Source organism: Dendrobates tinctorius, unplaced genomic scaffold (genome assembly GCF_039654945.1).
Source record: "Dendrobates tinctorius isolate UK_male_01 unplaced genomic scaffold, ASM3965494v1 ptg000019l, whole genome shotgun sequence".
NCBI classification, from domain to species: domain Eukaryota; kingdom Metazoa; phylum Chordata; class Amphibia; order Anura; family Dendrobatidae; genus Dendrobates; species Dendrobates tinctorius.
In genome coordinates, this window is record NW_027361687.1 from 65,410,353 (window position 1) to 65,554,531 (window position 144,179).

Genomic DNA, 144,179 nt, shown 5'->3' on the forward strand with positions numbered 1-144,179 from the left:
GACCCTGGGAGGCACTGCGAGGACCTCTTGGCCGAGCACCAGATTGGGAAGACTAGAGAAGAAAAGAAAAAAAATTATGTGTTTGGATGTTGGCATTTGTTTGCTGTGTGAGGTCTGCGGTACATTGTTTTCTATGTGTTGTGTGTAGTGTGATGTTGTGTTTCTGCGCTTGATGCAAAAAACTTACCAATTGTGAGCCCACTCCAGGTGTCTGTCCACCCCTTTCTTCTTCTTCTGAGAGCTCCTCTTCAGCTTGTGATTCCTGTTTTGAAATAAAAGCCAATGAATAGACATATATTACAGAGATGATGGATTTTGGAAATAAAAACTTACCGTCAAACGCTGACGATGCGAGGGAGGGCTCCCAGAAGGAGATGTGCTGTCATGTTGCTGGCCAGACTCCATGGCTGTGGGTGGTGCTGCTGCTGTTGCTGCTGCCAGTGCTGCCAGTGCCTCTGCTGCTGCTGCTGCTGCATCTCTTGGGCAGCTGTTGAATAAAGAGAAACAAAGGGCCAATGAATATCTTGATATTCCATGGCCCTAGTTTTGAGGAATGGGGAATTTGATAATTACCGTCTCTCATCTGCTGCTGGACTCCCCTCGCGTTGTTCTGCATGTTCCCTTTCCTGCTCCATTTGGGGTGGTGGTGGTGCTGATGGTGCTGCAGTGGTCTCCTGCCTTCTCCTGCGCCTGGTTGCTGTCTTTGGTGGCATGTTGGGTGTGGCTGAAGGTCCCACTGTCATGCTTTTATATATGTGTGCTGTGGGCAGAGCTACTGAGCATGCTCAGACCCAAAAAACCGGATGCGGCGCATTGCGGCGCTCATAGGCTTTCATTGTGTGAAAAAGCCGGACACGCCGGATCGGGCGTGTCCGGCTTTTTCGCCGGAGACAAAAAACGTTACAGTAGCCGTTTTTTCCAGACGCCGGATTGCGACACATTGCCGGATCCGGCGAAAACCGGATGAAACGCTTGTAATGGCCATCTGGCGCGATCCGGCGCAAATGCAAGTCAATGGGGGGGAAACCGGATCCGGCATTGCATTTCGCCGGATCCGGTTTTTGTCAAAAGTGCCGGATCGCGCCTGACGGCGAAAACCTGATGTGTGAAAGAGGCCTTAGTGTTCCCTTTATTTTTTTGAGCAGTGTATATAATATCAAGAGCCCTGCTGCAGACTTACAGGAGGAGCCTGTGCACGTGTTACGGAAGGACAGACAGTGTGTGAGGAGCGCTGCGGTGAGCTTACCTGCTGGAGCGCAGGACCTAAGACACGTGACCACCGGGGGAGTGGCTGGAGGCGGAGCCAGATGCCGAGTAGCGGCAGTGACCGGCGAAGCCGGGGAGTAGTCTGAACGTGCTGAAGTCAAGCCGGGAGGTCGATAAAGTGCGAAAGGGTGAGACACTAAGAGTGGTCAGGATGTAGCAAAAAGGTCAGGAAGCTGGAGATAGCGGTGCAGTACAAACGGGGAAGACAGGTGGGAAGTTAAAGTACCAAGCCGAAGTTCAGAGCCAGAAACAGACAAGTAAGCACAGAGTCTCAAGGCAATGCACAGAACAAGAAAACAGACCGGGTCATACACAAGAAAGCAATCAGACTAAACAGTATGCAAACACACCAGAGGGTCAGACACACAGCCAAGACAGATGTATCGCTGACAAGGATCCCCAGACGAAGGCGGGTAAATATAGCCCTCCCCAAACCAAAAGGAGGCCATACAAAATTAACCCTGAGAGGACAGGGAAGGTACCCTGTCCGCAACCATGATATATATTGTAGCCATTCGCTCTGGTAGGTAGTGGCAGGGCTGCAGTAACGAGGCAACACATAGGCTTAAAGTCCAAAGTCAGCAGTTTAACAGAAAATAAGGAAAAACATAGCTATACTCCTGCTTGGAGAACCACTGGTCCCAGACTCACCCTTTGCACGAGACGGGCTTAAATAAGCGGCTGCCAGGTCCGCGGCATCCGCCAGGTGCCATTCCCAGGGTTGTTGAGAGTCTTGCTGCTATAGTCCTGCAGCACGGGGATCCTGTATACAAGCTCAGGCTAAGTCCAGCCAAGTTCCTGTAACTTCCAGACACACTCACCCTGTGCCAAACACCAACCTCCATTACATAGCCCATAACCCCTCACTCAAGTGAGGTAGACATCACAAGGGCTGATCACGTGACCATGACATCATCGCAGGTCGTGTCTTTAGGGAAAAACCCGGCCAAATATTATTCTGCTGGGAGAAATGTATCTCCCATCCAGTAAAACCCCCTTTACTGTACCACAATATATATATACACTCACTGGCCACTTTATTAGGTACACCATGCTAGTAAGGGGTTGGACCCCCTTTTGCCTTCAGAACTGCCTCAATTCTTCGTGGCAGAGATTCAACAAGGTGCTGGAAGCATTCCTCAGAGATTTTGGACCATATTGACATGATGGCATCACACAGTTGGCGCAGATTTGTCGGCTGCACATCCCTGATGCGAATCTCCCGTTCCACCTCATCCCAAAGATGCTCTATTGGATTGAGATCTGGTGACTGAGGAGGCCATTTGAGTACAGTGAACTCATTGTCATGTTCAAGAAACCAATCTGAGATGATTCGAGCTTTATGACATGGCGCATTATCCTGCTGAAAGTAGCCATCAGATGTTGGGTACATTGTGGTCATAAAGGGATGGACATGGTCAGCAACAATACTCAGGTAGGCTGTGGCGTTGCAACGATGCTCAATTGGTACCAAGGGGCCCAAAGAGTGCCAAGAAAAAATTCCCCACACCATGACACCACCACCACCAGCCTGAACCGTTGATACAAGGCAGGATGGATCCATGCTTTCATGTTGTTTACGCCAAATTCGGACCCAACCATCCGAATGTCGCAGCAGAAATCGAGACTCATCAGACCAGGCAACGTTTTTCCAATCTTCTACTGTTCAATTTCGATGAGCTTGTGCAAATTGTAGCCTCAGTTTCCTGTTCTTAGCTGAGAGGAGTGGTACCCAGTGTGGTCTTCTGCTGCTGTAGCCCATCTGCCTCAAAGTTCGACGCACTGTGCGTTCAGAGATGCTCTTCTGCCTACCTTGGTTGTAACGGGTGGCAATTTGAGTCACTGTTGCCTTTCTATCAGCTCGAACCAGTCTGCCCATTCTCCTCTGACCTCTGGCATCAACAAGGCATTTCCGGCCACAGAACTGCCGCTCACTGGATTTTTTTTCTTTTTCGGACCATTCTCTGTAAACCCTAGAGATGGTTGTGCGTGAAAATCCCAGTAGATCAGCAGTTTCTGAAATTCTCAGACCAGCCCTTCTGGCACCAACAATCATGCCACGTTCAAAGGCACTCAAATCACCTTTCTTCCCCATACTGATGCTCGGTTTGAACTGCAGGAGATTGTCTTGACCATGTCTACATGCCTAAATGCACTGAGTTGCCGCCATGTGATTGGCTGATTAGAAATTAAGTCTTAACACACAGTTGGACAGGTGTACCTAATAAAGTGGCCAGTGAGTGTATATATATATATATACACACAGCGGTTACAGAAAGTATTCAGACTCCTTTAAATTTTTCAATCATTGTTTCATTGCAGCCATCTGGTAAATTCAAACAAGTTCATTTTTTTCTCATTAATGTACACTCTGCACCCCATCTTGACTGAAAAAAAAACAGAAATGTAGAAATTTTTGCAAACGTATTAAAAGAAAAACTGAAATATCACATGGTCATAAGCATTCAGACCCTTTGCTCAGTATTGAGTAGAAGCACCTTTTTGAGCTAGTACAGCCATGAGTCTTCTTGACAATGATGCAACAAGTTTTTCACACCTGGATTTGGGGATCCTCTGCTATTCTTCCTTGGAGATCCTCTCCAGGTCCATCAGGTTTTATGGTGAACATTGGTGGACAGCTATTTTCCGGTCTCTCCAGAGGTGCTCAATTTGGTTTAGGTCAGGGCTCTGACTGGGTCAGTCAAGAATGGTCACAGAGTTGTTTTGAAGCCACTCCTTTGTTATTTTAGCTGTGTGCTTAGGGTCATTGTCTTGTTGGAAGGTGAACCTTGCAACCACAGTCTTTTTTTATATACACTCTGGCAATGGGGTAGTACGTGGCATCGCCGCGGATATAGCAGACGCCCACATGTTTTCCTGGGATTAACTGGTGGGGAAGTGTGGCCCTTATCAAGGTCACCAAACTCCCTGAGTCCAATAGTCCTGACACCAGCATCCCATTTATGGTTATGGGACATGACTGAGGCCCATCTCTGGGCTGGTGGTCCACACTGCAAGTAGGATAAGCAAAATGCAAGCAGTGCCTGCCTAGGCTGTAATCCATCTGCTCAGAAGACAAAAGACAACGGGCAGCGATGTGTCCAGGACCGTGACACTGCCAACAGATCAGGTCTTTACCAGCAGTCTTTTGCAACCCCTCAACGACTCCTTGGGACCTCGGACTTCCCCCTGTGATGGCCCTGCTACCCTTCTTTTGGAACTCAGTATTCTGCTGGGTACCCCAGTATGGAGATGCATCCCCCCTCCGGCTTCCTTAGGGACCTCTCGACCACCTCGTACCTTTCTACTAGGCAGGCCACGTCATCCGCATTCCAGGGATACCCCTTGGGCAACCCATGTCTGTACTGGCCTTGGAAGGGAATGGATAAACCTTTCCATTACAACCCACTCCACCATCTGGGCTGGGGTGGAGCACTCCGGCTGCAACCATTTCTGCACCAGATGCAGCAAGTCAAACATTTGGGAGCGAGGAGGTTTATCACCGCAATACGCCCAGTGATACGCCCTTTGTGCTCGGACAGACATAGTCACCCATTTTTCTTCAAGTGCCTCCTTATTGTGCATCTTGAAACAGCCCCACCGCTAGTTTTCAGGGTCCAGTATTTCAGCTGATGTTATTTGTGGGTTTTTCTTTTACATCCCAAATAATTTTCCTGGCATTTGTCACAGGTCATACGTGAGTATTTTACCTTTAGTAGCCATTCAAACCCATTTGTGTCAACTTCTGTGCATGTTATCAGGCCAAAATCACCAGGGTATGTTAACTTTTGATCAGGGTCATATGGATGTTTTGGGCTGTCATTATAATGTAAAAAGAGAAAAAACAGTAGTTTGACAATAAATGGCTTCACCCAACCACTAACCATGAGTGGAGAAAATGTTTGGTGTTATCTTTCATATTCTCTGAAAAAAGACCAAGAAAGCAAAAATTCTGCCGGGGTATGTAAACTTTTGAGCACAACTGCATAACAAGAAAGTACACTATTTGCTAAAGGACCTGCTATATATATAACAAGAGAGTACACTATATACTAAGTGATAGCACTATGTATGAGGCTATGTGCCCACGTTAGCGTTTTTAAATGCTCAGGAAACGCGCGTTTTATTTCCGTGCGTTTTTTGCAGAAAAGACATGCGTTTTTTACGCGTTTTTTTCCGTGTGTTTCCTGGGAACATTGGAAAAGGCTACAAACGCTCAGCAATGCGGAAATTAATGAGCATGCTGCGTTTAGCCGCTAGCGATTCCTGAGCGTTTAAAAACGCATGCATTGGCACAAAAAGCCAAAAACGCATGCAATTTAATTTGAAGCTTCTTTTAAGCGTTTCTGCAGCATCTGAGCCGGCACAAACGCTGCGGAAACGCTTAAAAAAAATGCAACGTGGGCACACAGCCTAAAAACAAAATGCTCTATATACTAAGAGTCTGTGCTATTTATAACAAGAAAGTACACTAAATACTAAGACTATGTGCACATGCTGCGGATTGGTCTGCGGATTTGTATCTGCGGAACTGCAGGTAAAACCGCAGGTAAAATGACCTGCGGTTTAACTGCGGATTGCCCTGTGGTTTATCACCTTTACAATTGAGGAGATGGTAAACCGCTGCGGAATCCGCAGAAAAGAAGTGACATGTCATTTCTTTCTGCGGATTCAAAACCGCAGCTTTTCCGTAGTTAAAAATCCACAGTATGTGCACAGCATATTGTAAATCTCATAGACTTACATGCTACTGTACACTGTCTGCAGAACTGCTGCAGATCCGCAGCGGCCAAAACCTCAGCGGATCCGCAGCAAAAACCGCAGCGTGTGCACATAGCCTAAGGGACTGTGCTATACATAATAAAGCTGTATCCGTGTGAGGTGTCTCTGTGCTGCCTCATTTTTTTCACAGACAGCACCCAGACCCATTTTGTATGTCCTATTCTGACCCTCAAAATCTTGACAAGTGGGTATTTGTGATCCCAGCGTTTTCACTCCTCACCCATCTTGTACCACAATTGCCCGGCCTCTGATCGGCCTCACCAACCCGACACCGTACCACGTAAATTACTCACCAGACATTGCATTGGATAAAATGGCCACAGCAGCCTTTATTGATATAAAGTATAACAATTTTAACAACAAATACCAAAAATAGGGGGAGGGGCGATCCTCGAGGCCCCAAACTGTATCAGCCACTGATCCATATCCTACACCATCTTGCCACCCCCGGCCGAATCTTGTCTCCAGCCGTTAAGCACCAGCTCAGAGACCTTAAGAGACTCGCCCAGCCAAAGTCTGCCGTAACTGGCCACGGCTCCCATATTAACTTGTCGGTATCACCATACCGTTCCATTCCATGTGATCCACCGAAGGGGGAGTCCAGGACCTTTGCGATCCCCCCCCTCCAATCCACCATTTCTGGCACCACCAACCTCGAGGACCTCCCCCCCACGCCACAGACACAAATGCTCTGACCCCCTCAGACATTTATGTCCCGCCAAACTCTTATGCTTTTTCAGTGGCTTCTTGAATTGCCAAACACCATAAATCAAGGCCCACTGCGTTCAGTTGAACACCGTCCTTCCTCCAGAATTCACCCTCTCCCGACTCCAAATCTGTATGACGTACGACAATTGCTCCATTTCGAACCATCAATCGGGACACTGCTCTATTCAACTTAACGCTATTGACGCCTTGCACTGATCTAACCCTGTACCACACCTTCTTTGGAATGATATCCGACCACACTACTAGTAAACTAGGAAACATGGACCAAAGCCTCAACATATCAAATTTAAAATCCCTAAGTAACTCCCTACAAGTGCGCTTAGCCAAATCGTTTCCCCCCAAATGAATCACTAGCACCTCCGGTGCCCGGTCCAACCGAACGAACCTGTGAAACTCAGGTACCAATTGCTTCCATACCATCCCTCTTTTTCTGATCCATCTTAGCAACGCCAGTGTTCTTGGCACGCCCAGCTGCCTCCCATTCGTGCGAACGTCTGCTCTCAGGGCTGCCCAAAACACAAAAGAGTGGCCCATAATCCAGGTAAGTAACGGACCCGTACCTACAAAACATAAAATTCAAATGATACAACCATAGACTATAACACCACCAACATATGCCATTTTTTACACCATTGATGGGCGCACATAAGAATGGAATCTCGCTGACTCCCAGCACCCAATTCTCTTTACTGTTTCTTCACCCAGACCCCTTCTTGCTACCTCCATAGCTGCACCGATCCGAAAGGAGTGTCCGCTATAATATTTTGACGAAATGCCCACTTTTTCTAGACAACGTCTGAATACCGACACAAACTGGAAACATGATAGAAAAGAGCCATTATCGTGAACTAATAACGGGTCGCTTTCATTTCCTACCGCTTAAAAAATTCCTTAAACGTCCCACCGGACATAGCGGGGAACCTCTCACCTCAAAAAGTACCACCCTGCAACCTCTGCCATCTGTGTCCGTCTTTGATGAACGCAGAAATATTGACACTCTGTCACCCTGCATTTCAACGTCACCCTTAAGTAACCCTCCCTTGCGCGATTTAGATGGACTGACCAGCTCCCCAAATGGAAAGCCCCAAAGAACGCCAACGAGAAAGCTACTTTAAACAGTGCTACTTCCCTCTGTGACGTACAAACCTCACTTAAACTCTCGCCCAAACGTAATAACACATCATAAGACACCGGACGTCTACTGTCTGACACCTTCCAGCCTTTCCTACACCTCCTTACCACCTGACGCACCATAAACGCCTTTGTTACATCACGCAAGCCCCTGAACTTAAAACCAAACGCCAAACCTGCTAAAAAATTATTAATTTTTGGAACTGACCAACCCGACTCCCAAATGTGGCCTATGAACAAAACTAATTTGTACTCATCTTCTAGTTCCTCGCCTACTCTCTCCTTCCATTCTAGCCAACTGTCCCATGCTTTTTTATAATGAGACCAGGTTCCAACCGACAGGGACCTAGATAACAAAACCTTCACTGCCCCAAGGGAAGATACCACAGTTCTTCCGGACATTCCATCCTCTTGCAATCCGCTTGAAATCCCGACTCCCGAGCATGTTCCCACTGTGAACAAGAAAAAGCTTCAAAACCAATGTCATCTTCCTCAAGCCTCTCTTCCGCAACAACCCATAGGTTAAAACTCAACCCTACCCAAACCAAATGCTGAAGAACCTTCATCACAGCTTGATCTGATGAAGATAGCGAATTGATCGCCCTCAGTGCCCCCACTGACTTGCAGCTGAATCCAATTTTTTTGTTCTGTACCTCCTTCCCCCACAATGATAATGCTACAACTATGGGAAACACTTCGCATAGTACCTGATTGGCCGAAAGGCCCTTCTCGATCCAACCACACGGCCACCTTTCCACCACCAACTCTCCCTGAAAAAAACAAACTGAAACCTTGCTCCTCTGCTGATCTTATCAAAAACCCCAGAGACTCCGCCAGCACCTTCTGTGCCATCCAGATGGATCTCGCATTGTAGGAATCCAGAAAAAGCGCCCAAACCTTCAAATCATCCTTCATTTCTTTTTTCAACCTGATGAAATGTGATGGCGCCTTAATCCCTGCCGTCGCCAAAGACAATCTCCGACAAAATGCCCTGCCCACCGGCATGATCCGACACGCGAAGTTCAACTTTCCTAGTAATGACTGAACCTCTCATAACGTAACCTTCTTCAAGCCTCCAACCCGCTTCACCTCAGATCTCATGTCCAATATTTTGTCGTCCAGGATTCTACACTCCATTGCCACCGTATCAATCTCGATACCTAGGAAACTCAATTATGTCACTGGGCCTACCGTTTTTTCTGCCGCCAAAGGGACCACGAATTTTTTAGCCACATCCTCCATTGTGTGCAATAACACCGAGCAATCAGGAGACTGTGCCGTGCTAATGAACAAAAAGTCGACCAGGTAATGAATACATGACCTGAGCCCCGATACCTCCTTTACCGTCCACTCCAAAAAAGTGCTGAATGCTTCAAAATAAGCACATGACAGCGAACACCCCATCGGTAAACAACGATCGACGATGAAACCCCCCTCTCAAAAACAGCCTAACAAGTGCATGCTATTAGGATGCACCGGCAACATACGAAAAGTCGCCTCAATGTCCACCTTAGCCAAACGAGCCCCCTGGCCACACTTTCTAACCAACTTCACGGCCGCATCAAAGGACGTGTACAAAACCGAACACAGCTGCGGATCTATGCCGTCATTAACCGATAACCCCTTTGGAAATGAGAGGTGGTGTATCAACCTGAACTTATTCGGCTCCTTTTTCGGCACTACCCCCAAAGGAGATACCGTCAAATTATCAATGGGAGCAGAGTCAAAAGGGCCAGACATTCTACCTAAGGCCACTTCTTTGCGTAATTTGTCCATGACCACCTCTGGGAACTGATAAGCAGATTCCAAATTTTTGGTTGACAGCTTCACCTCAACATCCACAAATGGGATTTTAAAACCATCCCTGAAACCTTCGCATAAAAGCGTTGCCGACTCCGTATCCGCGTAACTACTTAGAAAACGTTCCATCTCTGCTAACCAGACTGGGGTCTACCCTTTTTTCAGTTCCCTCTGACCCTTTTTGTTTTCCTGTCCTGAACCATTTTGACCCACCATGACTGCCTCCACATGACGAACATTTGTGCTTAAATTTACACTTTGCCCCGAACCTACATGCTCCCTTGTTGAAAGAGAAGCACAGTCCTTTTTGTACTGCCACCGAGTGTCCTGACTGTCCCAAACCCCCGGTGCCCCCAAGAAAAGGCTGATAGCTCTGCGCTGGCCTGGCTGGCGCTGTCACTCTCATACATAAAGAAATATCTTTATTGTCCCATCAAATACTAGGCCTCACTGCTTTTCGTTGATGAAATTGTTCGTCATATCTCACCCATCTCTGACCCCCATAAACTCTATACGCTTCGCCAATTATATCCATATAACAGAACAGAGGGGAACAATTCTCTGGCGATTTTTCCCCTATCACGCTGGCTAGTATTGCAAAGGCTTGTAGCCAGTTGCTGAATGTGCGGGGAAAAAGTCTAAACCTCCTTTTCTCTTCATCCTCCTTTTTTGAGTCATCTCTTCTAGCCCTATCTAAATTAAAACGCTCCAGCGGGAGTAAGGAAAAAATCTCAACGTACTCCCCTTTCCAAATCCGTTCCCTAACCTCTTGCTTCAAATGTGCCCCAAGTGGTCCCTCAAAGCAGACGTACACTTCACCTTTGGCTGAATCATCCAGCCGTACTGACTCTTCCTTATCCTTCTCACCATTATCTCCTGACCGTGTCTGATTCCCCGATTCTCTCTGCGACCCCAGACCCCCTGTCGATACTGAAGCCTCAGCCCTGGCTCCCTGTACCGTACTGGCCAAACCTGCGGCTCTATCACCGCTACCGCCTAACCAAGCTGCTACCGGAGATGTTTCACTTTGCCCACTTCCCGATTCCCAGATTCTAACTCCTTTAAACCTTGCAAGACTACCCCTATCCCGGCATTAGCACCCCCCCGGCCACTTCCCCCGGCACATGAGGAGCTAATGACGTTTGCAAAATTGACAATGGTTCTGTCTCACCTGGCTGCCTGGGTGCTGTGTTCCCAGCAGCCGCCAGCTCTGGATCCAGACGTATGCGCTCCATGACTTGTCCTCCTCTGCTTGCTTGATGTGGTGATGCTGTGGTCCCTTGCAGCCGGCCTGGGCTGACCGCTACGTATTCCCTCGGATGGGGCTGCCGAAATTCTGCCACGGGGCCTGCTGGTAACCTCCGCGTTCCTCTGCAGCCAGCCAGGACTGGCCGCTGCGTACTCCCTAAGATGGAGCTGCTGCCTTGCCACAATGAGGCCTGCATGTAAGCCTGGGCGTGCAGGCTGCTGCTGTAAATCTATGGTCCCTGGCAGCCAGCCTGGACTGGCCGCTGCGTACTCCACACGATGATGCTGCTGGCGTACCGCATAAAGCCCCCCTTCCCCCCTCCCTCCCCTGCCATCATGTCCATAATCCCGTATTTCCCTCCCCCCATCCCCTGTCCCGCTAGGCCCAGCATACTGCCGGCCGTCCACTGAGCTCTCATCAGCATTAACCCGTGAGTGGGCGGGACTCCCGCGCCCGCACTCACCGGTCGATCGGCGGTCTCCTGGTCCTGCTGCGCATCCCCACCGCCGTGCCGCTCCTCCTCTCTGTGATGTGACACGGGCTCCCGAAGATGTTCCCGAAACGGCGCCTGCCGTGACGTCATTCTGGCTGGCCGTTGAGCGGGTGGGTCCACCCGACCGCGCGCCCGGTGGAGGTGCCTGAGAAGCAGGCCACCGTGCTCGATCGCTCCTGCGCTGAGCCGGGCCAGATGGAATCACCTGCGCCACCGCCACTTCCTGTCCTGGCCCCCTCTCCTGCCGTGCCGACAGTGTTGAAGGGGAGGCCGACACCTCCCCCCGCTGCGGACCCCACCTCGCAATCGGATTCCTCCCAGCTCTTGGCTCCCGAGCACCCGGCCTGCAGCACGCGTTAGGAGCTGGAGGGTCCCCGGAGGGGCTCCTGACACGGCGCCGGGTCCTGGCGGTTACCTCCGGGCTGAGGCGCTCCAGAGGACTAGTCCATCGCCCGGCTTCCTGAGCCTGAGGATCACCGGCTCCCCCTTGTAGCAGGCCCTGGATCGAAGCCTGCAGCCACCCCGGGCCCCTGGAGCTGGCAGCATCCCTCAATTGCTGCAACATGAGGTCGACCTCCATTCTACAGGTACGGAGCTTGGTATCTCTTCTATGGGGCACCTAAAATGGTTGTCCCAACCCATGTGACCGTCCTCTTTATATTGCTCCCCCTCCCATCTCCCTTCCCTAAACCCTCCTACAATTCCCTAGCCCTATCCCTTTTCACGCAGCACGTACCCAAACAAATTAACCCTAGCCGACCCAGTTTTATACCCCTGCCCTCTCATTAACTGGTCCCCTCAACCTCGTCATGTCAGCCTCCCTTTTAAAAGGCCTGTGGCCCCAGTATGGCCTCACTGATCAGAAACTATGAGTCTGTGTGCTGTCTGATAAAAAATCTGGCAGCACATGGATATTTCACACAGATCACTGCAAGTCATTCAGTGCAGGTACAGAATAAATATTTCCACCCAGTGACCGCTGACATTTCATTTGCTTTGTTTTCTGTTGTTTCTTCTCCATCTGGTCAGACCTTCATGATGATATTTCCCAGCCACGACTCGTCTTGTCACAATGATCACCACAACCTTGAAAATTACAAGGTCACATACATTGCATTCATACATTTGTCTCCTGATTAAAAAATTTCAAGCACTGCATCCTTGACTACAAATATGTACCCATCATTAATATACTACTAGCTTATCAAAATATAAAGTGATAAACCATTACTGTGCCCCCCTACTCCCCACCACCAATGCATTGTAAGGCTACGTGGACACATTGCATAATTGTTGCAATATTCCGCACTTATTTATAGCGGAATATTTGCAGTGTTTTTCAGTACCAGCAAAGTGAATGAGATTTCTGAAATTTCATGGACACGTTCCTTATTTTTGCAGCATATTTAACCCATATTAATGAGTGGAGAAATATACGCAAAAGCGCATGTAAAAACATGGCAAACACATTTTATGCAGCGTTTTTCCCTGCCAACACATCAGTATTTGCAGCAGAATTTTCTGCTGCAAATCCTAAATGTGCGAACGCAGCCTTAGTCCCTGTCTTGTTTCCTCCATGCCCACACATTCAATACAAGTCCCTGATAGCATCATATTATGAATTAAGGGGTGGGAGACAATATTATCATGGTCTTATAATGAATTGGGGGATGGGGACAATGCTACCAAGTACATAGCAAAATTTGGACCTGGGTCCCACCTGCATTTTGGTCAGATGTATGGGCCCTTGTAATGTTCTAGATCCTAAAAAGACAAGTGTTTGACCCCCATATAATTATATTCCTCATCCCGGCCCATTCTTGTAATAATATCCAACATCCTGGCCCCTTCCTGTAATAATGTCCCCCATCTTGGCCCCCTTCCCTGTACAATGTCCCAAATCCCAGCCCCCTTCCTGGTATAATTTCCTCTATCCCGGACCCCTTCAAGTAATAATGATCTCTATCCTCGCTTCTCCTTGGTATTCTCCTGGACTACTTTTTTGTACAATGTCCCTCATGCTGGGCCCTTTCTAATAATGAAGATGTCTCCCATCCTGGGCCCCTTCCTGGTATAATGTCCCCCAACCTGGGCCATTTCCTTGTATAACGTTCCCTGTTTTTCTGCTCTTCTCCAACAAATTTTTTTTTTTAAACTTTATTCTTACCTTCTTCTGCTCACACACCGCTCAGCGTCCTCTTCTATTGCTGGTGCAGGATTCAGCAGCTGACTTCGGTTTGTTGCCATGGTGCATGATGTCACTGACATGCGCAGCCCGTTATGGGCATGCCAATGTTAGCTGCAGGCCTCTGATTGGCAAGAGGAGTGTATTGCAACACAGGAACCCGTCAGGACTCAGTGCCACAATACATTTCAAATGACAGTAAGTCCTTGGTCGCACATCCAGCTGATATAAGTGCTCATATTTGTGGGCCTCCCTTCACATCTAGGCCCCAGCGCAGTTATACCAGTGGTATGTCTCCCCCTGACCTGGGTATCTTTTGTATATAATACATGTACAAGTGGTATAATCTGGGTATCTTCTGTATATAATTATATACAGCTCTGGAAAAAATTAAGAAACCACTTTCAAATGTTCAGTTTGTCTGATTTTTCTCTTTATAGGTGTATTTTTGAGTAAAATGTACATTTCTCTTTTAGTCTATAAACTTCTGACATGTCTCCAAATTTCCAAGCAATAAATTTTGTATTTTTTTTCTGACAAAGAAAAATTGACAAAATTAAAAAAAAACAAAGAGTGCTTTTAGACCTCAAATAATGCTAAGAAAACAAGCTCATAATCATTTAGAAACAACAGTACTAATGAAGGAGGACCTGTTGAAGCGCAAATGCAGGAAACGGCTGTTGTCCACTCTCTGTACATTCCTCCCGAGCCAATGCCTTTTAACCAATAAAGAATTTCTACGATAGAACGGTGAGTGCCATCCTTTCTCTCTTTTGCTACCTAATTTGATTTCATGTTTTTCACTGGATTGAGCACCCGTTCTGTTGGTATTATGGCGTTCGGTCCAGGTGTGTGATTTGGACTGCAGTCACGGAACTGCTTTGGGGTTTATGAGCAGTGCCGAATCCTCCCTTTCACTTGGTACCCTATATTTAGCGTTGGGTACGCTGGTCGTGCACTGGCACACTTTTGCCGCTGCATCCGCCCTTTTGGCGCTGCGCCAAGCACACAAAAATGCAACACAATGCGTTTGGTGCACGTCGGCGCAGCGCCAAACGGGCGGATTTGCCAGCAAAAGTGTGCCAGCGCATGACCAGCGTACCCAACGTTAAATATAGGGTACACTGATCGCATGCAGCGTCATGCGATCAGAGGAGCTGACCGGAGGGGGTGTGGCTGGGGGGCAGAGCTTAGCGGCAGCCGTGCTCTGCGCCCTGTAATGGTAGTGTGAAACTAGAGTTAGTTATGCGTATTCTTGTATATAGTGATATGGACCATGCTGGTATAACCTGGGCCTCTTCTTCTGTATAAAATTATAAATGTACAGCTGGTATAAGTTTTGCATCCTATTGTATTTGGTGATATGAATCATGCTGGTAAAACCTGGAATAAACCAAGATTTTAAAATGTATATTTACCAAAAATTGTGCATTGGGCAGTATAGACATTTTCAGTGCTGACCTTTATAAGATCCATGAAACATGAGAAAAGAATATAAAATATTGAGTGATTTATTAAATCATTATAATAAAGGCACATTGTCGCTATCTTGCATTTCCTCCAATGTTCGTCCTTGGTGGATACAGCACATTCATTTGCTCAGTGGGTGTGGTATCCATAACGCTATTCCAGATACCACTAGGCACATTAGCGGTGTATACATTTTTGTCATATAAAATATAGTAACATTATATGTGCTGGCTCATATTATGAAAAATTCATACAAAAAGACATTAAATGATATATAGGCTCAATGCTGAAACAAGGCACAATGCATGAGTTGCAAGCATCGATCTATGGATATGAATAATACCAAGCATGGGATAATTTCCAGTTTTGCGCGCAGCCTTATAATTACTACCAATGACAACTAGGTATTATTGGCAACAATCCCCACATAGGAAATGTAAAATAGCAAGGGTAATACACATCTGCCATGGTCATAACTATTAGCTGGGTTGTCATTTGACCCCATTGCCATCCTTTTCAAATGCAACTTTTTGTACTGTGAAAATAAAGCTTTTATATATACTATGATAGAGCCATGGCATATTTATAACATGATTTGCCATTTCACTCCTTACTTATTAAGCCATGGTTCTTCTGGCTCTGGTTTGACAATTGGTACCGAGAGGGCTACCACCTCATATACAAGAGAAATCCACTTTGCTCCACAGTTTCTACTTACAATACACTGCAAAGATCAGGAAAATGGTGTAATCACTTTGTGTACACTAAAAATGTTATTCCTAGAGATACACATTTTGAGAAACACCTAGAATATAGGAATTTATGTATTAACTATATTTATATTGGTGGATGGATTATTTCTTCAAGCAGAGGTAAGTCAGCTGCTTTTTATAGATGATGTTGAACCACAATCACTTATTTCTAAAAAGATTCTGAGTAGACACTCGTGTAATTTAGGTCAAGATTATATATTAGCCAGTGTGAAAAGAAATCTACAGAGAGCATCATTCCTTGTAGAGGATTTAACGCATCTATGTTTTACATAGACAGCCCACTTATTTAATTAAGAACAGTGTAATACTTCAATTCCCCAGTGATAGTGCTGTGTGGAAATTGAGGACTTTGTACCAGGTTAAATCAAAGATAAAAGCTGATTCCAGCATCAAGACACCCTGTGATCAGCTTTTTTTTTGTAATACTTCTAAAAAAATGAAATTATCCAAAGTGAAGAACCCCTTTAAGACATTCATATCTTTAGGCACTGAAGCTAAAATATAATGAATTTATAACTACATTTACATCATAAATATAGACCACAATACTGAGGCGAAGTGGAAGCTGTCATTTTGAAGCTGCCATTAATCTGAGATTTATGGTGTTCAGGATGGCCTATAGGGTCTTCAGTGACCACAATTTCACAGAATAACTTGTAGCTAGTGGTTATTATGAGGGTAGTGAGGTCCTTTCTTCTTAAACCGAAATCTTGTTTTTCTTGGAATTCAAAATGGCCGCCTCCACTTAATTAATGGATATATAAGTCATGCTTTAACAAATAAAAAATCACTGCATTGCTCTACTTTATGGCATTACTCAATATACTAACTGACCTTACAATATAAAGTATTTATGATAGGTGGATCGATTCGCACTCTCCGATCCATCTGCCAGGTCAGTAGTATCTGGCCACTGGACAGAAACTCTGCCACTCTTTTGAGTAAGCTCTGCTTTTGATTAGCTGGGCACACCACAGTGATAATGTTGCAACAGCCCGGCTAGTCAAAAGCCTTGTTGGGGATGTCAGAGACTTACAGGGCACCCGTCCGGTGGCCAGAAACTGCTGACTCAATCCTTCCATCTCCATAAAGTATGTAATCATGACATGGTGACCATTGATGTAAATGTAAATACGCTAATGCACACAAGGAATATGTTAAGCAACTCATGTTTGCATATATAAGGTACCATGCAGAACATAAATAAATAGTAGGGGGAAACACTCAGAAAATCATTGGCAGAAGAGTCAAAGATATATATCTCAAGTAGAAATAAAAGATTCTTCATATAAAGGACTGAAAGGCTCTGGACCATGCACGGGATAATTCTTCCCATGGCTGTTATTTTATCTTTGATTGATCTCATTAACTAAATGGCTACAGGATTTTTTTTTGTGGTGGCTCTTCAATTTTTGATCCAGTTTCTACAGTAAGGTGGGCCCTTAAAATATTCCAGCTCTTCTTTCATATGTAACTTGGACACATTCTGCCAAATTGGACCTTTCTTCCATTTGTCAGTAAAATGGACAAATGTCCACTTTGACATAAATATAGTTTCTGTTGTTTTGTAATCAGCATTGTTTAGTCTAGTTACTCATCTGATGACCATGAATCTTCTTGTTGGCTAATTCTTAAACCTTGGTTTGCCTCACTGACTTCTTGCTTTGTGTTTACGAAACATTCATCCATCATTGATGACTTTATTTCTGTTGGGTCATCTAAATCCCTTTCACTAATATATGGGTTTATTAGTTTATTGGTACGCTGACTTTGTTCAGCGGAGTCTGTTTGATTCTTAATTGGGGAGGCTTCATCTAAATAACTTTCCTTATGCTCGGATGTTTCAAATAAAGATTGAAAAAGGCCCTCACTCTTCCTTTCCGATGTTGTAAATTCAATAATAGTGTCTTGATTTTTATCTTGAGATTGTGAATTTACTAAACCACCATCCAACTTTACAAAAGTCTTTGCTTCAGAAATTATGATTTCATGGTTTTCTTTGGTAGAATGTCCATAAAACATATGATCGTCTAAATCGAGAGTGGCCTGTACAGTGGTGTGCCCAAATATTCCATTCATTGTTTTTCCATCCTCACTATACTCTCTTATAAATTTGGATATGTTTTCATGTTCTTTGTTGGAATCAAAAGAAGAATCAATTCTTTCACTTACTATGTCTTTCTCTTCATCTGATGGTGTTTGAAGCTCTCTCTGTTCCATAAAACTACCTTCTGGAACTGGTTCTAGAGTCAATAATGGGTCATTTTGTTCAGCTTGCTTTGAGATCTTGGAATCAGTGTCACTACTGTCTTGCTGCTCATGAGCATAGCTGATCGTTGACACATTTGGGGAACTTTCATCTGAAGTTACTGATTCATCATTTTCAGAACTTTCTCCTGGTGGTTTAACATCAACCTTGATGTCTTCTTGATTAGTCCCCAGTGTCATTCCAACTTGTACTTCAGATTCTATCTTAGGAATATCAGGTACATTTGAAGCGACTATACTGTCTTCATTGTAGTCATCCAGTGACTTGGTAGAAGGTTCTTTTGTACTACCCTCTATGAGATCTACATCACATTGCATATATTCTTCTTTATAGACATCTCTTTCGTGGTCTTCATTATCGATGCTTTCTGTCTGCTCTAGTTCGAAATCTTGTTTGACTATGCTAGAATGTTCCATTTTAGTATAGTCTTCATTTTCTATTTTATCTTCATGACTTAATGCAAGAAATAACTCTGTCTGACCATGTTCTGATGAAAGAACAAACCCAGTTTCTATTAACACAATGTCTGTATTTGTATCTTCATCAAGAGTTAAACTCTTTTCTTTGAGTTCTTCTTCCTGCTCTTCATCAATACTTTCACTGACCATCTTCTCTGAAGATAGCTGTACTTGGTTTTCAGGAGGGGATATCTGAGTCTGATTTTGCTCCAAATGGGAATCTTTGCTTGTTTCAAATTCTTCATGTTTGAGTGATACTATAGCATCTTCTACCTGAGAAGTTGTGCTTTCTTCAGAGTTAGACTTTTCACCATCCATTTTGCTTTCTACTGAATGTTCTGACAGTTCAGCAGCAAGTTCTGCAGCATCCAGTGTTGAAGAAGAATCCTTATTTTCTAGCTTTGGCTCTACAAATTGTTCTGGATTCTCACTCTCAAGCATATCTTTAGGACCTTCACCTTGTTGTTCATTATAGCCTAAGACTATGTCTTCATCTTTAAATAAAGTTGACTGCTCATTTACTTCAGGGAGTATTTCTGATGATTGTGACGCCAAACTACTGTCCGTTACTTCCCCAGTTTCACCATCATCAGGACTTTGTGATTTGGTAATCTCTGCTGACTGTTCTGATGCTAATATTATTTCATCATCTTTTAAATTCTCTGTTTCATCATCAAGGTTGGGCAGTGGGGTTGCATCCTTCTTAAAGAATTCTTTTTCACAGTCTTCAGTCTTTGCGCTTTCTTTTTTCTCCAGTACGAAATCCTGTGTGATTAAGTCAAAATGTTCCTTCATTATATGCTCTTCTTCCTCTTTTGTATCTTCATGACCTGGAGCAGGAACAAATTCTGGTTCACTGTGTTCTGATGAAGGAACAGAGTAAAGAATTTCAGCTAAATCAATCTCTGTATTTGTATCTTCATTTATTGCTAGCCTTCTTTCTTCAAGTTTTTCATTATGGTCTTCACCAACATTTTCACTGACCAGCTGCTCAGAAGATTGCTGTACTTGACATTTCAAAGCTGTTGTTTCAAACTGGGTTTTCTCCAAAGTGGAATCTTTCCATTCATCAAACTCAACAACTTTTGATAAAAAAACTGCAATTTGTTCCTGAGAAGTTGTGGGTTCTTCAGATTTAAACTTTTCATCAACTATCAAGCTGTCTTCTTGATTTTCAGAGAGTTGAGCAGCAGGTTCTTCAGCTTCAAGCCTTGGTGAAGAATGTTCGGTTTCCAGCTTTGGCTCTACAAATTGTTCTGGATTCTCATTCTCAAGCAGATCTTTAGGACTTTCACTTTGCTGTTCTTTATAGTCTGAGGCTGTGTCATCATCTTTGAATAAAATAGACTGCTCACTTACAATAGGAAATATTTGTGATGAATGTGACTTCAAACTACTGTCCAATACCTCCTCAGCTTCACAATCATCTGCAGAACTTTGTAATTTGGATACCTCTGCTGACTGTTGTGGTGATATTATTATTATTTTATCATCTTCCAAATTTTTATTATCATGGATCGACAATGGCTTTGTCTCTTCAGTACAAAAGTTTCCTTCACCATCAATGCTTTCAGTCTGCTTCAGTCCAAAATCTTCTGCTACTAGTTCAGAATATTTAAAATCTTCATGGCATGGAACAGAAACTAATTCTGTCTCACTTTGTTCTGATGAAGGAACAAAGTCAAGAGTTTTGGTTAATACATTCTCTGTATTTGTAATTTCACTTAACATTAGAATTCTTTCTTCAGGTTCTTTTTTATGGTCTTTGTCAACACTTTGACTAACCAACTGCTCTGAAAATAGCTGTACTTGGTTTTCTGAAGATGACTCAAACTGGGTTCGCTCCAGCAGGGAATCTTTGTTTCCTTCAAACTCATCAACTTTTGGGGAAAAAACTGCAACTTGTTCCTGAGAAGTTGTGGGTTTTTCAGACTTTTCATCATCTACCTTACTACCAACTGGATATTCACACGGTTCAGCTGAAGTTTTTTCAGTATCCAATATTGCAGAAGAATTTTCTGTGTCCAGTTTTGCCTCTACAAAATACTCAGGATTATCATTCTTAAGTAAATCTTTAGGAATATCACCTTGTTTATAATCTGAGTCTTTGTCCTCATCTTTGAATGAAATCGAATGCTCACTTGCTTCAGGAAATATCTGAGATGATTGTGACTCCAAACTACTGTCTAGCACCTCATCAGCTTCACCACTTTCGTATGGATTTTGTAATTGGGTAACCTCTGTTGACCATTCTGATGCTAATATTTCATCAGTTTCCAAAATCTCAAACTCTTCCTCAAGGTTAGGCAATGAAGTTGTATCCTCTTTACAAAAATCTACTTCATGATCTTTGGTATTAACGTTTTCTGTCTGATTAGGTTTGAAATCCTGTGTGACAAAGTCAGAATGTTCCTTCATTATATGCTCTTCACTTTCTTTTGTGTCTTCCAGACAGGGAGCCGGAATTAACTCCATCTCACTATGTTCTGATGAAATTTTAGCTATTCCTTCCACTTTATTTGTATCCCCACCAGCTATTAGCCCTATTACTCCAGATTCTTCATTATGGTCTTCATCAACACTTTGATTGTCAAGCTGCTCTAAAGATAACTGTACTTGGTCCTCTGAAGATATCTGAAACTGAGTTTTCTCCAACTGTGAATCTTTTCTGCCTTCAAACTCATCATCTTTTGGTGAAAAATCTACAACTTCTTCTGGAGAATTTGTGGGTTCTTCAGACTCATACCTTTCTTTTTCCATCTTGCTGTTTACTGAATTTTCAGACAGATCAGCAGAAGGTTTTTCAGTATCTAGTGTTACAGAAGCATCTCCTGTGTCCAACTTTGTCTCTACAACATCTTCAGGATTCTCACTTTCAAGCACATCTTTAGGACAATCAACTTGTTCTTCATTATAGTTTGGGTCTATGTCATTATCTTTAAATAAAATTAAATGTTCACTTGCTTCAGGAAGTACTTGTGATGATTGTGACTCCAAACTGCTGTCTAAGTCCTCATCAGCATCACCACTATCATCAGAACTTTGTAATTTGATAACCTCTGTTGACTGTTCTGATGCTAATATTTCATTACTTTCCAAATTCTTAAATTCATCATGAGGCAATAGGGTAGTATTCTTTTTGCAAAAGTCTCTTTCATGATGTTTGATATTCATGCTTTCTGTCTGCTTAGGTATGAAATCTTGTTTGATAAAATCAGAATGTTCCTTCATTATATGTTCTTCCTTCTCTTCCAGACAGGGATCAGAAACTAACTCCATCTCACTATGTTCTGGTGAAGGAATAAAGTCATAGGTTTCAGTTAATTCTTCCTTTCTATTTGTATCTTCACATAGCATAAGCACTCTTTCTTCATTATGATCCTCATCAACACTTTCACTGACCAAATGCTCTGAAGATTGCTGTACTTTGTCTTTTGAGGATGTTGTCTCAAATTGAGTCTTCTCCAACTGTGAATTGTTTCTTTCTTCAAACTCATCATCTTTTGGTGAAAAAACTGCAACTTCTTCCCTAGAAGTTGTGGGTTCTTCGGACTCAGACTTTTCCTTATCCATTTTGTTGTCTAATGAATCTTCGGACAGTTCAGTAGGAGGGTTTTTAGTATTCGGTGTTATAGAAGAATCTTCTGCATCCAGCTTTGTCTCTACAACATGTTCAGGATTCTCACTTTCAAGCAGATCTTTAGGATTATCATCTTCTTGTTCATTATAGCATGAGTCTATGTCATCATCTTTGAATAAAATTGACTGTTCACTTACTTCAGGGAGTACTTGTGATGATTGTGAATCCATACTGCTGTCTAACGCCTCTTCAACTTCACTTTCTTTGTCAGTACTCTGTGTTTTTGTTGATGCTACTGACTGTTCTGATACTAATATGTCATTAGTTTCCAAATTCTCAAATTCATTCTCAGGGTTGGGCAAAGTGGTGGTATCCGTTTTACAAAACTCTCCATGTTCTTCAGTATCCACACTTTCTGCCTGATTAAATTTGAAATCCTGTGTGAGGAAGTCAGAATATTCCTTCATTATATGTTCTTTCTCCTCTTTTTTATTACCTAGATATGGATCAGGAACTAACTCTGACTCACTATGTTCTGATGAAGGCACAAAGTCAAGGGTTTTTGTTGACATATTCTTTGCATCTTCACTGAATGTTATCCTCCTTGCATCATGTTCTTCATTATTGTCTTCATCAACAATTTCACTGACCAGCTTCTCTGTCAACAACTTTCCTTGGTCCTCTGAAGCTATTGTCTCAAACTGTATGTTCCACAAATTGGAATCTTTGGCTTCTTCAAACTCATCAACTGTCAATGAAAAAATATCTACTTTTTCCTGAAAAGTTGTGGATTCTTCAAAGTTTTCATCATCCAGCTTGCTTTCTAGACTTCCAGACAGAACAATAGCAGATTCTTCAGTATCTAGTGTTTCAGAACAAGTTTCCGCCTCCAGTTTGGGCTCTTCAAATTGATCTGGATTTTTATTTTCAGGCAGTTCTTTAGGACTTTCACCTTTTTCGTTATAGTCTTTGTCTTTAAATAAATTTGACTTTTCACTTACTTCAGGGATGTTTTGTGATAATTGCGACCCATAATTTCTCTCTAACACCTGCATTGCTTCACCTTCATTTGCAGGACTTTCTGTTGCTAATATTAATTCATCTTCCAAATTCTTAGAGTCATCAATAAAGTTTCGCAACAGGGTTATATCCTCCTTAGGAATATCTCTTGTTTGGTCATCAGAATCAATGTTTTTTGCTTGCTCCAGTCCAAAATCTTCTGTGACTAGATCAGAACGTTCTTTTGTTTTATACTCTTTATTCTCTTTTGTATCATCATGACTTGATGTATAAATTAAGTCTACCTCACTATGTTTTGATGAAGGAGCTGAGTCAAGGGTTATGGTAATCACGTTTTCAAATATATCATCTTCAGTTAAAGTTATTATCCTTTCTTTGGGTTCTTCTTTATAATCTTCTTCAACAATTTTATTGGCCAGCTGTTCTGAAGATACTGTTACTTGGTCCTGTGACAATGATGTTACGAATTGGGTTTCGCCCAACTGAGGATCTTTGCTTGTTTCAAAATCATGCACTTTAAGTGAACCAACTTCAACTTCCTGAGAAGTTGTGAATTTTTCAATCTCAAATGTTTCCTCATTTATCTTGTTGTCTACTTTATCTTCAGATGATAGTTTAGAACAAAGTTTTTCTGTATCCCGTGTTCCAAAATAATTTTCTGTGTTCAACTTTGGCTGTACAAAATTTCCAGGATTCACACTTTCAAGCAAATCTTGAGGACTTTCATCTTCTTGGTCATGATAGTCATAGTCATTGCCATTATTTTCCATTAAATTCAACTGCTCACTTACTTCAGGAAATATTTGTGATGATTTTGACTCCAAACTACTGTCTAACACCTCATCAGCTTCACCACCATCAACAGGAATTTGTAATTTAGTGAACTCTGTTGCCTGTTCTGTTGCTAATATTATTTTGAATTTTTCCAAATTCTCAGATTCATCATCAAAGTTTGGCAATGAGATTGTATCCTTTTTACAAAAGTCTCCTTCGTGGTGTTCAATATCAATGGTTCGTTTCTGCTCCAGTCCAAAATCATTTGTGATTAAGTCAGAATGTTCCTTACTTATATGTTCTTCGTTCTCTTTTGTATCTTCATGACTTGGATCAGGAACTAACTCTGTCTGACTATGTTTTGATGAAAGAACAAAGACAAAGGTTTCAGGTAATACATTCTCTGCATTTGTATCTTCACTTTGAGTTTGCCTTCTTTCTTCACGTTCCTCACTATGGACTCCGTTAACACTTTCATGGGACAGCTGCTTTGAAGATAACTCTACTTGATCCTCTGAAAACGTTGTCTCAAACTGGGTTTTCTCCAATAAATGATCTTTGTTTGCTTCAACTTCTTCTGGAGTAGTCTTGAGCTCTTCAATCTTAGATTTTGCATCATATATTTTGCTGTCTACTAAATCTTCACACAGTTCAGCAGAAGTGTTTACAGTATCCGGTGTTGCAGAGGAGTTTTCTGTGTCTAGCATTGGCTTTGCAACATGTTCAGGATTCTCACTCTCACAGAGATCTTTAGGATTTTCATCTTGTTTTTCTGTATCGTCTGAGTCTTTGAATAAAATTGACTGTTCACTTACTTTTGAAAGTATTTGTGATGATTGTGACTCCAAGCTACTGTCTACAGTGTCCTCAGCTTCACCATCATCAGGACTTTGTGGCTTGTTAACCTCTGCTGAAGCCCCTAATGCTGTTATTGTTTCATCTTCTGCCAAATCCTCAAATTCATCAAGATTGGGTAATGGAGTTGTATCAGGAAGGGTCTGTTCTAACTGATATTCCTTACTTATTTCACATTCTTCACTCTTTTGTGAACATATTGAAATATCTTGTGAGTCCATAGAATACTCAGATTTAGAATGATCATAATCCAGATAACCAGCAGCATACATTGCATCTAAGTCTGTTAGGTGTTTTTCAATTGATCCATCAAAATCATATTTTTCAGTAAGATTTTTAGCTAAGCACGTATGTGATTTACTATCTTCTATGACATTTTCACACTGATGTTCTAACAAAAATGTTGATTTTTGACAGATTATTTCTGTATCAAAAATGTCTTGCTCCTTTTCTTTTTCTTCCAAAATGATTCCATCACTTTTCTGTTTGAAATTATCACATTCTACTTCAAGATCATTTTTCTCATCTTTTTGTGTTTTGATTTCTTTATCAGCAAACTTGCTGTTATGCTCATGCTGTTCAGCTTGAGCTTCTGCATCATTTTCACTTGAGAATCGAAGGTTGTTTGGGATGATGTTTAATGAAAATCCGACAAATTGCTCCTCACTAGAAACTTTTGTAAATGAATAGTCACTTTTATTATCCTCCTCAGATGCAACTGGTTCAATAATTGTGGAAACAACCTCGCAGCCAATTTGGTCTTCAACTTCTTGGTGATCACCCTTTTGTTTATCTTCTTCATGATGATAACTCTCTTGTTCTTCTTTTACTTCTTCATGATAAAGTTCTGGTATTTCTTTTACTTCTTGGTGATAATGCTCTTGTTCTTCTTTTACTTTTTGGAGATTATCCTCTTGCCCTTCTTCTACTTTTAGGTGATAACCCTCTTGTCCTAATTTTGTTTCTTGGTCATAACTCTCTTTTCCTTCTGCTTCTCCTTGGGGAAAATTCTTTTGACTTTCTTCTTCATCCTGGTGAAAGCTCCTTTTTTCTTCCAATACTTCTCCTGCCACTTCATCCAGTATCACATTTGTCTCGGATTTCAATAATTGACATTCCTGCGTTATAATTTTTTGAGCTTCTTCCACAATGTTATATTCTTCTTGAACACACACTTCAGTTTTAATTGCTTTGGTGAATCCTACTGCTGTGCAAACCACATAATTCTCTTCAATTACATCCTTATCATCTTCTTTCCCATCATTTAACTCAGAATTCTTCAATTCACCCAAACATGTATGTATGTTTCCCTCTTCTATTGGATTGTTTTCCAATGGCTGACTATTTCTATCCAACCCTTCACTTTCCGATGACAGTATCTCATGTTCAGGTGTTGACTGTACATTTAGAGGTTGTACATTGCTTTGCTCAATTTGATGAATTTCTTTACCTTTATTAGAAATCAAAGTCTCTTCATGGACAATTTCATATAAATCTTCCTGCTTTGAGTTTGACCGGATTTCTAGCAAACTTTCACCTTCTTCTTCATCCATGGTTTGGACACCATTTTTATTTTCAAGTTGACGCTCTTGTTCTGTGTCACTCACTGTCTTGAAATCCGCAAGCCCTGGCTGCAGATTGTTTTCAGATAACTGATTTCTTACTTTCTGAACATTATCCTTCTGATCCTCTGATTCTTTTTGGTTTATATAAGTGATATTTTGAGTAATTTCCTCTGTAGCTTCTACAGTTTCAGTTTTCTGATGATTATCATAACCCTGAAGAATTTGTTTTAAATCACTGAATTCAAAATTTTTTTTTTCTTCTTCGCTTACAAGTAGTGTTTGTTCGAGGTCATCCATAACCTGCTCGCTGGACTGATAAACTTCCTTGACAACAAGAATCCTGGTTTGTTTAACATTAGCGGAGTCATGGATGATTTCTTCTGCACTTATAGTTTCCTCACACTTACTATCCTCCTCGAAGTCCTCCATTTCTTGTTTCTTTTCCTCTTCTCTACTGTCATCACCTTTTGAAAGGTGGCTACTTGACTCAGAAACATCACGGACCTCAAACTTATCTTTTCTTTCCAAATCAAACTGTTTGTTTTCCTGTTTCCCATCACTACCTGAGTCAACTTCAAGAATTTCATCAACTTGGTTATAGGATTGTTGGTCAATCTTATTATCATACTCTTGGATTTTTGTACTTTGAGTAACTTGTTCTGTATCTTTTTTAGGATGCACATGATACTGTTCTAGATCACTTTTCTGTTCATCATAAATATTCTTCGTGAAGTTTTGTCCATCATCAGGCAAAGAGGTAATGTCTTCCATTGAAGAACTTAGCACTCTGAGGTTTTGAACCACACCCACTTCTTGATCTTTAAGAGTTGCTTCAGCACAACTCAAAGATTCTTCTAACTGGAAATCCTTATTAAGTTGCGAGCTTTCCTTTTGTTCATGAACCACATGATTTGTAACCTCTTTGTCAACATCTGCATTATTCAATGAGACTTGATTGTCAAACTCCAACTCTTGGCTGTGAGAATATTCAATTCCCTGGTCAGTAGTACCATCTGATGTAGGTTCATTTGTTTCATTCATATCTTTTGTATTTGTCTTAGAAAAATCTAGAACTTTTCTAAATTTCTCATTGTTCACTTTGATTGGTGTCTCAATATTTTGATGCACTAATGGCTCTACTAACTCCTGTTTTTCAACATAAAGTCTCTGACAAGTCACAGTTTGTCCAAAAATCTCTTGCTTTTCCATGATGTGTTCTTTGTTACTATTTCCAAAGCCTTCATTAATACTTAGTGGAGCCTCAAAGTCAATCTTTTGTTTGCTGGGTTTCTCAACAATGAGTGTATCATTGTCTTTGTTTTGATCTTCCACAACATTATTTTGCTTCTCAAACCCAAATTTCGAATTGACTTCAATATGTTTTCCTTCGTTTTTCAAGGAAGACTGCACTTGGGTACTTACAATTTCCTTTTCAATAAATGGTAGAAATTCAACCATATGCTCTATCTCCTTTAATTCTTTATTATTTATACTGGATGCGTTTCCATTTACAACAAGCTGAATAATTGTGTCCTTTGCCAAGGTCTCCTTAGTGACTGATTTGGAAGAGCAGGTAATGGTCTCCTCTTGATTTTTCTTAATAATGTCTCCTTTCTGAGGATGCCTTCTAAAATTGCTTGCTACTGAAGACGATGTTATAGCTGTTTTAGCAGAAGATGCTTTGGTATATTTAATGCCTTGAGATTGAAGCACAGAGCTTACTTTCTGAAATTCTTTGGTTACAGGACTTGCCCTGTTTGAAGTTGACGTACTTTTTACATTCAGGTAGCGTTTTGTACTTGGTGTCTCTGCACTTTGCTTTCTGCTTGAGTTTATTCTGTTGTCCTTGGAAATCAGCTGTTTAGTGTTTCCATGATGACTTTTTCTGAAGGCATTTTGTTCCAGTTGTAAATCTGTGAGATAAACGGAGAGATGCCTTTTAATACCTATGATCTACAAAGAGTAAATCTAACTAATAATGGTGCAATAGTCTATACAAACGAGTGAGTGAAAACACATCATCTAGTCTACATCTGCCTGATGTTATAGACTCTGTTGATATCTTTGTACAGAAAATTGTCATTTTGTTCACATCTAGACTAAAAGTTTACAGCATTTTACAGTACCAGCAAAGTGGATGGATTATAAATTAATTTTATATAATCTAATTGTTTTTGGTCAAGAATCTGTGCAGATATTGGCTCTGGTTAAGTTATTTAACTTGGCAGTCTCAATTTCTGTGGCATAAATGCACTTTTTGTTGTGGTGTTTACCCATTCCTTTCAATGGGGACCCTGAAATCAACAGATTAAACCCACTGGTCTGACATTATTTTGTTGTGTTTCTACATAAAAAAAACTCATAAAAAACAGATGAATAATCATGGATTTCAGTTTAGTAAAATCTTCACCAAATCCTTAAAGCCGTGTTCACACAAGGCATGTCCGATGCATTTTTTTTTGCCTTAACTGTTTTTCAGAAATTCGGTATAAATACTGCATTTTCAGAAAATTGTGGTAAAGAAAAAGCATTGCGAATGCATTATGTGCACATAGCCTAAGACTTTGCAATTAGAAAGGGTAAAATCTGCACCAAATCTCTAACAAAATCTGCAGCAAATCTGTAACAAGATCTGCAGCAAAATCTGCATGTGACATGTCCAGATTCTGTTGTAATATGTCCTCTGAGTATGATTTTGGGATAGGTGGCGCTACATACCACTGCTTGTTACTTAGTGGACTGTGAAAAATATCTGTCTGAGGTGGGGATGATATGCCGTATATATATGGAATAACATTACATGCCCAATAATTAAAGTTTCAAGGAAACCGTTTGACCATTTCGTGTGTGAACTTTATTCTTAAGGACCAGAACAATTATTTTAGAGATATTGAAATACATAGACTGCCATGAATTAAAACTTTTGCTATGACTGTAAATTTTTATTTATTGTAAACCCAAATGTGAGAAACTTACCACTGATGGATGAAGACATTTTGTAATCCATACCGGGAGAATATAATCTTGTACTTTCTGCTTCTAGAAGGGATCTGCAAGGAAATAGGAAAAAATGACTGGAAGGTTTTGACAAGGATTTAATATATTTAACAGTAATGATCAAATAATGTTTCTCTGCACAGTTGAGTTGAGGAATGACCTAAACCAATGGGACAAAAATCCATGAAACACGAGAGTCAGGTCACTAAAAAACACTACATCCCAGAAACTGGTAACAAAAATGCAATGGACACCAGGGAGAAATGAGAAAACAACTAAAAACAGCAAAAAATATTAATTGTTCATTAAGAACTACGTTTCGAAAACTACCGAACGACGTGGATTGGAGTCAACACAACTATTATAGGGTTGATCCCTTTGGGACCTTTATGTTATATCCATAGTCATGCACTGACATTTAAAAGTATCTTTTACTAGAATTTTTAAAATTTAAACTGAGAACATCCAGCTATTGCCCCTGCTCCACTGATTCTGGAACAGTTTTTCTTTTTATTCTATGACTTTCCGTTCCAAAGTTATGACCCCTTGTAATAAAGATACAAATATTCCCTTCAACCAACTGGGCATATACCACAAAACTTCTGTGTGTATTTGCATTTTCTAATCTGATGCTGACCAATGAAAACACAACCACACCCATGGACAAGTTTTGTGGTATACGCTCAATTGGTTTAAGGCAATAGTAACATTTTTATTACAAGGAGAAGCTACTTTGGAACAGAAAGTCATAGAGTGAAGCAAATTTTTGGGGAAAAAAAGAAACAGAATTGCAAAACTACTTAATATCATAGTTTGCTGCTGAAGGCACAGAACACCTGCGACTAAGATAAAAAAAAGTAAGGACTGAAGTCAGAATTATTAATTGTCAAATACACTAACCATTAGGGAATAAGATCAAAACCACTAAACATCAGCGACTGCATAATAATGCCACTGAATGCCAAGTGGACATTAAACTACTTGACACAGTGACTATGGCTCTACAACTACACAGCGGGAGATGACGGGATACAGTATAAGCCATGTGCTGGTCATAAAGAGCTTCATAGGCAACTGATTTACGCTGACCACACACATACAAATGCTGACAGCCAAGCTCTTATTTAGCCATAAATTCTTTCTCTCGACTCCCCCATACACATGAATGTTCAGCTCAGTTAAGTATGAACGAATTTTCTGAGTTAAAGAGTGATCATACTTTCAAGTAACATTTCAGTATAAGCTGTCGTGTGTACTTGAGAAACAACATGTGTGGGGTCACACGCATTCAGCAAAGCATCGCATTAGCAAAGCATAAGCAAAAGCAGTTATTCCATGGCAGAATCTAACACCCATCTCGATTCTCTTCATACAGGTAATCATTTCATTCAACTCCTGCACTGACGATCCATCTTGCATGTGTTCACTCTGTTCTATGTCAGCAAGCATTTTGTATTGGTAATCATTTTATTCAACTCCTGCACTGACAATCCATCTTGCATGTGTTCACTCTATTCTATGTCAGCAAGCATTTTGTACTGGTAATCATTTCATTCAACTCCTTTGCTATAATTCATCTGTTAAATTTTTCTCAGTACTTACTGTTGTATATCCATGGGGGGGATCCCTGTAGATGATATCATGGGAGAGGTGCTCTAGCATAGAGATGGAATCAGGACTAGCATCTTTGATCATCTATTCCACACCAGGGTGTGTTGAGCAGCTGTTGGTAATTTATAGCAAACAGCTCCCACAATCCGTCTCTCTTGTCCCTGTATTGGGGCCTATAAATTTAGAAATCTTCTAAGGGGTACACGCATGTGTGGGGTCGCACGCATTCAGCAAAGCATCGCATTAGCTAAGCATCAAGCAAAAGCAGCTATTCCATTGCAGTTAGTCAGGGCAGGAGTCAGGTCAATCACACTTTGTACTCCCTATTATCCATGTGCTTTATTTCTTTCCTCCTGTGTTCCCTTGCCATCCACATTCACCGCCCCATCCCCCCTCCATCACGACTCATACACATCAGCCCCTCTATACTTCCCTCTCCCATGTACAACTCCCATGCACTTCTCATCTTCCTGAAAAATCTCAGCCCATCTTGCCCATACACATCGCAGAAAAAACTTCTTACAATTCCAATAACTACTTGATCTTTATCTTCCTACTCCTACTGATTTCGGGGGATGTCTCCCCCAACCCTGGTCCACCATCCCCCAACCTCAACCTCTACCCTACCTCATATCGAAACCATACTAATCTTACTAATATTACTTGCACTCCCTCATCTCCCTCTTTCAATGGTGCCCTCTGGAATCCACGATTTGCATGTAACAAGCTTCCTTTCCTGCACAGTTACTTTCTGAACAACTCTCTGAATCTGTTGGCCCTCACTGAAACCTGGATCCAGGATTCTGACACTGTCTCCCCTGCTGCCATTTCCCATGGTGACTTAGAATTCTCCCATTCCCCGAGACCCACAAACAGACATGGTGGTGGAGTCAGCATACTCCTCTCCCCACAATGCACTTCTCAGGTCATCCCTCCAGTTCCATCACTCTCATTCCCTTCTTTTGAGGTCCACACCATCAGGCTATTCTGTCCCTTCTCCCTCAGAGCAGCGGTCATATACCAGCCCCCAGGCTCACCCACCCACTTCCTTGACCATTTCTCAGCCTGGCTGCCGCACTTTATGTCCTCAAAGCTTCCAACCCTTATCCTGGGAGACTTCAACATCCCCATTAACAGCCCCACTTCCACAGCTGCATCCCAGCTTCTATCACTAACCACTTCTCTCGGCCTCTCACAGTTCTCAACCTCTGAGACACAAAAAGACGGTAACACCCTTAACCTGGTCTTTGTCTAGCTCTGTTTATTCTCCTACCTAAATTACTCACCGCTTCCCCTCTCTGACCACAACATTCTCTCCTTCACGCTCACAAATCCTTGCACACCCCAACACACTCCTTTCCCCTGGCTCACTCTCCACATTTGATCCCATCACAGAAGAAGTCTCCAGACTCCTCTGTTCTTCTTGTCCAACTACATGAACTACCGACCTCATTCCCTCACATCTCCTCCAGTCTCTCACTATAGTCGTCACAACTCACCTAACGACAATCTTTAATCTCTCCCTCTCTTTGGGCATTTTCCCATACTCCTTCAAACACTCTATCGTTACACCACTACTAAAGAAACCCACTCTCGACCTATCCTGCACAAACAACTACAGACCAGTTTCCAATCTCCCCTTCATCTCTAAACTCTTGGAGCGCCTAGTCTACTCCCACCTTTCACATTTTCTCTCCACTCACTCCCTCCTAGACCCGTCACAGTCCGGCTTCCACCTCCTACATTCCACTGAAACTGCACTCATCAAAGTTACCAATGACATTCTGACAGCAAAATGTAACAGTGAACACTCGCTGCTCATTCTTCTCGACCTTTCTGCAGCTTTTGACACTGTTGACCACCATCTCCTACTCTCTAGGCTCCAGTCATTGGGCATTAAGGACACTGCTCTCACCTTGTTCTCTTCCTATCTTTCTGACCGCTGTTCAGTCTTTTGTTTGCTGGCTCCACTTCATCACCTCTTCCTCTTGCTATCGGCGTACCTCAGGGCTCAGTTCTTTGCCCCCTTCTCTTCTCTCTCTACACGGCCCCAATTGGACAGAACATCAGCAGGTTTGGCTCTCAGTACTATCTTTATGCTGATGACACACAACTATACACATCATCCCCTGACCTTACCCCCACTGTACTACAGAACGATAGAGACTGTCTGTCCGCAGTCTCCAACATCATGTCCGCCCTCTATCTGAAACGCAACCTCTCCAAAACTGAACTTCTGCTCCGTCGTCTACAAACCTCCTTAAATCTGATATTTCCCTCTCCATGGGTGGCACCATAAAAACACCTCGGCAGCAGGCACGCTGTCTGGGTATTATGTTTGACATCAATCTCTCCTTCACATCCCATATACAATCTCTTGACCGCTCTTGCCGCTTACACCTAAAGAACATCTCTAGAATCCTCCCTTTTCTCACCATGGAAACAACAAAAACCCTCACTGTCACATTGATCCACTCCCGCCTGGACTATTGCAAAGCTCTATTAATTGGCCTCCCCATTACTCGACTTTCCCCTCTCCAGTCCATACTTAATGCAGCAGCCAGCGTCATCCATCTGGCTAAGCGGTACTCGGACGCGTCCGCTCTTCGCCAGTTGTTACATTGGCTGATTGGCTGCCTATTCATTATAGGATCCAACTCAAAGTACTTGTTCTCACCCACAAAGCTCTCCACAGCGTGGCACCCCCCTATATCTCCTCCCTCATTTCTGTCTATCAGCCTAACCGACCGCTGCGCTTTGCAAACGACTTTCGACTAACCTCTGCACTAATCCGTACCTCACACTTCCGACTCCAAGACTTCTCCCGCGCTGCACCAATCCTCTGGAATGGTCTACCCAAAGAAATTAGGACTATCCACAATTTGCATAGACGCTCCCTCAAAACACATTTATTCAGAGTGGCCTATCACGTTCACTAATCAAAGTAATTTTATGTGGAAGTGTGCATGTGTAGCCCATTCACTATCCCCATCTATCCCCCACTCCCTTAAGATGGCTGGACCATCATTGTACATACACACTTGTACTTTGTATCTCCACCACCTCATTGTAGATTGTAAGCTCTCACGAGCAGGGTTGTATAATTTTGCTTTAATTATTGTATTGTTAATGTTGTTACTTGTGACTCGTGTTTTGAAACTGTTAAACTGTAAAGCGCTGCAGAATATGTTGGCACTATATAAATAAAGATTATTATAAATATTATTATTAACATTATTTTTCTCCATTATGTGATTTCAATCCTGTATTTTCACAAATTTTGTCCTCTGCAGGATCTCTCTCTAATTTGCAATTGACTCTGAGCTGGCAGGTGGAGACTAGCTGCTATGATGTCTGCCATGCACACCTCAGCACACAAAGGTATTCCTGCTATTCATTGTTTAGTTATCACGCAGAAAGGAGAAGCAACAGCAGCATGAAGGACATTATGTAGCAGTACTGAGCAGTGTAATTGTGAATCTAGCACTATGGTCACATAAAAGAATTGTAAGAAAGCTCAGTATAATCTTTCTGTTTCTACTTCTGCATGTTTTCTCACTGTGCTCCTCCTTCCTACTCCATTGAGTATAATAGGAGATGTAACCTGATACCTCACTGTGCTAGCAGTCTGTTTTGAATGGATGATGAGTTTAGGAGCCAACGAGGAGTGTGAGTAGTGACTTATAAGTGAAGGAGATTTCTTCAATAAGATATATTAGAAAGTCTCTTCTATATATTTGTGTGTACTATTCATGTATGCAAAGTTAGACTTAAATAAGTTGACAACTATTTTAACATTGATGGCCTATTCGTAGGCTAGGTCATTAATGTCTGATTTGTGAGGGTGCAACATCCAGCATCCCCGCCGAACAGCTGCTTTTGGTGGCGGCGGACAGAAGTGCTCAATGACGGATCTGCTTTGCCTACTGATAGTGGCGAGTACTGCACATCCCTCCCTATTGATTTGAATATAATACTGGAGTCTACTTATGTATCTCAAAAGGTACCTTCAAGGAGCAGAATCCCAGATGTTACCTCTGCAACTTGTGACGCTAGTCACTTCTTACGGCCAAGCCGTGAGTCAGAGTGGTCAAGGAGTTCAAGGTCAGAAGCCAGGAGGCTACGCCATACACAGACGGAAGAGACAAAAGCAAAGTAAGGCAAAGTTCTGAGGTCAGAGTACCGGAATGATAACGGATCAGAGCTGAAGGGGTTAAACAGGCGGCTAGTCAGAAGAAAGTCCAAGGTCGGGCAACAGATCAAGCATATAGAACTCAAGGCACAGGGAGCACAAAGCACAAACATCACAAGATGAATGTACGTCAGGCAGTGGTCTGGGAGAAGCTGCTCAGTTAAGTAAGCACGGCATTTACCCGGGATAGTGAACACCTGGAGACTGCGACGCCTCCCAGTCACCAATTGGCTAGTCGAGCCCTCAATAAACACACTGGCAGCTGAGCGCGTCCCTGAACAAGATTGGATGGCCTTGCTGTCAATCAAAGTACTGACAGCTTCAGCAAGCCACTGTATCGGATTGGACGGCTGAGCTGTCCATCAGAGTAACGTCAGCTTCAGCATGCTCCTGTACTGGATTGGACAGCCGAGCTGTCAGTAACTGCATCCCAGACACCCTGAGGGGTGGAACCATGACACAACTCCAATATGGTTCTTAGGGTCTACAAATCCTATACTCCCAAGGAACATCTCGGAGGCTCCCAAAAAAAGGGGAGACCCTCCAGGTTCCTGGATTGGTTGACTAATCACTTGAGTGTGCACAAATTGCCACCAAACCTCATGGGAAGCAGGGTTTAGTACCAGTGGGTGGCATTCAGGAGGTGTGAAAGAGGTGTGGAGCCCCTTGATTAGAAAAAGGACACGTCTTCATGGAAAAATATTTTCATGTTGAGTTTGTTGACCTTTAAAAGGTGACAAGTATGACAAAACAGTTTGTGAACTTCAATACTTAAATTTAGGGAATTCAGCACCATATTTAAAAGTTATTGTAAAGTATTCATATCATACCCTCATTTTTATTTACTATATATATATATATATATACAGTATATATATAATATTTTGAATTTACACATAAAGGTAAGTCAAATTGGACTATAATATTTTTATGTAATTCCAAACTATTTTAATAATTTACAAAAAGAGGAGAAAAAAAAGATTTTGAGCCTGCCTGAGATCACACACGCTGGCTCTTGAGAACCTCCTTATCCCTTTCTCTCTTACTTTATAGCTAATTCATATTGTGTTACACAAGTAGCCCAATGACATAATAGAATGTCTCGGAGTGATTTTTTTTTTTAGCTTCAGTCCCTGTGGTCAGCATTATGATGCTAATGAGCGACTCCCTTTTCTTTAATACCGTCTGTAAGAGCGAGAAAAGAGGAAAAATATAAGTGTGGGGGAAACTTTGAGTAGAAGTTCATTGTTGAGACCAAATTCCCAGGGAAAAAATGGAAAGATGAAGAAAAAGGAGCAACCTATACATTCAGTAAAATCTTGAAGATATAGTACATGAAAAGGGATATTTGGGGGAATTTTTTGACAGGGTTTCAGACTGGCTTGTGAGTGTTTTACATATGCAAATTATATGTGCCTTGAACTAGAGAAAGACTTTTTTATTATGTTGTCTCTTATTTGCAATTGACTTTTAACTGGTGAAAGGAGACTGCAGTGGTCTCTTACATACACCACACACAAAGATGGATTCTTACAGTTCATTCCTTAATTAGTGCACAAAGTGAAGCAGAGGCAACGTGGAGGAAATTATTTAGCAATAATGAGCAGTGATGAGCAGTGTAGTTGTGAATCCAGCTCTAATGGCGTAAAAGACTTGTTAGAAAGCTCAGTACAATCTTTCTGTGTCTCCCTTTGCGTTTTCTCTCAAACTGTTCCTCAATCTAATTCCTCTTCCTTCCATAGAGTATGATGGATGTAACCTGACACCTCACTCTACTGGAATTCACTCTTATCTCGAGTAAGATGGAGCTCAGCTGTTTTTTTAGATTGGATGTGAGTTCAGGAGCCATTTCAGAACCTATTCTGATAAATTTCACAGAAAGGGGAGCAACATCATTACAGTGTGTTTCACTCTATTTGATGGATTTCTTCATCCAGTTTTACGGGGATACCACGACAGAGAGCAGCCAGAACACCATAGCATCTGGTTTCATGTACTCTTGCACCGGTTACAAGTACACTACCGTTCAAAAGTTTAGGGTCACCAAGACAATTTTGTGTTTTCCATGAAAACTCATACTTTTATTAATCAAGTGAGTTGCCAAATGAATATAAAATCTAGTCCAGACATTGACAAGGTTCGAAAAAAAGATTTTAATTTGAAATAATAATTTTCTCCTTCAAACTTTGCTTTCGTCAAAGAATGCTCCCTTTGCAGCAATTACAGCATTGAAGACCTTTGGCATCCTAGCAGTTAATTTGCTTAGGTAATCTGTAGAAATTTCATCCCATGCTTCCAGAAGCCCCTCCCACAAGTTGGTTTGGCTTGATGGGCACTTTTTGCGTACCATACGGTCAAGCTGCTCCAACAACAGCTCAATGGGGTTGAGATCTGGTGACTGCGCTGGCCACTCCATTACAGATAGAATAACGTTTGCCTGCTTCTTCCCTAAATAGTTCTTGCATAATTTGGAGATGTGTTTTGCCAATATTAATCTTTTCCTTTTATTAGCCAGTCTCAGATATGGATTTTTCTTTGCCACTCTGCCCTGAAGGAAAGCATCCTGGAGTTGCCTCTTCACTGTAGACATTGACACTGGCATTTTGCATGTACTATTTAATGAAGCTGCCAGTTAAGGACCTGTGAGGCATTGAGTTCTCAAACTACAGACTCTAATGTACTTGTCTTGTTGTTTAGTTGTGCAGCAGGGCCTCCCACTTCTCTTTCTACTCTGGTTAGAGCCTGTTTGTGCTCTCCTCTGAAGGGACTAGTACACACCGTTGTAGGAAATCTTCAGTTTCTTGGAAATTTCTCACATGGAATAGCCTTCATTTCTAGGTACAAGAATAGACTGTCGAGTTTCACATGAAAGTTCTTTTTTTTCTGGCCATTTTCAGAGTTTAATGGAACCAACAAATGTAATGCTCCAGATTCTCAACTAGCTCAATGGAAGGTCACGTTTATAGCTTCTCTAATCAGCCAAACTGTTTTCAGCTGTGCTAACATACTTGCACCAGGGTTTTCAAGGGTATTCTAACCATCCATTAGCCTTCTTACACAGTTAGCAAACACAAAGTACCATAAGAACACTGAAGTGATGGTTGTTGGAAATGGGCCTCTATACACCTATGAAGATATTGCATTACAAACCAGACGTTTGCAGCTAGAATAGTCATTTACCACATTAACAATGTATAGAGTGTATTTCTGAATCATTTAATGTTAGCTTCATTGCAAAAAACTGTGCTTTTCTTTCAAAAATAAGGAAATTTCTAAGTGACCCTAAACTTTTGAAAGGTAGTGTACTTTATCATTGTATAAAACTGTGCAGATTTTTTCCTTGCCAGCAGTGCAGGAGTTAATCTGTTCAGTTGAAGCTCCTGGAGCTTTCCTACTTGGATTGTCTCAGCTGTTTAGTGTTTGCCACTCCCCTCTTCTATATTTGCTTGCCTCTGACACTTAAGGATTGCCAGTGTTAGTTTTTACTGCCTGGTTCTGGAATTGGAGCTGTTGTTTGTGGTTGAAGTTGGCGTTTGGATATTGTTCTTCAGATTGTTCCATGGAGTTTTGCCTGTGTGCACATTCTCATCCTCTCCTATTTGATTTCTCCTTCCCTAAACTTCCATGTGTCTCAATCTGGTGTTTGGTGTGTGTATTTTGTATGGTTGGTATTTTCATTTATCCCTGTCCATCTTCCCTTGTTTTGTCTGGTTAGTGTTTTCCTACACACTTCAGATTCCCACTACCATGCATGGGAGAGGGGACAGATAGGGGTTAATAAAGGAGCATAGCAAAACACAAGAACCTGACATCTCCACCTCCAGGAGTAATCCGGAGTACAGGGTTTGACTACTGCACCCCTAGTTTTCACGACCTGGTTAGAGCCCATAGTTCCAACGTCAAACATGATATCCAGACTTTGAGTTGAGGATTTAGTTTAGGATTTATGATTGTTGGGGGTCCAACTACTTGGCCCACATTTATCATGACAACAAGAGTCCCAATGTCCTCCGTGTGAATGGAGGGGTATTGTGCAACTACTGCTTCATTGACTGCCAACTGGAGTGGTAATTGCACGTACTCTCTATTGCTCCATACAGGCAGATGATCTTGGGTTCTCTGTTTTTGTGGGGTTATATCAGCGATCATAAATGTAATTTTATTCTATGGATAGGTGAGATATGATTTTATATAGGACTTTTTTTAAAATAGAGATGAATTAATGGATTTGCAGGACTGTGCTTTTGTTCCGGAAGGGAGCCCCGCAAACCACCACCTACCTGCTGGAGTCGCCAGGATAATTTATGATTTGAAAACCTGATGCAATATCATATCATGTCATGGAAATCAGGAGAGGTTGTGGGGATGCCACTGCCAGCAGTTAGGAGTAAGTTCACAGGGCTCCTGTCTGGCCACTACAGACTACCGAAATGACATTAATCATTCTTGTCTTATAAGATATTGTTTAACTGTTTAACATCTAAATGCGGCAGCAAAGAGTTAATTACCTGTATGTGGCTACCTCCAGACTGAGAGACATTTTAAGGTGCATTAGCTGTTGTCTGTCTTCCAGCACTTGAGCAATCTGAATTCTCAGGTCTTGTTTCTCCTTCTCCAGAGTTTCGATTTCAAGCTGAAACATAATAATATTATTAATGAATCCTGAATGTTATAGACAGAATGACTGCTTCCATATGTTGCCTTAAAGGGGATCTGTCACTTGCCATAATAATGTCATTTTTAACCTGGTCTAAATGCCGCTGTTCTCCTAAATTCGGCAATATTTTTCTTTTGTTCCTGCACCTCTCCATTCCTGAGATATGGCCTCTTCTTCTCTGTATATACAGTAAATCTAATCTTATAAGTTAAGGAGGCAAGGTCTAAAACACTTCTCTGTGGACTTCTTCTTGATGATCACACCCAGTTGGCTAAAAAGACTAAATTTATATGCAGGGAAGTGGGGCCATATCTCAGGAACAGAGAGGCGCAGGCAGGAAAAAAAAACATCACTGGAATCAGAAGAACAGCAGCATTTACATAAAATAAAAGTGACATATTTATGATAATGTGAGAAATCCTCTTTAACTGGGTAAGTTGGTAACTGTCTAAGGCAGGAATACTTAAAATAACTTAATTTTAAGTTATGGGTGGCAATACTCCTTCAAATCAAGATGAATATCAATTTAAATGAAGCCAATACAGTATATTGTTGACCTCAAGTTTAATAATTACCTTAAATATGTATTACAATTACACATCTTAAAGGGATTGTCCATTTCAGACAAACCTGTTCCACTTTGCTAGTGCCCCTTTTGGAAGCTGGTAGTGGTGGAAAAATAAATATCTTCCCAATTAGCATTGGAAATAGCTCTCCGATCTAGTTTCTATAATATGTACTGTAGTACAATGTAGGTGCCCAACTTTGGCTAAGGAAGGGAAAGGTCAGGTGTAGAAGATTAGGAATTAGGAAGATCCACCAGTATTGGGCACTATATTTCAGTAGTCACCAAGTAACTCAGGTCTTAAAGGTCTTTTTCCATAAGTAGGAGACACATAACTTACTAGAATTAGGAATAGTCAAAATTTCACACATCTGATATTATTGCTACATTAATATATTAATATGTTTTTAATGTTTATAGGAAATGTCCCTTTAAGAGCCCCTCGATCATTTGATCATGCATTTAACTCGTCTCAGCTAAATAGAGAATTGGGTAGGCTGAGGGTTGCCTTGCAGATGGACATACTGATTTCTCTTAGGACATTTATGTGATAGATACCATCAAGGATCCATCTAATCACAGGGTTCTTTATCAGAGGGCTCAGTATTCATCCTCTGGCACTTAGGGATCAGGCAGATCTCCCAACATGACCATGAAATAAGGTTAAGAGGCCTAAATTAACTTAAGAGCCCTAAAAGGACGAGCCATATGCCATATATACAGTATATAAAACGCAGCACAATGAGACATCTGCTTCCTTTCAATACCGGATGACATTTAGTACATAACAGCGGACTGGTAATAAATAGACATGAGTCATGTTATGTGTACTGTCGCTTGATTGCAAGTTCATAGGGTGAGGTGTTCTGTTGGTATAAGAATTTTTGTTGAATGATGCGCCAATTTATCTTTATCCATCCATTCTTCCATCCATTCACCCACCCATCTATTTTATTTAACCCATATCTACCAGCCTGTAAGTTTATTTATCAGCCCTCATATTAGACTGTGTTGAAATCTCATTTTTGACTATGCAGGGCTCATGACACATCCATAGGCCCCATGCACAAATTGAATGTCAAAAAATGCTTAAAGTTGGTTCTACTGCACTTCCTTATGCAGAAGAACAGAAAAAAAAGTATAAGTATTTTTTTATTTAAGAATAGTGGTTGAAATATTCCTTGGTATACTTCCAATGTAACCCTATCTGTAAAGTATATCTCTATAGGCCAGGACAGTAGCAGACAATCTCTTGGGAGAATTCAAAGATTCCGCATATACATATCCACTAAAGAGATGGAGATGGATCCATGTAATTTTCTGAGCAAATGACTCAGCTCCCTGGACAATTCCGACTTCCTTTCCCAGACACATCTGCTCTCAGTGTAGCATATGGAAGATGTTGGAGTCATCGCAGTGCTGCATGATACATGGGCAAGGCAGTAGCAGTATTACTGCGTAGAAACAGTGCACAAAAAACAATTTTCCCTCTAAAATTAGAAGATAATCAGTTTTGGAGTGGTATCCATAATGATAGTCACCACATTAGTTAGGACAATACTTGCCAAATCTGCTGGATCGTCCAAGTAGCTCGCATAAAAAGAGGAGACCTCCTGTACTCCAAGGGTTTTTGAAAAATCTCAAAAGTGCCAGTAAAGACTTCCAAAACCTCCAGGAAGGCAGAGATTTCCAAAACTCTAAAATCCAATCAAGTTCTAGTAGCTATCACGTATGCATGGTACCTACCACATTAGTTAGCACCATACTTGCCAACTTTGCTGGAAAGTCACAGAGGCTCACAGAAAAAGAGGAGAGCTCCCAAATTTCCAGAGGAGTTTGAAAATCTCCCACATCCCAGCAAAGATTTACATAACCTATAGGAAGGCAAAGCTTTCAGATGTTTTCTGTGGTTTGATGCTGGGGTGCTTTATCATCCATTTGATTAGTACGGGCATGGTCTTAAAAAGGAAGTTGGCCACATGGAAAGCATTTTCAGTGACATGATCCCACAAGGACATCCCTAAAAATTGGCAAGTAGGGTTGTCACCTAAGTTTCTCCAAAGCAGGCAGTTTGTAAAATTATGATCAAAGTTCTTAAACCATATGATATTTTGGTCCGAACTTTAATCCTCATTATGGACCATGATACTGTTGGCAAAAGTCCAAACTCCTAGCCATGTTATTCAACCTCTGAGCTCTACAGGTGTTGCTATATCAAGGCTGAACTAGTGGGCACTGGCACAATATTATCATAATGGCCAACATTCCTGGAATGTCTAGGAGGGCCTAGAAAAATATGAGACCTCTTTGACTCTCAGAGGAGTTGGAAAATCTCCTAGGTGCTATCAAAGACACCCAAAACTTTGAGGAAAGCAAAGCACTGGAATGTTTCTTGTGCCTGATACTGGGCCATTCCATCATCAGATGGGGATATAGAGTCAAAATGCACATTCAGCCGTTGTGAAAGAGGTTTAGTGGGGGAAAGGGAACTTGGCCATGTGAACACATTTACAGTGGCATATTTTAAAGCGGTTGTCCAGGTTTGGCATGAAAGTGAATGCAGACTTTCATCCCAAACCTGGACAACCCCTGTAATCTACTCTGATAAGGGCATCCCTAAAAGCTAGCAGGTAGGGTTGTCACCCTAGTTTCCCAGAAGAGAGTATTTTGTAAAAGTATTAGAAAATATCTTACAACACTTGATGTTTGGGTCCTGATTTTAGTCCTAATTTTTGACCATGATGGTGAAGGGCCAAACTCTTCGCCCAGATATTCTCAATATGGAACCTTGGTATGCCTCAAATCAAAGCTGAACCAGCAGACCAAACATTAGCCGTAAATATCATGCCAGCTCTATTGGAACATCTAGAAAAATTGAAGACTTTCTGAACTAGAGATACCAAATCTTACTTGGTGTCAAAGCTTCATGAAACCATTTGGAATAAAGAGCTTCTGGAAAGATTCTTGCATTTTGCACATGATTCTGGAATGCTCTGTAATTTGAATTTAGGCTTGTGATGTAATTACAACTTCAGGCGTCACAAAATAGGGCTTAGTGGGCATGAGAAAAGGGTGCAAATGTACCTTTTAAATGACCAAAGGTAAAAGTCGGCAACTATGTCAACCAACCTAAATAGACAATGGAGTTACAGAAGAATGGAGTCGAAGGAGTCACAGAGGGAAGGAGCCCAATGAGTTAGACAGGGAATGAGCCCAAGGAGCTACTGAGGGAAGGAGCCCAAGGAGTTACAGCGGGAAGGAGCCCAAGAAGTTACAGAAGGAAGGAGCCCAAGGAGTTACAGAGGGAATGAGCCCAAGGAGTTACAGAGTGAATGAGCCCAAGCAGTTACAGAGGAAAGGAGCCCAAAGAGTTACAGAGAGAAGGAGCCCAAGAGGTTACTGAAGGAATGAGCGGACATAGTTACAGAGAGAATTAACAGAAAGAGTTAGAGAGGGAATGAGCCCAAGCAGTTACAGAGGGAAGGAATACAAGCAGTTACAGAGGGAAGGAGCCCTAGGAGTTATAGGGAGAAGGAAACCAAGGAATTAAATAGAGAATGAGCCAAAGGAGTTACAGAGGGAATGGACCCAAGCTGTTACAGAGGGAAGGAGCAAAAGGAGTTAGCGAGAATGAGCCCAAGGAGTTACAGAGCGAATCAGCCAAAGGAGTTACAGAAGGAAGGAGACCAAGCAGCTACAGAGTTACACATGGAAGGAGCCCAAGGAGTTACAGAAGGAATGAGCATATTAGGCAACAAATTCTACTCATAGACACTTTATCAGTGTGGCATAAACAATTGGGTCCTTCAGTAGCGATCTATATGGGAATCTTTATGATTTGATATTCTGATCCTCATAATATCCGTTCATCAAGGAGTGGAATTTGAACTACACTTTGTTTTATAGCATTTTTTCCTAGAAAGCATGTGGAAAGCATGGGTTCTTTTATACATAACTGAGCTAAGTGCCGCCATGTGTTCCGTGACTTTGCAGTATCGAATGTCACAGCTGTAGAAGATTGTGTTTGAACAGTAAGCTGTAACCAAAGCTGTTATAATCCTTGATTGATGTAAATAATAAAAAAAAACAATTTTAAGGAATTTACCAAAAGTGTGTAAATAAAGTTGATATCAAGGTAAAACGTATGTGCACGTTTCTTATCTGTGCTGGCAATCGTGGTCTAACAGTTGAGTTGGCATCATAACTCAAATACTGGAGGACATTTTTCATACTGTATGTTGCCAATCGCAACCCATCATCATATAGCTTTATTTTTCCACAAATTAAAGCTGAGCTGTGATTGGTTGATATGGGCAATAAAGACTCTTTATCTCACTCAGACAGCTTCATAAATCTGCCCCACTCTGTGTTAAAAATGGCAGGCACATACTGAACTGTCTTAAATAAGTTTTATTTATACAGCTCTAGAAAACACACTTAAAAACGTCCATTTCCTATAATTTAAAAAAAAAAATCAAGAACTTTGTTTTGAAATTTTTGCTCCTCTAAGGGTGTGTGCACACGCTGCGTATTCTGCTGCGGATCTGCAACGGATTTGGCCCTGCAGATCCGCAGCAGAATTAGCTGCGGTGTACAGTACCATTATTCCCTATGGGAATTAAAAGCCGCTGTGCAGATGCTGTGGAATTTTCCGCACGGATTTTGCTGCAGTTTCAAATCCGCAGAAAGAATTGCATGTCAATTCTTTCTGCGGATTCCGCAGCGGTTTACCATCTCCTCCATTATGGAGATGATAAACCGCAGGGCAAAACCGCAGGCTAATCCGCAGATAAACCGCAGGTCTGTTGACCTGCGGATTTATCTGCGGATTTTGCAAAATCTGTGCGGATAAATCCGCAGCAGATTCCGCAGTGTGTGCGCACACCCTAAGAAGAGACGTTGCTAAAGCCAAAGATCTGGGGAAATACACATGCTCCAAACTTCTGGCCAGGTGCCCTAGATCTCTGGCGAACTGTATTGGTATCAACATGATGCCGATACATTAGAATCCGGTGGTAGAGCAGAGAGCTCCATCTGTAGGCCTAGAAAACCTCAGTGTACCAGGAAATAGGGCCCAACATAAGTCTTATCCTGGATTCTAGCCATCTAACACCAGGACCACCTTATTTTAAAGATTTCTTTAATAGGGTCACTAAACAGAGTCCCTTAGGTAAACTCTGGACCACTAGTTTGTTAAATAGGTTCAAAATTTTAACAGATAAAAAGCAGATTTGGGGCTTTTGGAATGACATAATCAAATGGTGAAAGTTGAGCATAGAGATATTTGAAGAGAAACCTGCATATTGCCACATTCTTTATAATGTGTGCCAACTAGAGCTGAGCGACTTTTGGTTTTTTAGGGTCGAGTTTCGTTTCGTGAAACCCGACTTTTCCAAAAGTCGGGTCGAGCAAGATCGTCCGATTATAGGGAAAAGTCGGGGTCGTCCCGAAACACGAAACCCAATGTAAGTCAATGGGGAATAAAAGTCGGCAGTGAGAGGAGGACAGGAAACACACCTACAGTGCCCATTTGAATGCCAAAAGCATCAATTCTTCTTACTTAAGCTTGTCAACCTTAATTAACTTCATAATACAAGTTACGCACTGAAAAATGGGGGTTATTTGGCTACAGACTGTGGGGGGGGGAGGGCTGGCTCCAGGTTTTCATGTGCCCTGGGCGAAAGAGCGCTCCTTTAACACATACCACAACTCATCATGCTCCGATACGGCAGAGAAATAGCGGTATAGTACAATGAAAAATACTTCACTTTTTACATCTCATGACGAGGCCCATCTATTTCTCCATACAGAATCATTGGTCCCATATAATGTTTGAAACAGTATATGATGAGCTCCACATAATGCTACAGTATATGTTGGTCCCCATGGATGAAGCTCCACTGTCTTATGGGCCCAAATAATGCTCCAAACATAATGGGCCCCATTTCTAATGCTCTAGTGTATAATGGGCCCTGTAAATGCTGCTCCAGTGTCTGATGTCCACCTTTGGAATGTTCCAGTGTATGGTGGGCCCCATCTATCATTCTCCAGAGTATAGTGCTCCCCAAAAATTGCTGTCCCAACATTGAAAACAATCAAATAAGTCTCCTCGCTAGGGAATCCATGTACTTGTCTGGACTCCTCGTTGTCCCCATCTTCCATCTCACTGCACAGTATTTCAACTTTGCAAGTGCTGTGATCCTGAGCAAGCAGGGGGGGCCCACTCGTTGGCGACGGCACTGGCACAGGGCCCCTAATAGTACGGTGGTGTGTCTGATGGCGGGTGGGCCGAACCTGCACTTTCATCTGCAGCTTCCTCTTTGTCACCGTGTATGATGGAACTGTATATGGGAAGGGTAACCTGAGTTTCATCAGGGTCAGATTCAGGCCGTGTAGCGTGCGAGGGGAATGTAGTGGTCTGGGTCAATGTACCAGCAGATTCATCGAGCAGTGGCTGGGCATCAGTGCACTTGTGTCGCCCCCAGGAGTACGGTCGCCACAGTGGCATTACCTTCTTCCTAGGGAGTGTGATGTCATGCTTGGGAGCAACGAACGATCTCTCTAGCAGGTTAACTGATTGGGCGGCGTTATTCCCACGAGTCATGACCCTCCAAACAGCGTTCATGAAGGAAAAGTGTTTGTTTTACGTGGGCAGTATGGTTGCAAAGCTGAACCTTAAAGGAATGTCCAGAAGGGCACCACCAGGAGTGGAGCCTACGGTTAAATTCGACTCCACCTGGGAAACCTCAACCATGCCAGCTACAGAACAGATGCACACATTGCAAGCTTAATTCCGTTAACGAACGAGACTACGTCATGCCCCGCGGTCCGAGTCCGGCTTACTAGAGGGACACGTGAGGCTCTGGCACATGAGATTGGCCAATAACTGGTGTGTCATGCCCTTATATGTCCGTGGCTGCATGTGCGCTACATTGAAAAGGCCAGCGTTTGTCGCTTACAGGTGCAGATAACCCGCTGAACAACGTTAGTGATGGGGATCACTGATTACAATTATTACCCGCAAACAATGATTTCCCAGTAAGTGCAGGTCAACCGCAGTTCCGGAATAAGGCCTAACCGTCATTCCTGAAAAATGAAAAACTTACGTGTGCAAACCACAGGTGCTGTAGCTTGCTTAACAGCTCGCCAGCCGTTCTCACGCCCAGTATGGATTACACGATGATTGCACAAAGGTGAGAAAGGGTACCGTATCCCCAGATAACATGTATGGATAGCATACACATTCAAAATATATGTCTATACATCAGGAGGCAGGCTCAGACGGTGTTAGGCCCAGTATGGATTGCACGTGATTGCACAAAGGTGAGAAAGGGTACCGTATCCCCAGATAACATGTATGGATAGCGTACACATTCAAAATATATGTCTATACATCAGGAGGCAGGCTCAGACGGTGTTAGGCCCAGTATGGATTGCACGTGATTGCACAAAGGTTAGAAAGTGTACCGTATCCCCAGATAACATGTATGGATAGCGTACACATTCAAAATATATGTCTATACATCAGGAGGCAGGCTCAGACGGTGTTAGGCCCAGTATGGATTGCACGTGATTGCACAAAGGTTAGAAAGGGAACCGTATCCCCAGATAACATGTATGGATAGCGTACACATTCAAAATATATGTCTATACATCAGGAGGCAGGCTCAAACGGTGTCAGGCACAGTATGGATTTGACGGCCCAGACTACACAGCGGAGGAGCAGGGAGAGGTAAAGATTGCAAATGCTGGGGCCCTGCCCAAGCAAGGGGGGCCCACTCTTGGGCGTCGGTACTGGCACTGGGCCCCTCATAGTACGGCGGTGAGTCTGACGGTGGGTGTGCACCACCACCGTCAGAGACACTTGATTGCACTATGAGGGACCCTGTGCCAGTGCCCGCTCCCAAGAGTCGGCCTACCCACCTGTCCAGGGCAACGGCACTCGCACGGTGTCGTGCGCTAGGTGGTGACCCCGGCCATGGGGGGGGAGGCAGCACAGTTAGGGAGTTTTAGAAAGTGGCATATGTTGATGTTGGACATTCAGCTGATGCAAAAGGTGAAATAGGTCAAGTCCCAGGAAGAGGTGGACCAAAGCAAGCCATTTTTCTGTCACCCTATGTGTCATCAGGGGAAGGTGGGACAAAATCCTTGGAAACCCATGCGTGGTTCATTTTAATGAAGGTTAGATCATCCACATTTTGGGTTGACAGACGGGTCCTTTTTTCTGTCAGGATTGATCCAGCTGCACTGAAGACTCTTTCCGATAGCACACTTGCAGCTGGGCAAGCGAGCTCCTGTAAGGCATATTGTGCCAATTCAGGCCAGGTGTCCAGTTTAGCGGCCCAATAGTCAAAGGGGAATGACCTGTGTGGGAGAACATCGATATGGGAGGAAAAGTAGTTTGTAACCATAGTTGACAACTGCTGTCTCCTGTCACTTTCCATCGATGCAGTATTACCAGTTGTGTGAGCGGTACTTGAAAAATCAGTCCACAACATTGTCATGAAACCCCTGTCTCCAACGCCACTTCTGCTGTGTGCACCACGAACACCTCTGCCAAGCTGCCCCCGGCCCGTACGGCTCGTGTGAGAACCATCACCGCTGCTGTGTGCTGGGAATGCCTCAAGCAACCGATTTACCAGAGTTGCTTGTTTATTAGCCAATATTAGGTCAAGGTTCTCCTGTGGCATGATGTTTTGTAATTTGCCTTTATAGCGTGGATCCAGGATGCTGGCCAACCAGTAGTCGTCATCGTTCATCATTTTGGCAATGCGGGGGTCCCTTTTTAGGATCTGCAAGGCATAATCTGACATGTGGGCCAATGTTCCCGGTGTCAATGATGCACTGCGAGTGCTGGTTGGAGGAGCACTTTCTGGCAAATCCACATCCCTCCAGTCACGCACAAACCCTGTACCAGACCTTGCCACACCAACATTTTCACTTGCCCCACGAGATGCATCCTCCTCCCCTAAGTAATCATCCCCATCATCCTCCTCCTCCTCTTCCTCCACCTCGTCCAGGTGAGGTCCCTGAGCAGACAATGGCTGAATGTCAACAAGGATTCCCTCCTCCTCTTCCTCCTCATCAACATTGGCTGCAGAAGCCTGCTCCTTAAGGTGCGTCAAAGTTTGCATGAGCAGACGCATAAGTGGGATGCTCATGCTTAGGATGGCGTCGTCTGCGCTTACCAGCCGTGTGCATTCCTCAAAACACTGAAGGACTTTACAGAGGTCTTTCAGCTTCGACCACTGCACACCTGTCAACTCCTTGTCTGCTCTCAAAGTGCCTGGCCGTGTATCCTCCCACAAATGCATTATGGCCTGCCTCTGCTCGCACAGCCGCTCCACCATGTGCAGGGTGGAGTTCCACCTTGTTGCAATGTCGATAATGAGGCGGTGGTTGGGAAGGTGGAGCAATCGCTGCAGCTTCTGCATACGAACGGAGTGTACAGGCGACCGGCGGATGTGCGCGCACAGTCTTCGCACCTTCTGGAGCAGGGCTGTTAACTCCGGATAATTTTTGAGGAAGCACTGCACCACCAGGTTCAAGGTGTGAGCCAAGCAAGGTATGTGGCTGAGTTCTGAAAGGGCTATGGCTGCCACAAAATTACGGCCGTTATCACTAACTACCTTGCCTGCCTCAAGATGTACACTGCCCAGCCATGACTCAGTTTGTCGCTTCAAGTACTCGGCCAGCACCTCGGCGGTGTGTCTGTCGCCCAAACACATCATCTGCAACACAGCCTGCTGACGCTTTCCACTAGCTGCTCGATAGGGGGACACCTCGTGTGCAACAGTGGCAGCTGCAGATGGAGTGCTCATACGACTGCGCTCTGTGGACGAGCTTTCGCTTCTGGAGGAGGAGGAGGAGGAGGGTCGAACGCCTACAGCCAACTATTTCCTATACCGTGGGCTAGGCAGCACTGTCCCACCACTGCTGTCCCCTGTGGACCCTGCATCCACCACATTAACCCAGTGCGCAGTGATGGACACGTAACGGCCCTGGCCATGCCGACTGGACCATGCATCAGTTGTGAGGTGCACCTTTCCGCTCACTGACTGCTTGAGTGCATGGACAATGCGGTCTTTCACATGATGGTGGAGGGCTGGGATGGCTTTGCGAGAGAAGAAGTGGCGACTGGGTAGGTCATAGCGTGGTACTGCATAGGCCATGAGTTCGCGGAAAGCTGTGCTTTCCACCAACCGAAAGGGCATCATCTCAAACGAGATTAGTTTGGCAATGTGGGCGTTCAAACCCAGTGTACGCGGATGAGAGACTGAGTACTTTTTTGACCTACTCATAGTGTCTGGGAGGGTGAGCTGGACTTGAGAGCTGCATATGGTGGAAGTAGCGGTGGACAGGGCGGACTGAGAGAGGGTTGATGATGGTGATGGAGTTGTTGTTCTTTCTGATGGCCTAGAATCAGTCTTTCATTGATATAACAGTGGGATTCCCTGACTGCTGTGGCCTTGCAACGACACCTCAACATTTGCTGCTGTGCTAACCGGTGGGCTTACAGTGGGGGAAACAATGTAGCGTTGCTGACTACCTTCATTGTGATCAGTTGCACATGTGGCACTTGAGGTTTGGTGTTGTGTCCACGCTTGCAAATGCATGCTGGTTAAATGTCTAAGCATGCAACTGGTATTCAAATTTTTCAGATTTTTCCCTCGGCTAAAGGTCTTTGCGCACTTCTTACAGATAACCTTGGCCTGATCATGAGGATTTTGTTCAAAAAAGTGCCACACTGCACTCTTCCTACTTTGGCAGACATTTTGCGGCCTAGCACACTGTGATCTTTTGACCCTCTGGACAAGCTGTCCAGCAACTCTTTTGATGTTTGGAACCTGTCTTTGTAGTGCTCCGGGCCTGCCAGATAACAGCTGTTGCGATGTCGATGTCTGCTGTGGATGCTCCTCATCTGAGCTATTGGAAGCAGCACCCTCTTCCCCCAATGGATGCCAATCTGGGTCAACAACTGGGTCATCCATCACCTCCTCTTCTATGTCATGTGCACCTTCCTCTGTGTCACCGTGTATGGTGGTATAGTGTGCGGGAAGGGGCACCTGAGTCTCATCAGGGTCAGAATCTGGCTCTGTACACTGCGAGGACAATGTAGTGCTCTGAGTGAATGTACCAGCAGAATCATCCATCAGCGGCTGTGCATCAGTGCACTCCATGTCAGATTCATCTTGGCCTGGGTAATTCACCATTTCACTTGATAATCCAGGCATGGTATGTGAAAACAGCTCCATGGAGTAATCAGTAGTATGGCCTGCGTCATCCTTCAATCTTGGTTGGGGTGAAGGACACAAGGAAAGGTGTGGTTCATGAACATGAGCCTCCAATGACGACTCAGTGCTTTTACTTTTTACAACTGAAGAAGAGGAGGCGATAGAGCTGGAGGCTGAGTCAGCAATGTAAGACAAAACTTTTTCCTGATGCTCTGGCTTTAAAAGCGGTTTGCCAACTCCTAGAAAACTAAGCGTTCGAGGCCTTATGTAGCCAGACGATGATGCAGGCTCAACACCTCCTGCATTCGGTCCTATTTTGCTCTTGCCACTACCATCAGATCCACCACCAACACCATCATTACCAGCTGCCAACCCCCGCCCAATTCCACGGCCTCTTCCACCAGCCTTCCTCATTTTTGGTAGAAATGTAGACAAAATCCAACAAACTATATAGTAATGTAAAACAAGGTACAAGGTGTCTATAGGACAGGGGAGATTTTGAATTTCTGCAGACACTTGTGGACACTGGACACTTTTGGATTGTGTGAGGCCCACTGAATATCTGAGCGCTCTGTCACAGGCTCGATGGCACAGCTGTGACCAAAATGACTAGAGGATAAGGGAGATTTTGAATTTCTGCACACACTTGTGGACACTGGACACTTTTGGATTGTGTGAGGCCCACTGAATATCTGAGCGCTCTGTCACAGGCTCGATGGCACAGCTGTGACCAAAGTGACTAGAGGATAAGGGAGATTTTGAATTTCTGCACATACTTGTGGACACTGGACACTTATGGATTGTGTGGGGCCCACTGAATATCTGAGCGCTCTGTCACAGGCTCGATGGCACAGCTGTGACCAAAGTGACTAGAGGATAAGGGAGATTTTGAATTTCTGCACACACTTGTGGACACTGGACACTTTTGGATTGTGTGAGGCCCACTGAATATCTGAGCGCTCTGTCACAGGCTCGATGGCACAGCTGTGACCAAAGTGACTAGAGGATAAGGGAGATTTTGAATTTCTGCACACACTTGTGGACACTGGACACTTATGGATTGTGTGAGGCCCACTGAATATCTGAGCGCTCTGTCACAGGCTCAATGGCACAGCTGTGACCAAAGTGACTAGAGGATAAGGGAGATTTTGAATTTCTGCACACACTTGTGGACACTGGACACTTTTGGATTGTGTGAGGCCCACTGAATATCTGAGCGCTCTGTCACAGGCTCGATGGCACAGCTGTGACCAAAATGACTAGAGGATAAGGGAGATTTTGAATTTCTGCACACACTTGTGGACACTGGACACTTTTGGATTGTGTGAGGCCCACTGAATATCTGAGCGCTCTGTCACAGGCTCGATGGCACAGCTGTGACCAAAGTGACTAGAGGATAAGGGAGATTTTGAATTTCTGCACACACTTGTGGACACTGGACACTTTTGGATTGTGTGAGGCCCACTGAATATCTGAGCGCTCTGTCACAGGCTCGATGGCACATCTGTGACCAAAGTGACTAGAGGATAAGGGAGATTTTGAATTTCTGCACACACTTGTGGACACTGGACACTTATGGATTGTGTGAGGCCCACTGAATATCTGAGCGCTCTGTCACAGGCTCGATGGCACAGCTGTGACCAAAGTGACTAGAGGATAAGGGAGATTTTGAATTTCTGCACACACTTGTGGACACTGGACACTTTTGGATTGTGTGAGGCCCACTGAATATCTGAGCGCTCTGTCACAGGCTCGATGGCACAGCTGTGACCAAAATGACTAGAGGATAAGGGAGATTTTGAATTTCTGCACACACTTGTGGACACTGGACACTTTTGGATTGTGTGAGGCCCACTGAATATCTGAGCGCTCTGTCACAGGCTCGATGGCACAGCTGTGACCAAAGTGACTAGAGGATAAGGGAGATTTTGAATTTCTGCACACACTTGTGGACACTGGACACTTTTGGATTGTGTGAGGCCCACTGAATATCTGAGCGCTCTGTCACAGGCTCGATGGCACAGCTGTGACCAAAGTGACTAGAGGATAAGGGAGATTTTGAATTTCTGCACACACTTGTGGACACTTATGGATTGTGTGAGGCCCACTGAATATCTGAGCGCTCTGTCACAGGCTCGATGGCACAGCTGTGACCAAAGTGACTAGAGGATAAGGGAGATTTTGAATTTCTGCACACACTTGTGGACACTGGACACTTTTGGATTGTGTGAGGCCCACTGAATATCTGAGCGCTCTGTCACAGGCTCGATGGCACAGCTGTAACCAAAGTGACTAGAGGATAAGGGAGATTTTGAATTTCTGCACACACTTGTGGACACTGGACACTTATGGATTGTGTGAGGCCCACTGAATATCACAGCGCTATGTCACAGGCAGAAATTGGCTAGTGTATCACAAACTACAAGGTGTATGTAGAATTGGGCAGAATAGGAATCTCCCTAGAGTGCAGGTCTGTAAGAACGGAACATGTCCTCGTTTTATTCTCACAGAGTGACACACTGATAGCTTCACTGTGGCTGTGATAACAGCCATTACACGGTACTGTGTGAGGAGCGTACACCGCTGTATGGTGTGAAAAAATGCATGCTCAGTACCTCAGCAGGACAAAAAAAAAAAATTGGGATTGCTTTTAAAAAAGCAGTTTGCGGAGCAGTGGGTAAACAGCAATGCAGGAATGTCAGGAAGCCTTAGAAGGCAGCCCAACAACCAACACCACTGATACACCACTATATAGCCTCCCCTTGCACTGCACACGCAGTGACTGGTGTGTTGTACAGGCAAAATCGCTAGCAGCAGAAGCAGTTTTTTTTTCTTCTCAGCAGGACAAAAAAAAAAATTGGGATTGCTTTTAAAAAAGCAGTTTGCGGAGCAGTGGGTAAACAGCAATGCAGGAATGTCAGGAAGCCTTAGAAGGCAGCCCAACAACCAACCACACTGATACACCACTATATAGCCGCCCCTTGCACTGCACACACAGTGACTGGTGTGTTGTACAGGCAAAATCGCTAGCAGCAGAAGCAGTTTTTTTTTCTTCTCAGCAGGACAAAAAAAAAAAATTGGGATTGCTTTTAAAAAAGCAGTTTGCGGAGCAGTGGGTAGACAGCATTGCTGGAATGTCAGGAAGCCTTAGAAGGCAGCCCAACAACCAACACCACTGATACACCACTATAGAGCCTCCCCTTGCACTGCACACACAGTGACTGATGTGTTGTACAGGCAAAATCGCTATCAGCAGAAGCAGTTTTTTTTTCTTCTCAGCAGGACAAAAAAAAAAATTGGGATTGCTTTTAAAAAAGCAGTTTGCGGAGCAGTGGGTAAACAGCAATGCAGGAATGTCAGGAAGCCTTAGAAGGCAGCCCAACAACCAACACCACTGATAAACCACTATATAGCCTCCCCTTGCACTGCACACAAAGTGACTGATGTGTTGTACAGGCAAAATCGCTAGCAGCAGAAGCAGTTTTTTTTTCTTCTCAGCAGGACAAAAAAAAAAATTGGGATTGCTTTTAAAAAAGCAGTTTGCGGAGCAGTGGGTAAACAGCAATGCAGGAATGTCAGGAAGCCTTAGAAGGCAGCCCAACAACCAACACCACTGATACACCACTATATAGCCTCCCTTTGCACTGCACACACAGTGACTGGTGTGTTGTACAGGCAAAATCGCTAGCAGCAGAAGCAGTTTTTGGTGTCTTCTTCCCTGCCTAACGCTCTCCCTACAAAATCAGCTGCAGCAGCAGCTCTCTCTATTCTGAGATCAGCATGAGTAACATGGCGGTCGGCGTGCACGCCCTTTTATACCCCCTGTGACGCCCCCCAAAGCAAGCCAATCACTTGCATGCCCTTCTGAAAGATGGTGGTGACCCGTGCCTATGTCATCACGTTGCCCACAGTGTCCGTGGATCCTGATAGGCTGAAAAAGAGCGCAAAACAAACTTTTGAAACGCCTCGTGGCCGACCTCATCCTAGGGTCGGGTTTCGTTTCATGAAACCTGACTTTGCCAAAAGTCGGCGACTTTTGAAATTTTTCGACCCGTTTCGCTCAACTCTAGTGCCAACCACATATTCATTGGTGCACCATACACAATAACAACATCCAATCAGGTTAACACTAAGAGACAGTACAGAAACCATTGAGCCTAAAGTGCCAGCAAACGTTGTTGTTTTCTTCAAAAAAACACCTGTAGGTTGTGGGTTGTATTGCAGCATAGTTGCTAATAGTCCCAAATTTGCCAGGACTGTTAAATTAAGGCATGTCCTAGGCCAAATAGGGGTGTGATGTATTTAAGCTCAGCCCAATTCATTTCACTGGAGCCAAGTTGCAATACCAGGCATAATCTATGGATCTGCGTGATTTTGGAAAACAGCAGTCGTGTTTTTTAAATGGTATTCCCATCTTGAACAATTATGGCATTTCAATTTAGTTTAGATAAATGGATGGATGAAGGTGCTCTATCTCAATTACATGGCTCCATCTTGGTAGGACCTTCTGAATTTTTCTTCAGAAGTCTTGATAATTGCTGAGGACACAGCAATTTTTCAGGACTCCTATAGAAGTAAATGTAGAGAGACGCAGAGCAGCAGGAGACAGGCTCCTGTCCGGACATGTGTGACCAAGTTGAGGATACCCCAACAGAATAACGTTACCTTATGTAACCTTACCTTATGTCCAATCCACTTTGAGTAAGTGGCTAGGTAACTAAGCAGTACTCATGATTCCTGTGGCACACATCCATCGTATGATGCCTGCCTGGTGGTGAACTCCTGCCTGAAGCTTTTACCTCCATTGACTACTTTAGCTCTGCCCTTTGGTTGATGTCATAACCCAGGGCATTATTGGTTATATATATATATATATATATATATATATATATATATATATAAAATTGATTTGGCTCCAGATCTGTAGAACTATTTGTAGGGAGAAGGTTGTGCTTACTCCCTGCTGTGTGTGAAATGCACATCTATGAGTTCACTGTATGAGGGATGTTTACTAAGCATTCAGGAAGTATAAGCCAATATTTTTCTTCATGTAAAGTGGGACTGAAATATTTAACATAGCTTGGATTCATAGATAGATCTATATATAGATCGTCATTAAGGTCCTGCCAGAGATTACTCGAGAGTTGTCAGCCCAGTCCAATACCAGACACAGCCAAGCAATTTATCAACTTCCTGACCAAATTGGCTTCTTATCACTCTTCTAATGACCCTCGTAAGAGCCTTTTACATGTGGTGATGACTGCCAAAACAAGAGGTCATATGAGTGTTTTTCCTGAACATGAACTGTGTAAAAGGCCCAGTGATGAATTACGGTGGAACTACTTGGCCACTGGATGGTGGTATTACTTGGACTTTGTATGGAGAAGGATGGTATTCATCATCTCAGACCTGAAGAATTGATGCCTTGAAGCCAATGAAGCCTACCTCTCCATGAATGTCAAAAGTAGGATACGTGGGGGGTTTACCTTTTATTAGGCTACTTTCACAATTGCGTTAAGAGGCGCAGCGCATGGCAGCCGTGAAGCTTCGCCCCCCTGCTGCGCCACCTCCAGTCAGCTCCTCCTATGGGCGCTTGACGCTGCATGCGACCTGCGTACCCTATCGTTAGCATTGGGTACGCAGGCCGTGCGCTGGTATGCTTTTGCCGGCGCATTCACCCTTTTGACGGTGCACCGAGCGCACCAAAATGCAACACGGTGCATTTGGCACACGTCGGCGCACCATCAAAAGGGCGCATGCACCGGTAAAAGCATACCAGCGCACGGCCTGAGTACCTAATGCTAACGATAGGGTACGCAGGTCGCATGCAGCATCATTCACCCATAGGAGGAGCTGACCGGAGGGGGCGCAGCAGGGGAGCTGCACGGCGGCCATGAGCTGCGCCTCCTAACGCAAGTGTGAAAGTAGCCTTAGATCCACCAAATTACAGTTTCAGAATCATCCCCGAAATTAGCCCAATAATTGTCAATAGCCAACCTACGTGAACTAAAGCCATCAAAGTGACCAATTATAAACAATGATCCCTGAACCTAAGATTGCTACTTTCTGTCACATATTTCAACTCTGAGAACCTTCAAAGACATTTAATACTTATTTTTGGCTTATTTTTTAATTTGATTGTAAATTGGGGTAAGTGACTAATTACATGTACATGGTGAGGGATTGGATACACACCTGTAGTCTACCTTCTTCGTCTTGTTGTTCCAGCCACTGCTTGGTCAGAAGTCCTTCCAGCATCTCCTTCTGGTTCTTAAGACTCTCCAAATCTCTGTCTAGATTCTGCAATAGCAGTTGACTCTGTTTGTTCTCATCCACCACCTTCTTCAAGTTTTCTTTGGCCTGGGACAAATTTGCCTCCAGAGTTGACACCTTATTCTGGTACTCGTCAACAGCTCCCTGCCATATCTGTGACAACTGATTTGCATAGTCTTCCACATTGACTGGTTTGAAGTTTATGGGAGCAAATTTGAAGTTCTCCAGTCTTTGAGAGTAACTGGAAATCTCCTTTTCCATCAGAGCCTTCTCTTCTTCATGAGCATTGAAGATGTCTTCTAACTCTTGCTCCAGTTGAAAAAGTCTTTCTTTCAACCATATTTGGGCTCTTTTCTCCTCTTCCAGCAGTCTCTTGCTCTCAGACAGTTCTCTCTTTACATCTTCTTGGGCTTGCTTCTCTTGGAGGCACTGTTCCTTCACATATTCTATCTCTTGATAGATGGAGTCTCTGTCTGTTTCTACCTGGACCATCTCCCGGTATCCATCATCTAAGGCGTCCCTCAATGTCATAATTTCATCATGGTACTTTCTTATAAAGGTTTTATCAGACCTGTTGTTCTTGAGATGATGGATCTCCGCCCTGAGGAGATTGTTCTCTTCTTCTAGGGCTTTGACACGGGAGAGATAAGCTTCCAGACGTTTGTTGAGGTTCCACATTTGTGCAGACTCTTCGCCATCGGATATAGACATCGGATAGGTTTCCATTCTGCTCATTGTTATGCTCCAAGTCTTCTTCAAGGATACTTTACTACCAGTCTGTGGGAGTGTGATGCTGAATACTCAGGGAGTGAGAGAATGGCTCTGGAGGATCAGACCCAAAGCTATTCATACATTGCATCTGGCTGGGGAGGGGAGTGTCCCATTATAAGGCTGTGATTAACCCTTCAGAGGAAGTCCTGCTCCATCCCATGACAATGTCACATACATAAACACTTCCGACTATAACATATACAGTACATTCTCCCAGATACCTTAGAAAGCTATTTCCTTCCATGTGAACAAAAGTCGTCAATTTTTAATTCATGATGTTTCCTATCCTAATTACCTACTTCACATTTTCTCTTGAGATCTTCAGCATTTTGCAAAACTTAAAGCCAAATTTCTACTAAAATCAAAAGTGGTTCCTTCATTTATCATCTTCCATCAAGTTCTAAAATATTCTTACTTCTCAAAACACTTGATGACAACTAATATGGATTGGTCATCATTGTAGCTACATGAGGTATGTCACCCAGCTTTCTTCGAGTCCTGAACAGCTAACTTCCACTGAGAAGAGAGCAGAAAACCGATAAGTAGTAAAATCAGGAGTCTGGGTAGGATGGATGACAAAAAAGGAAAAGCTAAGTTTTTAACTAATTGGGTATTTTTAGGGAAATATCATTTTAAATTATTTCATGATCAATTTATTATGAAAGGCGATTATTTTTTTTAGGATATGATAAAGTAAAATTCTTGCTGAATTATACCCAAAGACAATCACAAAGACAAACAATTTAATGAATTAAATCTCTTCTATGCAGTCGAATAGTCTCTCCGAAGTCTGCTAAATCAAGTACACGTAGTCTGCCATCTAGTGGCCTATTGATTTGACTGCATGCAATATTTATACACTAGTATTTTCAATTTTTGCTGTTATTTTTTCATCATGACCCATTCATTATCAACCTTGGATTAGTATACCACCACCTGTAGGCGCTGATTAAGCTCTTCACAGGTTCACACTACTAATGGGGACGAGGGAGAGGCCAACCTAAGCTAGAACCACGCCATTCCACATAGGCACTTTATCTACCTTGGGAATGGTATACAAACCCTTTCCATTAGGCATTAATTTTTGGCTATAGTACTGTTAAAAGGGTTCTACATTGGTAAAACAATGTGCAGAATATTGACACATCTAAGGCCTCGATGTTATGCTGAGCTCTGAAAAATCACAAACACGAGGCTAGTACAATGGACATGCATTCCACCGCCTCCTGAATCTAGGTCTCTCATATATGATCAGAAAGGAACAGTGGCTTGCGAAAGTATTTGCCCCGTTTGGCGTTTTACCTTTTTTGTTACATTACAACTTGAATTTAAATATTTGTGTGATCTGATTTGTGTATGATGCATCAGCACTAGATAGTCAAAGTTGGTGAAGTGAGAAAAATATAGTCACAAATTAAATTTTAAGGGATCAAGGCATTGTATCTAAAGATTGGTTATTACGTTCCTTTACACTGGAGAATTTGCACCAGCAAAGTAACAAGTCTCATCAACACCTTACAGTATGTACGCAAGTTGAGTGAAATTTCTGCAAGGTTTCTGCACCTCTTGGCAGCAAAAATGCTGCGCATAAAGGTGGCAAAGAATTTACAGATTGTAGAGGATAGATCTTTTCCTTTTACACTTGAGAACTTGTACCAATGCAGTAATGAGTATCTTTGAAACTATAAGTTTGAGGTCATTCATTAGAACATAGCCAAGGACCTGTCAGTCTGGAGATTCATCTGTCTCATCCATGGTCTCTTCAGCTTAGCTCTTACTAAGTTAAGGGGTCCTCCATCACAATTTATCCTTAGCAATGTTTTGCAATGTAATTTCATTCCTCTGAAACTATTTACAACTTTCTGATGCAACAACCTGGTTACACTCCTCCAAATTTTTCAGATCTTCTAGCTAATTTCATACATGAGGTTGTGTAATGTCACATTACATGAAGGTGGGGGTCCTGGCTGGGCGTTGGGGCTTGTGCTGTGGTAGCGCTAAGCCCTTGCAGGCCACAAGTAACCTTTGACATTGGTTGGCCAGGAACAGATGTCTGACAGTTCAATGAGGGAGATCACCAGTCAAAAAGAAACTTTTTACTCAAAGATAACTTGGGGGAAAATTACGCACAGTAGATAGCGTGCACACAACTTGATGAACAGTTCCTTTACAATACGGAGCATTTTTCCACACACAGTTTCAATTCATTCTTATTTACTCCTTTATTCGTTATCACTTTTTCTACTTCACCACAGCACAGCTCAGTACTACGGTCAAGTTAGCAAAAGTAACGTTCTCAACCCACAGTTCCACATCTTCTTTCCCCTAAAGAGAGCTACGTTGCCAATGTAGGGAGATGGTCCAGGCTGGGACAGCTTCTTGTGTCTGGGCTGGAACCATCAGGGCTGTCACCATTGTTGCGGGGGAAGTACTTTCTGACTGGAGCAGACCCTTGCACCTGACTGCAGGGGGTGGGTTGAGGATAAAAGTGGCTGTGTCGACACCGTGGAATCGTGTATCCCTGACCGGCCGGAAGCTACAGACATGATAAGTGTGATCCATTCCTTTACCGATCGTTGTTAGCGTTAGTTCCACACTGTTCATTTTTCCAGTATTTTTATTATCGTGCTTTTTCCACTCTCCCTGCATGGAGTACTGACTGCCAATTAATCGCTGCATAAAATACCCGTTAACTCTTGTTCTGCCTCCTGCTCATCCTGCTTTCACCCTTACATTTGGCGTAGTCGGCAGGATGCTGTCTAACTGTTAGGCGTCGGATTCCTGCAGCTACACAACAGGAATCCAGAGCCTCACATGTTGCTCTGCAGCAAGCCATTCCTGAGGCTAAGTTCCTCTGCCGTTCCACTGAGCATGCTCACGAGACGATCTCCCATTGGAGGTCGGGAGTCACGTGCTCAGGTCCTTCTCCAGATCTGATTGATCCATCTCATAGATCTGGAAGGTCCCGGCAGCGCACAGCTATAAAAGGCCCGCATGGCCGTTCGGCCATGCGCTAGTATAGACTTTACTTGCTAGATGTGTGAATGGTGACGGATGTATGATTCTGGTGACTGACTCATTAATATTCCCCTCCCTCTGATATTACGCATGTGGATAGGGTATTAGAGTAGCAGTCAGCGCCAGTCAGTGGCAAGCCTTAGGCCACTGTGCACATCGCACCTCTACACTAGCGTCAGATTGAGCTGCGCCTCACAGCACTATCATCTAGCGGCAGTGTCCCTTGCCGCGCTGCAGTTGCAGCTCTCTTTGGCGTCCGCAGTTGCGACGCTGCACGCATTTACCTGAGACCTGTGATGCTAACAGGCTCAGCCTTTTTTGTTTACCTCTGCTGGCATCTCTGTGAGTAAACAGTGATTGCTTTGCGCACCTGGGTGACGTTTAACCCGCATGCGCATTTCCGCGATATTGCTCGTCTGTCACTACTTAGCAGCAGTGTTCACACCTACTGCACTGTGGACCCCAAGCGGCGAACGCACTTTATTATTTATTTTATTTAGTGCGTTCCTAACACTAACAGCACAGAGGTGGCAGAACAAACATTCGGGGGGTGGCCCGAGGTCCAGTAATTTGCGGGGGGCAATGTTGAATAATTTTCCAAAATTGAATGGTAACAACACCTTGACATGGAGCTGGACTGAGCGAATACAGAGCATGATGAGGATGCACCCCATGACTCCTGCCTTAGAGGCCGAGGTGGCAATTATGGCCCTAGGCGGAGAAGCTAGAGACTCAGTGATGTTACGGGCCCCCAGGGAATGAGACACCTTTAGTAAGGTGTTGCACATTTTGGAAGAGACTCATGGAGACCCTACTAATGTAGGGGAACTGAGGACACGTCTTTTCAGATGCATGCAGAGAGAAGGGGAGACTGTGACGCAGTATACGAAAGTATTGCAGGAGCTACATACTGCGATAGTCAGGAAAGACGGCATAGGCGTAGGGCCTATGGACATAATGTTGCGGGACCTTTTAGTGATGGGCTTGCGAGACACTCTGATGAAGCAGACCCTGCGGGAGCACGTGTGGGTGAACCCTCGCTTGACGTTCTCCGAAATAGAAAGCGAAGCGCGCACCCGAGAACAAGTGCAGGGGGTGATAGTCCCGGTGGAGAAGGTTCGGGGTGCAGAAGTGTCCGTGAATACCAATGCTGGACCTCACTGAGTGGAGGAACTATGGAAAGAATTTCTGAATTTGAAAGGAGAGTTGTTGCGGATGCTTCAGGGGCCAGTGGAGGTCTGGAGTCTCAGCGGGACCCCAAAGGGTTCCGCCAACAAATGTCTCTCATATGCTTTAACTGTGGCGGACATGGGCATATGGCACGGGAGTGCACGTGTCGGGGAAGAGTTCAGCTCCAACATCTGTTAAACTAGAGGGCTTCGAGTCAGGGGGACACCGGCCGGAGCCAGGTCAGATGGGGAGGAGTAGTGGAAGTCCCGCGAATTTAGTGTCTACATGCCCTCTGGTCTGAGGCGAGTTTGACGGTCATGCCGTACGCTGCCTAGTGGATACAGGCTCCCAAGTGACAACGATGCCAGAGGCTTATTATGGACAACATTTTTCCAAAATCGGTCAGCCCGAGTGGGGCCCGGTGATAAAGTTGATGGCTGCCAATCAACTGCCCATCCCGGTCGCAAGGGTGGCTTAGATGCAGATCTCCATGTGTGGCAAAGACCTGGAACGTAGGGGTGTGGTGCTGACCCGCAGAAAAGTAAACAACAGACACACCGTTACACTGGGGATGAACGTCTTAAAAGAATTTGGAAATCACCTAAACAAATTAATCCTCCAATGAGACCATGAAGCAGTGGAGTTCCCACACACCTCAGCGAAGAATATTTCAGCAGTTGGTCCGTGTAGTTCAAGTACAGGAGTCATACTAGGAGGGAGAAGCATTAGGAAAAGTGATTGTACCCTCTGCTGATAAACTTTTGTTGCCCCTAGGACAAATGGTAATATCTCTGTCTGTTCAAGCTCGTAATCCGCTGGAGGGAGTGGAGATTCAGATTGAGTCTTCTTGGCTGGAAAAACTGCCTTCGGGAATTTTGGTAGCCCGTACGTTGGCCACTGTACGTGATGGAGCAGTGCCCATACGATGTGTTAATCTAGAGGACCAGGACATCACAGTTTGCCCCAGAAGTGAAGTGGCCCGAGTTGTGGGCATGCTTGAGGAAACAATACCATCTCAACCCGTGCAGTTGAAAGTACATCATGAAGATCCCTGGACAGTAACAGTAAATGCTTTGGTGTCATCAGAGTCTCAGCATATTCAAGAGGGCCGAATTATCCTGGACCAAATGCGAACAAAATCGGCTGAACTCACCCAGAAACAGCTGCAGCAGGTGTAAGCTTGGGAAGATATAAGAATGTGTTTTCTCGTCATGAAGATGACTTTGGCTGTACCACGGCCATCACTCACGAGATACCCACGGAAAATACCGCACCTATTAGAGAGCGATATTGACAGATTCCACCGCAATTACATCAGGAGGTGAAAGGTATGCTGGACAGATGTTGCAAAAAGGAGTCATCAGAAAAAGCCAGAGCACCTGGGCTGCCCTAATAGTTTTGGTGCAAAAGAAAGATGGGACTGCGTTTTTGTGTGGATTATTGGAAACTCAATGCCTGTACCGTGAAGGATTCCTATCCAACACCCAGGACTGAAGAGTCCCTGTCCGCGCTTGGGAGGCCCCCTTCTTTTCAACATTATACCTCGCCAGCGGCAATTGGCAGGTACCGATGTCCGAACAGGATCGAGCAAAGACCGCCTTCATTCTGCCCATCGGCTTATCTGAATTCAACCGAATGCCTTTCGGGCTGGCTAATGCCCCTGGAACTTTTCAACGCCTCATGGATAGATGTCTGGGTGATCTGAACTTTGAAGCTACGCTAATCTATTTATACAATATCATAGTTTACGCTGCTTCATTTGAGGAACACTTACAACGTCTAGAACAAGTGTTGAGTCGCTTGCAGAAATACAGGCTGAAAGTGAAACCCCAAAAATGTCATCTGTTCTGCGATCAGATTGAGTACCTGGGTCATGTTGTCTCAGCTATAGGAGTAAATCCATCTCGGGAGAAGATTGTGGCGATACAAGATTGGCCCACTCCGGAGACAGTAAAGGATGTTCGAGCATTCTTAGGCTGGCTTGATACTATTGCCATTTTGTGAAAAATGTTGTTCGCCGAGCTATACCGCTACAAGAACTGTTGAAAGGAGTGCCCTCTGGCGCAAAGAACTGGAAGATTTGTTGGAAAGAACAACAAGAAGAAGCTTTCCAAGACTTGAAGAAAGCCTTGACTGAAGCGCCTGTGCTGGCTTATGCGGACTTTTCTCAACTATTTATTCTCCACACTGACGGGAGTTTGCATGGACTTGGGGCTGCATTGTCGCAGATGCAGGGCGGAAGAGAGAGGGTGATCGCTTATGCGAGTCGGTCCCTTCACGATTCTGAACGTAATCCGGACAACTACAGTTCTTTCAAGCTGCAGCTGCTTGCGTTGGTGTGGGCTATGATGAAGAGGTTCACGGAATATCTGTCCGGGTCTAAAGTTCTAGTGTGCACCGATAATAACCCTCTGGCTCATCTGGAGAATGCGAAGCTAGGGGCCCTGGAACAACGTTGTGTGTCCAGAATGGCGACGTTCCGGTATAGAATCACGTACAAGAGAGGGGCAGAGAACATCCATGCTGACGCTCTATCCAGTATAAAATCGGGACCAGGAAGACAAGATGGATAAAATAACAAAGTAAAAACTGCTGCTAATAAAGAGGATCTTCATCTTTGCACTCTTCAGAAAGGTTCCTTGACAATAAGCTGATCAGAAAGTGCCCCCCAGTCGTCACCCACAGTAATAAGCTGTAAACTGTAGGGAAATCTTACTGCAGGTATCCAATTTCCTTGCAAGATAACCATAGAAAAATCTAAAAACTACTCAGTGCCTATTGGTAATGTAGAAGGGAAAAACACCGTGAGCACAACTTAAGTAATGGTGCTAAAGGTTAGGTTCCCAAACCAAGTAGTTTGGGAAACATTTTTTACGTACTACAATAAATATTCTTCTGAATATCCTAAAGTTGAGTGCTAGGTTTATAACTTATAACTATTGGTGATGTAGGACATGTCAGGTCCTCCAAACTGAGAAACGCCCTTTATAACCACCATCCACTCTGGCAAAGTGATGAAAATCCTGTACAGGAGACCCCCTCTTAAACATTCATAATAGGGATTACCAATTTCATCACATAGGATGGGCAGCTGCCCTTTCCCTAATCGGAAATCTATATTTAGAGAAGGTGAAGTTAAGCCCTCAAATGCTATGGAGAAGTGGCAGCTGGGCAACAGATGTCTGTTTTGACTATCCGTACCTATGGGAGTTTCAGAAGATGCCAACCTGGGCCCCCGGTGCTGAAAGGTACACAAAAATCCTATTTGCCAGGTAAGTTATCTATCAGGGATATAGCATTGAAGCATTAAACTACACCTGATGTCTGGGAAAAGCATTCTTTTTCTCCCACAATTAGTCTATTTATCTTTTTGCATTATTAACAAACTTTGACATTTCCAAAATATTGAAAACAGAGAAAAAAAAATTGCTGCGATGGCCGGGAATCGAACCCGGGTCAACTGCTTGGAAGGCAGCTATGCTCACCACTATACCACCATCGCTTTCATGAAAGCTGTGTTTTCACTGTGCACCTCAAGGAATCCCACCCATATGTCCTCCCCCGTTTAACCCGATATGGAGATAACAAGCTGGACGTATCAAGCATATTAACATTCTCCCTCGAGTCTGAAAAATGGAACATGTGGCATCAGGAAAAACAGACCCCGGAGGACCATTTCTATGTCAGCTCTGTCTGTATATCATAACCAGAATGCAGCTACATGAGCAAGCAGATCCTTCCTTCCTTCCAACCTTGTTCCATGCCTTGCTTCACTCTGACATTCGGGATATTGTTTCGCATCCAAAAATTTCAGATTAATGTCATTCTGCCATGACTGCAGTGATTAGAGGTGATTTCCACTTCTACTATCTTCTCACTCCCATGGAATAGCTAAAACAGCTCTACAGTCTGATAGTCTCGTCAAACAGCTCCTCATATCTCAGCTTCCTGTGCCTAAAGGTTGCGCCAGAGGCGTAGCTAGAGTTTTGGTTCGGGGGCGCGAAACTTCTAGAGTGGGCCCCTAACCAGGTAACCTTGATTATAACTGGGTGACGCATCCTAAGGGTATGTGCACACGTTGAGGATTGCTGCGCGGAATCTGAATCCGCAGGTCAAAATCCGCGTGTTTTTTATGCAGATTTCCTGCAGATTTATTGCGGATTTAGCATGCGTTTTTACATCTGCGGATTCCTATAATGGAATGGGTATAAAAACGCTGTGGAATCCGCACAAAGAATTGACATGCTGCGGGAAAAAAAACGCTGCGTTTCCGCAGCATTTGCACAGAAATTTTTTTTTCTCCATAGAATAACACTGTACTGTAAATTACTTGCGGATCTGCAGCGAATCTGCAACGTGTGCACATACCCTAATAATGAGGAGAACCTCAGCAGATGACTGCGCTGATACTGAAAATATTCTCTATATAAAGACCAACATTGATATTACCGCCATATGGTCAGTGGTAGATACCAGTCCTACCGAACATATAAGAGATCACAGCAGAGTTACAGATAATGACTTACCACTGACGATCTTTCTGTCGGAGTCATCCACTTTTCACGCATTTCCATCTGGCCCAGACCGACATGACGACTCCTCCAGTCAGGACTCGGCTACAGAGATTTCAACAAAGACACTTTTTACACCTCACATTTTCAGCACTTTCCAAAACAGGACTATTCCCAACCTGCACAAACCCCTCATCCTGCTGATACCCTAATGCTGAGCAATTGCTGTCATATGTGTCCCTATTACTGCACTTGCTGTGTGGTTCTCTGTGCCCTCTAATTTCTAAAGCATCCCCCTAGAAAATAGTGCCCACATTTTGTCCCCTAAAAAGTAATAATGCCCTGTGTGTGCCTCTTTGATATTTACAGTAACCTGAGTTCCCCTATAACAATAAGTGCCAACTTTACATTTAATAATGTCCCAAGTCTCCCCCTGTACAGCTCCTCTATACACAGTATGATGCTCTCTTATACACAGTATAATGCCCCCTCACTGTATATATACAGACCCTTTAATATCCCCCAAACGGTTTAATGGCCCCAACGCTGTATGATGGCCAGGGCACTGTAATCTCCACGCTGTATGATGGCCCCCTACAAAGCCTTCATATAGCATAATACACCAGATAGTCCTCCATATAGTATAATGCACTCCCCATAGGCCTCCATATAGTATAATGCATGCTGCATAGGCCTCCATATAGTATAAGTCACTCCCCATAGATCTCCATATAGTATAATGCACTCCCCATAGGTAGACTCTCTATTGTATAATGCACTCTCAATTGGCAGACTCTATAGCATAATGAACTCCCCATAGGCAGACTCTATAGCGTAATTCACCCCTACAGACAGCCTCTGTAGTGTAATGCAGCCGCATAGGCAGCCTCTATATCATAATGCACCCCCATAGGCAGCAGCCTCTGTAGCTTAATGCACCCCCATAGGCATCCTCTATAATGTAATGCATCCCCATAGGCAGCCTCTGTAGTGTAATGCACCTCCATAGGCATCCTCTATAATGTAATGCACCCCCATAGGCACCCTCTGTAGTGTAATGCACCCCCATAGGCATCCTCTATAATGTGCAATGCTCACGCCCTGACTGAATGGCGCAAGCGTGGGGGTATGGCCCCACTGTGCCACAAACCAGACTACCCTGGAAAGGGCGTGACTAAGCAGCTACCTTGGTGTTTACTGGAGCTTCTGATGGTGAGGTCAGGCTTGTGCGGCAGGTAGCTGCCAGGTACCACTCCAGGGTGGTGTCTGGCTGTGGCTGATCCCACTGGGGAACAAAATACTATGTGTAGTGCGGACAAATACAGACAGGCACAACTGATACAATGGCAGGCACGGCTGGTACTCTTGGCAGACAGGCGGGCACGGCTGAGACACTGACAGGCAGGCACAGCTGGCACTCTTGGCAGGACAGGCGGGCACGGCTGACACTCTGGCGGGCACGGCTGACACTCTGGCAGGACAGGCGGGCACGGCTGACACGCTGGCAGGACAGGCGGGCACGGCTAGCGGGACTGGAACCCATACGGGTAGGACAGGAACATAGACAGTTATGAGTGGGATACAGGAATGAGAGGTTATTGGGAACAGGTAGGAACCTGTTCAGACTGGAGAAGCAGGGACGGACTCGAGAAGGACAGAAACACGGACAGGGGAGCTCCCCCCCGTTCCTCTCTATGGTAGGGAGGATCCTGGCCCGGAAGCTCCTCTCCACTCTCCCTTATCTGGTCGTCGCTCCCTAGTGACGCTGCCTGATCATCACTTGTACTTCCTTGTGATTCTGGCCCCACACTTGCTGGCATTCGCCGCTGCTTCCCCCCCTCCCGCTGCTTTACTTGTACTCCCATCCGTGTTACCTGTTCTCTCCTGTGTTTCCAGTGTTCCTGCCTTGCCATCCCGTGACTCCAGCCTCCTGTGTTCCTGCCGTTCTACCCCAGTCCAGTCTCCTGTGTTCCTGCCGTTCTACCCCGGTCCAGTCTCCAGTGTTCCTGCCGTGCTATCCAGTGTCTTCTTCCAGCCTGTACCCGTGAGTGCCAGCCGTACCACCTGGTGTCTCCGTCCTGCTCAAGTTCCCGGGTTCCCTCCATGCCTGCTTGTATCTCCGCATTTCCTGATCCTGCTCTCACCGCTCTTCCGGCTTCCTTGTCTACCACCTGTCTGGTCTCCCCCGTCTGCCTTGGGTACTAGCTGCCATGGTAATAGTTTCCCCTGGGCCTGTCCCTAACACTCCCTGTATAGGGGGTGGTCCACCTGGTCCGCTCGCCCAGGGGAGGTTCGTTGCCGTGGTCCAGTGGGTTCACTCTTGGGGATCCTAACAGTACGATCAGGCCATGAACCCCGCTGGTACCTCAGCAACCACCCAGAAGGAACTCGCAACTCTACGGGACAACCAGGCCCGGATCATGGCCTTCTTGAAGACCATGGAATCTCGGCTATCAGCACTACAGCCCACTGATCCCGGGAGTGCATCCCAACTGGCCAGTCTCCAGCAGGAGCTCGCCCAGCAACGCAATACTCAGGGCCATATTTTAAACTACATGGCCTCGGTAGATAACCGTCTCCTCTCTCTCCAGTCTGCCGCAGCTGCGCCTGTACATGCACCTATACCACAGCCACCGCCCAGTTTAGCTAAGCCCCCGCGATATGGTGGAGACCCCAGATTGTGCCAGGGGTTCTTAATCAATGCCGATTGCACTTTGAATTGCTGCCTCTGCAATATCCTACTGATCGCGCCAAGGAGGCCTTTATGGTTTCCCACTTGGAGGGCGAAGCATTGGCTTGGGTAATACCACTCAGGGAGCGTGACAATCCGGTGGACTCCGAGCTCTCCACGTTCCTAGAGACCTTTTGCAAGGTCTTTGAAGAACCAGGACGCCTGGCCTCTACCACGGAGTCCCTTTTTAATCTCCGCCAGGGTACTCTTTCTGTAGGCCAATATGCCATTCAGTTTCGCACCCTGTCCTCTGAGCTTGGGTGGAACAAAGAGGCCTTGGTGGGAGCATTTTGGCGGGGTTTGTCTCCTCGTATCAAGGACGAGCTGGCGGGTCGGGATACATCAACGTCCCTGGAGGATCTCATTTCCCTGGCGACTCGCATTGACTTGCGCTTCCAGGAGTGCTCCCGCGAGTCTGCCAGGGAGAGAAGACTTCCCCGTCTTCCTCTAGCAACACGCAGTCCCTCCAGTCCGCGATTTGGCTCTACCTCCTCTGCCCCGGTGCCTGAACCTATGCAGGTAGATCGCCTTAAACCGGCAGAGCAGCGCCTCCAGGAGAGGTTCGACAAGGGTCTCTATCTTTACTGCGGCAGTGCCTCCCATCTTCTGCGTTCATGTCCGGTGAGACCGGGAAACGCCTCCGCCTAGGACAGGTAAGAGAGGCCTCCCTAGGTGTTAGAGATACCTCTCTACCCTTGACCCTTTCTGTCCTATTGAATCTTGGTTCCTCCCGCGTCTCTGAGCTTGCCTATATTGATTCTGGGGCTGCCGGGAACTTCATTCAGCTTGAGGCGGATACCTGTCAGATCCTTGGAGTCTCCTCAGCAGTTAGCTTCAGTCGATGGTGCTCCCCTGCGGGAGGTTGTTACCTTGGTCACTGAAGAGGTGGAATTACAAGTCGGAGCTCTACATCGGGAGAATATTGCCTTCTTTGTACTGCCCTCGCTGTCCCACACGCTTCTCTTAGGCCTTCCGTGGTTAAGGACTCACGAGCCCGTTCTCGATTGGCGATCTGGGGACATTCTTCGATGGGGTCAGTCGTGCCATTCTACATGTCTACTTCCCATTCAGCCAATCAAGTGTCCTAGGTCTCCTGTGGCACCCGCGGCTTTGCCTTCAGCCTATCGGTCCTTCGCGGACGTTTTTAACAAGAAAGAGGCAGAGAGCCTGCCCCCTCATCGTCCATATGACTGCCCTATCGATCTCATTCCAGGGGCTACTCCACCCCGGGGCCGAATTTATCCTTTGAATCCTCTCGAATCCCAAGCCATGTCCGAGTACATCCAGGAAAATCTGGCTAGAGGCTTCATCCGGAAGTCTTCCTCTCCCGCAGGCGCAGGCTTCTTTTTTGTGAAGAAAAAAGATGGGGCTCTTCATCCTTGCATCGACTACCGGGGCCTCAATAACATCACGATCAAGAACAAGTACCCGTTCCCTCTCATTCCTGAGCTATTTGATCGGTTGCGGGGGCATGAATTTTTACCAAACTGGATCTACGTGGGGCCTACAATCTCATCCGTATTCGCCCTGGTGATGAATGGAAGACCGCTTTCAACACCAGGGATGGCCACTATGAATATTTGGTCATGCCCTTCGGCTTGTGCAATGCTCCCGCAGTATTCCAGGAATTCGTGAATGACATCTTCCGAGACCTCTTGTATTCTTGCGTGGTGGTGTATCTGGACGATATCCTGGTCTTTTCCCCAGATTTGTCTGCCCATAGAAGGAGTGTCCGTCTAGTCCTGTCGCGCCTGAGGGAGAATCGCCTGTATGCGAAACTGGAGAATTGCTCCTTTGATCAAACCTCTCTTCCATTCCTGGGGTACATCGTTTCTGATTCTGGCTTAAGCATGCATCCTGAGAAAGTGTCAGCCGTACTCAACTGGCCGCAACCTCATGGAGTCAAGGCAATTCAACTGTTCTTGGGTTTCGCCAATTACTATCGGCAGTTCATCCCTCATTTTTCTTCCTTGACCGCTCCTATCTCCGCTCTGATTCGCAAGGGGGCCAACCCTCACGTTTGGTCCTCAGAGGCCGAAGGATCCTTTCTCGCTCTGAAGCAAGCCTTCGCTTCCGCTCCCGTCCTTCACCGCCCAGAGACTAACAAACCTTTTATTTTGGAGGTGGATGCCTCTGCTATCGGGGCCGGCGCCGTACTCTCTCAGAGATCTCCTTCTGGGCGACTGGTCACCTGCGGCTTCTTCTCAAAGACGTTTTCCACTCCGGAACGGAATTATTCCATTGGTGACAGGGAGCTTTTGGCCATGAAGATGGAGTTGGAGGAGTGGCGGTACCTTTTGGAGGGAGTTGTGCATCCTTTTAAGATCTACACGGATCATAAGAATTTGGCATATATCCGATCGGCACAGAGACTAAATCCACGACAGGCGAGATGGTCTTTGCTTTTCGCCCGTTTCGATTTCGAATTGCACTTTTGCCCGGGTAGGAAGAACCTCAAGGCTGATGCGTTGTCCAGATCCTTTCTCGCTGTCGACACAGAAGAGGACCCTATGCACATCCTGGACCCCTCCAAGATCATCATGGTGGCACCCCTCAGTTTGTCTACCATCCACCGGGTAAGACCTTTGTCCCTGAGACTAACAGGAGGCGAGACTTGCATTGGGGTCATGCCTCCAAAATTGCGGGCCATGTTGGGTTTAAAAAGATCCTTCGTCTTGTGTCTCGTTACTATTGGTGGCCTACTCTTCCTCAAGATGTTCGAGGTTTTTTAGCCTCATGTCCATCCTGTGCCAAAAACAAAGTCCCCCGGCAATTACCCTCTGGACTCTTCCTCTGGACTCTTGCACCCGCTTCCGGTTCCTTCAGCTCCCTGGCAGCACATTGCTATGGACTTTGTCACTGACTTGCCTCGTTCTGCTGGATGCACTGTCATCTTTGTCGTTGTGGATAGATTATCCAAGATGGCTCATTTCATTCCTCTGCCTGGATTGCCCTCGGCCCCTGAAGATTTTTAGCCACCATATTTTTCGTGCCCATGGCTTCCCTCAACGTATTGTCTCTGAGTCCAGTTCACCTCCCAATTTTGGAGAGCGCTCTGCAAGTTTATGAACATCACGCTGGATTTTTCATGCGCCTATCACCCTCAGACTAACGGTCAAGCAGAGCGTACTAATCAAGTTTTGGTTAATTACCTCCGACATTTCTCCAACGCTCACCAGAACGACTGGACTGACTTGCTCCCATGGGCCGAGTTTGCGTATAACAATCACGCCAACGAATCTTCTGCCAAGTCTCCCTTCTTCATCGTCTACGGGTTACATCCAGGCGTGCTTCTACCGGTTCCTCCTGTCTTGGGTGTGCCGGCCGCTGATCTTCTGTCTGGGGAGTTCTCCAGGATCTGGCAGGAGACCAAAACCGCTCTCGAACAAGCGCGAGTTAAGATGAAGAAACACGCAGACAAAAGGCGCTTGGACCCACCTCTCTACCACCCTGGCGACAGAGTGTGGCTGTCTTCCAAGTTCATCCGCCTTAGGATCCCTTCGCACAAATTAGGTCCCCGGTATATCGGACCCTTCGAGGTCTTGACTCGCATCAACGATGTCTCTTACAAGTTGAAGCTTCCTGCCTCGCTTTGCATCCCCAATTCATTTCATGTTTCTCTTCTGAAACCAGTGGTCCTCAACCAATTCCATGCCACTACTAACCGCACTCCTCAGCCTGTTTCTGCCGATGATGTCTTTGAAGTTAAAGACATTCTCGCTATGAAAAAGCTAATGGGAAAGACCTTCTTTCTGGTGGATTGGAAGGGCTTTGGCCCTGAGGAGAGATCTTGGGAGCCTCGGGAGAACATACAAGCTCCCCGGATCTTGGCAAGATTTCTTTCCAGCCTTGGGAGGGGGGCACGTAAAGAGGGGGGTACTGTCATGCCGCCGCTCTCTCCTGTCGCACAGTCCCGTCTGTTCTCCTGTCTGGATTATGGCGCTCGCTTCCTCCCGGGCGCGCGCTCCCCGCAGGTCTCGCCGCGCACGCGCACATCCTCCCTTGTGAGCCGGCCGCTCCCCCCTGTTCCTCTCTATGGTCGGGAGGATCCTGGCCCGGAAGCTCCTCTCCACTCTCCCTTATCTGGTCGTCGCTCCCTAGTGACGCTGCCTGATCGTCACTTGTACTTCCTTGTGATTCTGGCCCCACACTTGCTGACGTTCGCTGCTGCTTCCCCCGCTCCCCGCTGCTTTACTTGTGCTCCCATCCGTGTTACCTGTTCTCTCCTGTGTTTCCAGTGTTCTTGCCTTGCCATCCCGTGTCTCCAGCCTCCTGCGTTCCTGCCGTTCTACCCCGGTCCAGTCTCCTGTGTTCCTGCTGTTCTACCCCGGACCAGTCTCCAGTGTTCCTCTATCCAGTGTCTTCGTCCAGCCTGTACCCCAGTGTTCCAGCCTTACCACCCGGTGTCTCCGTCCTGCTCAAGTTCCTGGGTTCCCTCCGTGCCTGCTCGTATCTCTGCATTTCCTGATCTTGCTCTCACCGCTCTTCCGGCTTCCTTGCCTACCACCTGTCTGGTCTCCCCCGTCTGCCTTGGGTTCCAGCTGCCGCGGTAATAGTTTCCCTGGGCCTGTCCCTAACACTCCCTGTATAGGGGGTGGTCCACCTGGTCCGCTCGCCCAGGGGAGGTTCGTTGCCGTGGTCCAGTGGGTTCACCCTCGGGGATCCTAACAGTGGGAATAGGTAGGGAACTGTTCAGACTGGAGGAGCGGCGAGCAGAACAGAGTCGCTGGCTGCAGTGCAGCGAGCTGAACCGCAAGGAGCAAAAGGCGGAGCCGCAGGAGCAAAAGGCGGAGCCGCAGGAGTGCAGAGCAAAAGACGGAGCCGCAGGTATGCGGAGCAGGACGGACCCGCAGGTATGCGGAGCAAGTTCAGAGCAGAGAACCGCAGGTAGGCAGAGCAGGTGCAGACAGAGAGGGCACAAGGATAGAAACAGCAGGGAACAGAGCCACAGACAAGGAGACCAACAGACAGAGGTAAGGACTGAGTGCAGACAAGGTCAGGTATAGAAACAGGATAAGATGCAGGAATAGAACACAATACATACAGGGATGGATACGGAAACAAATACAGGATAAGGCCTGAGTAAGCAGCCCTCAGGAAGGCGGAAACATAGACACAAAGTGCACGGAAACAGATCTGCGTATGCAGCCCCCAGAGAAGGCAGAAACAGGACAGGACCTGGCACCTCAGCAGCAAGACACCGACTGAGAGAAATCGTTGCTCAGGCAGATTCCACCAGGTGGAGCTGCCTTAAATAGCAGAGGCCTCTTGGTAAATGGCTGGGGACACCATAGGCAGGTGCACCCTGATTCTATAAGAACCAAAGAGTGCCGCACTACCCCCTTATGCATACAGCCAGGAAGTATGCAGACAGCAGGCAGGAGGCAAGAGGCATAAATCATGAAGCCAGCAGCAGACAGAACTCACAGCATGGCCCGGAGTTGTGAGTAAGGCTGGTGGGTGATGGGAGGCCATGCAGTGATGCCGGCAGGGTTGTTACATACTGTAATGTAATGCACCCCTATAGCCAACCTCTGCAGTGTAATGCACCCCAATAGGCAGATACTATTGTATAATGCATTCCCCATAGGTAGACTCTATATAAAGTATAATGCACTCCCCATAAGGCTCCATATAGTATAATGCACTCCCCATAGGTAGACTCTATATTGTATAATGCACTCCCAATTGGCAGACTCTATAGTATAATGAACTCCATAAAGGCAGACTCTATAGTGCAATGCACCCTATAGGCAGTCTCTGTAGTGTAATGCAGCTCCATAGGCAGCCTCTATATCACAATGCATCCCCGTAGGCAGCCTCTGCGGAGTAATGCACCCCCATAGGCATCCTCTATAATGTACTGCACCCCCATAGCCACCCTCTGTAGTGTAATGCACCCCCTTAGGCACCCTCTGTAGTGTAATGCACCCCCATAGGCATCCTCTATAATGTAATGCACCCCCATAGGCAGCCTCTTTAGTGTAATACACCCCCATAGGCAGCCTCTTTAGGGTAATGCACCCCCATAGCCACCCTCTGTAGTGTAATGCACCCTCATAGGCAGCCTGTGTAGTGTAATGCACCCCCATAGGCACCCTCTGTAGTGTAATGCACCCCCATAGGCATCATCTATAATGTAATGCACGCCCATAGGCACCCTCTGTAGTGTAATGCACCCCATAGGCATCCTCTATAATGTAACGCACCCCCATTGGCATCCTCTATAATGTAATGCACCCCCATAGGCAGAGCTGCCATCAGGGCATTACTGCCCTGACTGGCATATGGGGCACGGTGGGCAGAGGGCCCCTACCGGCAGCTAAACCGGGCCCTCGGCGCTGCGGCAGTTAAACGCTATTGACATAGTTAACAGCCATGGCAGCCGCCAGCCAATCGGAGGCTGGCAGCTGACTTTAGCCGCAGCGCGCACCTCGCCGGCGTCTGACGTCAGTGTCAGTTGCCGGCAGAGCGCGCTGCAGCGTGGAGGGAGCGCGAGCGTCGCCCGTCACTGGAGCGTGGCCAGGTAATTATTAGAACTTGTTTTTTTGTTTGTTTTTTTGACAGCGACGACCCGGGGGGCCCGGGGGCAGAATGCTAGACATGAGGGAGAATGCTGGACTGGGGCAGAATGCTGGACATGGGGCAGAATGCTGGAGACTGGGGCAGAATGTTGGACTGGGGCAGAATGCTGGACATGGGGCAGAATGCTGAACATGGGGCAGAATGCTGGACTGGGGCAGAATGCTGGAGACTGGGGCAGAATGCTGGACATGGGGGCAGAATGCTGGACATGATGGGGCAGAATGGGGAAGAATGCTGGACATAATGGGGGCAGAATGCTGGACATAATGGGGGCAGAATGCTGGACATGATGGGCCAGATTGCTGGACATGATGGGGCAGATTGCTGGACATGATGGGGCAGAATGCTGGACATGGGGGCAGGATGCTGGACATGATGGGGCAGAATGCTGGACATGATGGGGCAGATTGCGGGACATGATGGGGGCAGATTGCTGGACATGATGTGGCAGAATGCGGGACATGATGGGGGCAGATTGCTGGACATGATGGGGCAGAATGCTGGACATGATGGGGCAGAATGCTGGACATGATGGGGGCAGAATGCTGGACATGATGGGGGCAGATTGCAGACATGATGAGGGCAGATTGCAGACATAATGGGGGCAGAATGCTGGACATGATGGCAGAATGCTGGAGATGATGGGGCAGATTGCTGGACATGATGGGGCAGAATGCTGGACATAATGGGGGAAGAATGCTGGACATGATGGGGCAGATTGCTGGACATGATGGGGCAGATTGCTGGACATGATGGGGGCAGAATGCTGGACATGATGGGGTCAGAATGCAAGACATGATGGGGGCAGAATGTGACAGTGAGACACAGGAGGGGGCAGAATGGACACGGGGCAGAATGTGATAGTGAGACACAGGAGGTGGCAGAATGTGAGGCCCTGGGGCAGAATGTGGCAGTAAGACACAGGAGGGGGCAGAATGTGGCAGTAAGACACAGGAAGGGTGCAGGATCATGTGGCAGGATGGATACGATGTAGACAGATGGGGAAATCATATGGGGCACAATGGATACTCATGAGGGCGAGATGGGAGGAACATATGGCTGAAGCCAGGAATGAGACACATGGGAGCCAGGATTGGGAATATTATTACCATAGGGGTTAATTAAGGGATATTATTACTGCAGTGATGTCTTTATTTTATTTTTTGAGTATACTGTTTTAAATGGGGGAAGGTCCTGTTACTGTGTAGAGTGATACTATGTCACCTTTTTTTCTTCATGTGATGTAATGCAGAACTTGGCAAAAATAATGTGTTCTGCAAGCAGAGCTCTAGATAACTGTGTTATTTCCTGCAGAGACGAGTCCTGGCTGGAAGACGTGATGGCGATCTGTGCTGGATGAAAGATGAAAAGCCAAGATGAAGGACTTCACCTAGATACATAACTGGTGAGTTAGTGTGTTACCTATACACTGACACTATATACTGTATACTATATACAGAGGTCCTGTGTATAATGTCACCAGTGATCACTGTATTACCTGTACATTATATACAGAGCTCCTGTGTATAATGTCACTGATCACTGTATTACCTGTACACAGACACTGCATACTAAGTACAGATCTCCTGTGTATAATGGCACTTTTGGTGATGGTATTGTGTTTTTTTTATTACTGATCAGCATTGTAGTATTCAGTCACTACGTGGTCTTAATATGTGGTCTGGACATGGTGTTGTGGTATTTGTCCCTTGTATGTGCTATTATTTGGTCACTTTGTGGTGGTAATATGTGGTCTGGTCATGGTGCGGTGGTATTTGTTCCTTGTATGTGATATTATTCGGTCACTATGGTAGTAATATGTGGTCTGGTTATGGTGTGGCGATATTTGTTCCTTGTATGTGGTATTATAGGTCACTATGTGGTGGTAATATGTGGTCTGGTCATGGTGCGATGGTATTTGTCCCTTGTATGTGATATTACTGGTCATTTTAAAAATTGAAAAATAAATAAAAATATACTGTACCTAAATTGTATTGCATATTTTAACAAATATTTAATAGGCTACAGTAGAGTAGAGCTCGGCTAAAAGAGTCTACAGTGTTGTGATGGCGGCTTAAAAAATCTTTTGGCCAAAACAAGAGCTGCTGGCTATATTTGTGATCCGGTGATGGGAGCTGTTAATGTGTGATTGGTGAGAAGTGGAGTTTTTCCAAGAGAGTGGTGGGACTGTGAACAGTTTGTGGAGTGGAGGCGGGGCTGGGGTGGAGCCAGGGCGGAGTCTAAAGGGGGCCCCAAAATTTTGCCAGTATGGGGCCCCGAAATTCCTAGTGGCAGCCCTGTCCATAGGCACCCTCTGTAGTGTAATGCACCCCCATAGGCACCCTCTGTAGTGTAATGCACCCCCCAAAGGCATTCTCTAAAATGTAATGCACCCCCATAGGCATCCTCTATAATGTAATGCACCCCCATAGGCACCCTCTGTAGTGTTGTGCACCCCCATAGGCAGCCTCTATACTGTAATGCACCCCCATAGGCATCCTCTATAATGTAATGCACCCCCATAGGCACCCTCTGTAGTGTAATGCACCCCCATAGGCATCCTCTATAATGTGATGCACCCCCATAGGCACCCCCTTAGTGTAATGCACCCCCATAAGCACCCTTTGTAGTGTAATGCACCCCCATAGGCACCCTCTGTAGTGTAATACACCCCCATATACAGCCTCTATAATGTAATGCACCCCCATAGGCACCCTCTGAAGTGTAATGCACCCCCATATGCAGCCTCTATAATGTAATGCACCCCATAGCCACCCTCTGTAGTGTAATGCACCCCCATAGGCAGCCTCTGTGGTGTAATGCAGCCCCCGAGAGCATCCTCTATAATGTAATGCACCCCCATAGCCACCCTCTGTAGTGTAATGTAGCTCCATAAACAAAATACTCACCCCTTTTCCTCCTGGTTCCTGCGCTGCTCCTGCTTATCTTTGACTGCAGGCGCTGAGTACTGATGTCATCGCACCCGCTGTCAGTGTCAGCGATGTCAGACGCTGACAGGGGGATGATGGGAGAGGGAGCATAAAGCTCCCGCTCTCATCACTGCGGTCAGCTGTATCAGCATCCAGCCAATACAGCTGAACCTGCGATGACATGGGGGGCCCTCCCGACTGCTCAGGGGTCCATAGCGGCCGCATGGCAGAGCAGGGGGATCGCTTCTCCCTGCTCTGCCGCAGAATGTAACTGTATAGGTGCGCTGTGCATGCTGATACAGTTATAGTAGCGTTGCTCCGGGTGGGTCCCCTCAGAGCGCGGGGCCCTGGCCCCTCTCTGCCCCGAATTGTGCCTAATTATGCAAGGATGGATCAACTGCTCAAATATTGTTGGACTAGTAAAGTCGGGGGAGAACACCTAACCCCTTAAGATTAGAAAAAAAAGTCACCGTTTTCACGGCGTTCATTGTTCGGTTAAAATGATCTAATAACATGATTCTCCAGATCAGTACGATTGCAGCAATGCCAAATATATTTTTATTTTAATGGTTAAAAAACTCAGAACTTTGTAATTACATTTTTTTTCAGTTTGTGTCGCCATTTTCTGAGCTATGGAACTTTTTTATTTTTACGTTGATAAATTTACATTAATTCTACTTTGGGATACGTTGATTGAAGGAAATGAGGTGACTGAAAACAGCAAAATAAAAATTTAAATAGTATGTAAAAAAAAAAAAACCTAATCACTACCCTCGCCCCCTCTTTACAACACTAAAATAAAGGAATGAAAAAATACACATATTTGAGAAAATGTAACCTGTATAAAAACGCCATGTTAAAAAAAAAAAAATTTGAACTGCAAAAATGATTTTTTTTGGTTGCCGTGCGTGGTTTGCCCCAAAATATGGCAGAAAAAATATTGAATATAGACAAGTGTCAGGTCGGTGTGCCATCGACTAAAAAATAAGCTCAGAAAATGCTGACACGAACCGCAACGTTTTTTCAGAAAAGTTCAATTTCTTTTACCATAAAAATACAATAAAAATGTGGCAATGACCTAAAGAAGGACGTTTCCAGGTCATTTTCACCTCACGATAAATGCCATAAAAACAAAACTAAAGCAATGGTAAAAACTTTTTTTTTCCTCACTTCGATTATTTTCCAGTACATGATGTGGTAACATCATATGCATGGTGTTGTCGAAAACTACAACTTGTCCCGCAAGAAATGAGACTCATGGCTATGTAGGCAGAAGAATAAAAAAGTTGAAGACTCTGCGCGCCTCTGCCTCTCTCCAGCCTCCACCTCAGCTGTGTGAAGAACGGAGTGTGAGGAAATTTTATAACTGCACAAAAGATGTGCGCGTTTTATAGAGTGGGCGTGGTCACTACTTTGTGTGAGGGTTGGGGAGGGTGATTCCAGAGGGTTCCATAGGAAAGGCGGGAGATTAGAAAGACGATGACGTAGCAGGATATGGGCGTGGTTTCAACCCTGTCTTCCTGTGACTGGCCGCTAGGCATGGACCAAAGACATAGGAATGTGAAACCCGGTGGGGCGTGGTTTATACTGGGGGCGCGGCTTATTTGCACCTATAATTCTTGGAGGCTGCATGGGAGGCGTAGTTTAGAGCATAGATAATTCAGCTCAAAGGCGTGACGGTGGGCGGGATAGCGCCGTAAAGGGGGCGTGGCCGTGCTTCCAGAGAGTTCGGAGAGAAATTAAAGGTACAGGCGCAGGGTGTTGGTGAGCTGTGACGTGCGTAACTGGATTGGGCTGGGGGTCGGGTTACAGGTAAGAAGGAACCCCCCAAAAGCTGATATAGTAGTATGGTCTGTCTGTATGATCACAGGGAGTGATCCCAAGAGCTAGCACTCTGTCGTCATGTGATCCGTTGGTCTGTGGCTGTAGATTATGGCTGTCTGCCTCTTTCTAGGTCATGTGGAGACAGTATAGAATCTATAAGGGCATCATAGGTGCAGGCTGTCATGTGGACACTAGAATCTTTAGGGGTATCAGGTGCAGGCTGTCAATGTGGACACAGTATAGAATCTATAGGGGCATCATAGGTAAGATACTAAGTCTCAGATGCTGACACCATATTATCAGGGCCGGTTTTAGGGAAAGTGGAGTCCTAGGCAAAGTGTAAAATGGGGCCCCAAATGCTAACATATTGCACATCACACAGAAGCATTTCGGTTGTAGTTACATGCGCTGAGTTCAGGACGCTAAATGAGTGTGATCGACAACATTCAAGTCGTTCAACACTTATTTCCCGGCCTCTTTCCACTGTCTGAGAAAGAATGATGGGGACAGAACGATCACTATTAGAACAATCTGTCCCCATACAGTATCATGTTATCAGCAGCATATCTACAGTTTACACCCCATAGTCCTCCATATTGTATAATACACCCCATCGTCCTCCATGTAATATAATCTGCCCCATAGTCCGAGTCTATATAGTATAATACACTTCTCATAGCCCTCCATATATCAAAATACACTCAGTCCTCCATATAGTATAATACACTCCTCATAGTGCTCCATATAGTATAATGAACCGCCATAGTCATCCATGTAGTACAATTCACTTCCCATAGTATATTGTGCCCCATAGTTCTTCATATAGTATAATGTATTCCCCCCATAGTTCTCGATACAGTATAATTCAGCCCCCCCATATAGTATAATGCAGCCCCTCCATAGAATATATGGCAGCCCCTTATATAGTATAATGTAGCTCCTCCATAGAATACAGTGTAGCCCAACTCGTATAGTATAATGTAGCCCCCTCATAAAGTATAATGAAGCCCCCATACAATATAATCTGCCCCCCCCATAGAATACAATTTAGCCTCCTCATATAGTATAATGTAGCCCCCTCAGAGTATGATGTGATCACCCCTCATAGAACATAATAAATATAATACAGCCCACCTCCCCATAGAATATAATGTAGCACCCCATATTATATAATAGCCTCCCCCATAGAATATAATGTACCCCTCCATGGTATATAACACAGCCACATAGTATACAGCACAGCCCCACATGGTATACAGCACAGCACCATGGTATATAGCAGAGCCTGCATCTCTTCCCCTGCCCCCAGAGAATAGCCCCACAGTCCAGTACTCACTGTTAACATTAAAAAAAACACTCCTCCCCTCTCCTCATGCCCGTGCTGCTCCTGGCTCCTGTCTCAGCCCGCTATGCCTGGTACACAGTGAGTGCGCGATGATATGACGTCATCGTGCACCCGCAGAGTCAGAGGCAGAGCGGGGAATGATGGGAGAGGGAGCATCAGCTGACGCTCTCTCCTCCAACATTGCTTTGAACTGTACTGGCGTCTGTGACGACGGTATAGTTCGATGTGGCGGCGGGGGGAGTCGATGCTGGTGGCGGGCCCCATAGCGTCTGCGTGATGTGCCACTAGCTGGGGGAGCGGGGGGCCCTAGGAAGCTGCCTGACCCTAACGCCAGCCCTGCATATTATACAAAATTGTCCTAAGCTTGTCAGCCAGGACTTATGTGGGCTGTGCCCTATGGAGTTCCCAGATAACATTAAGACACAAGAACACAGAGTATCAACCACCTACAGACACGTAATAGTTAAAAAGGTGTAATTTTAATAAAATGAATTAAGACAGACAATCCGTAACATACATCACAGGACAATTTTGTCAAGACAGAGCTATTTGAATCCGGTGAGAGATGCACCAGTAATGGTGTCACCTCACAGACATACGATATGGGGAAAGAAAATCCCAGAACCAAGCCCCCTTATAACAGTATATATGGATAAAGTGACAGTGCAACAATTTGTATTAAGTGGTGGCACACTCACTACCCCTACATAGGTATAAAGGTGTTAGGGTATGAGCACATGTTGCGGATTCTGCTGCGGATTTTTCTGCACGGATTTTGCTAAATCCGCAGGTATAAACACCTGCGTTTTACCTGCGGATTTAGTGCAGATTTACTGTGGATTTTCTGCAGATTTTGTGCGTTTTTACACCTGCGGATTTCTATAATGGAGCAGGTGCAAAACGCTGCGGAATCCGCACAAAGAATTAACATGCTGCAGATTCAAAACCGCAGCAAATCTGCGCGGAAAAAAACGCAGCATGTGCACAGTGTTTTTCATTTTAGATTGACCTTAATGGTACTGTACACCGCAGGAGAATCTGCTGCGGATCCGCAGGGCCAAATCCACTGCGGATCCGCAACGTGTGCACATAGCCTTATAGTGTCATTAATTTCCTCAGTTCAGTGACCATTCAGTTAAAAGACCTAAGCAGCGGGTCGAGCTAACAGTCCCATTATTGGCTCTTACCCATAATAATGTCTGTGAGTGTAGACATGTGCCCCTACGTACGTTTCGCGTCGGCTTCCTCAGGGGCCAAGATGGTGTTAGTGTCCCCGGCGTTCTTATATAACTTTCTAGTAATCACTACAGCTGCGCATGTGGCTGAACTAACAAGTGCCACTTGCTGCATCATCCCCAGCGGTGCGGGTAACGGGGAAGTCCCCGATGACGTCAATGACCCACACACATCACTAACAGGCGCAGGAAGTGATGCCGCGGCTGGAGCTCGCGTCGGAGATTTGCGCAGTAGTGATACACTCAGTCTGCTGCGCTGCCGAGCGCACTCTCTGTATAATCGCCATGTTATTTGTTGGCATCGGTGCCAGCAGTGTCGGATGATGTGGGATATTGTGGGTAGTAGTCCGGTGGCTCTGGCTGACGGGATGATGTGGGATATTAGAGGTAGTAGTCCGGTGGCTCTGGCTGACGGGATGATGTGGGCTATTGGGTAGTAGTCAGGTGGCTCTGGCTGACGGGATGATGTGAGATATTAGTGGTAGTAGTCCGGTGGCTCTGGCTGATGGGATGATGTGGGATATTAGGGGGAGTAGTCCGGTGGCTCTGGCTGACGGGATGATGTGGGCTATTAGGGGTAGTAGTCAGTTGGCTCTGGCTGACGGGATGATGTGGGCTATTAGGGGTAGTAGTCAGTTGGCTCTGGCTGACGGGATGATGTGAGATATTAGTGGTAGTAGTCCGGTAGCTCTGGCTGACGGGATGATGTGGGCTATTGGGTAGTAGTCAGGTGGCTCTGGCTGACGGGATGATGTGAGATATTAGTGGTAGTAGTCCGGTGGCTCTGGCTGATGGGATGATGTGGGATATTAGGGGGAGTAGTCCGGTGGCTCTGGCTGACGGGATGATGTGGGCTATTAAGGGTAGTAGTCCGGTGGCTCTGGCTGATGGGATGATGTGGGATATTAAGGGTAGTAGTCCGGTGGCTCTGGCTGATGGGATGATGTGGGATATTAGGGGTAGTCGGTAGATCTGGCTGACGGGATGATGTGAGATATTAGGGGTAGTAGTCCGGTGGCTCTGGCTGACGGGACAATGTGGGATATTAGGGGTAGTAGTCCGGTGTCTCTGGCTGATGGGATGATGTGGGATATTAAGGGTAGTAGTCCGGTGGCTCTGGCTGATGGGATGATGTGGGATATTAAGGGTAGTAGTCCGGTGTCTCTGGCTGATGGGATGATGTGGGATATTAAGGGTAGTAGTCCGGTGGCTCTGGCTGATGGGATGATGTGGGATATTAGGGGTAGTCGGTAGATCTGGCTGACGGGATGATGTGAGATATTAGGGGTAGTCGGTAGATCTGGCTGACGGGATGATGTGGGATATTAGGGGTAGTAGTCCGGTGTCTCTGGCTGACGGGACAATGTGGGATATTAGGGGTAGTAGTCCGGTGTCTCTGGCTGATGGGATGATGTGGGATATTAAGGGTAGTAGTCCGGTGGCTCTGGCTGATGGGATGATGTGGGATATTATGGGTAGTTGTCCGGTGCCTCTGGCTGACGGGATGATGTGAGATATTAGGGGTAGTCGGTAGATCTGGCTGACGGGATGATGTGGGATATTAGGAGTGGTAGTCAGGTGGCTCTGGCTGATGGGACGATGTGGGATATTAGTGGTAGTTGTCCGGTGGCTCTGGCTGACGGGATGATGTGAGATATTATGGGTAGTAGTCTGGTGGCTCTGGGTGATGGGATGATGTGGATAGTATATTGAATATGGCTATGCGGAGTGGGCGGGGCTATACACTCATTTTTTTTATTTAGATATAATCATAATTTGTTATAACTAACCGTAGTTACTATGCCCGAGCAGCGCCGGGCTCTTCAGCTAGTAATAAACATAAAAATTATAAAAGGTAGTTATAAAGACTATATATATATATATATATATATATATATATATATATATATATATATATATATATATATATATATATATATATATATTTATTGTATATACGTATATCATCATTATACAATATAAAGACATACAATTAAATATTGTGATTTAAGACATATGCTACATCATAAAATATATAAATCTTGCTCCAAGGCGCCAATATCACGGAGATACGCCAATTTGGAATTGAAGTCCAGATCAGGTGTAGTCAGACAGTTTTCAAAAGATGTTAATAACTCAAAAAAAGAGAGGGTTTTAAGTACCATATAAAAATCAGTATTAATCTCTATTTAATATTCAAATAAAAACAAATTCTGTGGACAACACAAGTATCATGCCAGAGGCTGCAATTCCATATGATAGTCTAAGGAGTACTAAATACAAATTTTGCCCTCATATCCTATGATCTGTCCATTTAATCAGGATGAAAAAAGCCTTTTATAATGTAAAATGCTGCTACATTGTGTGCATTTATGGTGGAATACAATTCACATTTATATGACTTACGCAGGAGGACAAAGTATGGAGAGCGTGCTCCTGCTGCCCCAACGCACGTTTTGTGAACGTCACTTCCAGCGCCTGTTAGTGACGTGTGTGGGTCATTGTCGTCATCGGGGACATTCCCGTGACCCGCATCACCGTGATGGCGCCGGGATGATGCGGCAAGTGGCGCTCGTTAGTTTGGCCACATGCGCAGCTGTAAGTGATTACTAGAGGGGTATATAAGAAGAACACCGGGGACACTAACACCATCTTGGCCCCTGAGGAAGCCGAAACGCACGTAGGGGCACATGTCTACACTCACGGACATTATTATGGGTAAGAGCCAATAATGGGACTGTTAGCTCCCCCCGCTGCTTAGGTCTTTTAATTGAATGGTCACTGACCTGAGGAAATTAATGAAACTATAACCACTTTACTTAGGTAGGGGTAGTGAGTGTGCCACCCCTTAATACAAATTGTTGCACTGTCATTTTATACATATATAATGTTATAAGGGGGTTTGGTTCTGAGATTTTCTTTCCCCATATCGTATGTCTGTGAGGTGACACCATACTTACTGGTGCATCTCTCACCGGATTCAAATAGCTCTGTCTTGACAAAATTGTCCTGTGATATGTTATTGGTTGTCGGTCTTGATTCATTTTGTTATTAAAATTATGCCTTTTTAATCATTATGTATCTGTTGGTGGTTGATATACTCCGTGTTCTTGTATCTTAGGGGCATCATAGGTGTGGGCTGTCATGTGGACACTATAGAATATATAGGGGCATCATAGGTGTGCAGGCTGTCATGTGGACACACTATAGAATATATAGGGGCAAAATAGGTATAGGCTCTCATGTAGACACACTATAGAATATATAGGGGCACATAGGTGTAGGCTCTCATGTAGACACACTATAGAATATATAGGGGCACATAGGTGTAGGCTCTCATGTAGACACACTATAGAATATATAGGGGCACATAGGTGTGCAGGCTGTCATGTGGACACAGTATAGTGTATATATAGCAGTATCTTAGGGGTGGGCTGCCATGTGAATACTCTGGGATCTATAGGGGTATTTATGGTGTGGGCTGTGATTTGGACGCTCATACATGTTAATAGTCAGCTCATAGATGGGAACAACTTTTAGGAACTGCCTCCTCCTTATTATTGGGTGGGGAGGGGTGACACTCATGGGAACTACCTTTCTGCTCTGGGCTAGAACCGGTTCTGCGGTTTCCGCCTTTGTTTCCTGTTTTCTTTTCATATTATAGACATAATAGGAAAGTTCTGCAACTTTCTACTTTCCAATATCTCTCTTTGCTGTCAGTGAACAGAATGCAATTGTATCATATTCTCAACCGTGAGAAGCTGGGGCAAAGGCTATATTATTCATGATCTGGTAATCAGAAGCGACAGCGCCTTTCTGAGCGTTGTAGTCATGAATGGTGCTGCAGCTCCCTCCCATACAAGTGAATGAGGTGGAGCTGCAGTACCGTTCTCTGCCACAATATAATGTATGGCGCTGTGCCAGTCGCTAGCTCAATCTGTTAGGTGGATTCATAATTGGCTTAGTGATCGGACCCAAAGAGTGGTCGTAAATGGCTGCACATCCAGTTGGAAGAATGTCTCAAGTGGGGTACCACAGGGCTCTGTCCTGGGCCCTGTATTGTTCAACATCTTTATCAACGATTTAGATGAAGGAACTGAGGGTAAACTGATAAAATTTGCTGATGACACAAAGCCAGGAGGGATAGCTAATACTATAGAAGAGAGAGAGAGGATTCAAAAAGATATAAATAAACTGGAGCAGTGGGCAGCAACTAACAGAATGGTTTTTAACAGGGAAAAATGCAAAGTACTACATCTGGGCAATAAAAATGAAGAAAGGCATATACAGAAGGGGAGGAATAGGGCTAAGCAACAGCACATGTGAAAGACTTGGGTATACTAATAGATCACAGACTGAATATGAGTCAAGTGTGATGCAGCAGCAAAAAAGGCAAATGCAATTCTAGGATGTATTAACAGAAGCATACAGTCTAGATCACGTGAAGTCATTATTGCCCTCTACTCCTCTTTGGTCAGACCTCATCTGGAATATTGTGTCCAGTTTTGGGCTCCACATTTTAAAAAAGACATCAACAAAGCAAGTTCAGAAAAGAGCGACCAGGATGGTGACCGGTCTGCAAACCCTGTCTTATGAGGAAAGGTTGCAGGATTTGGTAATGTTTAGCTTGCAGAAGAGAAGACTGAGAGGAGACTTAATAGCTGTCTACAAATATCTCAAGGGCTGTCACATTGTAGAAGGATCATCTTTATTCTCATTTGCACAAGGAAAGACTAGAAGCAATGGGATGAAACTGAATGGAGGAGACTCAGATTAGATATTAGAAAAAACTTTTTAACAGAGTGATCAATGAGTGGAACAGGCTACCACAAGAAGTGGTGAGTTCTCCTTCAATGGAAGTCTTCAAACAGAGGCTGGACAGACATCTGACAGGGATGATTTAGGCTAGTTTCACACTAGCGCTTTTGAGCGCAGCGACGGCCTGCACACGGCCGTCGCTAAGCCCCGGCCCCTGCCGCGCCTCCGCCGGTAGCTCCGCCTACCGGCGCATGACGCTGCCTGCGTCCCCTATCTTTATCACTGGGGGCACAGGACGTGCGCAGTATGCATTTGGCGGCGCATGCGCCTTTTTGACGGTGCACCGAGCGCAACCAAACTGCAGCAGGTTGCGTTTGGCGCAGGTCGGCGCACCGTCAAAAGGACGCATGCGCCGCCAAACGCATACTGCGCACGTCCTGCGCCCCCAGTGATAAAGATAGGGGACGCATGCAGCGTCATGCGCCGGTAGGCGGAGCTACCGGCGGAGGTGCGGCAGGGGGCGGGGCTGCGCTCAAAAGCGCTAATGTGAAACTAGCCTTAGCGAATCCTGCTTTGAGCAGGGTGTTGGACCAGATGGCCCAGGAGGTCCCTTTCAACGCTACGATTCTATGATCTCCCACCATGATTTATATAATCCTATTCCTTTCTTTAGCAGCCAGACAGACCCATCTGGTTTTGTCTGTTTTAGGCCATCAGAGGGGGACTAGGAATGTAAAGTCCTTTTAAATTGTTTGCAGTAGATCGGGTGGTCTAATAGTCCAGTGGGTAATTCATACTCAGTGTCTTCTGGTCTGTTAGTGTGTATTACTACTATATACAGCGCACCTATTAATGGTCACTGCTGTGTATATTAGCTCCTGATAAAGCTTCTGTTTCACCTTGATCACCCACTTTTGGGCAGGATTTATATAAACCCATTCCATTCTGACACATGTACCGGGATATCTGGGGCTGTTGGGAATTGTGTATTAGAGATGATAAACATCTTTTAATCCAGAATCCCTGCCACAATGTGCTGCTGAGTTGTAGTCTTCACAGGTTTTGTACTGTAGTTGGACCTTAAAAACTCCATCTCCCATAATGCAATATATCACTTGTATGTGGCGATTACAACTGACCGGATCGGAGATTGCATAATTAAACCCCTTCGATGCCGCACTCAATAGCGAGCATAGCATCTGTGCAGTTAGATGAATGCAACAATGGCTGGGTGATAATACACAGCTGGGGATTTAAAGTGGCTGTCCAGGACTGAGATATTAATGACCTGTCCTTTCCAGATCAGTGGGGGGGACCAACACCTGACACCCGCTATGATCTGTTGATTGAGGGAGCTTCAGTCAACAGAAATACAAAGTGTATGGAGGACATGTGCCAGGTGCGGGACCCCCATTGATCTGACATTGAGGACCCATTCTGAGGTTGTAAACCCCCTACTTCTCTCACAGTGCAATGTATTTCTGCAGGATGGTGAAGGAAACTGCCTATTACGACATTCTGGGGGTCCCTCCAGCCGCCTCCTTCGAGCAGATAAAGAGGGCATTCAGGCGCCTGGCGTTAAAGTATCACCCGGATAAGAACCCCAATGCTGGAGAAAAGGTAAGACCATGACGTAACTTCGATATATCGGGCCATTATTATACTTTGCAGCTTTGGATGTGACTGGAGGATGAAACTTTATTTTTTTTTTTTTAAAGGGCCAACGCAAGAAAGTCACTTTTTTTTTTTTTTTTTTTTTTTTGTTTATAGTTCAGCCAGATCTCCAAAGCCTACGAGGTGCTGTCCGATTCCCACAAGAGAGACCTTTACGACCACGGCGGCGAGTCGGGGTTGATAGACGGTCGAAGGAGCCATCATGGCTCGCCTATGGACATATTCAGCGTCTTCTTCTGTGGCGGCTCCAGAAGTCAATCTCAAGGTGACAGGAAAGGTAAAAATGAGGTGTTGATCAGTCCCATTCACTGACAGCAAGCAGAGATCTGGGAAACAATTTATTAAGGATTGTGCTTCTATCATCTGTTCTCAGGTAAAACTGTCACCCATCACCTGGTGGTCTCCTTGGAGGATCTGTACAATGGCGCCACCCGGAGACTCTCCCTCCAGAAGAACATCATCTGCCCCAAGTGTAAAGGTGAAGTATTGTAGGATATGGAAGCAACGGGATGACAAAGATGGCAGTGAAAATGGTGTACACCCTTGCAGGCTAACTGGTTAGATGCCAGGGTCACTGCATCTGCCTCTCCCTTTCACACATCCACAGGGTGTCAATGGCTTCATATGGCAGCTGGGGGGTGCTAACAATGGCTGCCATCATATTGCAGCTATTAGGCCCTTCCAGGGGAAGGTCCTAACAGGAGATACCTGTGTGACACTGCAGCCTAATACTCTGCAATACAGAAGTATTGTACGAGAGGGCAAGTCAATACAGGTTCCCTTGTGGAACCTTAACCAATATAAAAAACAATAATCTTTACTCTTTAAAACTCTTTAATATGTAAAAAAAAAAAAAAAAAAAAAAAAAAATCTTAAAATGTATCTCAGTAATTTTTTTTTTTTTATTTGCTTGTGCACTAACCCATTAATTGCCAATTATGTAGGGTCCGGGGCCCGACAAGGAGCAGGGGTCCAGTGTCCCAAGTGTCGTGGAAGTGGAATGGAAACACACCTCTTAGGGCAAATGCCAGGATTGATGCACACCCTGCAGACCAGGTGTTCCGATTGCCGTGGAGAGGGCAAGTGTATCAGGTCACGAGATCGATGCCGTGACTGCAGTGGCCAGAAAGTGATTAGGGAGAAGAAGATATTGACCGTGCACATAGACAAAGGTCAGTGCTCACCTGCTAAGGACTGGGGCGGAAACAGTTAATTGTCGGTGACTTTTTACAATCGTCCTCTTTAGATCTGCTTGCTGTCTGGGAATGGAAACATTTACGATATGCCCAATGAGGGAAGGGGGTTAAGAACATCACTTATTTTAAACATTCAGCATTTATTGGGGTCTGAGCAAATAGGCTCTCTAAGGGTATGTTTCCACGTGCGTATTTGCTGCGGATTGGACGCTGTGTGCAGCCACAGCGGCCAGATGTTACAGCATAGTGGAGGGGATTTTATGAAATCCCATGTCCACTATGCATACAAAGACGCAGGTGGAACACCCGCGTAACCAGACATGCGGGGCACGTCTTTATAGACCGTAGCATGTCTATTTATCTTGCGGACACACTCAGTCTCCGCGAGATAAATATCACCATCTTATGTATAGGATGCGGATGTTCAATGAACACATGCGGAATCACTGTGTACACAAAAGGGGGCAGTGCTTTGGGCGGAGCAGGTATCTGCTGCGTTCAAAGCGCTGCCAATCCGTAACGTGGACACCTCCTAATGGAGTGAATACAAATGTATTTTCTTCCTCAACCCCTTCTCCCACAAGCCTGTTTTCACCTTCCTGATTGGGCCAATTTTTACAATTCTGGCCACTGTCACTTTGAGGTCATAACTCTGGAACACTTTAGTGGATCCCGGTGATTCTGAGATTCTTTTCTCGTGACAGATTGTACTTCTTGATGGTGGTAAAAATTCTTCAATATGACTTGCGTTTATTTGTAAAAAAAAAAATAAACGTAAATTGGGCAAAAAATTTTGGAATTTTCAAACTTTTACATTTTATGCCCTTAAATCAAAGAGTCATATCGCACAAAATGGTTAATAAATAACATTTCCCACATGTCTATTTTACATCAGCACAATTTAGGAAACGTAACTTTTTTTTTTTGGGGGGGGGGGGGGGGTTAGAACGTTATAAGGGTTAAATGGAATCTGTCACCTCAATTTGGCGCGGCGTGTAAAGGAGTTGTGTCCGGTTCGATGGGCGGTGTTGTGGTTCCCTCCCTCCACCCCTCCCTTGCCGCTGTATGCCATCTTTCTTGGAATTTCTGTAATTGGAGTCCAGATTACGCGTGTTGCCATTGCAATATCCAATCGCTCGTACGCAATATGTGTTGCCCAGCTGCGGGCAAAGCTGAAAAGCATTGGTGCACATGCACCAGTGAACTATGTCCCAAAACACATTAATGTCAGCGAAATACTTCCTGGACATAGTTCACTAGCGCATGCGCACTATTGTTTTTCGGCTTTGCCGCAGCTGGGCAAAAGCATACTGTGCACGCGCGTAGTCTGGACGCCAACTCCGTAAATTCCAAGAAAGATTGCGTACAGCGGCTAAGAAAAAACTAGCTGAAGAGCCCGGCATTTCCCAGGAATAATAACTAACTGTGGTTAATTATAACAATTTTTATAATGATTATATTGCACATAAAAGCATTTCACATCATATATTCAACACTACAGATTTGCAACACAAATTAGCTAAACGATTACCTAAGTATTGATAGTATTTTATTTTCAACTCATTCAAGAGCCTTTTGATAAACATTTTTGGGTTTTCCTTTTGGTGCAAAGATGAACAGATTTTTGGCAGTTCCACCTCTTGAACAGGCCACGTAAAGTTGACCATGAAAAAAGCATGGAGATTGCAAATCTATCCCTACTACTTTCAAGGACTGTCCCTGAGCCTTGTTGATGGACACTGCAAATGCCAGTCGAAGTGGAAACTGGAGGCGTTTAAAATCAAAAGGCAAATCAGATGGAATGAGTGGAATTCTTGGAATGAAAATGTCCTCTCCTTTGGAACATTGTGTTGCTGAGCCGTGTATCTAATCCTATCCTGTGTGAAAGATGCTTAGTGATTGGTTGCTATGTGACTGTTGCTCATAGCAACCAACCACAGCTCAGCTTTTATCTTTTAAACAGCTCTGGTGAAATGAAAGATGGTTAGTGATTGGTTGCTATGGGCAACACAGGCAGTGTAAATGTTGTGGTCAAGAAGATGGTACCTATGGGATGGAGGATGGGTATTTGGGCACGGGAGGGGGGATTCATTTCTGTCATGTGCTCTGCTCTGGGGGGTAGACAATGGCTGGGAGCTTATGTTCCCGGGGATGCTAGATTCTCCCACCCGGTCAGTGTCTGCTGAGGTGTTGTGGAGTGGGAAAACTGTTGCTCGTAGCAACCAATCACAGCTCAGTTTCTTTTAAACAGCTCTGATGAAATGAAAGATGCTTAGTGATTGGGTGGGGCTATGTGGAGTGGGCGTGGCTGATACACAAATGCATATACACCTATATTCAATTTTATATATATATATAATATATATAAAAAAAAATTATTTTTGCATAGCTTTATTTTGAGAGCTATAACTTTTTTTTTTTTTTTTTTTTTTTTTTTTTTTTTTTTTTTGCCTCCGTGTTTTTTTTCTTTTTATGATGTTCACTAAAGGACTTAAATAGTGGGACAGTTTTATAGAGCGGGTCATTACAGACATGGCAATACTAAATATGTGTACTTTTTTTTTATTTGTATTTATTGGAAAATTTCTTCTTTAGGGACTTTAAAAAAAAAAAAAAAAAAATCTTTTTACACTTTTTATTTATTTTTTTTTTTTTTTAAACTTTTTTACATTGTCCTAGGATGAGACATCACTGATCTGACAGGCAGGGAAGGTGGCGTCTCATGTCCTGCTCCCAGCAGGCTCTCAAGTCACCGGGGGTTTCCATGGAGATGATCAGGTCAACATGATTGCATTGCGCTGTCCTAATGGAAGCGCACAGGGAACTAATTCCATGCGCGGTGATCATCTATGCCGCTGTCACTACTGACAGCGGCAACAGAGGAGTTGAATGCCCGCGATTGTTGCTAGCACAAAGCTGACACCCAAAACGCAATCGCCACGGTGCTCCGCGTGAGGCCACACAATACATATACTGCTATTTGCTGGAACACAGCTTTCGCAAAGCAATAAATGTACGGCACATGTTGGGAAGGGGTTAAAGAGGGCCAGTCGCCAAGTGAAATGGCCAGTTATTCTTGTTGTTCCTGCCGATCCCCAGAGTATCCTGTTTATTTAGTTAAAATACACCATACTCTTCCAGAGATATTGGCATTTTTATATGCCCATTGATCCTCTGGGGCGTGTCTTTCGGCTCTGAGTACCACCCCCTTGGTAAAAGCCATAAAAATTTGTACTAAATAAAGCCCATATCTCTGGAAGGGTGTTGCAGATTTTGAAAAAAAAAAAAAAAAACTGATAACTCGAGGGAGCATTGGGAATGAAACAAGAGCAAATACTATCCACTTTTGACTTGGTAACAGATCCCCTTTAAATGTGCAGTACACCTTTTTTAAGGCAAATTTTGCAATAAATGTTGACTTTGAATCTCCTCAGGGATGAAGAGCAGACAAAAGCTAATCTTTCATGAGGAGGGAGACCAGTCACCAGGCCTACACCCTGGGGATATCATCATCATCTTAGAGCAGAAGAAACACCCTGTTTTTCAGAGAAAGGACAATGATCTGGTCATGAGCATGGAAATCGGGCTGGCAGATGCCCTTTGTGCCTGCAGACAGAAGGTCGAGACACTGGATGGAAGAACGATCCTCGTCACTTCACGACGTGGTATAGTAAATAATAGGGAGGTGGGCAATTGATTTCTCTCAAAGGAGAACTACACTTAAGGGTTTTTTTTTCTCCTCTTCAAAAATGGATATTGTCAATTAGCGCTTGCAAATACAAGCACTTTTGAAATTCACTGCCTGTTACAAATTTTGTACATTTTTGATATAACACTTTTGTTTTTAGCTGGTTGTCTTGGAGACCTGACCACCTCTGTTAGGAATCTTTCACACATCTGTGTTTCCCGTACTTGTGGTGATGGGTTTTACACGTACTGGAGATACTTGCGCACGTAGAGCCATTCAACTGAATGGGTCTGTGCACACGTCAGTGTTTTTCCATGGACCGTGTGTCCTTGGACAAAACACGCTGACATTGTCCGTTTTTTAACAGCAGCATGGTCCGGAAAATGTCCCGCACACTGACACGCCCTGGGAATCAGCCATAGTATTCGCGCTGTGCCGGGTGCTGAACACATATATCTCATCATTCTCTCCTGCTTGCCTGCGATCAGTGCTAGCTGGGAGAATGTTGAACGTTGTATTCAACTGATAACAGCGAGAGCAAGCGGTGGCTGATGCTTGGGTTCCCCTGTATTTTTGATAACCAACCTTGCTGACAGCTGAGATTTGCAGCCTGTATCTGTCAGTTTTGCTTGGCTGGTTATGAAATACATGGGAACCCAGTGTCCCTTTTTTTTATTTATAACTCAGACTGCCTGCTCTCGCTGTTAACCACTGAATACTACTTTCAACATTGTCCCATGCTAGAGCTGATCGCAGCGCGTTGCAGGGGAGAATGAGAGCAGTCCTCAGCACCTTGTGCTGGGATTAGCGCTAACAGTACCACTGATTCCCTGGTGCCGGTACGTGTCACACTGATGCAGCACATGGACAGCACACAGATGCTGCAAGTATGACACCCACGGACACTGATAACTCCAGTACTATTTTTTTCTGGTACGGGAAATATCCGTATGTGTGAAAGAGCCCTTAGTCAGTAGAACATGTGCAGGGCTTTAAGAACCTCCCCTTTTTTTTTTTTTTTTTATTGAGCTTGTAAGCACTGTTTTGAAGTTGGCAAGAACCTTTTGATCATGTTGTCTCCTAATCCTGACCAACTTCAGTGCAGAACTTACAAGCTAGACCGCAGCGGTGGTCTGTGTCCAAGATAATAAGTTGTGTAAAACAGAAAATTGTTAAAATTTGCAGGCATTCCTGAGGTTTTAACAAACAGTAAATTGGAAAAATGCTTAGATTTACAAAGTATCCGGCAATATCCATACATTAAGATGGGAAGAAAACCCTTTAAAGTCTACACTTCAGAAAATTAACTGACAATGTTACTTGCAAGTGTATGTCCCTTTAAATAATGTCCTGCTTTTGACTTAGGTAAAGTGATCCGTCCTGGGGATATCAAGTGCATCCCAAATGAAGGAATGCCTGTATATCGAGATCCATTCGTGAAAGGGAATCTCATCATTAATTTCCAGGTATATGAGCCGCTATAACATAAGCTTTAGAAATGCTACACAGTAGCAGGGAGTTGCTTAAACTTTTGAAGTTTTGATATCTATCGTTTTCCGTTGTTGGTTTCAGGTAAAATTTCCCGATCCTGGTTGGCTTCCAACAGAAAACCTGAAACAGCTACAAGATTTATTCCCATCCCGACCCAAACCAAACCTTCCTGGAGTTATTGAGGAGGTCACCTTGTCCTATTACGACCCTTGTGAAGACCACATTGGTGGAGGCAGAAGAGAAGCTTATGAGGAAGACAGGGTCGATGAGTCTTATCACCATCCGATGCAGTGTCAAACTTCCTAGTCCACTGCCAGGGGTCTTTTTGGTAGTTCAAGAACTCTTCGCGAAGATGGTCTTAAGGTGACGGTGGCAGGGCATCTGTTCTTCGTTTTCTCACTGACCTCATGGACTGTCTTCAAGAGACCAAAGGCTTCTCAACTGTACAAAGAGACGAATGTTCTGATGGTGCTATGTCCTCAAGGTCCATATCAAGAAGTGGTGAGAAGACGTCTTAAGATCTGTTCACCAGTCGCCAGTTTAGTCTTCGTGTTGGACTGGTTAACCCTTCATAGCACATTAGTAAGATTTTGAAGAGCAATTGGTAACCAGGTGCCCTCTTTCCTACTGTTTTTGTCGTCCTTCTGATCCACTAGCTCGACCTCGTTATTTATCTGTAGATGATGCATTCCACTGGACGAGAGCGTCTCCTGGACTTCAGCCATAGAGCCCGAGAAGAAGAATAGAAACTATAGACCAGTGGCCTCTTCCGATGAGAATGGCCACTGGCAGGAGACCACCGCCATAGACCTTTTTAGGTGAATAGAACAAGTCATGTGGTCCATACGGTGCCACGGTTTACTGCCCACAAGTGCAATACTGCTAGTTCAGCAGCGACCAAGGAAGCTCCAGGTCCGGAGGCGTTTACTGATCTGATGCAATCATGTCTTACTGGGGAACGCCGTGTTCTCACAATGTGAATAAATTTGAGTTTTATTAATTCATCTGTGCTGGTTTCTTCGTCCAGGTTGATCAACTGTGTGACTGCACCAGCAGAATAGTGAGTGCAGCTCTGGGGTATAATACAGGATGTAACTCAGGATCAGTAATGTATGTACACAGTGACTGCACCAGCAGAACAGTGAGTGCAGCTGTGGAGTATAATACAGGATGGAACTCAGGATCAGTATAGGATCAGTAATGTACAGTTAGGTCCATATATATTTGGACAGAGAAAACATGTTTCTAATTTTGGTTCTAGACATTACCACAATGAATTTTAAACAAAACAATTCACATGCAGTTGAAGGTCAGACTTTCAGCTTTCATTTGAGGGTATCCACATTAAAATTGGATGAAGGGTTTAGGAGTTTCAGCTCCTTAACATGTGCCACCCTGTTTTTAAAGGGACCAAAAGTAATTGGACAATTGACTCCTGGGCTATTTCATGCACAGGTGTGGGCAATCCCTTCGTTATGTCATTCTCAATTAAGCAGATAAAAGGCCTGGAGTTGATTTGAGGTGTGGTGCTTGCATTTGGAAGGTTTTGCTGTGAAGGAAACGTGGTCAAAGGAGCTCTCCATGCAGGTGAAACAAGCCATCCTTAAGCTGCAAAAACAGGAAAAAACCCATCCGAGAAATTGCTACAACATTAGGAGTGGCAAAATCTACAGTTTGGTACATCCTGAGAAAGAAAGAAAGCACTGGTGAACTCATCAATGCAAAAAGACCTGGGTGCCCACGGAAGACAACAGTGGTGGATGATCGCAGAATAATTTCCATGGTGAAGAGAAACCCCTTCACAACAGCCAACCAAGGGAACAACACTCTCCAGGAGGTAGGCGTATCAATATCCAAATCTACCATAAAGAGAAGACTGCATGAAGGTAAATACAGAGGGTTCACTGCACGGTGCAAGCCACTCATAAGCATCAAGAATAAAAAGGCTAGACTGGACTTTGCTAAAAAACATCTAAAAAGCCAGCACAGTTCTGAAAGAACATTCTATGGACAGATGAAACCAAGATCAACCTCTACCAGAATGATGGAAAGAGAAAAGTATGGCGAAGGCGTGGGACAGCTCATGATCCAAAGCATACCACATCATCTGTAAAACACGGCGGAGGCAGTGTGATGGCTTGGGCATGCATGGCTGCCAGTGGCACTGGGTCACTAGTGTTTATTGATGATGTGACACAGGACAGAAGCAGCCGAATGAATTCTGAGGTATTCAGAGCCATACTGTGTGCTCAGATCCAGCCAAATGCAGCCAAACTGATTGGTCGTCGTTTCATACTACAGATGGACAATGACCCAAAACATAAAGCCAAAGCAACCCAGGAGTTTATTAAAGCAAAGCAGTGGAATATTCTTGAATTGCCAAGTCAACCCAATTGAGCATCCATTTCACTTGTTAAAGACTAAACTTCAGACAGAAAGGCCCACAAACAAACAGCACCTGAAAACCACCGCAGTGAAGGCCTGGCAGAGCATCAAAAAGGAGGAAACACAGCGTCTGGTGATGTCCATGAGTTCAAGACTTCAGGCAGTCATTGCCAACAAAGGGTTTTCAACCAAGTACTAGAAATGAACATTTTATTTACAATTATTTAATCTGTCCAATTACTTTTGGTCCCTTTAAAAACAGGGTGGCACATGTTAAGGAGCTGAAACTCCTAAACCCTTCATCCAATTTTAATGTGGATATCCTCAAATGAAAGCTGAAAGTCTGAACTTCAACTGCATCTGAATTGTTTTGTTTAAAATTCATTGTGGTAATGTCTAGAACCAAAATTAGAAAAATGTTGTCTCTGTCCAAATATATATGGACCTAACTGTATGTACACAGTGACTGCAGAAGATGTAAGCACTTAGTTATTATTCTGTATATATGTATAATATGTGTGAGAGGAGAGAATGAGCTGCTGGACCAGTGTTCATTATACTGATTCTTTTTCTGGCAGATGTTTTTGTTTCTGTTATTATGTTTTTCATTTTTATAATAAAAGATCTACAGGATGTAACTCAGGATCAGTACAGGATCAGTAATGTAATGTATGTACACAGGGACTGCACCAGCAGAACAGTGAGTGCAGCTCTGGGGTATAATACAGGATGTAACTCAGGTTTAGTACAGGATTAGTAATGCAATGTATGTACACAGTGACAGCACCAGCAGAATAATGAGTGCAGCTCTGGAGTATAATACAAGATGTAACTCAGGATCAGTAATGTAATGTATGTACACAGTGACTGCACCAGCAGAATAGTGAGTGCAGCTCTGGGGTATAATACAGGATGTAACTCAGGTTTAGTACAGGATTAGTAATGCAATGTATGTACACAGTGACAGCACCAGCAGAATAATGAGTGCAGCTCTGGAGTGTAATACAGGATGTAACTCAGGATCAGTACAGGATCAGTAATGTAATGTATGTACACAGTGACTGCACCAGCAGAATAGTGAGTGCAGCTCTGGAGTATAATACAGGATGTAACTCAGGATCAGTACAGGATCAGTAATGTATGTACACAGTGAGTGCACCAGCAGAATAGTGAGTGCAGCTCTGGAGTATAAAACAGGATGTAACTCAGGATCAGTACAGGATCAGTAATTTAATGTATGTACAGCTCTGGAGTGTAATACAGTTGACATTCTATGTCCACATAATGTGTAATTTAAAATGTGTGCTTATAAGCAGTTCTGAAATTGATCACCAGGTGGCAGTATGTGGCAACTTAGCATGCATATTACATAAATGCAGAGCTATAAATATCATAGTGGAATCTCCTAGTAGTGTGTGCTTCCTCATAAGCTGAAGACTAGGCATCCTGGGGCTTATAGTGTGTACATATTATTTTATTGCTGTACTGTAATAACTGCTTGGACTTTGTGGTGGGTGACTGATCTGCTCAGGAGATCTTAGCCTAGCCAGGAATGTGTAAGCAGTCTCCTGAGGTCAGTGGAGCAGAGGCGTCAATCTGTCATCTCCTACTGTCACTGGAGAATTCAAGCTATTTCTCTGTCCTCCCCCTGCAGTCACACGACCTCCAGGATTCCTGGAGAAATCTGATATGTGCACTCACCTGGATACAGACCTCCAGCTCATTCATAGGGAAAAGTTCTCTAAAATGGCACCAATTACTTCAAGGTCTTTATTGAAATTGTTTCTGATGGTTTCCACCTTGAAAGTTGGCTGTTAATACAGTGGGTATGGAAAGTATTCCGACCCCTTTACATTTTTCGCTTTCATTGCAGTCATTTGGTTAATTCAAAAAAAGTTAATTTTTTTTTCTCATTAATGTACACTCTGTACCCCATCTTGACTGGGGAAAAAAAGAAATGTAGAAATTATTGCAAATTTATTAAAGAAAAACTGACATATCACATAAGTATTCCGACCCTTTGCTCAGTATTGATTATAAGCACCCTTTGAGCTAGTACAGCCATGAGTCTTCTTGGGAATCATGCAGCAAGTTTTTCACACCTGGATTTGGGGATCCTCTGCCATTTTTCCTTGCAGATCCTCTCCAGTTCCGTCAGGTTGGAATTGAGAATCATTCTAAGGGGAACACGCAAGTGAGGGGTCGCAGGCATTAAGCAAAGCATCGCATTAGCTAAGCATCCAGCAAAAGACAGTTACTCCATGACAGTTAGTCAGGGCAGGAGTCAGGTAAATCACACTTTGCTTTCCTTTTTAACCATGTCCTTTATTTCTATTCTCCTGTGTTCCCTTGCCATCCAATTTACCGCCCCATCCCTCCTCCTTCACCACTCATGCACATCAGCCCCTCTATACTTCCCTCTCCCATGTACAGCTCCCATGCACTCCTCACCTTCCTGAAAAACCTCAGCTCATCTTGCCCAAACACGTTGCACAAAAAAACTTCTAACATTTCAAAGAACTACTTGCTCTTTATGTTCCTACTCCTACTGATTTCAGGGGACATCAACCCCCTATCCTACACCATATCAAAACCATAATAATCTTATTAATATTACTTGCATTCCTTCATCTTTCAATTGTGCCTTCAGGAATCCATGGTCTGTATGTAACAAACTTCCTTTCCTGCACAACTAATTTCTGAACATCTCTCTGAATCTGTTGGCCCTCACTGAAACCTGGATCCAGGACTCTGACACTGTCTCCCCTGCTGCCATTTCCCATGGTTGCTTACAATTCACCCATTCCCCGAGACCCACAAGCAGACCTCTTACAGACAACTTTATCTTCCAAAAGGTAGGGGAGAAAACAAGAACTGCTACCTTGGATCTAATCCTTATAAAAAGGGAGGAAATGGTTGAGGAGGTAAAAGTGGCTGGGACCCTAGGAGGTAGAGACCATGCTATTTTAGAATTTTGGATAACTAGAGGAGGAAGACCTGTGAAGACTAAGACGTCAAGGTTAGATTTCAGAAAGGCAGATTTTAAGGGATTCGGAAAGAGAATTGGAGGGATCCAATGGCTGGATATCCTTAAGGACAAAAATATCCAGGAAGGATTTGAAATCTTGAAAAATGAAATTCTCAAAGCACAATTGTTAACAATTCCAAAAAGCGGGAAGAATAGGAAGCATTTAAGGAAATCAGGATGGATGAACACAGAATTTAAGCACATGCTAAAAAGTAAGAAAAATGTTTATAAAATGGAAAGAGGGAGGCATATCTAAAGAAGAATATAATGCTGTCTGCAGAACTTGCAGGGCACAAATCAGATTACTAAAGCTGACAATGAATTGAGGCTTACAAGAGACGTCAAAATCAATAATAAAGGATTTTGGGGAATTGTCAAAAGTCAAAGATGCTATAGGATTTTTACAGGATGAAAATGATGAAATGGTAAGACAGGATGTTGAGAAGGCCGAACTTTTAAATTCCTATTTTACATCTGTTTTCTCTCAGAAAGGAAATGTAACATCAACTGTTCTTCACTGTCCTATTAAGGGAATAAAATAATCCAGGATATCTATAAACAGAAAGATAGTGAGGAAACACTTAGCTAACCTAAATGAATTCAAGTCTCCAGGTCCAGATTAATTACACCCCAGAGTACTGAAGGAGATAGCAGAAGAAATTTTTGAACCCCTCTCCATAATCTTTGAAAATTCTTGGAGAACAGGAGAAGTGCCAGAAGACTGGAGAAGAGCAAATGTTGTTCCTATCTTCAAAAAGGGGAAGAAGGTGGACCCAGGCAACTACAGGCCGGTGAGTCTGACTTCTATACCAGGAAAGATCTTTGAACAAATTATTAAACAACATGTATGTCAATACCTGGATAAGAATGAAGTGATTAAACAGAGTCAGCATGGGTTTGTAACTAATAAGTCATGTCAGACTAACTTAATTTCCTTCTATGACAGAATCACTGATTGGGTGGATCAGGGAAATGTTGTAGATATAGTATATCTTGACTTCAGAAAAGCATTTGACAAAGTATCTCACACAATCCTTATTGAAAAAATGACCAAGTATGGAATGGACAAGGCAACTGTTAGGTGGATTCATAACTGGCTAAGTGATCGGACCCAAAGTGTGGTCGTAAATAGCTGCACATACAGTTGGAAGAATGTCTCAAGTGGGGTACCACAGGGCTCTGTCCTGGGCCCTGTATTGTTCAACATCTTTATCAACGATTTAGATGAAGGAACTGAGGGTAAACTGATAAAATTTGCTGATGACACAAAGCCAGGAGGGATGGCTAATACTATAGAAGATAGAGAGAGAGAAGATTCAAAATTATATAAATAAACTGGAGCAGTGGGCAGCAACTAACAGAATGGTTTTTAACAGGGAGAAATGCAAAGTACTACATCTGGGCAATAAAAATGAAAAAGCATATACAGAATGGAATGAATAGGGCTAAGCAACAGCACATGTGAAAAAGACTTGGGTATACTAATAGATCACAGACTGAATGAGTCAACAGTGTGATGCAGCAGCAAAAAAGGCAAATGCAATTCTAGGATGTATTAACAGAAGCATACAGTCTAGATCACGTGAAGTCATTATTGCCCTCTACTCCTCTTTGGTTAGACCTCATCTGGAATAGTGTGTCCAGTTTTGGTCGCCACATTTTAAAAAAGACATCAACAAACTGGAGCAAGTTCAGAAAAGAGCGACCAGAATGGTGACCGGTCTGCAAACCCTGTCTTATGAGGAAAGGTTGCAGGATTTGGGAATGTTTAGCTTGCAGAAGAGAAGACTGAGAGGAGACTTAATAGCTGTCTACAAATATCTCAAGGGTTGTCACATTGTAGAAGGATCATCTTTATTCTCATTTGCACAAGGAAAGACTAGAAGCAATGGGATGAAACTGGGAGGAGACACAGATTAGATATTAGAAAAAACTTTTTGACAGAGTGATCAATGAGTGGAACAGGCTGCCACGAGAGGTGGTGAGTTCTCCTTCAATAGAAGAATTCAAACAGAGGCTGGACAGACATCTGTCTGGGATGACTTGGTGAATCCTGCTTTTAGCAGGGGGTTGGACCAGATGGCCCAGGAGGTCCTTCCAACTCTATGATTCTATGATTCTACTCTTGTCGCCACAATGCACTTTCCAGGTCATCCCTCCCCCCCAATTCCATCGCTCTCATTCCCTTCTTTGGAGGTCCACACCATCAGGCTTTTCTATCCCCTGCCCCTCAGAGTAGCGGTCATATACCAACCACCAAGCTCACCCACCCACTTCCTTGACCACTTCTCAGCCTGGCTGCGGCACTTCATGTCCTCAGAACTACCAACCCTTATTCTGGGGGACTTCAACATCCCCATTAACAGCCCCACTTCCACAGCTGCATCCCAGCTTCTATCACTAACCACTTCTCTTGGCCTCTCGCAGCTCTCAACCTCTGAGACACACAGACTGTAACAGCCTTGACCTGGTCTTTGTCCAGCTCTGCTCAATCTCCTACCTAAATAACTCACCGCTTCCCCTCTCGAACCACAACATTCTCTCCTTCACGCTCACAAATCCTCGTCCACCCCAGCACACTCCTACCTATCACACATTCAGAAATCTACAAGCTATTAACCCTCAGACACTTTCAGACGCCCTACAATCTTTCATGTCCCCAATCTCTTTCCTGTCCCGATCTGGCTGTTTATCACTACAACGACACTCTTAGCAGCATCCTTGACCAGGTAGTGCCCCTCACCCTCAGAACCTCCAAACAGTAAAACAGCCCTGGCTCACATCACAAACTTGACTTCTCCAGCGATGCTCTAGGAGTGCTGAACGCTGATGGAGAAAAACCCGCACACCAGCAGACTCCATCCACTTCAAATTTAAGAACCTATAACTCTGCCCTTCACCTCTTGAAACAGACCTACTTCACCACCCTGATCTCCTCACTAGCCAACAACCCCAAGAAACTTTTCGACACCTTTCACTCCCTCAGCCAAAAGCACAAGCCCCTATCACAGACATTTGTGTGGATGACCTGGCCTCCCACTTTATAGTGAAAATAGATAATATCCATCAGGAAATCCGCTTCCAACCACCAAGTACTGTGACGCCCATCCCTCCCTGCATTTCCCCTGGCGCACTCTCCACATTTGATCCCATCACAGAAGTCTCCAGACTCCTCTCTTCTCGTCCGACTACATGCATTACCGACCCCATTCCCTCACATCTCCAGTTGTCACAGCTCACCTAACTACAATCTTTAATCTCTCCGTCTCCTCGGGCATTTTCCCAACCTCCTTCAAACACTCTATCGTTACTCCATTACTAAAGAAATCCGCTCTCGACCCATCCTGCACAAACAACTACACACCAGTCTCCAATCTCCCCGTCATCTCTAAACTTTTGGAGCGCCTAGTCTACTTTCACCTTACCCGTTACCTCTCCATTCACTCCCTCCTAGACCCTTTACAGTCCGGCTTCCGCCCCCTACATTCGACTGAAACTGCACTCCTCAAAGTTACCAATGACCTTTTGACAGCAAAATGTAACGGTGACCACTCTGCTCATTCTTCTCGACCTTTCTGCAGTCTTCAACACTGTTGACCACTGTCTCCTACTCTCTAGGCTCCAGTCACTAGGCATTAAGGACACCGCTCTATCCTGGTTCTCTTCCTATCTTTCTGAGCGGTCCTTCAGTGTTTTGTTCGCTGGCTCCACGTCATCTCATTTTACTCTCGCAGTCGGGGTACCTCAGGTCTCAGTCCCTGGCCCCCTTCTCTCTCTACACGGCCTCAATTGGACAGACCATCAGCAGATTTGGCTTTCAATACCATATTTACCATCTGATGACACACAACTATACACGTCATCACCCGACCTTACCCCCGCGGTACTACTGAACGCCAGTGACAGTCTGTCCGCAGTCTCCAACATCATGTCCGCTCTCTATCTGAAACTCAACCTCTCAAAAACTGAACTTCTTCTGCTCTCGCCGTCTACTATACTCCCTAAATCTGACATTTCCCTCTCCGTGGGTGGCACCTTAATAACACCCCGGCAGCAGGCACGCTGTCTGGGTTTTATGTTTGACACCAACCTCTCCTTCACATCCCATATACAATCTCTTGCCCGCTCTTTCTGCTTACACCTAAAGAAAATCTCCAGAATCCGCCATTTTCTCACCATGGAAACAACAAAAACCCTCGCTGTCGCATTGATCCACTCCCGCCTGGACTACTGCAAAGCTCTGTTAATTGACCTCCCTGTTACTCGACTTTCCCCTCTAGAGTCCATATTTAATGCAGCAGCCAGGGTCATCCATCTGGCTAATCGTTACACTGGCTGCCCATTCATTATAGGATCCAATTCAAAGTACTTGTTCTCACCCTTAAAGCTCTCCACAGAGCGGCACCCCCTACATCTCCTCCCTCATTTCTGTCTATCGGCCTAACCGACCGCTGCGCTCTGCAAACGACTTTCAACTAATCTCTGCACTAATCCACACCTCCCAATCCCGACTCCAAGACTTCTCCCGTGCTGCACCAATCCTCTGGAATGCTCTACCCCAAGAAATTAGGACTATTCACAATTTGCACAGTTTTATGCGCTCCCTCAAAACGCATCTGTTCAGTGTGGCCTATCACGTTCATTAATCAGTCATTTTATGTGTAAGTGTGCGTCTCTAGCCCATTCACTATCTCCCTCACTTCCTGAAGATGGCTGGACCATCATTGTAAATACATCATTGTAAATACACACCATTACTTTGTATCTCCCCCCACCTCATTGTAGATTGTAAGCTCTCACGAGCAGGGTCGTCTTATTTTGCTTTAATTATTACATTGTTAACATTGTTATTTGTTATTTTAGCTGTGTGCTTGGGGTCTTTGTCTTGTTTGAAGGTGAACCTTCGGCCGAGTCTGAGGTCCAGAGTACTCTGGAAGAGGTTTTCATCCAAGATATTTCTGTACTTGGCCGCATTCATGTTTCCTTCAATGGCAACCAATCATCCTGTCCCTGCAGCTGAAAAATACCCCCATAGCATAATGCTGCCACCACCATGTTTCAATGTTGGGTTTGTATTGTGAAGGTGATAAGCAGTGCCTGGTTTTCTCCACACATACCGCTTAGAATTATCACCAAAAAGTTCTATATTCGTCTCATCAGGCCAGAGAATCTTTTTTCTCTTAGTCTGGGAGTCCTTCATGTTTTTTTTAGCAAACTCTATGCGGGCTTTCATATGTCTTGCACTGAGGAGAGGCTTCCATCTGGACACTCTACCATAAAGGTCCAACTGGTGGAGGGCTGCGGTGATAGTTGAATTTATGGAATTTTCTCCCATCTTTCTATGGCATCTGTGGAGCTCCGCCACCGTGATCTTGGGGTTCTTCTTTACCTCTCTCACCAAGTTTCTTCTCCCACGATTGCTCAGTTTGGCTTGACTACCAAGTCCCAAACTTCTTCCATTTAAGGCCACTGTGCTCTTAGGAACCTTGAGTACTGCAGAAATTCTTTTGTAACCTTGGCCAGATCTGTGTCTTGCCACAATTCTGTCTCTGAGCTCTTTGGCCAGTTCCTTTTGACCTCATGATTCTCATTTGGTCTGACATGCACAGAGAGCTTTGAGGTCTTATATAGACAGGTGTTTGCTTTTACAAATCAAGTCCTATCATTTAATCAAACACAGCTGGACTCCAATGAAGGAGGAGAACCATCTCAAGGAGGATCACAAGGAAATGGACAGCATGTGACTTAAATAAAAGTGTCTGAGCAAAGGGTCTGAATATGTATGGCCATGTGATATTTCACTTTTTCTTTTTTAATAAATTTGCCAAAATTTCTACATTTGTTGTTTTCCATCAAGATTGGGTGCAGAGTAGGGATGAGCGAGTGGTGAAGTATTCGGACTCGCTATACTCGTACTGAGTATACCATACTACTCGGCTATTCGGTACGAGTAGCGAGTCCAATGATAGTCAATGGAAAATGCGAGTAATTGTTTGCTGGACCCTACAAAGTGGTCTGGGGGCTGAGGAAAAGGCTAAAAAATGTGTAAATGTTAAAAAAAAAGAAATGTATGCTGTAAACAAATATATATAACATGGGGGCACCTGGTCAGGGGCTGCACGAGTGGTTTTACACCACTGCTTCGCTAGAATGTACAAACACTATTTGAAGTCCTGTGGTTTTTTTGCCGGCAGAGCGGGACTCGCACGCCACTTACACAGTGCCAGGGATATATCAGATGTGCAATAAGAGCGAGTGATGATGGAGGCAATCTTCTGACAGCTAAGTGTGTAAGTGGTGTAAGAAGAGCAATCTGCCCTAGGGGCTGTGCTATGGTTAGCGCAGGAAGAAGCCACCCATCATCATCTTCATCACAAGGGATTCACAATTATAAAGATTGGACTACTGTCCTTGTTGTGCCACAGGCCAATGTGTAGGCATAGACATAGTGTCTTCAAAACATTAGCTCTAGGGGCTGTATCATGGTTGATGAAGGAAGCAAGACAGGTCTGAAGAGCCGAACAATTATGATGTAGCTAGGACTACTAGCAGAGAGGTTGCAGTGCCCAGTGTCCAGGCATAGCCAGTGTCTCCAAAAATTAGCCCAAGGGGCTGTATCATAGTTGATGAAGGAAGCAAGACAGGTCTGAAGGGCCAAACAATTATGATGAAGCTAGGACTACTAGCATAGAGGTTGCAGTGTCCAGGCATAGCCATAGTGTGTCCAAAAATTAGCGCAAGGGGCTGTATCATAGTTGATGAATGAAGCAAGACAGGTCTGAAGAGGCAAACCATTATGATGAAGCTAGGACTACTAGCATAGAGGTGGCCGTGCCCAGTGTCCAGGCATAGCCATAGTGTCTCCAAAAAATTAGCCCAAGAGCCATGATACCATGGTTGATGAAGGAAGAAGTGTCTCTGTTGTGAATTTTCTCTCTGGCTTCCCTCTGGTGATTATTGAAGGTAAAGTGTCTCTGTTGTGAATTCTCTCTCTGGCTTCCCTCTGGTGATTACTGAAGGTAGTGGAGCTGGTCAGATTGACAGAGGGGTTGTGAGCTCTCTTTCTGGGCTCCCTCTGGTGGTTACTGGAGGTAGTGGAGCTGATCTGATTGACAGAGGCTTGCCACCAGATAATGAGGAAGACGATTGGAGATCTGGGGTTTCTGATTGGGATTTAAGACAGCTGACTCCCTCTATCCCTGCTGGTGATTTTCTTCCTGTGCCTTCTGAGGTCTCCTGCTCTTTCCCTGCATGTTCAGCTAAGTGGTTCATTTGCTATTCTGTGTGCATTTGATCTGGTTTTGTCTGTCTCTGCTTTGTGCGGGTCAGCCAGCTCCGGCTGGGGCTGTGCTGAATCACCACCCATATGTTATTGCTTGTGCCAGTTTGTTTTGTCCCCTGTTATATTGGTCTCTTTATGCTTTGCTTTCAGAATATACCAGAGTGCTGATATAGTGGGGGTGAAGTCGTGCGACTTCAGTGTTTTTTGTGCATCAGACGTGTTGGACTTTTTGCAGGGTTTTTTGCGTGATTGCAGACAGTGTCTTTCCTTTCCTGTCTAGTCAGTGTGGGCCCCATCGTTTGCTCAGTCTATTTTTCTGCCTGCGTTTGTGTTTTCATCTTGTCTCACCAACAATCTATGTTTGGGGGGCTATCTGGGGTCTGCTGCGGGACAGTTTAGATTTCCCCTTTCTTGCTTTAGGCTTAGTTAGCTCTCCGGCTGTGCCGAAGTGTCTAGGATCATCGTAGGTATGCTCCACGGCTACTGCTAGTTGTGTGGACAGGATCAGGGGTCTGTAATCTGCTTAGTTACCAACCTCTCTGGTTTTCTGTGGCTTAGCCTGGGCCTGCTATCCTCCTCGGTGAACCATTCATAACAGGTCTCACTCTCATCACAAGTGGCTCTGATGGGAAATATTAATTAACGTAACATTGTTTTTAGCTTATTGATCATGAGGTACATGTGTCATTACACGTTTTCAAAACCTGCTTCTAAGAAAATGGGCTTGTATGGGAAGGGATGGACGTGATCACCAACTTTAAAAAAATTAACATTTTGGGTGACTTTAAGTTGGGATACTGTCATCTGGAGGGCTTAAATACTGTTGCGAAATCCAGTCCCTGTTAAATTTTATCAGTCGGCCTGTCTGCATTCTCTGTAGTCAACCCTGTGCTTATTGCCCCAGCGGCACTGAAAACACGCTCTGACATCACACTAGCAGCAGGGCAGGTCAGCACCTCCAAGGCATAGAGGAGAGGTCGGGCCAACTATGCAGCTTGGATACCCAGTAATTAAATGGTACAGAAGCGTCAGGAAGGATGCAGGTTTGGTCACTTCGATAGTCGTTGACCATCTTGTTCAACTTCTCCCTCCTTGACATTGCTACTGTTCCAGCTAGTCCTTGGTGATGAGCCAGTTGATTGAAGATAGCCCAGTTTGTGGACATTTTACCACCACCTCTTTTGGACCCGCTTGGTATATCTCTCCCCATTAATGCATGCTGTTTCACAGAGCTGGTATCTCTGCTAGCAGTGGTGTCTGAGGGTGCTGTTGCCATCAAATGATCGATAAAGGCCTTCTTGAAGGATTCCATTGTGAAACCCCTTGGTGACTGCAACAGTAGCGAAGGAAATTTGTCCTTGTACCGTGGGTCTAGAAAGGTGGCCAACTAGTATAGGTTGCTATTGAAAATGTGGATTACGCGAGAGTCTTGGCACAGACAGTCATATATGAAGTGTGTCATGTGTGCCAAGCTGCAAAGAGGCAAATGTTCTGTGACCCCTGAAGGAGGAACAATACCCTTCCTCTCCTCACACTGACTCTCCTCCTCTCCAGCCCACCCATGCTGGACAGACAAGAAGCTGGGGTTGGGATTCCCCTCTAGCATGAGGTGTCCCCTCGGTACCACTGAAAGTCCACTCCCTCCTCATTTTCATCATCATCTTCATCCCCCAATGTTACCTGATAAATATTGGCTGGGCTGGGTAGGATGACCCATTGTGAAATCTTGCTCCATACCCAGCTGCTGGGCACGCAAAAACTCAATTTTTTGATTCTGCAGCTTTTTTTTTTTTTTATTTTCCCGCAGATAGCATAGGGATGGTTACGCTGATAATAGCCTGATCACCGCTCACAAGCTTGGTGCAGTACTCAAAGTTATCAAGCACCTCACAAATATCAGCGATCCACACCCACTCGACAGTTATGTGTCTTGGCTGAGTCTCAGTGTGACGGGCATGTTTAAGCTGGTATTCTAGAAAGTGCCCTCTGCTGCTCACTTTCCCTTGCCAACATATTATATGTTGAGTTCCACCGTGTTAGCAGGTCGCAAATGAGTCTGTGGTTTGGCAAATTAAATTGCTTTTCAAGGGCTGCAAGACCGGCAACAGCGGTTAAGGAGTGGCAGAAATGGGTGCAAATATGGCGCACCTTCTCAAGTAGGTACTGCAAGTCAGGGTATGTTTTTAGAAATTTCTGCACCACTAGGTTCAGCACGTGAGCCATGCATGGCACGTGTACCAGCTTCCCGAGCTTTAAAGCCGCCACCAGGTTACGCCCAATGTCGCAGACAACCAGACCAGGTTGGAGTTGCAGTGGGGAGGGCCACTGATCGGTCTGTTTTATTCCTTGCCACAGCTCTGCTGCAGTGTGTGGTGTTTCACCTAAGCAGATCAGCTTCAGCAGAGCATTTTGCCGCTTTGCTGATGCGCTGCTGCACAGCTCCCAACTTGGGAGTGATGTGGAGGGTAATTCAGCATAGGATGACGAGGAGGAGGAAGAGGGAAGACTGGACGTATATGATGAGGCAGAAACCCTGATTGAGGTTGGGCCTGCTATTCGTGGCGTGGGTAGGATATGTGTTGATGGTCCAGTTTGAGACTTTGTCCCACCCTCCACCAGGTTGAGCCAGTGTGCTGTGACAGAGATGTATCATCCCTGGCCACAAGTACTTGTCCACGTGTCTGTTGTAAGATGGATCTTTTCAGATACAGCGTTGGTGAGAGCACGCTTTAGTTTGTTTGTTTGTTTGTCTAAGACGTGCTGGTGTAACGCGGGGATGGCACACCGGGAAAAATAGTGTCGGCTGGGAACCAAGTTCCGTGTTGATAGTGGCGACTGGCCAGATGGCAACTGTGTGTCATCACCATCAGCCTCCACCTCTTCACCTGGTATATCACGTGGATGAAAGTGGCTTTCTTCTGGCCATGGGGTTTCAAATATTTGGCCATCATCAACAGATGATACCCCCTCACGTTCCTCTTCAATGTCGTGCGGTGAAAGGCCACAGGCAATGCAAGGAAATGGTTCAAACAGATCCTCGGAGTGACCAAGGTTGGGGTCAAATGTTACCTGTGACTCCTGACTGTGTGATGAACTAGGAACAGGTTGAGAATAGGATGACCGAGCATTATCTGTATGGACTGTAGACTGTTTTGTCATGGACGATTGGGTGCTGCTAGAACATTTCGTTGAGGCCTTATCTGCCATCCAAGACAGTATCTGCTCTTGTTCTTCTTGCTTCCAGACCCGTTTATGTTCCAGACCGGGAAATTTCGCCAGGAACCTAGATGCATCAACCTTGTTCGGTCTCCCAGACTCTGTGCCTTGTTGGGCACCAACGACCCCACGTTCACGTCCCTGTCCCTTCACAGCAGCCTTTTTAGGAATTTTGGATTTTTCTGCCATAGTTGCAGATGTTCAGATGCAGATATTTTGGAACAAGGAGCAGTTAGTGCTTTGTCGAAGGTAGCACTACAGCCTAGTACTGCTTTGTGTTTTACAAACAGCACCGCAGCAGCACAAAAAAATTGCCCTGTGGTTTAAGGTGAGATTACGCACCCCAGTCGCCACACAAGACAGCGGTGTTCGCTGCGTGTCAGTTGTGCAGTACCGTGCGTGCGTCCTATTCGCTGTGAAAACCAGGGCTGTGGAGTCGGTAAGCCACAGTTGCGACTCCGACTCCTGGATTTTATCAGGCTCCGACTCCGACTCCTTCATAAATGGCCAATTCATAACAACAAATTTACTGTTGTAAAATATTAAACATCGTGCTTATTCAGTTTCTCACCATCATATAAGTAATCAGACCACTTAGAGCAAAAACTACATTTATTAGAATACAATTAGAATATAGCAAATAACTTTTATAAACTTTTCTAAACTGTAAGTAAATATGCAATAAACACTTTTATGCAGTTAATAAGAAGAAATCTATAAATTTGTCCTCAGAAAAAGTATTGCCTCTGTCAGATCCTCCTTCATGGATGCCCTCAAATCTGATCTAATTATTTTGAGAGCAGAGAACAACCTCTCTACACTAACTTGTGTTGGTGGCAAAGCAGTAACCACTCGGGCAACATCTCTGACAATGTCAGGATACAGAGGAATCGCTTGTTGCACTGTTATTTTTGATGAACGGTCAAATTTCTCAATTTCTTTTAGTGCACATGAAAAATTCTGCTGAAATGTACTGGCTGTGTTCCTTGATGAGGATGACTCTTCTATGCGGGAACGCTTTGCACGGTCCTTGTGATCCAAATATTTTTCGAAATTAAATTCTTCATCAGTTGATGATGAGGGTGAAGATGTGGCAGGACGACCAAATTCTTCTTGTTCCTCCTGACTGTTCTGCAACCCTTTCATCCTTACTGCTATTTCAAACAGAGCTTCTTTTCCTTTACTTAGCTGTTGATCATCTAGAAGAATCCGATGCATTGGGTCTACATAAACAGCTGCCAAAAGAATGTTATTTTGTAATAGTAGCTCCTCTCTCCGTTTCATTGATGTAGCAATGCCACTTGCAATTAACCCTCCTCTTTGGGACAGGCGAAAAATCAGGTTCTTCCACTCCTTTAAGAAAATACCTGGAGTTAAGTCCTCTGCTTGTAATTTTTTAGTCACTGTAAATGGGTGCTCTAGCAATTTTTCCAGCTCAGTCACCTGATTCCACTGACTTTCATTTAGCGTCAGTTGAGGGTTAGCCATGTCTACAAGAAAGGTTTTCAGTTCAACCAAGCGCTGAATCATTAAGTACGAACTGCCCCATCGTGTGGCTTGATCAATAATTGCCCCTTTTCCAGCACGTCTCTTCAAAATTGAGTCAACTTTAGGGGTTCTGGCAACAGTAGCCAATTTTCTCACCTTGCCAATCAGTGCAGCAGCATGTCCTTCTTGCAGACTGTCTCTTATAGCCAGCTGTAGCGTATGCACAACACAGCGCATGTGATGAATGAAAGAACATATTGACACAGTTTCAACAAGATCATCTAAACTATCATGTTGCTGTTCATCTGAAACAACTTCAGTTTGCTCCTCAGTTACAATACTGTGTTCCTCTATTTCAAACATTTCTGTGTCTGTGGACCCAGAATGTTCTTCTAGCTGCTGGTCACCATCATTACTCTCATTCATTAGCTTAATAGTACTGCATATTTGAAGCATTGTCAGTTACGACAGAAAGAACTTGCCCTTTTTTAAGTTCATAGTCTTGCAGAACCTTTTCCACCAAGACCTGGAGAAACTCACTGGTGTGATGAGCTTTGGTGTCTTTTACTGCCAATGTCTTGGTAACTATTTCATTTTTGTCACAAACAAATCGGACATTGATGGCAAAATAGTTCACTCTGTGACGTGTGCAGGCATCCATTTTAAGAAACAGAAAGCGCCCCTTGAGAGTTTTTTTAAGTTCTTCCTTTTGTTTAAAAGCTTCTTCGATTACTAATTTTCTAATACTCTCTCTCTCCAGAGAAACACCAAGCTTGCGGGCCATTTCCCCATTCAGACACACAAAAGCTGGTCGTGAAAATAATGAAATGGGCACACTATCCTTTACAACAAGCTCTATGATCTGTTTTTTAAATGTATCTACTGTCATTGTCACAGTAACTTTGTCACTGACAAAATATCTTGCAACTGATGGCTGCAAAGTTCTCTGCTCCTTTGTTTGGCTGGAAGAGCTGGGCACTGGTTCTTTGGTTTGGATGCAGTCTTTCTCATCCACTGCTTTCAGTACTTCTGGATGAAAGCGCTGTAAATGTCTCTTTAGATTAGAAGCTCTGGTAGGAGCATTTTTATCTTTGCCTGAATATGCACTCATCTTGGCTTCACAGCATTTGTTTTCGTCTGGATCATTTGTCATACACTGACAGACATAATGTTTTCTATCTTGAGTGATGGTGAAATGTTCAAATACAGCTGATTTAATGTGATGCTTCTTTGACATTCTCAGGTTTTTAATTCTGCATTCACAATCCAAATGACAATTGTTTTTCCTAAAAACAATTGTACAAAATTATTGCCAGGTCGTACAACTGATATTGTGGTCAGTAATACTGTTGTTATTCCACATGTACTCACAGTTAACTGATGCAAAGTTTGTTGAAAGGATAATACTTCTTACAGTCTTCCTCTTCTGAGTAGCAGGCAGCTGTGAGATGCTTGGAAGACGCACACCTAGTATGATCTAGTCTAGAGGAGGAGCTTTACTACTAAGAATTTGCAACACATTTTCACTTTCAGTTTCATACATTGTAAGTAGGGGGGTTGGGGCAGCATGAGGTTAACCAAGTATAAGATTAGATAAGGGCAGTGGAGAACAGTGACACACAAGAAGTAAGAAATGTCTCTATCTCCAGCAGAACTGCTTATCACTGTTCATAGTTTGATAGAACATATATATTTGAGTAACATTTATAAAATTCATATGAAAGTTCAATTATGAAATATTAATACATTTTTTTTAAAGCTGGAGTCGGTACATTTCTACCGACTCCAACCAAAACTAACTCCGACTCCACAGCCCTGGTGAAAACAGCATCGCAACAGCACAAAAAAATTGCCCTGAGGTTTAAGGTGAGATTACGCACCCCAGACACCACACAAGACAGCGGTGCTGCCACTAAAAAATTGCCCTGAGGTTTAAGGCGAGATTATGCACCCCAGTCACTACACAAGACAGCGGTGTCAGTTGTGCAGTACCGTGCGTGCGTCCTATTCGCTGTGAAACAGCTGCAGCACCGCAACATAAAAAAAAACTGCCCTGCAGGGGTAAATGAGACCCCAAAAATACCTGGGAAAACTCACTACTCAGTCCCTGACCTTATACTTTCAGCTCTGAAAAGAGCTTTTGGGTTTTACAGAGGATTTCTGGATGATTTGCACAAAGAAACACAACTCTCCCTACACTTGCTGTGTTCTGAATGCAATGTGCAGAAAATGGCGGTGGCAGGGCTTACAGCCAGGCTATGATGACTCATAGCCTATGATGACGCTGGGCAGCCAGGCAATCATAGTAATGCCGCCCACAACCAAGAAGGCTGCGGCATTACTGTGATTGGCAACTGCTGGGCGGGAGATCCGAGTAGTGCGAGGCAAGTAGTGAAATGCTCGCTATGTTCCGAGTACCGCATTACTCGCCGAGTACCGAATACCCACAATTCTGCTCCCTCATCCCTAGTGCAGAGTGTACATTAACCCCTTTACCCCCAAGGGTGGTTTACATTTTAATGACCAGGCCAATTTTTACAATTCTGACCACTGTCCCTTTATGAGGTAATAGCTCTCGAACGCTTCCATGGATCCTGGTGATTCTGACATTGTTTTCTCGTGACATATTGTATTTCGTGTTCATGGTAACATTTCTAAAATTTTCATGCCCTTAAATCACAGAGATACAGTACAGACCAAATGTTTGGACACACCTTCTCATTCAAAGAGTTTTCTGTGACCTCTGTGTAATGGTCATGTGTTAATATTCACTTACATTGTGCATACACATTAACTTATTTTCTCAGTTCAGACTCCAGTTTTTTATTCATTTCATTGTGCATTCTGTGCATATATGGGTGTGACCGCCCTCTTTCTGAGCTGGGAAATCCATCCTGTATGGCCTATGGTTTTACTAGTGGTTGTGATTCCCTGACTGCTTTGGCCTTGCAACGACACCTCAACATTTGCTGCTGCTGCTGTGCTCACCGGTGGGCTTACAGTGGGGGAAGCGATGTAGCGTTGCTGACTACCTTCATTGGGAGCAGTTGCACATGTGGTACGTGAGGTTTGGTAGTCCGTCCACGCTTGCAAGTGCATGGTGGTTAAATGTCTAAGCATGCAACTGGTATTCAAATTTCTCAGATTTTTCCCTCGGCTAAAGGTCTTTGTGCACTTCTTTGCGCAGTATGCGTTTGGCGGTGCATGCATCCTTTTGACGGTGCGCCGACCAGCGCCAAACGCAACGTGTTGCAATTTGGTTGCGCTCGGCGCACCGTCAAAAGTACGCATGCGCCGCCAAACGCATACTGTGCACGGCCTGCGTCCCCAGTGATAAAGCTAGGGGACGCAGGACGCATGCAGCGTCATGCGCCGATAGGCGGAGTTACCGGCGGAGGCGGGGCTTAGCAGCGGCCGTGCCCAGGCCGTCGCTGCGCCCTGAAACGCAAATGTGAAACCAGCCTTACCCAGGCATGGTATGTGAAAAGAGCTCCATGGAGTAATCTGTAGTGTGGCCTGCCGCATCCTTTACTTTTGGTAGGGGTGAAGGACACAAGGAAAGGTATGGTTCCTGACCATGAGCCTCCAATGACGACTCAGTGCTTTTATTTTTTGAAACTTCAGAAGAGGAAGCGATAGAGCTGGAGGCTGTGTCAGCAATGTAAGCCAAAACTTGTTCCTGAAGCTCCGGCTTTAAAAGCGGTTTACCTACTCCCAGAAAAGGGAGCCTTCGAGGCCTTGTGGAGCCAGACGATGACGCACGCTCAACACCTCCTGCATTAGGTGCTATTGTGCTTTTGCCACTACCAGCAGATCCACCACCACTATCATTACCAGCTGGCAATCCCCACCCACTTCCACAGCCTCTTCCAACACACTTCCTCATTTTTGGGAAAATGTACCCAAAATACCACCAGCAATATGGTACTGTAAAACAAGGTACAAGGTGTATATAGTATTGGGGAGAATTTGAATCTACCTACAGACTTGAGGACACTGAACTATTATCTCAGGCCCAGTGTAGATTACACCTCAATATAACAGGCTGAAATTGGATGGTGTATAAAATGTCTATATAGGACTGGGGAGAATTTGAATCTCCCTAGAGATTTTAGCAAGCTGACAATGATGCTCTCAGTCCCAAGTATGGCAGCAGGCAGCCTAATAAGCAGGACTGCTGCACACAAAAGTGTGAAAAAATGAACGCTTGGTAACTGGGCAAAAAAGAGGATGAAAAGTATTTTTGCTTTTAAAAAAAGCAGTTTGCACAGCAGTGTGAAAACAGCAATGCCGCTAACAGGGAGCCTTATAAGGCAGCCTAATAACCAACAGAGCTGATGCACCAAAATATAGCCTCCCCTTGCACTGCACACTAACTGGTGTGTTGTACAGGCAAAATCGCTAGCAGCAGAAACAGTTTTTTGTATCTTCTTCCCTGCCTAACGCTCTCCCTACAGAATCAGTAGCAGCAGCAGCTCTCCCTATTCTGAGATCAGCAGAAGTAAGATGGCGGTCTGCGTACACGCCCTTTTATAGCCCCTGTGACGCCACACAAAGCAAGCCAATCACTTGCATGCCCTTCTCAAAGATGGTGGTGACCGCTGCCTATGTCATCGCGTTGCCCATAGTGTGCGTCCTCCATCATTGGCTGAAAAAGGGCACTGAAGCATCATTTGAAACGCGACTTTGGCGCCATGGTTGCCGATCTCGTGGCCGACCTCACGCTATGGTCGGGTTTCGTTTCATGAAACCTGACTTTTGCAAAAGTCGGCGACTTTTGAAATTGACCGACCCGTTTCGCTCAACTCTAGTCTCCAGTCATGCCTACATGTCTCCAATCATGCCCCGTATCTCATTCTGCTCCCTCCTGTGTCTCACTGTCACATTATGCCCCCATCGTGTCCAGCATCCTTCCCCATCGTGTCCAGCATTCTGCCCCTTCGTGTCCAGCATTCTGCCCCATCTTCACCAGCATTCTGCCCCCATCGTGTCCAGCATTCTGCCCCATCGTGTCCAGCATTCTGCCCCCATCGTGTTCAACATTCTGCCCCCGTTGTGTCCAGCATTCAGCCCCCATCGTCACCAGCATTCTGCCACATCATGTCCAGCATTCTGCCCCATCGTCACCAGCATTCTGCCCCTATTGTGTCCAGCTTTCTGCCCCATTGTTACCAGCATTCTGCCCCCATCATGTCCAGCATTCTGCCCCCATTGTGTCCAGCATTTTGCCCCATCATGTCCAGCCTTCTGCCCCATTGTCACTGTGGCGCCCCCAGGAGTATGGTCGCCACAGTGGCATTATCTTCCTCCTAGGGAGTGTGATGTCATGCTTGGAAGCAATAAAGGGTCTCTGTCATGTAAATACAACACACAGCACAGTTCCCACTCCAGGCCAGAAGAGGGAGCTCTGAACCAAAACTGGGGGGAGGAGCTGCTCTCTGGGGGCCAGGAAGTGGAAGTTAGTTAGTTCGTATGAGGAGGGCAAAGTGTGTGGATGAGAGAAGAAGAGCTGGGGGATTTAGCAGAGTTCAGGCTCACTTCTAGCGTAGCGCATGGTCCGGAGTCCGGTCTCCGAGGTTGTATGGATACTGATGTTCCTGCAGCAGAAACCGGAGGAATAGGAAGCTGTAAATGCTCTGTTCCCTCATAAGACTCAGAGGCACAACAGCAACGTGTGAGCCAGAAGAAGGAGGCTACAGCTGTCTGCCATACGAGGGGGTTCTAAAAGAAAGCAAGCAAGAGGAACTTCAATGTAACTCAGTACTGCATGTACCTCAGATAAGCGCTAGAAAGGAGACTACACAACCCATCTGCATAGAGAGATTCCTGAGTTGCTTCCAGGCTGGCCAACTCCTGTTCCATCTGTAATCTGGATCCTGGACTGCACTTGCAAAGTAAAGGTAAAGGAAACTGCACCCTGTTGTCATTGCCTTCTTCCTGCAACCCCTTCAGCACTGCTACATCCCTGTGCCTAACACTGCACCCTCTTCCTGAACACCTATTACTACTGCCCTGGGACTACAGCTCTACCTGTGGGGAGCACTTACATCGTGCTGCCTTATACCATCTGTCCCAGAGGATCTGTCTGCAGCTTCTGCTTAACCCCTTCATTGCTGAGCACCACAGTTGGTGTCACGTATCATCCACTTATAAACTTTAATCAGCCACACTTAACCCCTTTTACATGGACGGCCAGGGCCACGGACCGGGTCACCACTACTGTGACACTTCCCTCTGAGATACCGGCCGGTATTGAGTACCCCACTGCCCTGGCAGGCGATCCATCACCAGCATTCAAATCAAATCAATCAATCAAATCAAATTTATTATCGCCAAGTACATATTACATATATACAAGGAATTCTTTGTGGCAAAGAGGCAACATAATATATAACAACAGATACAACAAGTAACATCTAACAAGACAGATACAGTATATAGTCTACACATGACGATTTAATTGTTGAACAGAGAGTGGATAGAAGCTGTTCATATGGCGGTTGGTGCTGCATTTGGGGACTCTGAAGCGACGTCCTGAAGGGAGTAGTTGGAATGAGGAGTGTCCTGGGTGAGAGGGATCGGATGAAATTTTCAATGCGTGGGATCGAATACTCTTATCATAAAGATCCTGGATTTTAGGCAGGGGGGAACCTATAATTCTCTCTGCTATTCTGAAAGTCCTTTGTAAGCGGAGTTTGTCATGCGCAGTGGCTCCCCCATACCAGACTATCAGAGAGGAACAAATCACAGATCTGATGACAGCATTAAAGAATAAGATCAGCAGATTCTTAGACAAACCATATCTTTTCAGCTGACACAGGAAGAACATCCTCTGTTGTGCTTTTCTTATAACAGCATCCACATTTTTCCCCCATTTAAGATCATGAGAGATGATAACACCAAGGAATTTGGTCTCTGTGACCCTAAGAACCACTTTGTCATGGATGTAGATTGGAAGTATCTCTTGTTGATCTTTCCTAAAATCCACAACCATCTCAGCAGTTTTTTTAGTGTTGAGTACAAGATTATTGGCTTTACACCAGTCACATTCTTTTCACCTCGCTCCGATACAAGTCTTCAGCATTTCCCCTTATGAGACCAATCAGTGTCATATCATCGGCAAATTTCAAGATTTTTACTGAGTCTGCTGAAGAGATGCAATCATTCGTATAGAGAGAAAACAGTAACGTGGACAAAACACACCCCTGAGGTGCCCCAATGTTTGTGACCAAGGTGTCCGAAGTGAATGGTCCAACTTTTACACTCTGTATCCTGGCTGTCAGGAAGTTATAAATCCACAAGCATAAGTTGAGAGGGACTCCAAGACTTACCATTTTCTTATGAAGTAAATTCAGATCAATGGTATTGAACGCTGAGCTAAAGTCCATGAAAAGAATCCGGACATATGAGTGCAGTTCATCTGTATGATCCAAAATGTACTTCAGTGCCAGATTGACAGTGTCGTTTGCTGAACGATTCTCCTTATAGGCAAACTGAAGCGGGTCCCATAGCTTCTGCGTGAATTTTATCAGGTGGGACATCATAATTCTTTCGAAGACTTTCATAGCTACAGATGTGAGTGCTACTGGTCTATAGTCGTTCAACTCAGAGGATCCCACTTTCTTGAGGACAGGGATAATTGTGGAACTTTTCCAACACTGAGGTACAACGCACTCTTTCAGTGACACATTGTATATATTTGTCAGTATAGGGGCAAGCTGGGTAGCACATACTTTCAGACACATTGGAGATACACCATCAGGGCCAGGTGCCTTTTTGACCTTAAGTCCCTTCAGGATGCGTATCACCTCTGCCTCGGAGATCACTACTTGGGTGTTGCACAATGAATGATCTTTATATGAACAGACTGAGGAGCTTAGAGATGAATAGCCACTGTGTGTAGAGCTTGCCTCAAATCTGCAGTAGAACTCTGCCCCATCATGTCCAGAATTCTGCCCCATTGTCACCAGCATTCTGCCCCCATCGTGACCAGCAATCGGGCCTGCATGTCAATAGCGATCAACTGCCGCAGTGCCGAGGGCCCGGTTTAGCGTGCTGGTAGGGCCCGGTAAACAGAGGAGACCAGGGCCGATGCGGGCCACATCTGCCCTCTGGGCCCCATACGCCAGTCAGGGCAGTAATCCCATGATGGCGGCCCTGGCCACAAGGGTTGCCGTGACGTGGCGGGATGGCTTGTACATTATTTTGATCAAAATTATGTTTACTAAATACCCTTATTATTATTACCTTTAGGCTATGTGCACACGGTGCGGATTCTGCTGCGGATCCGCAGCGGATTTGGTCCTGCGGATCCGCAGCAGAACTGCAGGTGATGTACAGTACCATTATAGCCTATGTAAAAAACAAATGCTGTGCACATGCTGCGGATTTCGTGCAGAATAAAAGAGGCAGCATGTCATTTCTTTTGTGCAGTTTTGCTGCAGTTTTCCACCTGCTCCATCCTACAAATCCGCAGGTAGAAAACCGCAGAGGAAAACCGCACAAAAACCACAGTAAAACCGTACAAAAAATGCACTAAATCCGCAGGAAAAATGCAGGTCATTTGACCTGCGGATTTAGTAAAATCCGCACGGAAAAATCCGTGGGAGAATCCGCACTGTGTGCACATAGCCTTATGCATTATTTGCAGTTTATTTTTGATTTTTTTTATTTTAGGATATTTGTGTTTTTTTAAATACTTAATAAGTAACATTTCCCACATGTCTACTTTACATCAGCACAATCTTGGTGCAAAATTTTTTTGGTTAGGAAGTTTTATAAGGGTTAAAGTTGACCAGTGATTTCTCATTTTTACAACAAAATTTACAAAACCATTTTTTTTAGGGACCACATCACATTTGAAGTCACTTAGAGGGGTCTATATGATAGAAAATACCCAAAAGTGACACCATTCTAAAAACTGCACCCCACAAGGTGCTCAAAACCACATTCAAGAAGTTTATTAACCCTTCAGGTGCTTCACATGAATTTTTGGAATGTTTAAAAAAAATGAACATTTAACTTTTTTTCACAAAAATTTTTACTTCAGATTCAATTTGTTATACTTTACCAAGGGTAACAGGAGAAATTGGACCCCAAAAGTTGTATGATTTGTCCTGAATACGCTGATACCAGGGCCGGCGTCAGCACCTGGCGCACTCAGGCAAGTGCCGGGGCCCTGGCGAGACGAGGGGGGCCACTCACGCTGTCTGGGATACCATACATAGCTCCCAAACCCATCCTCGCCCTCCCCGAGGGACCCACGCAGTCCCTCACAGCCAGCAATGAGTCATCGCTATGGCTGTTCTCTTGTGTGCGACACGGGACCTGTGATGAGGTCACAGGAGGGGAGGAGTCAGGGGTCACATGATCAGGGGCCTCTGTGGAAGTAGGACTCTGCTGTGCTGGTTGTCATGGTGCTGGATGAGGTAAAGTTTATGTGTGGGTTCAGGAGCGGTTTACAGGGTGGATGTGTGTACGAGGTGTACCGGAGTGTAGCCGTATGTGTACAAGGTTTACAGAGCGGAGCTGTGTGAATGAAATGGAGCCGTGTGTGTACGAGGTGTACAGAGCGGAGCCGTGGGTGTACGAGTTGTGCAGAGCGGAGCCCGGAGCTGTGTGTGTACGAGGAGTACGGAGCAGAGCCGTTTGTGTACAAGGTGTACGGAGCAGAGCCGTTTGTGTACAAGGTGTACGGAGCAGAGCCCCGTGTGTACGAGGTGTACGGAGCGGAGCAGTGTGTGTGTACGAGGTGTACGGAGCGGAGCCGCATGTGTACAAGGTGTACAGAGTGGAGCCGCGTGTGTACAAGCTGTACGGAGCGGAGCCGTGTGTGTACGAGGTGTGCGTAGCGGAGCCGTGTGTGTACGAGGTGTACGGTGTGGAGCCCGGAACTGTGTGTGTACGAGGTGTGCGTAGCGGAGTCGCATGTGTACGATGTGTACGGAGCGGAACCGGATGTGTTTATGAGGTGTATGGAACAGAGCCCTGTGTGTACGGAGCTGAGCCATGTGTTTATGCAGCGGAACAGAGCTGGGTGTGTACGGGGTGTACGGAGTGAAGCCGTGTGTGTACAAGGTGTACAGAGTGGAGCCGTGTGTGTATGAAGCATACAAATTGGAGCTGTGCGTGTACAAGGTGTATGGTGGGGAGCATTCATACCTCCCAACCGTCCCGGATCCAGCGAGACAGTCCTGATTTTGAGAGAGAGACTGCCCCAGCCGGGAGCTTACTTTTCCCGCGGACACAGGAGTACATGGCGGAGCCCCAAGGAGCACTCTAAAACTCGCACGTGACATTCTACCGGAAGTGACGTGCTGGAAGCTGACCAGAAATTAGGTAATTTCGGGAGGAGATTGTGACGGAACCATGGAGGCACTTCAGGGAATGCTTCAGATCCATCACCGTGTCCTCCTCTGACATCGCGGACAGCGGGATTGCCTTGGAATCAGGTATGCCTGCCATGTGTGTGGATCATGATATGTCCTGCACCAGGATGCTCAGTTGGGCACTACAATGGGAGCCGGGCTGCTATGGTATCTTTATACAATCTTTATTTCTCTCTCTGTTTCTTTCTTTCTCTCTCTCTGTTCTTTCTTTCTCTCTGTTCTTTCTCTCTGTTCTTTCTTTCTCTGTCTCTCTGTTCTCTTTCTTCCTCTGTCTCTCTGTTCTCTTTCTTCCCTCTCTTTCTCTCTGTTCTTTCTCTCTCTGTTCTTTCTTTCCTCTTTCTTTCTCTGTTCTTTCTTTCTCTTTCTTTCTCTCGCTGTTCTTTCTTTCTTTCCCCTCTTTCTTTCTTTCTTTCTTTCTTTCTCTCTGTTCTTTCCCCTCTTTCTTTTTCTCTCTACCACTCTGTTTTTTCTTTCTTTCCCCTCCTTCTTTTTCTCTCTCTCTCTCTCACTGTTATTTTTTTCTGTTCACTCTTTCTTTTTCTCTCTGTTCTTTTTTCCCCTTTCTTTCTCTGTCTGATCTTTTTTTCCACTCTTTCTTTCTCTGTTATTTTTCAATCTCTCTGTTCTTTCTTTCTTCCCCCTCTTTCTTTCTCTTTCTCTCTGTTCTTTTCTTTCTCTTTCTCTCTTTAATCTTTCTTTCTCTCTCTGTTCTTTCTCTTTCTGTTTGTCATGATCCATGCTGGATCATGACAGATATAAAGCACAGGTAACCTTTTTTTTTTTCCTAAGCTGTGCTTAATGTGGTTTATGCCCCCAGTGGCCATTAGGATTATTGCACTGTTGTGTCGTTTGTGCTAAGTTTCCCCCCAGTGGTGGTGAGTGTCATTGCACTTATTTCTTTAGTTTTAGTGCACATGATTAGAATGCAGGTGTGATTGCTGGCTCTGCTATAAAAGTCACAGGGTTTGCAATCAGTGTTGGTGATAGTGTTCATTTCAACCATCCTTGGTGGAGGAAGGAGCTGGAGAGCAGCTCTAACAGAGCCTGGTGTGAAAGGAGTCATAGGGGATTTCCTTAGCTCTGACAGAGCTTGGTGGCAGCGATTCAGGAGGAGAGCTGCATGCTGGTGGTGGACTCTGTTGCCAGGAGCAAATGCAACAGAGTAAAGCTAAGTGGTGTTTCCCTGTTTGTGTTTTTTCCTTAGTGTGTATTAGTGCAGCGGTGGGGCCAGTGCCTGCGCCACCCAGCTCCCTAGCAAGGAATAGGTGTAGGGTGTGCTAGGGCGACAGGTTCGTGATCGGCGCCCGGTGCGGAACCAGCATAGGGAACGTTAGGAGCATTAGGGGCACTGACTCGGGGGAGTGCAGGAGGTCTCTACGTCCCCTGTCCCTATCGCAGGGCCCACCATTGTAACTGTTTCCCTACCCCCTTGTCTTGTTGTTTTAGTTAAGGAAACCAGGATGGATGAACACAGAACTTAAGCACATGCTAAAAAGGAAGAAAAAAATGTTTATAAAATGGAAAGAGGTAGGCATATCTAAAGAAGAATATAATGCTGTCTGTAGAACCTGCAGGGCACAAATCAGATTACTAAAGCTGAAAATGAATTGAGGCTTGCAAGAGATGTCAAAAGCAATAATAAAGGATTTTGGGGATATGTCAAAAGTAAAAGAAAAGTCAAAGATGCTATAGGATTTTTACAGGATGAAAATGATGAAATGGTAAGACAGGATGTCGAGAAGGCTGAACTTTTAAATTCCTATTTTGCATCTGTTTTCTCTCAGAAAGGTAATGTAACATCAACTGTTATTCACTGTCCTATTAAGGGAATAGAAGAATCCAGGGTATCTATAAACAGAAAGATAGTGAGGAAACACTTAGCTAACCTAAATGAATTCAAGTCTCCAGGTCCAGATGAATTACACCCCAGAGTACTGAAGGAGATAGCAGAAGAAATTTTTGAACCCCTCTCCATAATCTTTGAAAATTCTTGGAGAACAGGAGAAGTGCCAGAAGACTGGAGAAGAGCAAATGTTGTTCCTATCTTCAAAAAGGGGAAGAAGGTGGACCCAGGCAACTATAGGCCGGTGAGTCTGACTTCTATACCAGGAAAGATCTTTGAACAAATTATTAAACAACATGTATGTCAATACCTGGATAAGAATGAAGTGATTAAACAGAGTCAGCATGGGTTTGTAACTAATAAGTCATGTCAGACTAACTTAATTTCCTTCTATGACGGTATCACTGATTGAGTGGATCAAGGAAATGCTGTAGATATAGTATATCTTGACTTCAGCAAAGCATTTGACAAAGTCTCTCATACAATCCTTATTGAAAAAATGACTAAGTATGGAATGGACAAGGCAACTGTTAGGTGGATTCATAACTGGCTTAGTGATCGGACCCAAAGAGTGGTCGTAAATGGCTGCACATCCAGTTGGAGGAATGTCTCAAGTGGGGTACCACAGGGCTCTGTCCTGGGCCCTGTATTGTTCAAAATCTTTATCAATGATTTAGATGAAGGAATTGAGGGTAAACTGATTAAATTTGCTGATGACACAAAGCTAGGAGGGATAGCTAATACTAGAGAAGAGAGAGAGAGGATTCAAAATGATATAAACAAAACTGGAGCAGTGGGCAGCAACTAACAGAATGGTTTTTAACAGGGAGAAATGCAAAGTACTACATCTGGGCAATAAAAATGAAAAAAGCATATATAGAATGGGAGGAATAGGGCTAAGTGACAGCACATGTGAAAAAGACTTGGGTATACTAATAGATCACAGACTGAATATGAGTCAACAGTGTGATACAGCATCAAAAAAGGCAAATGCAATTCTAGGATGTATTAACAGAAGCATACAGTCTAGATCACGTGAAGTCATTATTTCCCTCTATTCCTCTTTGGTCAGACCTCATCTGGAATATTGTGTCCAGTTTTGAGCACCACATTTTAAAAAAGACATCAACAAACTGGAGCAAGTTCAGAAAAGAGCGACCAGAATGGTGACCGGTCTGCAAACCCTGTCTTATGAGGAAAGGTTGCAGGATTTGGGAATGTTTAGTTTGCAAAAGAGAAGACTGAGAGGAGACTTAATAGCTGTCTACAAATATCTAAAGGGCTGTCACATTGTAGAAGGATCAACTTTATTCTCATTTGCCCAAGGAAAGACTAGAAGCAATGGGATGAAACTGAATGGGAGGAGACACAGATTAGATATTAGAAAAAACTTTTTGACAGTTAGAGTGATCAATGAGTGGAACAAGCTGCCAAGAGAAGTGGTGAGTTCTCCTTCAATGGAAGTCTTCAAACAGAGGCTGGACAGACATCTGACTGGGATGATTTAGCGAATCCTGCTTTGAGCAGGGGGCTGGACCAAATGGCCCAGGAGGTCCCTTCCAACTCTACGATTCTATGATTCTAGTTAACGGCCTGCGAGCCGTGTCACGCAGGACAATATCACGTGCCGCGTCCTGTTGTTTTAGTTACCGGCCTGCTGGTCGCATCACACAGGACTGGTCCACGTGACATTTATCACCAACCACAACTTTTTTTTCTGCTGAGCCATGGACCCAGTTCAGACCTTTGCCCAAATGCTGTAGACCTTTACTGATGAGATTAGGGGGCTGCGCGGTGAATTGGTGCAGCAACTGCAGCTGTTGGTGGGCTTTGGAGGTTTGGTTCAGGCTCAGGCTCAGCCAGTACCCAAGATATCCCTCCCTGACAGGTTTTCTGGAGGGAGAGATCAATTCTTGGTATTTCAGCAAGCCTGCAAATTGTATTTCAGGCTGCGCCCTTGTTCATCAGGGAGTGAAGAGCAACGGGTGGGAATCATTATGTCCCTTCTTAAAGGGGATCCCCAATCCTGGGCTGTCTCCCTACCGGACGATTCTCCATCTTTAGAGTCCATGGACGAGTTCTTTGCGGCTTTGGCGCTTGTGTATGGGGATCCTGATGGCGTCGCCCTGGCGGAATCTCGAATCCGTAGGTGTAAACAGGGAGCCCGGGTCGCTGAGGAGTACTGCTCAGAGCTTAGGAGATTGGCCACTAATACTCAGTGGAATGACCCTGCACTTTGGAGACAAACCCTGCACAAATTGACTCCTAAGTTGCAGGATACTCTGGTGCAGTACGCCGCCCCCAGGTCGCTGGAGGCCGCCATGTCCCTTGCCATCCGGGTGGATAGACGCCTTAGGGAAAGACAAATAAAAAAAGTGCCCCCTGAGGTCCTCGCTAGGGATGAGGACCCACCAGTGCAGACGGAGGAACTCAGGCAGCCCGGTGTTGTTGATACAAAAAAGGGGGTGTCAGCGGCTCGTCGTGGGGGGGTATGCTTTTCCTGTGGGAAGCCTGGCCATTTTATGAGAGCCTGCCCTGTTCATGCCAAGTCTCCTGACGAACCTATGCAAGTAGGAGTAGCTAGGATGTATTCGGAGCTGCCTACGGTTCGGGGAGTGGTGTCGGCATGTTTGTACTGTGTACAGACTGGTCATGTCCTGAAGGCTTGCCCATTGCGCGCCAAATTATCTGTGCCATCTGAGAAGCCGCATTCCCCTGGTTGCTTGGAGGGAGGCGACCAGGGAGTATACATTTCCTCCATTTTGCCCTCCCAATGTACCATGTCAGCAGAGGTCTTGGCTGGCGGGGTACCGGAGGTGATACCGGTGTTTGTGGACAGCGGAGCAGGAGTCAGTCTGGTGGATGCTTGCTTTGTCCAGACTCATGGTCTGAGGTGTAGGACACTAGCCCAGCCTATAAGCGTGCAGGCCATAAACTCTCTTCCACTGAGCCAGGGGAGCTTGACCAAGGTCATAGAGAATATCCATCTGCGTATAAGACATCATGAGGAGTCCTTGTCATGCTACGTCTTGGAGGGAATGCCAGTACCTATTGTTTTAGGCCTCCCTTGGCTGAAGAGAGACAACCCGGTAATAGATTGGCGGGCGAGGGAAGTGGTCAGCTGGGGGCACTCGTGTGAGGGCTGCTGCCTAGGAACTACTGTCTCTGCCGTCTCTCTTCAACGGACCCCTTCCTCTCCGGTGAGGGCAGCAGATGTGCTGCAGGAGAGTAGGGGCAAGTCTCAACCCTCGCCATTGACCAACCCTGGGAGGCGCAGACCTAGTGGCGGAAGGGGTTGGAGGGTGGTGCACCCCTTGGTGAGGTGCGGGGGTGTGAGTTTGGTGACACAGGGGGACGCCTCTGTTGTCAATCCCAGAAAGAGTTCTCCAAGTGGTGACAAACGAACGAGTGGCAATAAACGTTCAGGTCCGGACCTGTGTGTGAACGAGCGTGTATGAGTGGCCACCAAAAAACATCCAGTGGAAGTGTGTTGTGGAGTGTTACCAGCTCATACCAAACATACACATACACGACCTGTTCCCCAGGTCAGCGCTTCGGAGATGTGTGGTGCCTCCAGAACATACGTTGCCAATACCAACGGGCTCATTTCTCATCAACCTGACATGCAGGTAGTTGCTGGGGTGAACTCTGGGTCTGGGCGTCCCTGCTGTAGGTGGTTCCCTGATGGGGAGCGGTCTTGAGGTTCCAGAGGCCCCTCATTAAGGGGATGGTATTGTCATGATCCATGCTGGATCATGACAGATATAAAGCACAGGTAACCTTTTTTTTTTTCTAAGCTGTGCTTAAGGGGGGTTTTTGCCCCCGGTGGCCATTAGGATTATTGCACTGTTGTGTCGTTTGTTCTAAGTTTCCCCCCGGTGGTGGTGAGCGTCATTGCACTTGTTTCTTTAGTTTTAGTGCACATGATTAGAATGCATGTGTGATTGCTGGCTCTGCTATAAAAGAGTCACAGGGTTTACAATCAGTGTTGGTGATAGTGTTCATTTCAACCATCCTCGGTGGAGGAAGGAGCTGTAGAGCAGCTCTAACAGAGCCTGGTTTGAAAGGAGTCATAGGGGATTTCCTTAGCTCTGAAAGAGCTTGGTGGCAGCGATTCAGGAGGAGAGCTGCATGCTGGTGGTGGACTCTGTTGCCAGGAGCAAGTGCAACAGAGTAAAGCTAAGTGGTGTTTCCCTGTTTGTGTTTTTCCTTAGTGTGTATTAGTGCAGCGGTGGGGCCAGTGCCTGTGCCACCCAGCTCCCTAGCAAGGGATAGGTGTAGGGTGTGCTAGAGCGACAGGTTCGTGATCGGCGCCCGGTGCGGAACCGGCATAGGGAACGTTAGGAGCATTAGGGGCACTGACTCAGGGGAGTGCAGGACGTCTCCATATCCCCTGTCCTATCGCAGGGCCCACCGTTGTAACTGTTTCCCTACCCTCTTGTCTTGTTGTTTTAGTTACCGGCCTGCGAGCCATGTCACACAGGACAATATCACCTGCCGCGTCCTGTTGTTTTAATTACCGGCCTGCTGGTCGCGTCACACAGGATGGGTCCACGTGACACTGTTCTTTCTTTCTCTCTCTCTTCTTTCTTTCTGTTCTTTCTTTCTCTCTCTTTGTTCTTTCTTTCATACGTACACTACTAATCAATAGCCTCCTTCACATGAATGTGTTTTGCCACAGAGCGAGTGTCCGTGTGGATCACATGCGTGTCCGTGTGATCCACAGGGAGACAAGTCCGTTTTTGGCTGGCACCAAGGATGTCATGTGCAAAAAATAAAGGTAACTAGCTCACCTGCTTTCTTGGCTAGTAGTGGTGCGTGGAAGCTCGGATATTTCGTGAAGCCACACGTGGAGTAAATCAATAATGAAAAAGTTTCCAGCTTCCAAATATACAAAAATTTATTCAAGGCAAAAGAACAAGGATAAACGGACATGCTCCATCATTGCGGACAGACACAGCAATGCGTATCGAACAATATGTTCTTTTTCAAGCTTGAAAAAGAACATATTGTTCGATACGTGTTGCTGTGTCTTTCCGCTATGATGGAGCATGTCCATTTATCCTTGTTCTTATGCCTTGAATAAATTTTTGTATATTTGGAAGATGGAAACTTTTTCATTATTGATTTACACCAAGGATGTCACATGTCATAAATCGTGGTATGTGTTAAAGGGGGGGCCATTGAGACTCTTTCGCCCGGGGCCCTCAAAAACCTAGAGCCGACCCTGGCTGATACCCCATTTATGCAGGTAACCCACTGTTTGGGCGCATGGCTGCGCTCAGAAGGGAAGGAGCGCCGTTTGACTTTTCAATGCAAAATTGGCTGGAATTGAGATCTGACTCCATGTCGCTTTTGGAGATCCCCTGATGTGCCAAAACAGTGGAAACCCCCCAATTCTAACTCCAACCCTAACCCCAACACACCCCTAACTCAAGCCCTAACCACAAACCTAAGCCTAAAGTTAAGTGCCCATGTTGCAGAAAAGCTGCGGAAATGTCCGCAGCATTTCGGCAACTCCCCGCCGTGGGTAAAACGCATGCAGAATTCGCATGCGTTTTCCCACAAAACACAAGTGTTTTGCAAGCGTTTATAGCTTGCAGAATGCTTGCGCTTTTCCAAGCGATTTGAAGCATCGCTTGGAAAAGTGATTGACAGGTTGGTCACACTTGTCAAGCATAGTGCCTATGCAGCATCAATAGTAAAAGATAAAATGTTAAAAATAATTAAAAAAATAAAAAATAGGGATAGGGTAAGTCCCTCTGTCGGCCCCCCGGAGTTCTCCCGCCTCTCAGCAACGCTGCCAGCATCTTCCGTTCCCAGGGATGCCTTGCGACAGTGACCTCTGATGACGTAGCATCACGCGAGACCACTACGTCATCAGAGGTCATTCGCTCAATGCATCCATGGAAACGGAAGATGTTGGCAGCGTGGCTGAGAGGCGGGAGGACTCCGGGGGCTGACAGAGGGTAAGTATATCCCTATTTTATATTGTAATTCTATTTTTTACAGGATTATGGTACCCAGGGCATGGAGGAGAGTCTCCTCTCCTCCAGACCATGGGTACCATCCGCACATGAAGCACTCACTTTACGCATGGTAGGCAATGCATAGCCACATGCGTAAAGTGAGCGTTTCAATGCAATTCTATGCCGGCGGAATCGCCACGTTTCCGCAGAAATAATGGACATTCTGCGGATTTTACCGCTATGCGATTCTGCAGCGGTAAAATCCGCAGCATGGGCACACAACCTAACACACCTCTAACCCTAATCCCAACCCTAACTTTAGCCCCCACCCTAACTATAGCCTCAATTCTAACCCCAACCCTAACCCTAATGAGAAAATGGAAATTCCTTTTTTTTAATTTTATTATTTTTCCCTAACTAAGGGGGTGGTAAAGGGGGGTTTGATATACTATTTTTAGAAGGTTTTTATGTTTGGCAGTTGTCACATGCTTTTATTGCAAAAAAGTTTTTGCATCACCACATTTTGAGAGCTATAATTTTTCCATATTTTGACCCACAGAGTCATGTGAGGTCTTGTTTTTAGCAAGACTAGTTGACGTTTTTATTGGTACCATTTTCAGGCACATGACATTTTTTGATCACTTTTTATTCCGATTTTTGGGAGGCAGAATGAACAAAAACCAGCAATTCATGAATTTCTTTTGGGGGGTGCGTTTACACCGTTCCGCGTGTGGTAAAATTGATAAGGCGGTTTTATTCTTCGGGTCAGTACGGTTACAGCGATACCTCATTTCTAGAGATGAGCGAGTTTGCCTTTTTTCAGGGTCGAGTCGGGTTTCATGAAACCCAACGTTCGCAAAAGTCGGGTCGAACGAAATCGGCCGACTATAGGGAAAAGTCGTAGGCCGACTGAAACACGAAACCCAATGCAAGTCAATGGGGAAGCAAAGTCGGCAGTGAGTGGAAGACAGTAAAGACACCTACAGTGCCCATTTCAATGCCAAAAACATCAATTCTTATAACTGAAGCTTGTCAACCTTAATTTACTTCCTAATAATAGTTACGCATTGAAAACTGGGGGCTACTTGGCTAAAGTTGTGGGGGGTTGGGCTGACTCCAGGTTTTCGTGTGCCTTGGGCCAAAGAGTGTCAGTGCGCCCCTTTAACACATACCACAACTCAAGATGCTCCGATACACCACAGAAATATAGGTATAGTACAATGACACATACTTCACTGCTTACATGACATGACTGATCTATTTTAAATTGTACAATAGCTCAAAAGCAGGACAGTATATTACTCTATACAGTGTTATGGCCACCACATTGTGCGCCATACAGAATAATGAGCCCCATATATTTCTCCATACCAAATAATTAGTCACATATAATGTTCAATACAGTATCTGATGAGCTCCACATAATGCTCCATATATAATGGGCCCCATTTGTAATGCTCCAGTGTATAATGGGCCCCTTAGATGCTGCTCCAGTGTCTGATCTGCCCCATTTACAATGCTCCAGTACATGATGGGTCTCATGGATGATGCTCCAGTGTATGATGGGCTCCAATAATGCTCCATATATAATGGGCCCCATTTGTAATGCTCCAGTGTATAATGGGCCCCTTAGATGCTGCTCCAGTGTCTGATCTGCCCCATTTACAATGCTCCAGTACATGATGGGTCTCATGGATGATGCTCCAGTGTATGATGGGCTCCAATAATGCTCCATATATAATGGGCCCCATTTGTAATGCTCCAGTGTATAATGGGCCCCTTAGATGCTGCTCCAGTGTCTGATCTGCCCCATTTACATTGCTCCAGTACATGATGGGCCCTATTTTTAATTAACCCAGGCATGGTATGTGAAAAGAGCTCCATGGAGTAATCTGAGGTGTGTGCTTCCACATCCTTCACTTTTGGTGTGGGTGAAGGACACAAGGAAAGGGGTTGTTCCTGACCAGAAGCCTGCAGTTACGACTCAGTGCTTGCATTTTTTACAACTTCAGAAGAGGAGGCGATAGAGCTGGAGGCTGTTTCAGCAATGTAAGCCACAAACAGTTCCTGATACTCCGGCTTTAAAAGCAGTCTACCTACTCCCAGAAAAGGGAGCCTTACAGGCCTTCCAGAGCTACGCCATGATGCTGGCTCAACACCTCCTGCCTTAGCTGCTATTGTGTTTTTGGCACTACCAGCAGATGCACCACCACCACCATCAGTACCAGGTGGCCCTCCACGCCCACATCAACGTCCTCTTCCACCATACTTCCTCATGTTTTTGAAAATGGACCCAAAATACCAGCAGATATATGGTACTGTATCAGAAGCGTACAGCTCTTTACAGTCTATGGATAACAGTAAATCTCCGTATATATTTCATGAGGCATACACAGACGCTCACAGGCTCAGTATGGACTACCCAATAAAATAACAAGTTGAAAAAGGGTACAGTATCACCAGATACAAGGTATATATAGTATAATGTAAACATTCTGATTCTCCGTAAACATTTCAGGAGGCAGACACAAACGCTCTCAGGCCCAGTATGGATTACACAAGAATATGAAAAGCTGTAAATGGGTTATGTAACACAAGCGTACAGCTGTATACAGTGTTGGGGTAATCTTAAAGTTCCAAATATATTGCGGGAGTAACAGACAGACGTTTACAGGCTCATTATGGATTACACCAGAATCTAAATAGCTAAAAAGGTTACTATATCAGAAGCGTTCTGCTGTATACAGTGTTGGCCAAATTGAAAATATCGGTATATATTTCCGTAGTCACCCTCAGACGCTCACTCAGTTTGGTTTTGACCATAATAAAAAATGTTGTAAAAAAGGTCCTGGATAACAGGATAGCAAGTATATATTTTTTTTTACGGTACAATTGAAATCTCCATATAAATAGTCCCGTAGTCACTCTCAGACGCTTACACAGTATGGATTTGACCGTAATGCTAAATGTCGAACAAAGGTACTGTATAACAAGATACAAGCTATATCGAGTATAGTGTAAAAATGTGTTTCTCCGATTCACCATATATATAGAAGGCGTAACCCACACACGCTCACTCACTATGGATGATGTAGGGAAGGTGGACTGACAGACAAACCAGCCTGTAGTGAGAAGCAGAGGTGTAGCGCAGTGTAGGTGTGAAACCACTAAGATAAAGAGAAAGGGTGCAGTGTTTTAGCTTGCCCATTGGAGGGCAGTGGAGAATGTAGGAGTGGGACTGAATAACTGCCATTGGTCAGAGAAACTGTTAGGTGATGGTGGGCGGAGTTACCAGAACTGGAAGTATAAAAGGCTGAGGGAAGGTTCTGAAAGAGTCAGTCAGCGAAGGGAGCACAGTAAAGAGGAAGTTCTGCTGAGGAAATAGAAACAGTGGAAAGGCACCAGAGAGGACTGACAGTTGAGGCAGTCATGGGGGGGTGGCCCAGAGGACGGTAGCCGCAGACGAAGACGGCCTGGGGCTATCATACGGACAGTGTGCTCTGACTGGTGCAGCGCTGTGGTGGTTGGACCTAGGCCAGCCACAGTGGAAGAGCCACAGAGGACGCCACGATTATAGTTACAAAGGAAGTGAAGGTACTGGGGCCTGTGTACAGAGAAATGTGAAACGGCTGTGGTGAATTGCTGTTGTCGACAGAAGGATGGGCACTAAAAACGGACCTGTTCAATACAAACTCTGTCTCAGTCTCGTGTTTGTCTGCGGCAAGAAGACTGTCCCCCTCCCCACAGTTGGTTATCCTACAGATGATACCTTAATACAAATTTTTGAAACAAGGTACTGTATCAGCACATACCAGGTGTGTCCAGTCTAGGGTTAAATTTCCGTCTCTACTTCCGGAGTCAGACACAGACACTCACAGGCTCACTACGTATTACACCAGAATTACAAAAGTAGAAAAAGGGAAAGGTATTCATAGCGTACACCAGTTTACAGTGTTGTGGTACTTTTAAATCTTCATATATATTTCAATCTCAGTAAGCCAGTCAAGAATCTCCGCTACTGGAAACTACATGGATACAAGTATAGATGCAAAGTCGAGTGTTAGCAGAAATTTTGGAATTACTTATTGCGGGAAAACCGCCCGGTAGATGTTGCAGAGGCGATGCAGACCCTCAATTACTGTGTCTGTGGAGAAAGCGAAAAAGGTTCTTTGTGAAGAAAGGATTGCTTTATCGCAGTAGCGTGGATCACATCACCGTTACTCGTCTCCATCAAATTGTGATCACAGGGAGAGATGTACCCATGGTCCTCACTGCCTATCATGATGTGTCTGGTCACTTTGGAGTGCAAAAGACAGAAGCCACAGGCCGTAGGCGATTCTATTGGATTGGCATGAGAGGAGACATTGAAAAATGGTGGCAGGAATGTCACACGTCTGTGACTATCACAACTGTGAAAGGTGATCATAAACCACAATTGCATCCGCTTGTAAGTTGACGTCCATTTCAGATGGTAGCCATTGATCATCTGAAGGTAGAGGCCAGCAGGACAGGCCATAGCTACATCTTAACCATCATTGATCAATACACCAAATTTCTAGTGGCCGTCCCTGTGAAGGATTTAACTGCACAGACTACACAGCGGTGGAGCAGGGAGAGGTAAGTATTGCAACTTGCAAGTGCTGTGGCCATGACCAAGCGGGGGGGCACAATCGTGGTCGACGGTACTGGCACAGGGCCCCTCATAGTACGCCGGTGTGTCTGACGGCGAGTGGGCCCTCCCACCGTCTGAGACACTGTATTGTACTATGAGGGGCCCTGTGCCATTGCCGTCGACCATCAGTGGGCCCATCCACCTGTTCAGAGCAACGGCACTTGCCTGGGTGCGCCAGGTCTTGACCCCAGCCGGGGAGGGGTGAGCAGTCCAGTTAGGGAGGTTTAAAAATTGGCATATGTATATGTGTTGGCTGGACATTCAGCTGCTGCAAAGGGCGTAATTGGGCAAGTCCGAGGAAGAGGAGGAAAAAACCGAGGCACTTTTCTGGTAACCTATGTGTCATCAGGGGAAGGTGGGACAAAATCCTTTGAAACCCAGCATGGTTCATTTTAATGAAGGTTAGATCATCAACATTTTGGGTCGACAGACGGGTCCATTTTTCTGTCAGGATTGATCCAGCAGCACTGAAGACTCTTTCAGATAACACACTAGCAGCAGGGCAAGCGAGCTCCTGTAAGGCATATTGTGCAATTCAGGCCAGGCGTCCAGTTTAGAGGGCCAATAGTCAAAAGGGGAATGACCTGTGAGGGAGAACATCGATATGGGAGGAAAAGTAGTTTGTAACCATAGTTAACAACTGCTGCCTCCTGTCACTTTTAATCGATGCAGTATTAGCAGTCGTGTGAGCGGTACTTGAGAAATCATTCCACAAGATGGTCATTAAACCCCTGTCTCCAACACCACTTCTGCTGTGTGCACCACAAACACCTCTTCCATTGTGCCCACTACAGCTCGTGGGAGAACCAGCACCGCTGCTGTGTGCTGGGAAAGCCTCAAATAAACGGTTTACCAGAGTTGCTTGTTTGTTAGCCAATATTATCTCTAGGTTCTCCTGTGGCATGATGTTGGGTAATTTGCCTTTGTAGTGTGGATCGAGGATGCTGGCCAGCCAGTAGTTGTCATCCCTCATCATTTTGGCAATGCGGGGGTCCCTTTTTTGGATCTGCAAGGCATAATCGCACATGTGGGCCAATGTTCCAGGTGTCAATGATGCACTGCCCTTGGTGGGTGGAGGAGCAGTTTCTGCCAAATCCACATCCCTACAGTCACGCACAAACACTGTCCCTGACCTTGGAATGCCAAGAGATGGTACTGTATGAGGAGTGTCCAGCTGTGTAAGGTGTTTTAAACAAATTAAATCAACGTATATATTGTTAGGCGTCGGATTCCTGAGACTGCACGACAGGAATCCAGAGCCATACATCCAGCGGTCTCCCATTCCTCTCCGACCGCTCTGGGACCTGCACAGCAATGTCGGCGATCTAGCCACTCTGCTCGGACTCGCTCTCTGGCTCTGGATGTTGCTGCCACCTCTGGGCCAGCAATGGTAGCACAACCTGCTTTGCAGGAGATCGCTCCAGAGTCTAAGTCCTCTCACCGTGCTACTGGGCATGCCTGCAGGACGACCTCTCAGTGGAAATCGGGGGTCACGTGCTCAGGTCCTGTGTTGGATCTGATTGGTCCTTCTCAGAGGACTGGAAGGTCCCGGAAGCGCATGGCTATAAAAAGCCCGCATGGCAGCTCGGCCATGCGCTAGTGTAGACTTATCTGCTATGCATGTATGGTGACGGATGCATATGTCTGGTGACTGACTCATTGGAAACCCCTACCCTCTGATTATACGAATGGTGACAGAGTGTTGTTTCAGTCAGTGCCAGGTTGTGGCAAGCTATGCGCCACTGTGCTCTCCGCACCTTATGCTAGCGTCCGACAGTGTCCGGCTCTCCGGTGCTGTCGTTTAGCGGCCGTAGTTTCCGCCGAGCTGCTGTCTGCAGCACCTATTAGCGTTTGCGGCCGCGATGCCATATGTCGGCATGTCCTGTGCAGTTAACAGGTTTGGCGTCTACGCCTTATTTACTCTAGGGCGCCTCTGTGTACTTAACAGAGTCTGCCCTAAGCACCTCAGGTGACGATAACCTGAGCGCAGTACTTCGCCATCTACCTAGTCTGCCGTTATCCAGCAGCGGTCCTTACAGCTACCGCACGGTTGACTTCAGGCGGCGAACGCACCTGCTATCATTTATATTTGGTGCGTTCCGCCATCCCTAACATATATTATGTTAGTCACAGACGCTCTCACAGTATGTATTGGACCGTAATCCAACAAGCAGATATCCGGAACTGTATCAGAAGTGTACAGCTGTATACGATTTTTGTGCAACTAGCAATCTCCGTATATGTATTTACGGAGTGTCACACACACGCTGACTAGGTATAAAAGTGACTGTAATGCGAACGGCAGATATACAATACTGTTGGAGAAGCGGACAGCTCTATACGATGTGTGTAAGGAAAATTGTCAAGCTACGTGTATTTGTATACGGACTGACACACGCTGTCTCTGTCTAGTTTAGACCGTCATCAAACAGCAGATATACGAAACTGTTTGAAAAATGGACATGACTCTAAGGTGTTTGTCTGGAAAAACTCCTCGGCTTTTTTTTCCAGAGTCCCACACAGGTAGCTTCTATTTGTCCGGGCTAGAAGGCGGTACACGGTAGTGTGTGAGGAGCGTACACCGCTGTACGGTGTGTGTATTTAAAATTGTCAAGCTCCGTGTATTTGTATACGGACTGACACACGCTGTTTTTGTCTAGTTTAGACCGTAATCAAACAGCAGATATACGAAACTGTTTGAAAAATGGACACGACTCTAAGGTGTAGGTCTGGAAAAACTGCTCGGCTTTTTTTTCCAGAGTCACACACAGGTAGCTACTATTTGTCCGTGCTAGAAGGCGGTACACGGTGGTGTGTGCATGTAAAATTGTCAAGCTCCGTGTATTTGTATACGGACAGACACACGCTGTCTCTGTCTAGTTTAGACCGTAATCAAACAACAGATATACGAAACTGTTTGAAAAACGGACACAACTCTAAGGTGTAGGTCTGGAAAAACGGACAAACTCCTCAGCTTTTTCTTCCAGAATCACTCCCAGATAGTTTCTATTTGTCCGTGATACCAGCCGATACACGGTAGTGTGTGAGGAGCGTACACCGCTAGACGCTGTGAAAAAATGAACGCTCAGTAACTCACCAGGACAAAATAATAAAATTTGGAGTGCTTTGAAAAAAGCAGTTTGAACAGCAGTATGCACACAGCAATGCAGCTAGCAGGTAGCCTTAAAAGGCAGCCTAATCACCACCAACGCTGCTGCACACAACAAAAATCCTCCCCTTTCACTGCACACTACATGTAAAGGCCTCTTTCACACTTCAGTTTTTTGCATCAGTTATAATCCGCCAAAAAGGCGGACAAGCGGATCCGTTCTCAACTGATGTGAACGGATGGCACAGGATCCGTTTTCAGACGGATCCTGAAAATGAAGAAATTTAAAGGAATCGCTGGGAGAGAGAGAGAGAGAGAGAGAGAGAGAGATTTTTTTTTTTTTGTCCGGCACCCAGAAAGAAATTCGGGTTAAATCAGTGTTTACAGGATCCGCCAGAGAAAAAAACGTTACAAGCTCCGTTTTGAAATTTTTGAGGATGGTGACGGACAGCAACTTTTGGCGGATCCTCACAAAAAACGGATGCAACGGACAGCAATCCGTCACAATCCGCCATTAATGCAAGTCAATGGGAAAAAAACGGATCCTCAAAAAAAATTTGAGGATCCGTTTTTTTTCAAAACCTGGCGGATTGTGACTGATTGTAAAAAATGGAAGTGTGAAAGAGGCCTAACTGTACAATGAAAAGCGCTATCAGCAGAAGCAGTTTTTTTTATTCTTCCCTGCCTAACGCTCTCCCTGTTCAGAATCAGCAGCAGCAACTCTCCCTATTGTAAGATCGGCAGAAGTAAGATGGCGGTCAGCGTTCACAGCCTTTTATACCCCCTGTGACGCCACACAAAGCCAGCCAATCACTTCAATGCCCTTCCCTAAGATGGTGCTGGCCGCTGCGCATGTCATCGCGTTGCCCACAGTGTGCGTCCTCCATCATTGGCTGAGAAAAGGCGCTGAAGGCATCATTTGAAACGCGACTTTGGCACGCTGATCGGCGACCTCATGGCCGACCTCACGCTAGGGTCGGGTTTCGATCATCGAAACTCGACTTTTTTTAATCTGACCGACCTGTTTCGCTCAACTCTACTCATTTATGTCTTCTTTATGTTTTGGCGCTTTTATACAATAAAAACTCTTTTATATAAAAAATAATAATTTTTGTATCGCTTTATTCTGCGAGCTATAACTTTTTTATTTGTTCACTGATGATGCTGTATTGCAGCTCGTTTTTTGCGGGACAAGATGACGTTTTCAGCAGTACCATGTTTATTTATATCCGTCTTTTTGATTATGTGTTATTCCACTTTTTGTTTGGCGGTATGATGATAAAGCATTGTTTTTTGCCTCGTTTTTTTATTTTTTTACGGTGTTCACTGAAGGGGTTAACTAGTGAGACAGTTTTATAGGTCAGGTCGTTATGGACGTGGTGTTGCTAAGTGTGTACTTTTATTGTTTTTTTATTTACATAAAGAAATTTATTTATTGGAACAATATTTATTTATTTCTCTTTTATTTAGGAATTTAAAAAAATATATTTTTACACAGTACAATATATATATATTTTTTTTTACTTTTTTACATTGTCCCAGGGTGGGACATCACTGTATAAAGTCAGATCGCTGATCTGACACTTTGCACAGCACTGTGTCAGATCAGCGATCTGACAGGCAGTACAGTAGGCTTAAGGAGTTAATGAGAAAAAATGAACTTTTTTGAATTTACCAAATGGCTGCAATGAAGGAGAGTGAAAAATTTAAAGGGGTCTGAATACTTTCTGTAAACACTGTATATCTGATATTATTATTATTATTATAGCTCCATTTAATCCATGGTGCTTTACAAGTGAGGAGGGGTCTACTTAGCAAAATATAAGGACAATGATCTTAACAATGAAAGTCATGATGGGTACAGGAGGAGAGAGGACCCTGCCTGCGAGGGCTCACCATCTACAAGGGCTGGGTGAGGATACAATAGGTGAGGGCAGAGCTGGTCGTGCAGCGGTTTGGTGGATCGGTGGGTACTGCAGGTTGTAGGCTTGTTGGAAGAGGTAGGTCTTCAGGTTCCTTTTGAAGGTTTCCCCGGTAGACGAGAGTCTGATAAGTTGTGGTAGAGAGTTTGCGTATGAGGGATATGCGGCAGAAAGCTTGTATGCTATTGTGGGAAGAGGAGATAAGAGGGGAGTAGAGAAGATCTTGTGAGGATCGGAGGTTGCATGCAGGTAAGTACCAGGAGACGAGGTCACAGATGTATGGAGGAGCCGGGTTGTGGATGGCTTTGTATTTCATGGTTGGGGTTTTGAACTGGAGTCTTTGGGTAATGGGGAACCAGTGAAGGGTATGACAGAGGGGAGATGCCGGGAAATAGCTGGGGGACAGGTGGATTAGTCGGGCAGCAGAGTTTAGGAAAGACTGGAGGGGTGATAGAGTGTTGGAGGGGAGGCCAGATAGTAGGAGGTTGGAGTAATCAAGGCAGGAGATGATGAGGGCATCCACTAAGGTTTTTGTAGATTTTTGGGTGAGGAATGTACGATCTGGGAAATATTTTTGCTTTGGAGTGGTCAGGAAGTGGAAAGGGCTTGGCTATGTGGTTTGAAGGAGAGATCAGAAACAAGGGTTACCCAGAGGCAGTGGAATTTAGTGGATAGGTCTGTTGGGGGTTGCATGACATGGTGGAAAGATGATGAATTCGGTTTTGTCCAATGTAAGTTTTAGAAATCTAGCAGAGAAGAAGGATGAAATAGCAGACAGACATTGTGGGATTCTGGTTAGTAGGGAAGTGATATCAGGTCCAGAGAGGTTTATCTGTGTGTCATCAGCATAGAGGTGGTACTGAAAGCCAGAGGCGTATCTAGGCTTTCTGGCACCCGGGGCAAGAATTTGGTTCGGCGCCCCCCCCCCCCCCAAGTACATATGCGACTTGCACACTTAGCCATGTAGCCACGAGCCGCTCTCCCTAATCCTCTCAATGTTCAGTAAAAAACTGAAAGCAGGATGAGAAGCTCATTGTCACAGGACCATAACTATGAAAATCGCATATGAGTGAAGTGTCCATGTGATGACACTGGAACCTGCAGAGCTGAGTCCTGACATTGCAGCTTCTAAATTCTCACAATGAATGCACCTGCACACTTTTAGGATTCTCCCTTGCCAATATACAGTCATGTCAGCACAAGCATGTGATTTATATACTTCTGGCCACATTCCGACTAGACGTATCCGGCCTCACTCAGTTCATTTTCATTGAGTGAGGCCACACATGTCTAGTCAGCATGTGACCGCATGTATGTAAATCACCGGCATGAGAGAATCCTGACAGCGTTCAGTGAGCACTGTGAGAATTCAGAAGTCTGCAGTCACATAGAATGTCTGCAGACTCAGCACAAACCTGGACATCCCCTTTAATGTTCCTAACGAATAAAAACATGAGAATTAGTCAGTATCACTAATAATATTTACATCCAAGTACCTTATAGATGACGTCGTCTCTGGAGTCATTCTCCTTTTCTTCTTCTTGTACAGACCCCATGATGAGTTTTCTCATCCACAGCCGTCTCTGCAGACTTCCATCTTCTCCGGTCTTCTGCAGCAAATCTCCACATGATGCCCTTAAAGATAGAAGTGTCATTATAATGCTCCTAAATAAAAATGTCTGCAATATACTGTCGCCTCACACTATTCCCCTCCCTCCTCATACTGTCTCCTCTATCATCCTCCTGTTCACCATACTGTCGCCTCATATATTTACCCCCTCACTCTCTATACTGTCTGCTCACACATACCCCTGACTCCCCATACTATGTCTGCACACATGCCATCACCCTCACTCCCCATACTGTGCCCACATACATTCACCCGTTCGCACCCCTTACTGTCTGCACCCATCCCCCATACTGTTTCCTCATATATGCCCTCATACATACTCTTCATTTTGTGTCCTCAAATCTCCCCACACACGTTAAATACCATCCCCACTCCAAATCCCCCCATCCCAA

At 44.9% G+C, this 144,179-nt stretch overlaps 2 protein-coding genes and 1 non-coding gene across 4 annotated transcripts; 1 reads left to right on the plus strand and 2 right to left on the minus strand.

Moving 5' to 3' along the window:
* Window positions 1-15,130: 15,130 nt before the first annotated feature.
* On the minus strand, window positions 15,131-58,740 carry NES (nestin). The gene is made up of 4 exons (XM_073567154.1): window positions 57,851-58,740; window positions 39,708-39,832; window positions 29,376-29,449; window positions 15,131-28,312 (listed from the first exon to the last, which is right to left on the minus strand). The coding sequence occupies exons 1-4, from the start codon at window positions 58,661-58,663 to the stop codon at window positions 17,469-17,471; spliced, it is 11,856 nt and encodes a 3,951-aa protein (XP_073423255.1). The 5' UTR covers window positions 58,664-58,740; the 3' UTR covers window positions 15,131-17,468.
* Window positions 58,741-66,317: 7,577 nt separating this feature from the next.
* Window positions 66,318-66,389, minus strand: TRNAG-UCC (transfer RNA glycine (anticodon UCC)). Its single transcript has one exon. It is a non-coding gene; the product is annotated as a tRNA-Gly (tRNA).
* A 14,897-nt stretch (window positions 66,390-81,286) lies between these two features.
* On the plus strand, window positions 81,287-97,855 carry LOC141083017 (dnaJ homolog subfamily A member 1-like). Of its 2 annotated transcripts, none has more exons than XM_073567156.1 (8): window positions 81,287-81,389; window positions 90,294-90,426; window positions 90,577-90,757; window positions 90,854-90,958; window positions 91,425-91,652; window positions 95,111-95,341; window positions 96,730-96,830; window positions 96,937-97,855. In XM_073567156.1, the coding sequence occupies exons 2-8, from the start codon at window positions 90,295-90,297 to the stop codon at window positions 97,159-97,161; spliced, it is 1,203 nt and encodes a 400-aa protein (XP_073423257.1). In that variant the 5' UTR covers window positions 81,287-81,389; window position 90,294; the 3' UTR covers window positions 97,162-97,855. The 2 variants fall into 2 exon arrangements, with proteins under 2 accessions (XP_073423257.1, XP_073423256.1); XM_073567155.1 differs by having other exon boundaries at window positions 81,320-81,456.
* The last annotated feature ends 46,324 nt before the right edge of the window (window positions 97,856-144,179 follow it).

Excerpts from the sequence above, each read along its gene's own strand:
- NES (XM_073567154.1), bottom strand. The coding sequence starts at position 58,663 with ATGAGCAGAATGGAAACCTATCCGATGTCTATATCCGATGGCGAAGAG. Across the intron at positions 39,833-57,850 it reads ACGAAGAAGGTAGACTACAG|CTTGAAATCGAAACTCTGGA; the intron begins GTGTGTATCCAA and ends ATTATGTTTCAG. Across the intron at positions 28,313-29,375 it reads AATGTCTTCATCCATCAGTG|ATTTACAACTGGAACAAAAT; the intron begins GTAAGTTTCTCA and ends TTTATCTCACAG.
- LOC141083017 (XM_073567156.1), top strand. The coding sequence starts at position 90,295 with ATGGTGAAGGAAACTGCCTATTACGACATTCTGGGGGTCCCTCCAGCC. Across the intron at positions 90,427-90,576 it reads ACCCCAATGCTGGAGAAAAG|TTCAGCCAGATCTCCAAAGC; the intron begins GTAAGACCATGA and ends TTTTGTTTATAG. Across the intron at positions 96,831-96,936 it reads ATCTCATCATTAATTTCCAG|GTAAAATTTCCCGATCCTGG; the intron begins GTATATGAGCCG and ends TGTTGGTTTCAG.